General features: G+C 40.7%; 3 protein-coding genes and 1 pseudogene across 3 annotated transcripts; 1 reads left to right on the top strand and 3 right to left on the bottom strand.

Moving 5' to 3' along the window:
- Positions 1 to 26,328: 26,328 nt before the first annotated feature.
- On the bottom strand, positions 26,329 to 39,896 carry DNASE2B (deoxyribonuclease 2 beta). The gene is made up of 6 exons (XM_065892750.1): positions 39,784 to 39,896; positions 36,642 to 36,819; positions 32,730 to 32,811; positions 30,245 to 30,340; positions 28,707 to 28,904; positions 26,329 to 26,669 (listed from the first exon to the last, which is right to left on the bottom strand). Exons 1-6 carry the CDS (start codon positions 39,894 to 39,896, stop codon positions 26,329 to 26,331), a joined length of 1,008 nt encoding a protein of 335 aa, XP_065748822.1.
- Positions 39,897 to 40,644: 748 nt separating this feature from the next.
- On the top strand, positions 40,645 to 76,361 carry LOC136125741 (uricase). Its single transcript, XM_065880690.1, has 8 exons — positions 40,645 to 40,719; positions 51,711 to 51,929; positions 54,071 to 54,187; positions 54,286 to 54,364; positions 68,994 to 69,180; positions 70,746 to 70,869; positions 72,818 to 72,901; positions 75,387 to 76,361. The coding sequence occupies exons 1-8, from the start codon at positions 40,693 to 40,695 to the stop codon at positions 75,459 to 75,461; spliced, it is 912 nt and encodes a 303-aa protein (XP_065736762.1). The 5' UTR covers positions 40,645 to 40,692; the 3' UTR covers positions 75,462 to 76,361.
- A 17,010-nt stretch (positions 76,362 to 93,371) lies between these two features.
- Positions 93,372 to 140,755, bottom strand: SAMD13 (sterile alpha motif domain containing 13). The gene is made up of 4 exons (XM_065897464.1): positions 140,746 to 140,755; positions 135,914 to 135,998; positions 108,970 to 109,081; positions 93,372 to 93,515 (listed from the first exon to the last, which is right to left on the bottom strand). The coding sequence occupies exons 1-4, from the start codon at positions 140,753 to 140,755 to the stop codon at positions 93,372 to 93,374; spliced, it is 351 nt and encodes a 116-aa protein (XP_065753536.1).
- On the bottom strand, positions 97,517 to 98,159 carry LOC136131460 (dnaJ homolog subfamily B member 6-like; annotated as a pseudogene).
- Positions 140,756 to 144,179: the final 3,424 nt, after the last annotated feature.

Raw genomic sequence — 144,179 nt, 5'->3', positions numbered from 1 at the left:
GAGAAGACTCAAACACATGGCATATTTCCCTCATAACATATTTGCTGAATTCTGGTACTGCACAGGAGGCTACAGAGCTAGGGCAAAAGCTTCAAAAGGCAGAGTGAAATCTACCTCCCTTAGTCTTGAAATGCTTAGGAAACAAAGGCCCTCTGAGGAAGACTTTGCCTCCAGTGTCTCCTCAAGACATTTACCAGATATTTAAGCTGTGCAGGACAGAAGTCTGATGAGCTGGGCTGGAATTTCTGAAGGGCAGAGCTGGATCTCTTGTAGTCTTTCAGGGCTGAGGAGTTGAAGATCCTTAGGTTTACAATCACAAGCCCAGGAGAGCCATATGCTAGGATGGCAGATCAGAGGTAGAGCAAGTCTTAGTAAAACTACAATTCAGGCTCAATGCACCTCAATTTCTCAATATAATGAAAGTGACCAACTCCTTACTCTCTCTGCCTAACAGAGGAAAGGTGAGGCCCTCTTTGGTAGAAGGTAACATTTGAAATCTTCATGATATTTTTATGCCTAATGTCTGGTATATAATATAAAATTAGTGGACATTTGATAAGGCAATAAAATGTGACTAATAATCAAGAGAAAATGCAGATAATAGAAGTAGGCCCATTGATGATCTAGATATCAAAATCAGCAGTCAAGAACTATAAAATAATTCAGAGCATAAAGAGGAGGCCAACAAAGGCACCAACAATTTCAATACAGAGTGACAATCACTTATGATTGATCTATGGTTTGTGGGGGAATGTCCTCACTCAAGAGAAATTATCCTGTTTCTCTCCATTTCATGGAGGGTGCTGGTAAGATAAAGGGAAGAATGATCTTTGGACTGTACAACAGGACCAGGGCCTCATGACCTGAATTGTGAGTGAGAATAAATCCAGATCACCAAATACAAAATTCCAAAGAAGATCCAAGGAATACAAGCAAAAAGTTCAGGAATCAGTAACTGACGTGTGAAGGCGAGGACTGAAGACTTACCCTGTCCAACAAAGCAGCACACAGGAGGCAGGCTGGAGGGCATATATTTGAGAGATATTAAGGAAGCAGAATCAAGAAGAGATGGTGGTTGTTTGGATGAGTGAGTGAAGGAAAGGGAAGAATCTATGGTGTTATTGATGAGTGGTTCCTAGACAGGGAAAAACCAAGGAGGAGGAGGTCTGAAGAACAAGACTTGAATATGGGACATTTTAAGTACCATCCAGGTGGAGACGTTCATTCACATTGGTTTACAGACTCACATGCACATAAATAAACACAAGTAAGAACTTTGTCAGAAATATAGATATAGGTGTCACCAAAGAAACAGTGGAGAATGTTTCAAATGAGACAATAGCCAGAGATAGAACCCTAAGAAATATTGACATTTGAGGGTTCAGATGGGAAAGGTAAACTTGAAAAGGGACCCGGGTAGGACAGAGGTAGCAAGAAAATAAAGCAAAAAGTATCACAGGAGCCTGGAGGAAAGCATGGCTTAAGAAATGGGGCACAGTCAACTGTGCAAATGCAAATATGAAAAAAATAAGATTAAAACTTAAAAAAAAAGAAAGCATTGGAAAGTAGCAAGGAATTTCTTGGAGAAGTGGCCACAAGATTCAGGGCTATTCCTAAAAGTCTGATTATGAAGGAAAGGAAAGGCATACATAGGTCAGTGCTGGGAGAGGGTGGGGTACTGTAGGACCTAGGCAGGTTTTTTGGTTTGTTTTGTTTTCAAGCTGGGAGAGACTTGAACATGCTTATATGCTGAAGACAAAGATCTAGTAGAGAGCAAGGGGCTGAAAATGTGGGAGAAGGTAAATAATGGTGTCAGTTCCCGGAAGAAATAGGAAGATATGGGATTTGGTTTAAAAATAGGTATATAATGTCTATATGTATATACTTATATATCAATAAGACTATATAGGTAAAAATCAATTCTCTGGATGGGATTTTTAATATAATGATATGGAATATATGGAATATATAAAATGTATATAATATTTTAAGTGGAGGTGCTATTAGCAGCCAACATGATATAACCCAAACTTAAATGCCACCTTTAAAACTTTATTTTGGAGAGTGATTTTCCAAAATGCTTTACTTTGCCTTCTTAAACAAAATGTTCTGAACATAATTTGACCTTTGCTTGATGACTCGCTCTGAACATCAATCATTGTCCAATGCTATAATACTGCCGTGCCCTCAGGAACATTTGAGGTCCTCAGGGCTCTTAGCCCAATGCTAAATGGCTCCAGACAGCTGTGCATTTACAGTTCTTCTGTCTTCTCACCCTGTCATTTGTCACTTCTCTGCTGTTTTCAGTGTGTCCTGACTCACTGAGGGCTTCTCATATGTTGCCCTCACTATGTATGCACCTGCCGAGTGAGGGCCCGAGAGTGGCTCCGGCCATCCCCAGAGAGCAGACACAGACGTGGGGACAGCTTGTTCAGCCACTCGGGTGCCTTTATGCGGAGTCCTGGCCCAAAGGGACTCGGACCTTCCTGCCTCCAGGTCTCCAGAGGAAGCTTCAGTTGGGAGCTGAGGGCACTGCAAGTCTGACTTCTTGGATAGAGACACAACTGGCAAGCCCTCCAGCTGGGCCCAGCCTGTCCTTGGTCACCAGGCACTCTTCCTTCTCCTGGAGGTGTGTACACCTGAGTCATCAGGAGGCTCTGATTAAACCCTCATTTGCATATGGCACTGCTGTAAATGAGTGACAAAACCTGACCAATGTTTTGTTTTTGTTTTTCTGTCAGTGAGGCCAAATTATTTTGGCCTTGGTAAAAGTGGCTGGATTTTAATAACTTCCTTTCCTATTCTTTAGGAAACATCTACTCCAGAGACAGATTACCCAATAGTTAGAATCTTTGTCTGATATCCCTGGTAGGAGATGTACCTCTCTCTCTGTTTGACTGAGTAGGCCCTCTACACACACAGGTATCCACAAAAGCAGAGGCAGAAACCAGGTGGTAACTGCTGCTCCTTCCCTGCAATTGGGCCTGTACACCGACATCCATATTAACTGCCTGGATGGTTTTGACTAATTCTTCCGGTTCCTTCCCCATTCCTAAGGTCTTGCATAGATAAGAGGGAGTTGGCCCCTGGGGGTTCAGAGTTATGAAGGAAACCAGAACGTTACTCCAAAATATACCACTTTGGCAGAAGGATTATTTTAAGCCAAAGGCACTTGAAAAAACAGCAAGTACAAGAAGGGTGCTCTGACCTCCCCTTTTCTTCCTAAAAGCAGGAGATAAAGCTTCCATGTGAAAGATGTCCTCCCTCTACCAGGAGGAAAGAAACATTCTTATCACCCGAAGTGGGGAGTTGAGGCTGAGAGAATTCTGTACAAACAGACCATGTTAAAATGACTTTTCTTTTTTAACCTCCCCATATTTTTGAGTTACTTTTCTACAGTTGCCTCTGGCTGTTCAACCTCGTGTAAAAGCATTTAGGTTTCACCACTTCTTTGGGTCTTCATTTCCTTATGAAGACCCCCATGTCACGTAAAACTTATATTAAATAAAACTTGTATGATTTTCTCCTGTTAAATCCGTCTTATGTCAGTTTAATTCTTAGACCTGGCTGGAAACTCTAACAGGGTAAAGTTTTGCTTCCCTTACAGTTACTTCTGGAAAATTATAGCTTTGCCTTTGGAGGAAGTGGTCAGAATTTTCTGTTGTCCTCTCCTTTAGAATGTCTAGTAAATCTCTAGAAGCAGAGGGTTGTGTAGCTGTACATCAGGCATCAACATACAGGTGGACTCACATTTTCAGAGGCAGATGTGATGTAGTCAGTGGTATTCGCAGGGGCTGTCAATGGGTTTCTCAGCAGTCACTTGCCATGACATTACCAATGGCAAATGTCGCTATCCAGCACTTATATAGCACCTATTAGGTGCGCAATGATTATTGAATCGTCAATAATGAGATCCTGGAGGCTGTAAAAGTCAAAATAGCTTCCTGCTTCTCTTGCTCCAAAGCATTTTTTTCCCCTTTGGTGTTATGTAATAAGCTTTGTGGAAGCAGTTGGTTACGGTGGTAAAATCTACTTCCAAGTAAGAATAAAAAATTGAAATTAATAAAAAACAGTTATATTTGATCAAAAAGACACCTTTTTGTGTAAACCAATAGACGTGTGTATTCATAGATACATAGAAAAATCATTTGAAAAAACGTACATAAGAATATTAACAGTAGTTTTGTATGGGTAATGGTGGAAGTACTTTGAAAAGTATTAATTGGCTTTATAGAGGTATAATTTGCATATGAAAAAATATACCCATGTTGAGTATACAGTTCGATGAATTCTGACAATGTATATGCATGTGTAATCACTATCACCGCAAAAAGTTTATCCATGTCCCTTTTAATCATTTCTACCTCCCCCACCCTCCAGGCCCAGGTCACCACTGATCTGCTTTCTTTGCAGAAGGACTTTGAATTTTCTTCCTTTTGCTTATCTGTATAATATCCTTCAGTGAACATCTATCTTTTTTTAATAAAGAAAAAAATAAGCTATTTTAAAATTTAAAAACAATTTAGAAACTATGTTAAAAAACAGGAAAGAAATGCAAAAAATTAATCTATGAGATAAAGTTATTTCCAAATTGATTTATATATTTCTCCTGCATAACATATGCACCAAAGGGTAGGATTTTCGTTGTCCTTCTTTGCCCCCTGACTCTAAAGGACTTCCCGCATCCACAAACCCACCCACAGTCCAGTCATTTAGCTAACCCAGAGTCACGCAGCCCAACCCTGCCCACCCCTTTCATGATTCAGTAACCTCTAGGGGTTATAACAATCTTCTCACCCAAAACGGTAAAAAGGGAGATAGCTCCTTTTTCAGAAGGTTGTAGATATATGACATTGATATAATTTATTGCATGGGACAATCATTTAAATTACTTCTTTTCCTTCAATTCTCTTTGAAATACCTCCCAACCATAGAATGATAATTAAACATAGCGGAAGCTTAACACACTCTAGGTGTGTCAAAAAGAGTATCTTCCATGGATAGCTCTACTGCAAAACCACTGGAAACATTCTGAGACTACAGGAAATGAAGAAACAGTGGTGAATGAAATAGACAGGATCTTGGGATTAGGTAAGGATGCTCCAGACCTAGGAAGCTGGTGGCTTCTCTACCTACAAATGTTATGAAGAAGATCCAAGATTAGGTATCGGGTACACAGAGTACTTCCATTAAAACCAAAAAAAATGATCAAATATTTATTGACTACCTGCCTGCCTAGTATCCAGATACAAAATCCTCCTTTGTACCATGTATACTTCAAGTGATACAGCCTAGTAACCTTGATCAGAACAAACGGTTTTATTTAGCTAACATTGCCCTAAGCGGGTAGGGATACAATAAACACTGATGCTTATCTTGTATAAGAACTTTTCATATATTATTTTTCTTAATTTTCTCCATTTCACAGATGAGGAAATCAAGGCTTTGAAGGCTTAAATGAATTGTTTGAGGCTGCATGGAAAGCAGCAGAACTGAAATTTAAACCTCCAAAGCCCTGCTCTCATGAAGGGACTCATGCCTGTTTGCTCTGCAAATAATGACAGCAGCGCCCTTTAGTCTACTTATTAATCTTGTATTGAAAGCATTTGCAAAGAATTCTCATGGATGTTTGTAAGGCTTATGCCTGCACCTTCCTCTTCTCTGAGAATATTTCTTATATTCATTTCATTGTGATTCCTCAAGTGTGAGATAAAGTAAAAGCTGACTGGCTTTTATTTATTTGCCTATTTGTTATTGAGAAAACACTATCACCATGGAGAAAGGGAACAATTCAAATAAATGGCATTCTCAGTTCCTTTACTTTATTTACACCAATCTGTTAGACTGATTTCTTCACAGGATTGAGTAGTTATTAGAATGTGGTATAGACAGAACAATTGTTTTTCCTTCAACCTCTGAATTAACAAGATTAATTAATACAGTAAATCTTTATTTTTGTTCTGATAGTTTTAAATGGAAGGTGGGGACATTTTTTATGCGCTAAGCGTTTTACAGAGATTATCTTATTTCTATTATTAACATTCTTGTTTTTCAGTTTAGAAAGTGACTTAGAAAGGTTAAATAATTTGTTGAAGGTCATACAGCTGGTGATTGCTCAAGATCAACAGAGCCAGGTTTCAAATGCAGGCTGTGTGATTCCAGAGCTGTTACACTGTACTGTGCCTCTTCCCAAATTCCGCTGGGCTCTCATAGGATGGCACACTGAATTCATTCACGTAACACGAATACATTTGACATTTCCTTCAAAGAGCATCGCAAAAAAAATGTGGGGGGGGAAAAAACAACAAAAATTCAAGCAATATTAGAAATAAATGAGTCAAATGGAAACAGAAGAAAAGAGGGGCCTCTTAACAAGGGAGAGGGAGTAAAATGGGGTTAGGGACAACGGGGATCTTGATCTCTAACCAGCACTGACTAAGGCAAGGAGTTGTGTCGATGCTTTAAAGGATATTAGGCAGAAAGTTACATGGCATGAGCCGATGCCTATAGAGGAATGAGTTATTTTAATTGGCTGGTGTGTGGCTTCTTCTTTTGTAAAGAGAAGTGTCAGAAAGGGTGGGAAGAATGAGACTAAAGGGATGGTCTTTTAAAGTGATTAATTGGAAAGGACTATATTCATTTGAATGTGTAAGTACTGGCAAGATGGATGAGAAATCATTTTAATCCCTTTATGGTGCTGCCTCACAGAGGCCTGTTAACATAAAGTTATAACAACTGGTCTGAATAGAGCATGGTTCTAATAAGGTCACAGTCATATAATAATGTGTCATATAATAACAGTCATATAATAAGTCATAGGGACTGTCTACAGTAGAGGACATCATTTTCACCTGATGATGCTCACCCAGCCACGTGCAGGATGCTGGTGACAACGGATTCTGAGCTAGAGAGTATGTGCAAATTCATTGCCATTGTTACACAAAGATTTCTAGATATCTTGCAAATGTTCAGTAATAGAATCATTTTATGGTACAAAAGCAAATATTTATTGAGCATCTACTATATTTTGTGTTCCCATTACGGAAATAACTATAGTTATTATTAATTTAGGCATGAAATCCTAATAGCCTTTTTAAAATTTAATTTTATTTATTTTTTTATACAGCAGGTTCTTATTAGTCATCCATTTTATTTTATACCCATCAGTGTATACATGTCAAGCCCAATCGCCCAATTCATCACACCCCGACCCCCACCCCCCACCGCTTTCCCCCCTTGATGTCCATATTTTTTCTTCTACTTCTGTGTCTCAATTTCTGCTCTGCAAACCAGTTCATCTGTACCATTTTCTAGGTTCCACATATGTGCGTTAATATATGATATCTGTTTTTCTCTTTCTGACTTACTTCACCCTGTATGACAATCTCTAGATGCAACCACATCTCTACAAATGACCCAATTTCGTTTCTTTTCATGGCTGAGTAATATTCCATTGTATATATGTACTACATCTTCTTTATCCATTCGTCTGTCGATGGGCATTTAGGTTGCTTCCATGACCTGGCTATTGTAAATACTGCTGCAATGAACATTAGGATGCATGTGTCTTTTTGAATTATGGTTTTCTATGGGTATATGCCCAGCAGTGGGATTGCTGGGTCATATGGTAATTCTATTTTTAGTTCTTTAAGGAACTTCCATACTGTTCTCCATAGTGGTTGTATCAATTTACATTCCCACCAAGAGTGCAAGAGGGTTCCCTTTTTGCCACACCCTCTCCAGCATTTGTTGTTTGTAAACTTTCTGATGATACCCATTCCAACTGGTGTGAGGTGATAACACATTGTCGTTTTGATTTCCATTTCTCTAATAATTAGTGATGTTGAACAGCTTTTCATGTGCCTCTTGGCCATCTGTATGTCTTCTTTGGAGAAATGTCTATTTAGGTCTTTGGCCCATTTTTGGATTGGGTTTTTTTTTTTTTTTAATATTGAGCTGCATGAGCTGTTTATATATTTTGGAAATTAATCTTTTGTCTGTTGATTTGTTTGCAAATATTTTCTCCCATTCTGAGGGTTATCTTTTCATCTTGCTTATGGTTTGCTTTGCTGTGCAAAAGCTTTAAGTTTCATTAGGTTCCATTTGTTTATTTTTGTTTTTATTTCCATTACTCTAGGAGATGGATCAAAAAATATTTTGCTGTGATTTATGTCAGAGTGTTCTTCCTGTGTTTTCCTCTAAGAGTTTTATAGTGCCCAGTCTTACATTTAGGTCTCTAATCCATTTTGAGTTTATTTTTGTGGATGGTGTCAGGGAGTGTTCTAATTTCATTCTCTTACATGTAGCTGTCCAGTTTTCCCAGCACCACTTATTGAAGAGACTGTCTTTTCTCCATTATATATCCTTGCCTCCTTTGGCATAGATTAGTTGACCATAGGTGTGTGGGTTTTTCTCTGGGCTTTCTATCTCAATCCGTTGATCTATATTTCAGTTTTTATGCCAGTACCATATTGTCTTGATTACTGTAGCTTTGTAGTATAGTCTGAAGTCAGGGAGTCTGATGCCTGCAGCACCATTTTTTTCCCCTCAAGACTGCTTTGGCTATATGGGGTCTTTTGTGTTTCCATACAAATTTTAAGATTTTTTTGTTCTAATTCTGTAAAAAATGCCATTGGTAATTTGATAGGGGTTGCATTGACTCTGTAGATTGCTTTGGGTAGTATAGTCATTTTCACAATATTGATTCTAACAATCCAAGAACATGGTATATCTCTCCATCAGTTGGTATAATCTTTAATTTCTTTCATCAGTGTCTTATAGTTTTCTGCATACAGGACTTTTGTCTCCTTAGGTACGTTTATTACTAGGTATTTTATTCTTTTTTTGCAATGGTAAATGGGAGTGTTTCCTTAAGTTCACTTTCAGATTTTTCGTCATTAGTGTAGAGGAATGCAAGAGATTTCTGTGCATTAATTTTGTATCCTGCTACATTGCTAAATTCGTTGATTAGCTCTAGTAGTCTTCTGGTGGCATCTTTAGGATTCTCTATGTATAGTATCATGTCATCTACAGTGACACTTTTACTTCTCTTCCAATTTGTATTCCTTTTATTTCTTTTTCTTCTCTGATTGCCGTGGCTAGGACTTCCAAAACTTTGTTGAATAATAGTTGGTGAGAGTAGACATCCTTGTCTTGTTCCTGATCTTAGAGAAGTGCTTTCAGTTTTTCACTATTGAGAATGATGTTTGCTGTGCGTTTCTCGTATATGGCCTTCATTATGTTGAGGGAGGTTCCCTCTATGGCCACTTTCTGGAGAGTTTTTATCATAAGTGGGTGTTGAATTTTGTCAAAAGCTTTTTCTGCATCTATTGAGATGATCATATGGTTTTTCTTCTTCAATTTGTTAATATGGTGTATCACATTGATTGATTTTCGTATATTGAAGAATCCTTGCATCCCTGGGGTAAATCCCACTTGATCGTGGGGTATGATCCTTTTAATGTGTTGTTGGATTCTGTTTGCTAGTATTTTGTTGAGGATTTTTGCTTCTATATTCATCAGTGATATTGGTCTGTAATTTTCTTTTCTTGTAGTATCTTTGTCTGGTTTTGGTATCAGGGTGATGGTGGCCTCATAGAATGAGTTCAGGAGTGTTCCTTCCTCTGCAGTGTTTTGGAAGAGTTTGGGAAGGATAGGTGTTAGCTCTTCTCTAAATGTTTGATAGAATTCACGTGTGAAGCCATCTGGTCCTGGACTTTTGTTTGTTGGAAGATTTTTAATTACAGTTTCAAGTTCATTGGTCTGTTAATATTTTCTATTTCTTCCTGGTTCAGTCTTGGAATGTTATACCTTTCTAAGAATTTGTCCATTTCTTCCAGGTTGTCCATTTTGTTGGCATAGAGTTGCTTGTAGTAGTCTCTTAGGATGCTTTGTATTTCTGCCACTTCTGTTGTAACTTCTCCTTTTTCATTTCTAGCTTTATTGAATTGAGTCCTCTCCCTCTTTTCCTTGATGAGTCTGGCTAATGGTTTATCGATTTTGTTTGTCCTCTCAAACACCCAGTTTTTAGTTTTATTGGTCTTTGCCATTGTTTTCTTTGTTTCTGTTTCATTTATTTCTGCTCTGATCTTTATGATTTCTTTCCTTCTGCTAACTTTGGGTTTTGTTTGTTCTTCTTTCTCTAGTTCCCTTAGGTGTAAGTTTAGATAGATTATTTGAGATTTTTCTTGTTTCCTGAGGTAGGCTTGAATAGCTATAAACTTCCCTCTTAGAACTGCTTTTGCTTCATCCCATAGGTTTTGGATCATCGTGTTTTCATTGTCATTTGTCTCTAGATATTTTTTGATTTCCTCTTTGTTTTCTTCAATGATGTCTTGGTTATTTAGTAATGTATTGTTTAGCCTCCATGTGTTTGTGTTTTTTACGATTTTTTTCCCTGTAATTGATTTCTAATCTCATAGCGTTGTGGTCAGAAAAAAATGCTTGATATCATTTCAATTTTCTCAAATTTACTGAGGCTTGTTTTGTGACCCAAGATATGATCTATCCTGGAGAATGTTCCGTGTGCACTTGAGAAGAAAATATAATCTGCTGTGTTTGGTTGGAATGTCCTATAAATATCAATTAAACCTATCTGATCTATTGTGTCATTTAAAGCTTGTGTTTCCTTATTAATTTTCTGTTTGGAAGATCTGTCTGTTGGTGTAAGTCAGGTGTTAAAATTCCCCACTATTATTGTGTTACTGTCAATTTCCTCTTTTATAGGTGTTAGCAGTTGCCTTATGTATTGACGTGCTTCTATGTTGGGTGCATACATATTTATAATTGTTATATCTTCTTCTTGGATTGATCCTTTGATCATTATATAGTGTCCTTCTTTGTCTCTTGTAATAGTCTTTATTTTAAAGTCTATTTTGTGTGATATGAGTATTGCTACTCCAGCTTTCTTCTGATTTCCATTTGCATGGAATATCTTTATCCATCCCCTCACTTTCAGTCTGTATGTGTCCCTAGGTCTGAAGTGGGTCTCTTGTAGACAGCATATATATGGGTCTTGTTTTTGTATCCATTCAGCAAGCCTGTGTCTTTTGGTTGGAGCATTTATTTCATTCATGTTTAAGGTATTTATCGATATGTATGCTCCTATTACTATTTTCTTAATTGTTTTGTGTTTGTTTTTGTAGGTCCTTTTCTTCTCTTGTGTTTCCCACTTAGAGAAGTTCCTTTAGCATTTGTTGTAGAGCTGATTTGGTGGTGCTGAATTCTTTTAGCTTTTGCTTGTCTGTAAAGCTTTTGATTTCTCCATTGAATCTGAATGAAATCCTTGCCGGGTAGAGTAATGTTGGTTGTAGGTTCTTCCCTTTCATCCCTTTAAATATGTCATACCAACTCCCTTCTGGCTTGCAGAGTTTCTGCTTAGAAGTCAACTTTTAACCTTATGGGAGTTTCCCTGTATGTTATCAGTCATTCTTCCCTTGCTGCTTTCAATAATTTTTCTTTGTCTTTTATTTTGACTAATTTCATTACAATGTGTCTTGGCGTGTTTCTCCTTGGGTTTTTCCTATATGGGACTCTCTGCACTTTCTGTACTTGGGTGGCTATTTCCTTTCCCATTCTAGCGAAGTTTTTGACTATAATCTCTTCAAATATTTTCTTGGGTCCTTTCACTCTCTCTTCTCCTTCTGGGACCCCTACAATGCAAATGTCGTTGCGTTTAATGTTGTCCCAGAGGTCTCTTAGGCTGTCTTCATTTCTTTTCATTCTTTTTTCTTTATTCTGTTTTATGACAGTGAATTCCACCATTGTATCTTCCAGGTCACTTATCCGTTCTTCTGCCTCAGTTATTCTCCTATTGATTCCTTCTAGTGTATTTTTCATTTCAGTTATTGTATTGTTCATCTCTGTTTGTTTGTTCTTTAATTCTTCTAGGTCTTTGTTGAACATTTCTTGCATCTTCTCAATCTTTGCTTCCATTCTTTTTCTGAGGTCCTGGATCATCTTCACTCTCATTATTCTGAATTCTTTTTCTGGAAGGTTGCCTATCTCCACTTTATTTAGTTGTTTTTCTGGGGCTTTATCTTGTTCCTTCATTTGGTACATAGCCCTCTGCCTTTTCATTTTTCTATTTTTTTTTATGTCTCTCATATTGATCTTTTCCTGTTTCACTTGTTACTATCTTAATTCAAGACTTCATATCTCACATCCGAATTATTGTCAGAGCCTCCTAAAATGGCATAGAATAGAAAAGAATAGGTTGTTTTATAGTTGAAGGGATATAATTTAGTTTAAATCAGTTACAAGGCTTAGATTCTACCAGAGATTGCCTTCTCTTAAATCATTGCCTTTATCATAGTGTTCATCTATCTTCTCAGGATGCTCAGGGATTTCCTATTGAGTTCAATTCATAGTTTGGCTTTAAAGTTCAACCATGCATTGTGGCCCTATTCTACCTGTTGTCTCATTTTTCTCAAGTTCCCAAAGCACATCCTCTCCTTTGGATGAGCCTAACTTCTTAACAGTTGTCTCCTCCTCATATGGTATTAGGTCTGCCTCTGAGACTTTGCTCATGCTATTTCTTTCTCCTCAAACATCTTTTCTCCCTTTCCAACTGTCTAAATTCCACCTATCTCTACATCTTCAATTAAGCCTTCTTGGCTGTTCCAGTCTTCATTTGTCATCTCTCTCTGAACCAATAGTGAAATTATAATGCCTCCCATAAATTAGTGTTTAATTATAGAACTTCAGGATTGAAAATGACTTTAAGGTCATCCAGTTATACTTCTCAGTCTATGTGCGAATCTCCCCTACCACAGCTTTCCCAATGAGTTTTGCTCTTCACTCAAACACATATCTTGGCAGATCTTGCCAACTTTACATTCATTCATTCATACATTCAACTAATATTCACTGAGCATTCAATGTTCCAGGAATTGCACAGGGACTGGGGATTTGACAGTGAACAGGATGGAAAAATCCATGTACCATCATGAAGATAATATCATATAGTGATAAATGCTAAAATAAAATAGAGTGTTGCACTGGAAAGTGCTGGAGATGCTAACTTAGACCGCATGACCAGAAAAGGCCTCTCATAAGAAATTACCTTAATGCTGAGGCCCTTAATGGTAAGAGGCCAACCATGTACACATCTGGGAGAAAAATTTTTCAGTCAGCAGGACTAGCAGTTGCATGACTTTGAGGTGGTGTTGGTGAGTTTGAGGAGTAAGAAGAATAGCAGTAGGTGAAGTGTAATGAGTGGGTGGAAGAGCTGTGGGACAGTGGCCGGAAAGGAAGTCCATGGTAGATCCTGTAGAGCTCATTAGCCATGGCAAAATATTTAGACAACATGGTTTGTACTTAATTTGAGCTGAATGTGGTTCACTCTATTTTCTATTCCTTTATCCTACCTCAGCCTCTAGATGTCATATAGAGCAAGTGTAGAACTTCCTCCACAGAATAGTCTTTTATATATTTGAAGATATGTGTCCTGTCCCCAGTGAACCTTTCTGGTGATAGACATTTCCATTTCTTTCTACTGTTCCCTCTTCTATCACAGAAGCCATATTTATTCTGGCCAATTTCTTCTATACATCCTTCACTCTTTCTATATTCCTCATAAAAATGATACCTGGGCCACTAACATAGGATAGAGTATGCCTATTTCCTTACTCTTTATAATGTTCTATCCATACATCTCAATATTATAGTATCTTCTTTTTCTTTCTTTTTTTAGCCAATCACACTATTTAGTCATATTGAGTTTTCTGCCAAAACCTCTGAATCATTTTCTACATCATCTGCTGTTAAATTATATTTTTCTTCAACCTGTACCTCTGTCATGGTCATTGTGGGTTTGTTTGTTTGTTTGTTTTTTTTGCATTGCACGGGCCTCTCACTGTTGTGGCCTCTCCCGTTGCGGAGCACAGGCTCCGGACGCGCAGGCTCAGTGGCCATGGCTCACGGGCCCAGCCGCTCCACAGCATGTGGGATCTTCCCAGACCGGGGCACGAACCCGTGTCCCCTGCATCGGCAGGTGGACTCCCAACCACTGTGCCACCAGGGAAGCCCTCATTGTGGGTTTTTGGATTCAAGGGAAGAGACTTACATTTATCTTTATCATATTTAGTATTATTTAATCTATCACACCAGCCTTTCAAGATTCCTTGTGAATAAATTTCATCATTTGCTGGATCTGCTATTTTTTTACTTGTTTGTCATATACAAATTTAATAAACATATTTTGTGGTTACTCATCAAAGTCATCTAAAAATGTTCATGGAATAGGGCTAAGGACAGAACTCAAGTATAAGATCTTTAAGGGCAGAGACTGTCTGTCTTGTTCATTGTTGTTCCTTTTGCTCATCACAGTGTCTAGTACAGACTGTGTTTGATGGATTAAATTGGAAAAAGTGCTCATGCTCTTTGGTATGAAATCAAGAACCTCCTTTCAAATTGACACAAATCCACCTTGACTACTCTTTGAATAAAGTATAAATTCATTGGACTATATTCACATTCACCCAATGTTATCATCTTGACCACAGGATATCAAGAGACACCTTTGTTTTGTTGCTGCTCAAGGATTCCCTACCTACTACAATTTCTTGATCTACCAGTCTTGTAACTCTTCTCTAAATGGAAATGAGGTAGTCAGAGATGCCTGTCTTGTAGACAGCCTGGTTCAGGCTGACACCTGCAGATTGTCTAGTGGATCATTTTCTAAGTGCTTACAATATGGCCCTTTAAAGATCCACTACAGGATCATTCTGGGGATTACACTTCAGACCACACCTTCTGTTCAGTTTTGGAAAATAAGATGATATTTGTCTGTCTTCCACGTTTCCTCAAAGATCTCTGATCTTTCAGTAGTTTTCGCTATCATTCTTTGGGCCTGGAAACATGAACTCATTGTAGGGAGCTGTGTGCGCTCTTAAAATTGCTTAGCAGAAGTCTTGATTTAGTTATCCCTGACCATTTTTTCCCTGCCTTCTCAGTTTGAATACCACTCATCTTTACTGAAAAGACAGAAATAAAAGAGACAAAGTTTTTTTTGGCATTCACAAACTACTATTTTTTCCAATGTAATCCTGATCAAATATAACTATAAAACATTTTTTGTTAACCTTAACATTTTTTGAAACAAGTAGCCTTTGCTGTTTCATGTAATTCTGTATACAGATTGGTGCCATTCTTTTATTCTTCTTTGTTCATTGGCCTTTTTCTTTTCTTTTCTTTTATAAATTTATTTATTTATTTATTTTTGGCTGTGTTGGGTTTTCCTTGCTGCCCGGGCTTTCTCTAGTTGCGGTGAGCGGGGGTTACTCTTCATTGCAGCGCGCGGGCTTCTCACTGCGGTGGCTTCTCTTGTTATGGAGCACAGGCTCTAGGCACACGGGCTTCAGTAGTTGTGGCACGCGGGCTTCAGTAGTTGTGGCTTGTGAGCTCTAGAGCACAGGCTCAGTAGTTGTGGCGCACGGGCTTCGTTGCTCTGCGGCATGTGGGATCTTCCCGGTCCAGGGATTGAACTCATGTCCCCTGCATTGGCAGGCGGACTCTCAACCACTGCACCACCAGGGAAGTCCCTGGCCTTTTTCTTTTATGCTTTGTATGCAGCTGTTATATATAAGCTCATGAGAAAACTGACTGTGTAATTACATTGCTTTTTCCCTTTCTTCTTCATAGAGAAATCACATAGTCAGAATTTCACTTTTGATAACTTCTTAACCTCTTGAGCTATATTCCCTATAAGAATCTTCTGCCATGGAATCATATTTTCTTCTGTACCTCAATCTCAGACTTTCTAATCTTGGAGTATATTCAACCTTTCTTTCCCTGATGAAAAGAAAATGAAAACTTTCCTGGGGATATTTTTCTCCTGGGACACCATTACTTTCATTTCACCAGCAAACTCCTCTCCTTTCTGGTAAGTCTTAGGTTCAGAGTTGAAATTCCTCTAGACATTTCGTCTACTTTTTGGGAGATGTAATTGTGTATTAAGCCGAAAGTTAATCAAGAATTATTTTAGCTGGATGAGACCCTTAGTAAATGTCTGAATATTTGAAGCTACACCATAACTCTTTCTTATTCCATCCCATCAAGTGCTTTCTATTGCTTCCTGTGAAAGCCTATTTACCATACCAGGCTACAATATCAAATTTCTCTCCTTTATACCCCACACTCTGTGTTAGTATATAAAAAACCTGAGATTATGAGACTGTGAGACTTGTTTAGGACACATTTCTCTATTATTTTTGTTGAAATGATTTGGCACCACACTCACACTGTCATGCTTTTTTCTACATAATTTAGATAAGAATTGTTTGCTTGCAAGAATTAGGTACCTATTCAAACTAACCTAAACTAATAATAGGGAAGTTAATAACAGAATGTAAGGGTATGTCATAGGTTATGTGACTATGGAGAATAGCTGGCTCCACAAGGAACTCAGCTGACATCTGGACACTTAGGAATTGATACCGCTCTGTGCTTCTTTGATTTTGAGGTCCATTTGCACCATTCTCCAGCTCCTGCAGCCCAGCATTCTCTGCTTCAGTGTGTACAAGGCAGAAAATGGTGAAGCTATCTCCAGTGGACATGACCCTCCAGATCAAGTGTCCAACCCCCCAAACTCTGTCTTGGTACCCCTACTGTAAACTCTCTATATCTAATTGCCTTGGAATGGCCTTTGACTTATGTTCTTTGGTATCACAAACTCACTCAGTCCTGCCATTTGAGCTAGAGAAGAAAGGGTCACTTGATACCACAAACTGGGGGAAAATAGGTTTTCTAGGAGGGAGTGTGAAGGCACAGCAGAAAAATGGCTTGGAGTTTCCATGTTAGAACTGCCATCCTCCACTCTAATTATTATTGCCATAGGTTTATTTCTGTTTCTAATTTCTTTTCTTCACAATTACATTAAGTAGTTTATAGACAAACACAGTCTTACACTTCTTTGAAAGATGCATTCCCATCTTAGACATGGTTCTTTAATTTCAGTGTTTTAAATCATGGTTTAGGACTTAAATTTCATCTATTGATATCACCCATGTTTTCCTCTTTCTCCCAAAGAGAATCAATTAAAATGTCCCCTATATTCTCAAATATTTCAGTTTCCTTCCAATGATGTTAGTACCCTAAAGATATGTCCCCTTTGTCTTTACGGGAGTCAGAATGACTGGGTAGCAATGCTGGGCATATGCTTGAGAAAGATAGCAATACTAGCTGTCCTTTGGTTTATTGTAGCTGCCTCTAAGCTCCACCACAGGGAACTACCAACACCAAGATACATTCCTTCATCCCAGGGTCAGTATTTGATATTCTTGAACTACCAGGACTGTTCAATTATGGCATTTTTTTCCATCCTCAAGGGAGGTCTAGCCACTTCCTCTCTCTCCTTCAATGGGAAACATATCTTTACATGCATTTCCAGCAGACCAGTATCTTCTTTTTCTTTCTCTGTCACATTCCTATACTCTATTCTATGGATTCTGATTTTAATTCTCTTCTCCTTCAGATTGTTCTGTTGAGCTTCGGATGAAACAACTTTTCTAGAAGGTCTTGGTTTATCAATACTTTTGGGAGTAAGCTCATACCTATTGTGTATGTTTAGTTCAATAGAATTTCTTCATGTTGTCTTTCTCTTTTTCCTTCCCATTCATTCCTCGTTACACTATTGGATCAAGTTTTTGTTGCTGAGCCCAAGCTCACTCTTCTGGCTGCACAACAGGCCAATAAATCAGGAGACAAGTTGTTGGGGCAAGGAAGAACAACTTTAATCGGAAAGCTAGCAGACCGAGAAGATGGCAGACTAGCGTCTCAAAAAAAAAAACCCCCATCTTGTCCCAGTCTAAATTCTGGCTCCTTTTATGCAGAGGAGGGGGAGGGGCCCACTGTGTTACCAATGGCTTAGCAGGACCACTAACGGTTACTCATTGACAGTTGCTCGCTTTGGGGAGGGGCCCACTTCGGCGCCGACCAATGGCTGAATGGGGCTGCTATAGCTCATGCCTGCCCCATCCCTATTATAATTCCCCACTGTCAATGTCCATTCCACAGTCTTGTGGGAAAAGGGATGATGATCTTTCTGGCTACTTCCCACTGAACAGGGGCAATGAGGGTGTGATTGTGAAATGGAATTGATCAGTTTTGAGTCGGGAATGTTGCTTAAAATTTTTAGTAAGCAATACAATTCTCTTTCTTTATCTACAACTATTTGAACCTAATGAAATTCCTTCTACAATGAAATATTAATTTCAATACTTATTATTTTTGAAGAGCAACCTTAACCCTTCTAAAGGTTCACAAACCCGTTGCTCTCTAGGACTCTCAGGCCTCTAGTCATTTCTTGATGACAGTGGGGCTACGTTAACCCAAGTGTGATGAATCCATGGCTTTACTCCAGCTAACTTGACAGGTGAATGCGTGGTGAGTAATACCACATGTGGTCCTGTCCACCTTGCACTCAACTGGTGCTCAGGCCCTTGTTCTCTTCAGATTTTAAGGAGGACTCAGTCTCCAGGCCAGAAAGGATGTAAGGCTACCTCAGTTGTATAGGCAGACCTGCTGGAAGCAAACTCATGAACAGAGGTTAGTATTGTGCCCAGAGTTTTAACATAATTGGCAACTGCTGGATCTTTCAGAGCATTTATAGATTCTCCCACTGGGGCAGACACCTGGAGTGGCCTAGCATACAATATTTCAAAGGGGCTTAATTTAAGCCTGCTTCTGGGAGCCACTCTGATCCATAGCAGGGCAACTGGCAAGGCCTTATCCCAAGTAAAATTAGTCTCTTGACATATTTTAGCAATGCTCCTTTGAGATGTATAATTCATGCTCTCAGTTTCTCCTATTGATTGTGGTCTCCACGATGAATGTAGCTTCCAATTAATTTGCAGTGCTTTAGACACTTGTTGGGTTATGCTAGAGATAAAAGCAGGCCCATTATCACTTTGAAGGGAGTTAGGCATTACAAATTGGGGGATGATTTTCTTAAGGAGGACTTTTACCACTTTGGAGGCTTTTTCTGTTCTGGTAGGATATGCCTCCACCCAATCTGAAAAAGTGTCCACAAATACTAGCAGATATCTGAAATTTCCTGTGGCTCGAAGCATTTGAATAAAGTCTGTTTGCCAGTCCTCGGCGGGGCAGGTTCCTCTGTGTTGGGTCCCCGTCTGGGGAGCTCTGAGAGCAGTCTTTGGGTTATTTTCAGCACAAATCATACAATTTTGCGTGACTTGCTGGATGGTCCTTTGCAGGTTAGGCCCCATTATGTATTTCTGAATCCATTGTAGGGTGGCATCGCTCCCATAATGGGTACTATTATCAGTGTGCTCCAGTACAGTGTCCAAGAGGGCCTCAGGAATCAAAACAATTCTTTGTGCACTACATTTCCAGCCAGGTGAGGTGTGATCAAGAGTGAATCCCCACTCTTTGGCCTGCTCCTTGTCCTTCTCTGAATACACTATCTGGTATTTTGAGAAGCTGACCTGTGATAGAAGTGACCCTTTCATGGCTTGACAATCCCCTTCCTTTGCTGCTTTCTTTGCAGCTTGGTCAGCTAACTGGTTGCCTTTCATTATATGAGTTTCACCCTTTTGGTGGCCTGGGCAGTGCATTATGGCCACTTGTGAGGGCTTATGGACTGTTTCTAAGAGTGACAGGATTTCAGAAGCATGTTTTATGTCTTTATTGTTCAAAGTGAGGCACCCCCTTTCTTTCCAGATTGCCCCGTGAGCATGCCCCACGGAGAGTGCATAGCGAGAGCCTGTGAATATATTTACTTGCCTGCCTTCAGTGAGAAGTAGGGCTCTTGTCAGAGCAATGATTTCTGCCTTCTGAGCTGAGCTCCCTGGGGGCAGGGCTTTTGCTTCAACAATCTTTTTAAGGGTTACCACCGCATACCCATCGTACCACTTACCTTGGTCCGTGAAGCTGCTTCCATCGGTGAACAGTTCCATGTTCTGGCTCGGCCAAGGTTGTCGAGTCTGGTCTGCTAGAGTACAAGAGCTCGGTGACCCATAGGCAGTCCTGCTCTGGGGATTGTGCAGCATCAATCGGGAGCAATGCCGCAGGATTTAGGGCTGAAGTGACCTGAGGTCCTACATTGAGATTGTCTAAGAGAATGGCTTGGTACTTTCTCATTCTCCCAGAAGTCAGCCAATTGCCCCCTTTTTGTTCCAGTAAAGAAAGGACATAGTGAGGGACACACACAGTGGTGGGTTGCCCCAGGGTAAACTGCTCAGCTTCCTGAAGTATGTCACAAGTAGCTGCTATAGCTCGAAGGCAAGGAGGCCATCCCTTAACAGTCTGTTCTAGTTGTTTTGAGAATTCCCCAGAGTTTGAATTAACACCCAGAGATTTATGCCTTGTCTCTCATGGACAGAAAATTTGAAAGGTTTCCTTAAGTCTGGTAGTCCCAAAGCCGGGGCTGGGACTAACTTTGTTTTTATTATTTCAAAGGCTGTTTGACACTTTGTAGTCCAAGTAAGGGCCTCAAAATCATGCCTCTTTTTTTTTTAAATTAATTAATTAATTTTTATATTTATTTTTGTCTGTGTTGGGTCTTCGTTTCTGTGCGAGGGCTTTCTCTAGTTGCAGCAAGTGGGGGCCACTCTTCATTGTGGTGCACGGGCCTCTCACTGTCGCGGCCTCTCTTGTTGAGGAGCACAGGCTCCAGACGCGCAGGCTCAGTAGTTGTGGCTCACGGGCCTAGTTGCTCCGCGGCATGTGGGATCTTCCCAGACCAGGGCTCGAACCCGTGTCCCCTGCATTGGCAGGCGGACTCTCAACCACTGCGCCACCAGGGAAGCCCTCATGCCTCTTTAAAGCTTCATAGGGGGCCTTTACTATGAGCCCATAGTTCGGGATCCAAATCCGACAGAATCCTGCCATTCCCAGAAATCCCCTCAGTAGTCTGCGAGTCTTGGGTGTTCTCAAGCCTGCCATTGCCCGTTTTCTATCAGGCAAAAGACCCCGCTGTCCTTGGGAAAGGACAAAACCCAAATATGTGACTTGTTGCTTACATACTTGGGCCTTTTACTGGGAGAACTTATATCCACAAATGGGCAAATAATTCAGGGTTCTTATGGTATTTTGTAGACACTTATCATATGTAGGACTTGTTATGAGCAAATCGTCCACATATTGGAGTAAGAGTCCTTCATCCAATATTAAGTTTCTAAGGTCCCTAGCCAACATTTCCCCAGACAAAGTAGGGGAATTCTTAAATCCTTGAGGCAGGACTGTCCAACAATACTGTTGGACTACCTGTGCTTCTGGGTCCTGCCATTCAGAAGCAAACAGCTGCTGTGATTCTTCTGCAGTAGGAATGCAGAAAAAAGCATCCTTCAAGTCCAAAACTGAGAATCAGCTGTATTCTCCCAGAACAGTTGTAAGCAGAGTGTATGGATTAGGTGCCACAGGGTACAAATCTTAGACTATTTCGTTAACAGCCCTCAAGTCTTGGACAAAGCAATACTCTGCTGAATTTGGCTTTTTGACCGGGAGGATAGGGGTGTTATATGGGAACGTGCAAGGTATAATCACTCCTGTTTTAAACAACTTTTCGAGAATTGGCTGTATTCCCTTTTGGGCCTCTTGCCTTAGAGGGTATTGTTTTAGATTAGGTGTCCCAACATCCCTTTTTAAAAAATTAATTAATTAATTAATTTGGCTGCATTGGGTCTTAGTTGCGTCATGCAGGATCTTCATTGCGGTACGTGGGCTCTCTAGTTGTGGCTTGTGGGCTCAGTAGCTGCGGCACGCGGGCTTAGTTGCCCCGCGGCATGTGAGATCTTAGTTCCCTGACCAGGAATTGAACCCGTGTCCCCTTCTTAACCACTGGACCACCAGGGAAGGCCCCCAACATACTTTTTTAATGGGATTTGTATTGGTCATGTGTTTTTGGCCTTCTCTGGGGTGCCATCAACCCACACTTCTGGCCTTACCTTTTCATAGACCTTGGAGGTTGGGGGAGAGCTCTGTCTCCTTTTCTGGGGCGTCCATGAGTGCCATATGTAGGCTTATAGCATGCTCTGGTGTCAAGCTGTCCTGGCAAAAAAGTTACTTGAACATTTAATTTACAAAGGAGGTCTCGGCCCAAAAGAGGGATTGGACACGCTGGCATAGATAAGAAACTGTGTTTCAGGGTGAGGTCCCCTAATTGGCATTCCAGAAGTAGTAAGAAATAACAATTTTGTATTTCTCCAGAAACTCCCATGACCAGGATGGATTGAGATGTTTTCTGTGCCACCTTGGTGTTTACCATGGAGCATGTTATACCCATATCTATCAGAAAGTCAATCAACTTGTCCCCCACTATCAAAAGTTACCCAGGGCTCCTGTGGGGAAATTGGAATTGGACACCTCAAGTCCAAAGGAGCCCCCAGGCCTCTTCATTCATCATGAGAGTGTTCCTCTTTTTCTAACATATGAGAGGTTCCCATCTTTCTTTTATTGTTTTCTTTCTTATTCTTTAGGCTGGGTCAATCATTTTTTCCAATGCCTGTCCTCCTTAGAGGAAGCACATTGGTCCCTCCATGATGGTGGCTTACCTCTCTTTGGGTTACTTGCTTTCCCGGAATCCAGTGCTGATGCCAGAAAAGTGGCGTTCCATCTTGCATCCTCTTGCTTCTGTCGTTGTTCCCTGTTAAGGTTGCTCCAACTGTTGTTGATCACTGTAAAAGCAACATCTACCAACTGAGAAGGGTTCATTCAAAATGCACCATCTAACTTTTGCAATTTTCTTCTTATATCTGGGGTGCTTTGCCCAGTGAAGGTCATATTTACCATTCTCATATTTTCTGGGGACTCAGAGTCTGTATCAATGTAGCACCTGTAAGCTTGATAAATTCTTTCTAGAGACTCTGATGGATCCTCATTGGGTTTTTGGTGTGTCTCCTGAATTTCGTTTAAGCTCTTTTGCCTAGGTACTCCTTTTCAAAGACCCGCTAAGATACACTTCCTATAATGTTTTAGGAGTGGCATATCTCCATTATTAGGATCCCAGTCAGGCTCAGCAATAAGAACTGCCAAATTTGCTTCTGGAGCTCCATCTGGATCTGCTAGATGAAGCTGGTATGCTTCCTTTCTAGCCTTGTCAATGACGATCCTTCTTTCATCCCCAGTAAGCGTCATATTCATAAGAGTGTGAATGTCTGCCTAAGAGGGATGGTGAGTGGCAAAGATAGAAGTGAAAAGTTCAGTCATATGGAGGGGGGCCTCTCAGTATGTAAGGTTATGGTTTTTCCAGTTAAAGAGATCTGAAGTTGACAATGGCTTGTGCATCCGTAGAAACCCAGCTGGTTGGCCATCTGCATTAAGGCCTCCCACAGGATATCAGCACAAGGGAAATTGCCCTGCTCCAGAAGTGACTCCCAGTCCAAATTGGATGCCCTGTTGGGTCTTATATGGTAAAGCCAAACCAGGCCCCTGTGCCCCTGGGGTTAACATAGAAACTTCTAATTGATGCCCATAAGTAGGGGAAACAGGAGGCAGTGAATATGTTGGTGGCATGGGGGTGGTCGGAACAACTGCTGGTACAGCCTGCTTGGCCAGTGGGGGAGTCTGGTTGGCTGGAGGGGGCATTTTAAGTTTTGGAATAACATGTCCTCACTCTCACTTTCACCTTCTCCCTCTTGAAGAGCAGGTTTTCCCTTGGTTTTCCTTTTAGACTGCTGTACCATAAGGTGGGAGCCTTCTGACTTCTTTTCCTCCTGATGCAATAGCATAAATGCTTCTATGTAAGGAATCCCATCATTTTTACCTGCTCTTTCACAAAACAATTCTAATTGCAAGATTGTATAATAATTAAGTGAGCCATTCAAGGGCCTTCACTCTCCTCATCCTAACATATATTGGGCCCACACACAATTACAATAGAATATCCTCTCTTCCTGAGTCATAGGCCCACAGCTATATTTTGCCCATTTATTTAAGATACACCCCAAAGGGCTTTCCCTAGGGACAGATGGAATATTTCCCATATTTATAAGTTCAAGAACAACAAAACACAAAAAGCACAAGCAAATTCCAATACCAAAAACACAAACAGATTCCATCATGAATGAACGTAAAACAAAAGCCAACAAACCGGTTTACAAATCAGGTAGAGTCCAACAATAATTCCCCCCTCCAACAGGGTACCCCAATCGAATGAACAAATTGGCTTTTCCCTTAAAGGAAAAGCCCTAACTGAGAGGAGAAAATGTTCCCAGTTGGCAGTTCCCAGTACATACCGGAGTGACTTACCCTACTATATGGGGCCCATTGGCTCCCAAATGTTGATTTCCTTGCTCCAACTGCCAAGCGCTGGGGAAGCTGGTGCCACTTCAGGGAATTTCAAAGGGAAAACCCTCAGGACAAGTGGTCCTGGCAGCTGCTAGGGCCTTACATGAAAATTCCCCAACCAGTGCTGGCAGGCCACAAGCAGCAGCGCTCCTGGCTGGCTTCGCCAAAATTTGTTACCAAGCTTGGGCTCAGTAACATTTTTATCCTCTTCATTTTTAAAGTCAGGATTTTGTATTCTTCTAATCTGATTTTATCGGAATTATTTATGCTCAGATGCTCTCTGCAAAGCTAAAACATATTTTTCAAACCTCCTTATGTTTTCAAGCATGTAAGTTAGTTAGCTAGTGTTCAACATTCCCATCACTTATGCTTGCTACTGACAGGAAGACAAACTTTGTTTTTTTTCTCTGCTTTCCATTGAACCAGTGCCATTATGTCCTATGAATTTTGGTTGATTAAGACCTCAAGATATGTATTATCCTATATCACATCACTTTTTAAAACTTGTCTCTTGAAATAGCAGTTAAGAGCATAGCCTTAGAGGTCAGATAGACCCCTGTGATAGTGGACAAGTTACTGAAACTCTGTAGGCCTCAGTTACCTTGTCAGTAAAATAAGGATTATAACAGTTCCTACTGCATAGCACTGTTATGAAGATCAAATAAGAAAATGTGGGTTGACTGTTTACTAGATAGTAAACACTCAATAAGCGCTAGCTTTAGTTATTCTTATGATTACTTTTGTTAGATTGTAAGCTTCTTGGAATTAGGAACCATGTTTCAAATTTTAGTAAACAATGAGTGCTTAATACAAATTTATTATTGTTTGCTTATATAATAGTTATATTTAGTGATAAGAATTCCAGAAAATGAAACACACTGGAATTAAGATTACTAGATTTGATTCTGATTTCCTTATGTTACACTTCTTTATTTCTCCCCAAGTTGGTGGGTTGTTTTATTTCTTTCTTCTAATCTGACTTCTTTTTTTTGGCTGTCACTTATTTTATTTTTTTATAAAGTATTTCATTTATTTTAAAAATTTTGTTTATTTGGTTGCCTTAGCTGCAGCAAGCGAGCTCCTTAGTTGTCACATGCGAACTCTTAGTTGCAGCACGCATGTGGGATCTACTTCCCTGACCAGGGATCGAACCCGGACCCCCTGCATTGAGAGGATGGAGTCTTAGCTACTGCACCACCAGAGAAGTCCCTGACTTATTTTTTCCTTTTGGAAAAATATTACTCATTTCTAAATTTTCTTTGGTCTTTTCTCACTGTAGGGGGATTCACATTTAAATTCCATAAGTCTTTTAAGTGTCAACTGGGCCAGGCTCTGTGCTATTTGCTTGAAGATACCTAGATATTATCTCCATTTCATAGAGAAGAAAACCAAGGCTCAGAGAGTTCAGGTGAATGGTCCAAGATCGTACAGTTAGTAAGTAGTAGCTCAAGAATGACCAATTAGACTTGACCATAAACCATTGAAAAGAACTCTAGGAGGAATATGACTAAGTAGTTTGATGTATAGAGAGATAGAAATGTTTTTTTCTTCAAAAGGGGGTGAGGAGGAGAGTCAGGGAATTCTTTGTGAAGATGAAATTACTTTAAGAGATGGCCAGTCAATCCATGGACAATTGAGAGCTGACTAATCTGGAACAACATTTTTTCTTTCACTCCTTCTATTCTCACTTTAGATATACATAACAGAGTGTGTTTATGGCATATAAATGCTAAGTAGAGGGGTGGGATAGGGAGGGTGAGAGGGAGACGCAAGAGGAAGGAGATATGGGGATAAAGGTATATGTATAGCTGATTCACTTTGTTATAAAGCAGAAACTAACACACCATTGTAAGGCAATTATACTCCAATAAGGCTGTAAAATAAATAAATAAATACATGCTAAGTAGATAAATTGCCACTATTTGGAAGATAAAATGGTAAGCATGGGAGAAAAACATTTTATTTGATGGTATGTGGACCATAAGTAAATTCACAGGCTTTTAATATATAAAGAATAGATCTAGTAGAAGAAGATACCATATCAGTGTTGAAAATGATAGCACATATGTCCTTTCACCAAGTTTAGTTACAGTTCTCGTAATATAAAACTAATCCTTGGAATGCTTGGTAAATATGCTGATTCTGGGTACAAATGAATCCTCCACTTCTGAAGGCTTGGTGTGGGCTCCGATTTAGGTCTCCAATACATGTCCAGCGATTTTTGGTGCCCTTTTGGGAAATACACCATTTGGCATGATCCTGATAAGAGCTGAAATAAGATTGTCTAGATAACTTAATTGCTTTGACATTGTAGACATGGTAAGGAAGGGAGCAGTTTGAAGGAAGCTCTTGTCTCTTTCGCTGCCAGGTTTCTGTTAGCAAGTGAGTCTTCAACCGTTGAGCCATCCAGGCTGCAAAGATGTCTAGAGTTTATAAAGAGAAAAATAGTGAGGTTAGTATTTAAACTTAGATAAATCCCTGAAAATATCTCAGGAGTAGAACCATCACGCACCCCTGATATGTGGATGTCACAAGCACAATAGTAACAACATGACTGAGAGAGTGGATAGGAGAACATTTTATAAACGCTAAAGTGATATGCAAATAAAAGTTACTAGCATTATTACTAGGATGATATTGGTCTCTGAAAACGTTTTCTATTCCACACATACAAGAGAGCAATATAGGCTTTTGTCCTGAAAAGACCTTTGGAAAGAATAAGGATAGAGCAGTAACCAGAGTCCAGCATCTAGAGATCTTTATAAACCATGCCAAAGTGTTTGAATTTTCCTGAAATCAATGGGAAATTTTTTAAGGAGTGTTATTGGGGGATTAATAGAAACTGCTTTATGACCATAAATATCAATTGAGAAGCAATGTGCAGGATGAATTGGGAAGACTACGTTAGATTGGAGAGAGGAAAACCACCAGCTTGTCACAATAAGTGTGGTAACAAACACAGGTGTGAACCATGGCCATGGCAGAAAGTTTAGAGGGGGTAAGATAAATGTGAGTTATTAAGGACTGGGAACTGATTTAACTTGATGATTTGATAAGGGGGAAGAGAAAAAAACAGGGATCAAGAGTTCTAGGGGACCATGCAGAATATGAGAAAAAGAGTGAGATATGTTAGGAATAATGATGAGATGAGTTTGGCGTGTTGAATTTTGTGTGGCTGTGCCACCCTGCGAGCAGAAATGTCCCACTCACTGATGAATACTTCTGTCAGAACAGAGGTCTAGGGTGGAGATCTAGACTTGGGAATCACCTAGAGGAATATGTATATGCGATAAGGGTAAGTAGAGGACCACAGGGCAACCTAGTCACATAAGGAGTATGCAGAGGAGGAGGACCTGGCAGAAGAGACTTATAAGAAGTGGGAGGAAGACCAAAAGACTGCGTACTTCCAAAACTCAGGGAGGAGAACGTTTCAAAAAAGAAAGGGTTCCAACTGTGCCAAATTCTGTGGAAGCTATTTCTGTCCTGTTAATTTTGGGATCTCTAATGCCTAACACAGGCAAGTAGTAGGCATTCAGTAAATTTTATTCAATATTAAAGGAAGGAAGGAAGTTAGGAAGGAAGAAAAGAAGGAAGTTAGGAAGGAAGGAACGAATGAAGGAACGAATGAAGTAAGTTAGGAAGGAAGGAAGGAAGGACGGAAGGAAGTTGGAAGGAAGGAAGGAAGGAAGACAGTGAGGTCAATTAAGATGGCCATTGGTGACTGGAGAGAGACTGTAAGGTCTGTAGACAGAGAAGCAAGACTGTAGTCAAGGAGCAGTGAGCAAGTAAAGACCCTGAAGAGTTTTCTAAAAGTAAATTTAGAAGAAAAAAAACAGAGATATAGGGAATCTAGAATTGAGGGAGGGTTTTTAGGAATGTTTATATTCTAAGGGGCTTGTAGAGCAGGAGAGCTGAAGTAGAAGAGGGAGAACAGGTTGAGTTTATGAAAGTATTCTGAGGCTGGGATAGGTTCCAGGGCACAGAGTGCACTGCTTCTGTTTGGATGAGAGAAAACTGGTAAAAAAAGAATGAAAATAGCTTAGATTGTGGAGGGTGGGGTGTGCTCTTGAAGTGGTTTCTTTCTGGTGATTTCTATTCTCTCTATGAAGGAAAAGGTGAAGAGGCAGGACTTGAGGGTAAGGAAGTCTTAAAATAACTACTTAGGGAGTGAAAGAAAAAGGAGACATCTTGGTTCTGTGCCCAGCTGAGGCTGGAGACTGAGTTTTTACTGGCCTCTGGCTAGATGGTTGTGAGATACTTTTGTGGTTGGATCAGCAACCCTTCTATTCAAGTGGCTAATATTTTAATTGACCCTTGGTGTCCCTTCTCCCTTTCCTTTCTTTGTCCTTCCTCCTTTTCTACTTCTACTCCCCTGAATAATCAGAATATTTCCTCTTTGCAATCCAAAGTGAGTCCAGCAGCAGTGTAATAGCATATTGTTTGATGATGGGATTTCATACCGTCAAGAAAATAATCAGACTTTGCAAAATGGAGGAATTTTTGTCCCTGGGCTGACTGAAGTGTGGTGAGATGCCGGCCAGGGATCTCTGATGAGCTGGATCTGGCACACAGCTGGGGCATGTGAACGAGCTCCTGGTGAAAGGTTACTGGGATGGAACAGCTATAAACGTTTGGGTTGCAGACCAAGAGCTGAGAATCTGAATCAAGAAACAATAAAGAAAAGTTGAGAATTAAGACACAAATGGAAATGCTTGTTGGTATTTTAGGTCTTGTTGTGAATTAAAAAACTAAATAGAATGAAAAACAAAAGCAAAAGTATTCCCTTCTTTAAGCGAATAGCCTTCAAACTTTTGGTTAAAATAGTTGACACTCCCTACTTTCCAGGCATTATTATGTGGGTTTACTAATTTAATCAGAACAACCTTATTATTAGGTAAGTTCTTTTATTATTATCCTCATTTTATAGATAAATTAATGGAGAATTTATGTCACGTGCCCAAGGTTATAAGCTTGTAACTGAAGGAGTTGGTATTAAAGCCCAGGCAGTCTGGTCTTGGAGGCCATGTGTTTTTTCCCCCATGTGTACACATACAAAAGTAGAGAACACCCATGTACTGATCATCCAGCTCCAAGAATGACCAACTCATCAGCATGCACACCTAATCTCTATGCTATTAAGCTCTCTAATCATTATAGGAACTCAGCTAGTTAGACTAGGGCTTAATTTGGGTGAGAGGCTCAATAATCCTTTCCATAAGATGGAAATATGTTAAAAAACAAAAATATTCTAAACCTCCTATATCCAGAGGCAAATAATCACTCTTTACTATTTAGCAGCTTCCTCAGTAAAAAGTGATTGGTAAAATACCATTCCTACTTCTCTTCCCTATTCCTACTTTGGATTTTCCAAATCCAAGTATTTTTGGCCCTTTGAACTTGAGATCTTAAGGGAAGATCATCTGGTTTATGCTCTGAAATGTCATGTTGGTGGCCTATAGGTAACATGAGTTCTACACAATTTAAAAAATAAATAAGATTGAGACCATATTTGAAAATCAGAGGATCTATCTCCCTCTTTCCTTCTCTCTCTTGTATTCTTACATCCTCCCCTAGGTTTCTGCTTCCTCTAAAAAATATGGAGATGTAGGTCTGTATTCCCACAGAACCACAGTATAATGGAGCTGAAGCTTTTGAGGGAAGCTAGGGGAGAGTCAACAACCCAGTTTGTCACTGTCCCCACTGCCCACGCAATGTCCACCTGTGTCACCCATTTTTGTTACCTGCCTGGCCCCTGTAGACATTTGAAACTACTGCCTCTGATCAAGTTCAAAGACTTCATTGGTGGACCAGGAAAGCAAGGTCCAGTAAGTGAGCCTGCCCGAGACCTCACCAAAGCCAATATTAGAATCTAGGTATCAGAGGGTTTATGAATAGAGAAGCAAATGAAGTGATAAATTTATTAATATATTTCCAAATCCCTTCTTCAATATTGTTACCTCTCTCTCTCTCTCTCTCTTTTTACACACTCTAGTGTTACCTATTGCTTCATACTGGTTGTACTTGAAAGTTATGCAGATGCCAGTTTGTCCATTTCGTCTCCCTGTGGGTGGATACTCATAGCCTTCTTCAGGAATTGGAGGAAAATGGGGAATGGAATGAATCAACCAGAACCCCTGGATTCTGTTCCACAGAAGTAAACCTACCACAGATACAGTAAATACAGATAAATTAGAAAAACAAAGCTCCTTTAAAGAAAACAGAGTTCAAAGCTACAACATTTAAGCCCTTTATACTTCAGGCTAATTTTTTATTAGGCTAATAATTACAAGGATCACGCTCGTTTTCAATAATTTCAAAACCAATTCAGGTACACATCATATTGCCCCATTACTGTTAATAACCCACCACAAAAGGGAGCTAGGGCAGCCACCCTGTGAAGAGTTGAGAGGCATTTCATGTTGAAACTACAAGGAAAATTTGTTTTGGCAGAATGCAAATTTGCTAAATTGGTATTTGACCTTGTTAGACTATGTAGTCACCTGGCAAGCTTCAGATAATGTCTTTACTGGTAAGCAGCTAAGCTATTTTCAAAAGCCAGCTAAAAAGCAGAGTTGAAAGAGAAGATATCAAATGAAAACATGTACTTGCAGTAATTTATTGTGAGAAACTGATGCTCATTTATGTGCAGAATTCACCCAGTTCCACAAGATTGAAAAAAGAGGCAGAGAGAAAAAAAACAGGGAAGCCATGTTCTAAAACACCCCAGTTAATTGTATTTAGTAAAAATCTCTGGAGCAGACTAACATGAAAGCCAGAAAAGAAGAAAACAGAAAGATTTTCATCATCTTGTGACATGGCACAAAGAACCCTGTCCAACAGGCATCTATGACTATTTCTGTGTTTATAAATATATCAAGACAGTTTTGGTATGCTAACTAGACTTTCCAGTTTGCATATGACCATGGAGACATAAAAGTCATGTTTGCCTTAGTGTTAGAACAGAAACCAAATGCCTGCCAGTTATTTCTTTTTCAAAGAACACACTTTAAGGAAGCAGAGTATTTGTCAGTGACTTTGTCAGTGGCTATGGAATCAATACCTGTGTCGAGATGGAAAATGTTCAAAGTTCAGTTGCCTCACAGAGCTGGATGATCTTCAGGGACTCTCTTCGGCCCAGATGAGTATTGCTGTTTGTCTGAAATCCTAACTTCCTGGTACAAATGCCACAGGATGTCGGGACACCTGTTGGCAGGGAACTCCCCAATGTGACATCAGGTCCCACTCCTTTTCCAGCCTTTTTTCTAAACCCTTGTATCAACTAACAGGGTGGAGCGAAAATGGTGGTGGGAGGTTGGTAAAGGAGAGGTTGCAGAATGCGGCATGTTATAAGAATTGTTGGGTTCCATGCAGATAGGACCATCAGGAAGGCAACTTAGCTAAATCAAAGGCTTTCAATGCTCATGACATTTGACAGCCATTACAAATGATATTCTGAATCAGAGGTTGCAAACAGGCAGCCCACAGGCCAAATCTAGCCTGCAGATACATATTATTATGCTTGCAGAGTATTTTTTAAAACTTTGAATTTATTACCAACCTTTAAAAACTGGGGAGATTTCCCACAAACTCTAATTTTCTCTGGAAAAATTGCATTCCCATAAGGCAAGCTGAGTAGTAACTGCTTCCTTAGAGCAAGTATATACTCTCCAGTTCTCTAGTTACCTGCCAGTTCAGCCCCCTTAGCTTGCTGACATCACTTGCCTGCCTCTGAAGACATTTGAGTTTGAACCTTCTGAAGAATACTTGTTGCCACGGAAAGTTATTCATGGTATATTAAGTTGAAAAAAGTTTGAAGTAGTCATTACAATAGTTTTATAAAAATGTTTCAAAATATGTGTCATAGAAAAAGTAGAAAGTATTAAGTGTAATTATCTAATGAGTATTAGGATTACAGATTTTTTGTTTACTATCATTTTGAATTTTTCAATAACATATATATACATAGTTTATAAATTGAAAAACACCAAAAATCACTATGATAAAAATTATTATAATTATAGAACAAAATATATAACAACAAAAATTACTATAAAAGAAAAAATATTTTAAAATACTTTTTCAAAAGTGTTTACTGTATTTCAAATGGAACTTGACATTAAGAAGCGTGAATTTTACTCTATGCAAATTATACCTCTATAAACCTGACTAAAATGTGTGTACAGTATACACACACACACACATATATAGTCTGGCTGGTATTCCCAGTAGTCAATATTGGATTTCTTCTTTAAAGTATATATTAAAAGATACATTAAGAAATAAAATGGGATTTGTGAGAAGGATATTGCAAAGTCAAAGTATATCATTATAACCTGTGATACAGAAATCACTCATTTTGATAACTCAGACCATTAAAAAGAAAAGCTATCTTTTTAGTATGGAGTATAAGACTACTGAAGATGGAATGTTTACAAAAATACTGATTTCCAGTAGGAAAGAGAAAATAAGAGCCTTTGTCATACCTTTGGTGTGTCCATACTTTCTGCTGTAATTCATGGATTTAGGGACTCCATCATTGTATATTAGATAGGCTGTGTTGTTATCCTGCAGGGACATTTTAGGGTTATAATGGCATAAATCTTTCACTCATAAATGCTCACAACATTTCTACCAGCTACCCGGCCTGCAATACAGAACTTTCATTAATACACATGAGAAGTCATCCGTTCTAATAGGCAGCTTTCCCATCGATATGAATTCTGTGACGTGCAAGACAAGGGACAAGAAGTCCATTCTCAACCACACATGGTTTTGTCTTGTGTGACAGGAGCCCTGTGCATTGTGATGTGTGTGTGAGGGCAATATTCCTATTTCAGTTATTTTGGACCCATGTTTCTGATCTGGCAACTAGTGTATGATAAAGGGGTACTTAAATATTCATTCAGGAAATGCAGTAGGAGCAACCAGCCAAGGATTACAGCTAAGTTTTCTCCATTGATATTATAGGCACAATGCAGAATTGGCTGTCAGGGTCTGATTTCCTCTGCTTACTTTGTGCTTCACTGCTTGGTCATAGCTTCCTGTTTAATCAGGATTCCTCATTCTCTGCTTCTCCTAGCTCCGTGATAGGGGAGGATTTTTCTTCAATCCATTTCTCCTGTCACTTCACCTTTTCAACTTGACATTTTCCTGCTTAAAAAAAGTGGTATGATTGAATGTGATAATGGATTTCCTCTGGTAAGGCAACATGCGAGTACATTCCCCAAACAGTTGGTCAAATCTCTGAGTCAAAGTGAAGCTATTATTTTGATAGTATCTCTTTGTCATGTTTTGGAAACTTGCTTATATTTTTTCTGTGTCGTTCCATTTCAGTTGTGTCATGATGCAGTGACTTTTAATGAAGCCAATGATGTCAATATTAAAAAGTCTCAGTGACATAATTAAAAGCAGGAAAGGACAACCCATCCCCTTAAAAAAAGACCCTTGCTTGTCTCTCAGAAAAAAAATCAATAACTGAGTTTCTTACAGGTGCTTCATTATTTGATATAATCTAAAACCATTTTTTTAAAAAAGGCACAACATAGTCTCTACAGCATTCTTGGCTACTATGTTTAGGAATATTTAGGAAAGTAAGCTGTTTTCTTACCTGCATTTTCTGTAATTGACCATCGTTACCGTTGGCGTTCAGATTCTCCACTGGAGAACTCTGACAGTTAGTTATCCTGTGAGCCTGTATGGAATGCGGTGACAAGGCCATTGTGTGCCTTTGGGGTACAATGTGGAAGGCCTCTGGGAAAATTCAGTAAGGAACTTAATTCTTCTAATAGATGAAGTTTAACATTCTAACCAGAGGTATAACAGCCAGCTAAGGTAAATGGGATGTAGCTCTAGTGAAAAGAGGCTCTCTCATAAAGCGAAAAAATCATGACCTAAGAATAGGACCTGAAGATTATCATACTAAGTGAAGTAAGTCAGACAGAGAAAGACAATATCATACGATATCGCTTATATGCAGAATCTAAAAAAATTGATGCTAATGAACTTATTTACAAAACAGAAACAGACTCACAGACTTAGAGAACAAACTTATGGTTACCAGTGGGGGAAGGATAGCGGGGAGGGATAGATTGGGAGTTTGGGATTGACATGTACACACTGCTATATTTAAGATAGATAACCAACAAGGACCTACTGTGTAGCACAGAGAACTCTGCTCAATATTCTGTAATAACCTAAATGGGAAAAGAATTTGAAAAAGGATGCATGTATATGTATAACTGAATCACTTTGTGGTACACCTGAAACTAACACAATATTGTTAATCAACTATGGTCCAATATAAAATAAAAATTAAAAAAAAAGAATAGGCAGACCTAGGCGTGTGCCTCTAGACCTTTTTTTTTGGCCTCGTGGCTTGCAGGATCTTAGTTCCCCACCAGGGTTTGGGGTCCAACCCAGGCCCCCGGCAGTGGAAGCATGGAGTCCTAACCACTGGACCACCAGCGAATTCCCAGGACATCTTTATTCCTTTAACACTTATGTTAGGTATTATTTTGACTACTGGATGTTGAATAAGAAGGCTACGGTCTCTGACCCCAGTCTAGCAGGGAATAGTCAGGTAAATATAGGCAACTGTGATATAGTTTGATAAGTGTTATTATCAAGGTATATGAAAGGTTCTCATTTACAAAGGCAAAAGAAGGGATATTTTCCAACATAACCCCGATATTGGCATAACTTGACATTTGAGGTTTAAAACCAGTTGGTCTGATCTTGCATTCTACTCTCTGTCAGAAGTTCAATTCCAGATCAGAAGGTGGGGAAGTTGTGTTCTCATGGTCACTTCTGGCACATAGTTCCAACTTCCAGAGAACACTCAGTCTTTTTGGTTGTTCTTCTTTGGGCTCCATGCCAATCAGACATGGAAATCAGCCCCTTTACTGTCATTTTCTTCCCAGAATCCACCACTCAAGACATTGCGTGTGAGCAGGTTTTACTGAAGGTATGAAACATTGGATGGTTTTACATCACCAAGCTGACCTGCCTCCAATCTCCCTCCATGTTCTGTATACTTTTTAATTCCTAGCTCCCATCTACCCCTTCTTTATTTTGCAGAGCAGTTTAGCTCTCACTCCCTCCTAGGCTCTGGGGCTACTTTTGCACTTCCAAAGATCATTATTATAGTTTGCCAAACGAAGACCCATCTTCCCCAAATAAGATAAATGACAGAGGCTGCAATGTTGCTCTTGCCTTTCTCTTCTTGGACAGTCTGCAATTGGGAGGGGAAGAATGTGTTTATTTTCTCACTGATGGGTTATACTCCAGGTTTTCCATCCCCAACCTTGGAAAGCAGAAGCAGCTACAGGTAGTTTTGCTTTTACACAATAATTGACTAATTCAAAACAGGGATGTTGCTGAGAATGAACAATTTCTAAAAGCCTCTAGGACAGTGTTTGGAACATCACATGTGCTGAGACAGCTTACAAATAAGTTTTGACTTTGTAACTTGGCTCCGATGGCTGGTCTTAATGACAGGTGAATAAAGTGGATACCTGTGCACAAGGTGACAGCTCTCTGCATATTTTCAGTAAATGTTCAAATAGTGGTGCTAGAGTCTAACTCAGTATTGTTGTGGGGATTAAATTAGTTGACATATGTAAAGACCCAGCACGTTGTAAGTGCTGAGTTATTTTACATATTTACTTCTCTATAAATTATTGTTAGGAAATGCATAGACGAGTATAATTGGATGTTAATTATTGTTCGATTTTACTTGTCACCCCTGGTTGAAAAGCAGTATCTTGTCACTGAACAGCAGATGGTGCCTGGAATGTTGGGAGACTGCCCATATTGAGGTAGTTAACTCATTGCCTGATGGAGTCCAGATAGCAGGTTTAAGCTCCATATTCAGGCAAGTTAGTTCCAGGGCCTTGAACTAGAGCCCTAGCTCTCAACCTACTATTTTGAAAATGATTAATTAAAAGGAAGACCAAGCGGAACCCTTTACTTTTCCCACCAAACTCATCCCACCATGGCTTAAACAACCCATAACTCATGGCGTATTGATCACAGATCTATATTGCATTGTAATAGGAGAGGGCACTTCTCTCTATTTCCATTAAAGGAGTAAGATAGCAAGTACTGAGCACATTGGCAGAGTTTGGCAGCCAAAAGATTTCAATATGTAATTAGTTCACACTTTGCCCAGTGATGCCATTGGACATAGTGCCGAACATATCAACAATCTGGCATTGCTATGGAGTATGTTGATGTATTCCCTAAGGTCTTAGTTAGATTGATTCAGGTTCTGAGCTAGCTTACTTCTAGTTGCTAGGATTGCGCACTGGGTAGACAAGGAGTTAAAATCTTTTGGAAGCCTTGGAGTCTGTATTATGCATTTTATATGATTCAAATAAATGATAACTATAACATACCTCGGAAGCATATGCTTCATATAGCTGTTGTAATGTCCTTCCCAAAACACTCTTGGTGGTATTCATTAGTTGCTTACTCCTTCTCCAGCTTCTGGTTGCAGAGTCTAGGTATAGGTACTCTACCCCAGTCTCTCGACCTTCCTTGTCTTGCCTTTTAGGCAACTTATAAAATGTAAACCTAACAAAAGAAATAATTATGAATCACTAACATTTCCTAACTCTTTCCCTGATGGCAGCCACTGTGTCAAGCGCTTAAATGTATCATTTCACTTATGTTTCACAGAAGGCCTCTAAGTCTAAGGAAGGGGATTTGCGCGAGCTCTCTGCCTCTTTTTCCACCCTTACTGTTGCTCCCTCCCAATGAAGGAAATGCAAATCTGACTGTACGTGTTCTAAAAACATTTACTGGCCTGGGGGGTGGGATCCCCGTGGTAGAAGTTCGCATACTTTGAGAATGACTTCTCTGTTCTTTCCTTTCCTTTCTCTTCTCTGTTTTTCTCTGCTGCCTTAGGTGCTTGGCATGCTCATCTCTTAGTAGTGGGCTGGCTGCTTCTGAGATTTGGGTTTAGTCATCAGAGTCAGTGGAGGCTTTCTTGAGCCTCTGGCCTAAGCCACATTCTTCAGCTCAGTTTATCAGAATGCTCTGCATTGAGGATTCAGGTCCAAGACCAGCCAATTAAGTAAATGCCTTGCTTTCTTTACTATTGTCTCCTATCTGTATATCTCCTTTAGTTATCTCACAGGGAGGAGAGGTTGTTAGACCCGCATGGCATTCAGCCATTCTTGGATCATCTAACCCAGGGTTTCTCAGTGTGCTGTATTCACATTTTGGGCCCCATTATTCTCTGAGAGCCTGTTCTGTGCATTGTAGTATCCCTGGCCTCTTCCTATTAGATGTCGACAGTACTCCCCAAGTCGTGCCAATCAAAAATGTCTCCAGACATTGTCAAAAGTACCTGGAAGGCAAAATCGACCAGTTCTAGCCAAACACTCTTTAATAGCACAAACCCCACGATTAACCCTCAAATACTCACACTGGACCAAACATTGGAATGCATTCACTATTACCCCACAACAGTGTCTCACACTGCTGAGAAAAGCTTCAACGTTCACTTGGTTCTCATCAGTCTTATGCTTCCACTTATGCTCTTTCCTGCCCTGTCCAGGCTTTCTTACTCTCAGGGCCAGGTCCTCACACATGGGCGGAAACATGCAATTATTCTTTGATGCTGACCTCAAGTTCCTCTGCCCTTTAACTCCCGCAGGTAGTTGTAGCAGCTCGAGACTGTGCCTCCCTGTCTGCTTAGCACAGCATTCTCTCTGACAGATATTGCTAAGTAATATGTCCATTCGGTTGTGGCAAAAATAAATTTTATATATTGATCACAATTTGGTGGCCCACCATTGAAATGTTTGTCAACTATCATGGCACACCAATTAAGGACTAGTGCTTTTAAACATTTTCCTTGGGTGACCATCTCCAATTATAAGCTGAAGATTTCTGAATCTATTTCTAGCCCAGATCTCTATGCTGAGGTCTAGATAAACCCAAATACAAAGATGTCTCAGAGACCTCCAACTCCATATCTTCGAAACCAAGTTCACAATATTTTGCGACAACTCTACTCATCCCCTGCTCTTAGGGAACACATCCACACAGTCACAGAAGCCAGCAACCTGCAAGTCTTTCTTAACTTCTTCCTCTCTCCTACTCCCCTGCGCCTATCCATTACCAAGTCCTCTCAGCGTGTTCCTCCTCTCTATTTCCTCTTCTTTAACTTGGGTCCATACTTCTTCTCACCTGTAACACTGCCGAAGTCCTATTGGTTTCCATGACTGTAGACTAGTCCCCAGCCAGCTGGCCTTCAGAGTACTGCCAGTGGGCTTTCTAAAATGCAAATCTGACTTTATCAAGTCCCCACTTGAAGTCTGTCAGTAGCTCCCTTTCATGGTCAAGTTCAGACTCAGCAGTTCAGCACATGAAACCCCTCATGACCTGGCTCTCACCTATCTCTCTAAGCTCCCCTCTCCCTTCCTGCCATTTCCCCACGTTCTCCCGAAGCGCCAACTTTACTTAACTGCTTCCAAACTCTCCCCATTGCTTATTGCCTCTGGACCTCCTCATTGCTTCTTCATTGACCTGAGATGCCCTTGCATCTCCCTTGTTTTTATAACTAACTCATAATTGTGCTCAAAACTTAGCTCAAAACTATTGGGTTGGCCAAAAAATTTGTTCGGGTTTTCCGTGCGATGGTATGGAAAAACCCGAACAAACTTTTTGGCCAGCCCAATACTTCCCCAGAGAAGTCTTCTGGGCTCTATCCTCCCCAGTGCCCCATCTAATGCCCCATATATGCCTTTACCACATAACGATGAGCTCCTCGAGGGTAAGAACTATGTTTTGTTCATATTTGTATTTTCAAAACTCAGCACAGGGCTGGTGTGAGCTCAGTAACTGTTTGGTGAGAGACTGATTGAATGGATCTATGTTCTCTAGCCTGAAGTTTACACAAAGCTTGATGCCAACCATAAAGGCTAACCTAAACACCCTAATTAAAGAGTGAAAAAGTGATCAAAGCTTTCGGAGAATCCATGACTGTAACACAAAGCTGTGTTTCGTCTCTTTGACACTGCAGGAGACTGGTGACCTACCACCCACTCCAACAGCTGTCTGTGCTGTCCAATAAATAAGGTTAACCAAACAGTGCTCTGTACCATCAAGCCCTCTTTCTCCTTCACATAAGGAGACGCTCCAGTGTCAGGGAAAAATTAACCTCTCTCCTTCATCAACTCTAAAAGGATGTTGGAAGGGTTCTGTTAGGAAAGCCACAATGCAATTAAAGGAAATTGCCAACTGAGAGAAGCTGTCAGCTCTAACACACCTCTGTGGCCACCAGCCTTGCCCTGCTGAGAGCATGAATCAGGCCCACGAGGGGCTGCTAAGCTCTTTCTCAAAGGGAAGCTCTCTCATTCAGAAGCCTACCCCTATCTGGATACGTGGCTCATTTACACACTTCAACTTGCTTTCTTTTTAAGGGGAGAGGTGGAGTGGAAGTCTCCTGAACTTCACAGTGCACCAGTTAGCCACCAGTACTCTGGCTTTCTATCTGCACGCACCAAGCCTTACATTTCATTTACCTACCAATCCACAGCTTCACCTTCCTCGTTTCTGCACGATATTGTTGTCGCCTTCAGGATCCCAAAGAGGCCAAGGAAGAGCAAAGCCAGGGGTGTTCTTAGAAGTCTTGCTGTCATTTTCTATCTGGCACCTTTATTCCATGGCGCAGCAGGAAACTTTCCCCATGGATCGTGGAGTCTGAGTTTCAAGTCTCTCAGACTGTGCTGGCTCTGACATTTGATTCCATTTGCTTCTGCCATTTGCTGTTTAGGCATTTTCAGAATGGGACGAATCCCATGTAATTGTGTGATTCTGTCACAACATGCCGGCGTGACTCTGAATGCCTTTGTGCTGAATTGTTGACTGCTGAATAGTTTGCAACGTCATCAAAAAGTCCTGGCAAGAAAAAAAAGGATGTATCGTTAACTCTTAGGAGTAAACATCATGCAGTATGAAATTCAGTGGACAGGAGAACTCTGTATTGATAAGTAGATGTTGAATAAAAACTGTTTCATGTTTTTTCCTTTATGATTGTCTCTCTATGAGTGAGAGCAAATGTTTGTGGTTCAGACATTACACAGAAGTGACAAAACTTTATATCTTAGTAATAATTAGGATCTATCACTTGTAATATTCTCTATCTTAAGGGAACATTTCCTAAAGGGTACTTCAAAGGCTTGCTTCAAAGAAAGAGCAAATTCAGTTGTATTTTACTGAAGATGTTTACATAGCCTCTCCACCTCCTGGTTTTAGCCACTCAGCGTGGTGCTTTACTCCAAAGAGGCCTTGGTGTCCAATTGGTTGCAATGCAATCAGGTAAACATATTGACTGCTCACGCTTCAGATCAAATAAAAATGTTACAAGCATCTGTTTTGCCCAAATTATTCTTTCCCATTCTTGAAACTGAATCTGAAGTTGAAGGCAAAGGGAAAATGGCTCATTTCCATGACTATACAAAGGTGAGACCATTCTCTTTTTGGAGGAGGGAAGAAGTAGATAGGCATATGAAAACATTTCTTTAAGTGCATGATGCCTTTGAATCGATTATTAAAGATGCTATAATAATAAATAGCAGTTTACTTTATGCCTGAAAGTCATTATGGCTCTGATCTGTCCCTTTGCTTATGGATCCAGATCAGAGTCACTTAGGGATTCAGACTAAATTGGACCCTTGCAAACTGGATCACTTCTATGGTTGAGCTGGTGTTGTTCAGGATCCTTGGGGTTCATAAAAAACGAAGGGCTTAGAGATCTTTCTCCTAAAACAGAATTTTGTGAGGAATGTTATGGGCCACCTGCCCACATCTTCCTGTGGTGCTGGCAAAAAGGGACCTCAACCCAAACCTGCTAAATAAGAATTCTTCCAGTTGGGCTCAAGAATCTACATTATTTACAAGTCTTTTGGTGATGCTGCGGCACCCTAAACTTTGAGACTTAATGCCCTGAGGCCAACGTTGTGCTGTATCTGGTGTCACAACCCACCCAACTGGTAAACCGAGAAGCATTTTTCTGACCATTCCTCCATGGGTATCATCTTATTTAATGTATGTGTTTACTGCACTCAGAAAAAAAAGGATTTCAGCAACCCCAAAATTTCATCAGTTTTTAAAAAAAGTTCATAGCATGAAGTTTACTTTTCTAAGTTAAAGTGAAATAAATTCAATTTTATCTTGTGATAACTTTTGGTATTATAATGATAACAGGTGAGTACACGAGGCTTAGGATTCATTAATTCATATACAGAATGCAAGCAACTTGTTTTCATTTATGTAGGCTAAAGAACGTTTTTTGAATAGGATATAAAATAATTCTCATTTTCTCCTCATTACACGCTTAGCACAGTGCCTGGCAAATAGTAAATGATCCATAAGTGTTAGCTAAGATTATTTTTACTACAACCTGAGCCCTTCCTGTGATTGAGCTGCAGGATATGTGTATTAGGATGGTTTTGCTAAAGCCAATTTTATTTCAAGATCTGGAAAAATGCAATTAGGTTCTTTCCTTTCAGGTGTCGCTTTCAATAAGCTTTCTTATCTCTCGTTGTTGCTGAACTGGTCATGCTGATGGTCAGTCAACAACCTTCCTTATGCAATCACTAGGTGTCAAACACTGTACCCGTGGTTGAGGGGTTCCAGGGATTTCAACATTACCCTAAAGCCTAGATTCCAGTCCTGGGTTTTTACTAAAATCAGCAAAGCAGTGTCGTGGAAGGAAGCACAGTGAATTCGGTGGATGGAGAAAACACAAACTGAGCAGAATGTTTTTCACATTACCCGCTTCTGAAGCCCAATTAGTACAATATTATGAAAATATCACGTCTCCTTCACAATATGGTTACCTCTATATAGTAGAACTAGTAGAAAATCCCTTCATTGTAATTTGGCCAAGTATAGTGAACAAAGACGAGTACTTTACTTGGTAATGGGCTTCTTTTTTAATGGTTGAAAGTTTGCATTCATTCATCCAATAATCCTAGAAAATCTCAGTCTTTTTTTAAAAATTTAATTAGAGTTTACAATGTTGTGTTAATTATTGCTATACAGCAAAGTAATTCAGTTATACATACATATTCTTTTCTTTTATAGGCTTTTCCATTATGGTTTATCATAGGATAGTGAATATAGTTCTCTGTGCTATACAGTGGGACCTTGTTGTTTATCCATTCTCTATATAAAAGCTTACATATGCTAACCCAAACCTCCCACTCTATCCCTCCCTCAACCCTCTCCCCCTTGGCAACCACCAGTCTGTTCTCTATGTCCATGCTTCTGTTTCCATTTCATAGATAGGTTCATTTGTATCATATTTTAGATTCCACACATATAAGTGATATCATATGGCATTTGCCTGTCTCTTTCTGACTTACTTCGCTTAGTATGATAATCTCTAGTTGTGAAAATCTCAGTCCTGATCTCTTCAAATTTTGCCTCTTCCACATTCTCTCTATCGTATGTTTCTAGTACATTTTTAATACTATTCTTAAAAATTTTTTTTTAATTGTAGTTGATTTACAATGTTGTGTTAGTTTCAGGTGCACAGTAAAGAATATATATATATCCTTTTTTTAACATCTTTATTGGAGTGTAATTGCTTTACAATGTTGTGTTAGTTTCAGCTCTATGTATACATATAACCCCATATTCCCTCCCTCTTGCGTTTCCCTCCCACCCTCCCTATCCCACCCCTCTATGTGACCACAAAGCACCAAGCTGAACTCCCTGTGCTATGCGGCTGCTTCCCACTAGCTATCTATTTTACAATTGGTAGTGTATATATGTTGATGCCATTCTCTCACTTCGTCCCAGCTTACCCTTCCCCTTCCCTGTGTCCTCAAGTCCATTCTCTACATCTGCATCTTTATTCCTGTCCTGCCCCTAGGTTCATCAGGACCATTTTTTTTTTTTCTTTTTAGATTCCATATATATGTGTTAGCATACGGTATTTGTTTTTCTCCTTCTGACTTACTTCATTCTGTATGACAGACTTTAGATCCATCCACCTCACTACAAATAACTCAATTTTGTTTCGTTTTATGGCTGAGTAATATGCCATTGTATATATGTGCCACATCTTCTTTATCCATTCATCTGTCGATGGACACTTAGGTTGCTTCCATGTCCTGGCTACTGTAAGTAGTGCTGCAGTGAACATTGTGGTATAGTGCTGCAGTGAACATTGTGGTACATGTCTCTTTTTAAATTATGGTTTTCTCAGCGTACAACATGGGCCTACTGTATAGCACAGGGAACTCTACTCAATATTTTGTACTAACCTACATCGGAAAAGAATCTGAAAAAGAATATATATATTCTGATCCAGATAAAAGTCAATGTTCAACTCAAAAGTAGCTGAATACATATATTCTTTTTCAGATTATTTTCCCATGTAGGTTATATTACAAAATATTGAGTAGAGTTCCTGTGCTATACAACAGGTCCTTGTTGTTTATCTATTTTATATACAGTAGTGTATATATGTTACTCCCAAATTCCTAATTTATCCCTCTCCCCAACCTTTCTGCTTTGGTAACCATAAGTTTGTTTTCTATGTCTTTGAGTCTGTTTCTGTTTTGTAAATAAGTTCATTTCTAGTACATTTTATGTCTCTTTCATATATTCTGTCTCATGTGTGTCTGCATTAATCCCTGACTCTTTATTTGGATCAATCTCCCAGTTCTCTAATTCTCTCTTTGGCAAGATTAATTTGTTACTTTACCTCTTACAAATAACTAGTTCTTTCTTCAGTTGTGTTCAATCTGTTTCTTAATCCACTTATTAGTGCATTTCTAGAAGTTCTGTTGGGTTATTTTTCAAATTTTCTTTGTCTTTTTTATAGTGCCTTATTTCTTGCTCCAGAGAAGCTATTCAATCTTCTCTTTCATTTCTGCAAAAATATTAAATATATGACTTTTATTTTGTGTCTGATAGTTCCAATCTTTGCTGGTCAGACTTTGCTACCTGTTATTTCTATGACTCTCTCTCATGATACTTTGCTACCATGTGTACCTTTGATTTTTGATTATGAGTTCATGTTCCTTAAAGCTTTATGTGTGAGAATTTGAGGTTGAGATAAAGTTGGGTTTCTCCAGACCCTGGTCTGTGCTGGCTTCATCAAAGTGCAGTCATCCTATGAGGACTCCTGGGAGTTAGACTGTTGGTTTTATTTATTTATCCTCAATAACTTTTTGAGGTATGGTGTACATACCATAAAATTTTCATATTTAAGTTCAACTTTATTTTTGTTCAAACTGTTAAAAGACTGTTAATATACAGAGTAAAATCTAGAATGTGACAGAAAGTTGAATGCTTGTTGCATCATTATTTTGATGAAATGGGATGAGACAAACAAAATGACTCAGGCATTTGTAAAATAAAGAATTGTTCATGAAAAATGTGGTTAAAGGGAAATATAAGTAGAATAAGTGGAAGAGGACCAGACAGTTTTATTTGGTTAATTCCTACTCATCACTTAGGGGGCTTTGTGGATACCAGTTTGTCCTGGAAGCCATCCCCCATCTCTCTCAATCCAGCTTAGGTGTCCCTTACAATATAGTCCCAAAACTCACTGTATTTTTTCAATTAGAGTAGTTATCACAATGTGTTCTAAATACTTGGTTTCTTTTCTGAAGTTCCTCTAGAAAGCAGAGGTCAGCAAACTCCTGTGGGTCAAATCTGGCCCACTGTCTGTTCCTGTAAATAAAGTTTTATTGGAATACAGTCACACTCATTCATTTATGTACTATGTATAGCTACTTTATGCCATAATGGCAGAGCTAAGTAGTTGCAACAGAGATCATACAGCCTGTAAAACCTAAAATACTCTGATTCTTTACCAGAAAAGTTTATTCTACTCTAAAGTTTGTTCTAATCTCTATCAGGGCAGAATAGTGACTGCCTTGTTTGCTATTTATCTCCAGCACTTACCAGGGTGCTTGTCACTAGAAGGAATTAAATAAATAGAGATGAATGTATGGATTGAATGAACAAGGTTTCAGAGACTTCAGTTTTGGGGTTATGCAGATTTTAGAATGAAGTAAACCTAATCAGAGAAACAAATAAATGTGGGTATGTAGGTAAAATCCCATTATAAAGAACTTCACTATAATGTTATATCAGGGAGATTGAGTATCATAAAAATAATCAGGCAAACCTGGGTTCCATGCCTGGTCCTACGTCTCATTAGCCATGCGGTTTTGACCAAACTGTTTAACCTCATGAGTGTCAGCTTCCTTTTCTAAAGGTGGGACTCATGAGATGCACCTTGACAAAATGCTATCAGGATTCGGTGAGATGCTGTGTACATAGCCTCCAGCACGTAACTGGTGCTCATTAAATGTTGGTTCCTTCTTACCTTGTTTCTTTTCTATCATGATGCAGTTACTTCTTTGTCTTGCAGATGGACTGAAAACAGTCCTTTAGTGATACGGTTCTACTGACTACAAAGAAACCTCCATTACTCGTGTTTTCAATGGTCCTGATCCAGAAAAAAGTCAATGTTCAACTCAAAAGTGGTGCCACGTTGTTGAAGGCACGAAGCTGAATTTTAATCCTGCCCCAGAGGGGAAGCACCCTTCTTTCCTTCCCCTATTTCACAGTTTAAACAAACCTGCAATAAACACAGAATTCATCTGAACTTAGAATTTATCTGTAATTTAGAAAAATGACTGAAGTGCTAGAAAAACCAATGGTTTGAGCAGGGGGCATCTCCCAGTTTTGGGTAAGTTCTGCCTAGTATAGTGTAGGTAGAATAACACTGTTCGGTCTCAGTAGGGCCCTTTACACTATACCAGTCTGCCTGTCAGCTGTGTGACTTTGGGAAGCTCACTTAACATCACTGATCTAGTTTATATTAAAATAAGCGTCCTTCCCACCATATCACAGGGTTTTGTGAGGAATAGATAAGATAATATAGGTCTTTACTGGATAGAAAATTTTTAAATGGTATAGAAATGCAAGTTTCTGCAATAGCCTGCCCACTTCCCTCCTTCTGGGAGGGATCAGAATGCTTCCTTTCTCTCCCTAATGAGTGTAGGGACTCTGACGTAGTGAGAAAGAGCGTCACTTTGGGGCAAATGGTCAAGGTACTCCTCCTCCCTCTGTCACCCAGGAACTGTGTGACCTTGGCAAGTCACCTAACCCTAGTGTCTCCCTTTGTAAAACTTGGTTAAGGATATCTGCTTCACAGGGTTCTTATAAAGGGTTAGAGGAACTCATATATAGAATTTCCCATCAAACCCTCACTAAATTGTTGCTACTATTATTTTTATTTTCAAGTCTTATACATTAGGAAAGAGAAATCTTTCAATGTATGCATTTCAGTAGAATTTCCTTCCAACTGCATGTTTGGAGGTCTCCATCAATTCTTCGTTGTGAGGTTTTCTGCTCCTACTCCTAGAGGCTCCTGAGGCCTTGTTCCAGTTCCCTGCCCTAAGGCTCTTCGTACTGTGGAGAGGCTGGCAAGAAGAAAATTAGCACTTCCCTTGACATTTAGTGATGAGTCTCTCATCCTTTGTAATAGGCAGAAGTATGAAAATAACGGAGCACCTGTAGATGGGGTCTTCATTAGGTGACAGATCGCCCTTTCTGCAATAATTATGCATATGAGTCGTTATATTGTGCTTGAAACATCTGCTTGACAAATCCCTTTGGAGCCACACTTTGAACAAGACTCAAGGCATATCCCCCCTTGATAGTAAAAATAAGCCACTCTACAGCCTAAAGCAACATGACATTTGCTAGCAGATATCAATATTTTTCCATCTGAGATTTAGTTGATCCCAAGCAGCCAAAAAATACCAGATGCCTCTAAGATTATTATTCATCATTATTGTTCTTCTCTTTATGTATTATTAAGATCCAACAAAGTGATATTAAGATGTTTCATATGAGTGCCCCCTTTTCTCATATTAGTTCAGCGTTTTTCTCAGAAGTCTTCTTGTTCACAAATGTCCAAGAAAATAGCCGGGCAAAGGAAAAATCTAGGTGGAAAATTGAAAGGACTTCTCTAGCACATTCCAAAGATCGAGAGGGAGGCATGTCTCCATGCATAGTTCTTCCATCTATCACTGCACACTGCAACTGAATTGATGTTTAAATATGTGTGATAGGTCCAAAATAGCTAGCACTTCTGTATTTCCCTCTGTTATGGAGGGTAGAGATATGCTTACAAAAGCTCTTCTAATACTTGAGAGAAAATGCTAGTCATTTTAAAATTAAAATTTATAAAAGTTTTCCCTTATCTTTCCTAATATTTTTTCCACCTCAAATCCATCCACTGGGCCTTATAGAGCTTAACAGACTCCAGGCTAAGAACTCCTAGACCTGTAGTGACAACCTACATCACTTTCAATATGATGTGGAAATAAGAGAACACTCAGTATCTAAGCAAAAATGCGTAAGATTCATTTAAAATCTCTGAGAGTTCTCTCCTACATTACTTGCAGGCAATCGATGATTCTCTATCCCTTTATATTTCAAGACATGTCTAAGAAAAGGGAATTTTTCTTGTGTAGAGCCAAGTATAGATTTACTCCTACTGACATTTACAAGTCCAGAGTATTACTCTAGGAAATTGTTTCCTTTTATGACTTTGTTCCCTCAAGCCACACAAGCCTGAGGAAAGACAACCAAAGTATGAAGGCAGAAGTAGGCCATATCATAGCAGCAGTCTTTGATTTTAGCCACCCTAGCTCTGGATTGGTGTACAGTCTGACTATTGCTCTCTAACAGTAACTGGAAGGACCCTTTGATGGAAAATATGACATATAATTATTATTTATCAATGATAATCATAGCTACATTTATTGAACATTTCTTATTTGCCAGGCACTTTTCTAAGTGCTTTATGTTTTTATGTCCTGTAATCCTCACAGCAATCCTGCTAGATGGGCACTACTATTATTAATTTTATAAATGAAGAAATTTGCCGCCATTCACAGAGCTAATAGGTGGTGGAACAGAGACTCACACTTGGCTTGTCTGACTCCATCCTCTCAGCTACCCGCCCACCCTCCAGATGAGAGCAACCTTGGGATTTTACTGTACGGTCATCTTGGACATGGATCCCTGCCCTACACTGTGTGTTATACACAATAGGATTCTGGCACCTACTTCCGGTTTCTTAAACTGCAGAACTGGGGAGGTCTTATTGATGAGAACAGCCTCAGTCTGGCCTGGGCCATTATCTGTTCTGTCAGGTCCTGCTGAGGGACTCTTGGGTGTCCCACACCGTTCTTGTTCCATCCTGCTCCAGTCTCAGATGATCATGTCCTCTTTATTCTTTTTTTTTTTTTTTTTTTGCTGTACGCGGGCCTCTCACTGCTGTGGCCTCTCCCATTGCATAGCACAGGCTCCGGACGCACAGGCTCAGCGGCCATGGCTCACGGGCCCAGCCGCTCCGCGGCATGTGGGATCTTCCCGGACCGGGGCACGAACCCGTGTCCCCTGCATCGGCAGGCGGACTCTCAACCACTGCGCCACCAGGGAAGCCCTGTCCTCTTTATTCTGACTCTTTTCTCAGTACACATGATTACTCAGCCTTTGCCAGAGCGTCACAGTCCAGGCGGGAGCTTGCTAAAGAGTGCTGACCTCTCCCACGTGTGTCATGCATGAACCCCAGGATAGCTGCACGGTGCTAGAATGCTCTGTCTTACTAGCAATGTGAACACTTTGTGCTGTGTCACTAACTTTGTCTACCTGCAATTCTGCCCTTCCTGGCCCTTTATTCTCCAGCCAGCTGTGCCTGTGATCTCCAGGCTGTGGTGACCAGAGGGCAGAAGTTGCTTTCCTCACTTTCCCAGGAAGAGGAACTTCCTGATTGGGGTCTGAGCCGAAGCAGCTTTTCCTGTATTGCAATCTTTGGGGGATTTTCATGAACTGTTCCATGTCACTACACAAGAGGTGCAGGTGTTGGGGCAGCATTCGGTCATCCATGATACATTTATTAAGCACCAATTGTGTTCCAAGCCTTCTGCTGAGCGCTGGGGTTGCCATGGCGACCAAGATAGAAATTGTTTCTGCTTTCATAGTTTACTATTTTTGAACAAATCAGACCCATGAAGAGGCTATTGTAATGTGATTTCATAAAGACTCTGATAAGGCAATAACAGAACATTCTGAGAGCACATAGAAGGGCCACCTACTCCAGACTTGAAGGGCTGGGGCAAATTACCTAGTGGAAGTGACATCCGAGACTTAAAAAAGTTGAGTCAGAAGAAGTTAGGCAGGTAAAGAGATTGGTATAGTTGGGTAGCAAGGAGGAGAAAGAATGTTCAAGAAAGAGGTAATAGCAAATTCAAAGGCCTATAGGCAAAGAACACATGCAGGGCCTGGGTGACAACAATTAGCTCAGGATAGCTGAAGTGGAGTTTGAAATAGGGTGTGGCAAGATATGAAGCTGAACTGATGAGCAGGGGTTGGGAAATGAAGGGTAGCTATCATTTAATCTTACTCTGTATCTCATGGGTACCACTTGCTTTCAACAGACTAAATACTTGGGTATTTAGTAGCAGGGGATGGGACTGAGGAGTAACATTTGTTAAGTCCTGCTGTGTGCCGAGGATGATGGAAGGTCTCAGAGACCTTTGGTCTGGAACCTCAGCCCATACCATCCAGGGACCCCAAGCCAGCCAAGTGCCTACCTGGCCCGGGTAGAATCCCTTGCGGTTCGAGACATGTCAGAGTCTTCCTTCTGCTGTTTCCAACAGTGCTCCCCACTCTAAAAACTAGTGCCCTTAATCAAGTTCCCCTCTGTTATCTCTTCTGCTGCTACATCCACAGCCAGGCCTGACATGGCCACTCTTACTGGGGTTGACTTCACTGTACCACCAGGTACCAGGGACTGAGCCAGCCCTTTCACATTCACCAGCAACTCTAACTTGTAGGGGCAGTTATCTCCATTTGTACAAAGCGGGAAACTGAGGCTCAGGGACATCAAATTATTTGTCACAAGCCACAAAGCTGTAAGTGGTAAGGCAGAATTTGGAGCTGGTCTGATTTCAAAGCCACTACAATTCACACAGCCGTGCCTCTTTCCCTGTCAGCATTGTAGTTCTTATTAGGATCCTTTAAGTCTGCTCTTTAGGTTTTCTTATTGATACTTTTCTGGAAGATGAGTCCCCCAAAAATTGGGTCAGATGCATCCAAGGGGCCTCTCCAAGAGTTGTCCCTTACATGTGTCCCTCGTACAGAGGAAGCACTGAATTCAGACACCACAGACCTTCAGGGTATGTTCAATAACGAACAGCAGCATGCCCTACCAGGCTCTATCCCCAAGATTTAAGACAACCTTCACTACCCCACTTTGATTAAGAATACGACAATAATTTCTGATGTTGGCTAGCATTTTTAAATTCCTCCCAAGGGATTTGGTGATATTTTTTTTTTATGCGGGTAGATATTTAGGCAGCCCTTGGCCTATCTGAGCATATCGCCTACGTGGGATTCGCAGATGAGGTTTCTTCTTTGCGACCCTCCCCAGATTCTCACTGCATGTTGTTTTTGGTTTACTTTTATTTTGGTCACCTTTTCTCATTACCATTTTAATGTTAATTTTCATGCTAAATAAAATAGGTTTTCCTGTCCCTCGGCTCCCTCCTGCCTCTTCTCTCAAACACCAATAAAGCCCAGGGACAAGTCTTAATAGAGTCTAACAGTGGAGATGGACGTATTCACTAGGGAGGGCTCCAGCTTCAGACAGGGATACTAATGAATCAGTCACAGGCTTTTATTAAGTGTTTCTTCGCTAAAAGCGTAGCTTTCCTTGCAGCCATTTGGCTCTGGCTCTGTACTGCTGAAGGTAGTCTAGACCCTGTCACTAATTACTCTTCTTCCTGGCAGCAAGTAGAAGAAGCAATTTTCAAATTGTTTTTATTGCTCACAGGGCAGTTTCTCCAGAATACTACTCTCTATAAAAAAGGGGATATAATTATTTCCAGTTAACATAGTCAAAAGATTTTATAGAGGAAGGCAGTTTATGTAGTAGTTAGAAGTACACAATTTGAAGTCAACAGACCTGAGGGTGAATTCTTGGCTCTCTCCTTTACTAACTGGTGTAAGTCACTTAAATTCTTTGAACCTCAGTTTCTCCCTCTGCAAAATGGGAATAATATTAGTTCATAGGGCTGATATAAGGATTAAGTTAGTAGAGATTAAATAAGAGTAAATAGTTTGGCTCAGGAGGTATGGTTATTATTGTTGTAACTTATTATTAAGAAAGCCATCTACCTGTCCCTCTTCAGGCCAATCTGATATATTTTCATCTTTTCCTTGTGATTCTCTTTTCTCCATACAAATTCTCATTCTCCTTCAAAGGTAGGGCATGATCTTTCTTTCAGGAATATTCTGACTCTTACCTTTCATGATTACATGATAAAATTAGGGTTCAAAGAAATTGCAGTTGACTTCTTGTTTTCATTTAGCCTTCTTCATTAAGATGACTGTTTTCATTGCAGAATGATGAGATGGAGCTTGTCCGAACTGGCTATGGGAAGGATATGGTAAAAGTTCTCCATATTCAGCGAGATGGAAAATATCACAGCATTAAAGAAGTGTCAGCTTCAGTGCAACTTACTCTGAGCTCCAAAAAAGATTACCTGCATGGAGACAATTCAGACCTCATCCCTACAGACACCATCAAGAACACAGTTCACGTCCTCGCAAAGTTCAAAGGTGTATGTGTCATTCTACTTCTTAGCTACTGCCCATCTGGATGCAGAAATCACCGTACTATGTTATGAGGATACTACTTGCTTATTTCAAGTTCCCTGTACTTTTTAACCCTATTTTTTACATTTAAACCATTGAAAAAAATTCCTTTTCTAATTCTAAAAGTCTCAGCTTTACAGAAAATCTTGCTTTTTTTTTTAAACTCACCTCTTTATTCTCTTTTCTTTTCTTCTTTTTTCCCCATTTGTTCTCTTTTCTTGTTTCTCAACTCACTACAACATCTTTTTGGCAGAGAATCCTACTTGACAAATTTACATGTTATCTCTTAATTAGGATCATTGGCAAATCAAGGCCCTGAGAAAATTTCCTAATAGAATTTTACACGTTTTTGTTATGCAATTATTTGAGTCCTATTATTTTTTTCTTTTAGAATGGTTTGCATTTATAGAAGAAAGTACCATTTCTCTTCTTGGTATGACTCTAGAAGAAAATCAAGTATAAGATACATTTCGAGATCTGTCCAACTTTTAATACCTTCCTGATTTTCCCAACTCCGTGACCACTTAGCATCCACATTTGATGGTAGTTGTACTTTTCAGAAGGGTCTTGGAACGGATAGACTCTAATCTCTTAGCACTTTTACCTCAGGTTTCTCTAAGTGTGAGTGAAACTGTGCTGGACGACCAGCAGATTTCTGGGCAATTCAAGATCATTTTTTTATTTGCTAAGAAGTCTAGAAAGGCAAGAAATGTAGACTGGAAAGCTTCTTTCTCATGCTTTTGCATGAAATTCACACCCATAATACACAAAATGAGCAAACTAATTTTTTTTTTTAGAAATTTATTTATTTATGGCCGCATTGCGTCTTCGTTGCTGCATGCAGCTTTCTCTAGTTGCGGCGAGTGGGGTCTACTCTTCGTTGCGGTGCGCAGGCTTCTCATTGTGGTGGCTTCTCTTGTTGCGGAGCATGAGCTCTAGGCACGCGGGCTTCAGTAGTTGTGGCTCACGGGCTCTAGAGCGCAGGCTCAGTAGTTGTGGCACACAGGCTTAGTTGCTCTGCAGCATGTGGGATCTTCCCAGGCCAGGGCTTGAACCCGTTTCCCCTAAATTGGCAGGCGGATTCTTAACAACTGTGCCACCAGGGAAGCCCGAACAAACTAATTGAAATATTATTTCTGCAAGGTCTGTCTACACCCTGAACCTTTCTCTTGCTAATCAGAATGGCCCAGCAAGTATGGGCAAGGCTATGGAAAAAGGCATTGCTTTCTTTAAAAATGAATTGAAAATAAGCTCTGTACTGTGTTAGAGAAGAGGGTCTCTATATAACACAAATTCTTATATTTCCTGTACTATGTGAGAAGTTCAGAAAACTGAAAGAATGGACCTGGATGTTAAAAACAATTTAAATGTATTCATTGTAGATAGAGTGACTGCATAATTTCTCATCCAAACCAGGATACTTTTCAGAGTGAAATAGGATGCTAATAATAATTATTCTGAGACAACAGGTATAAAACAAAACTATCCTTGGGAAACCTATACAGTCTACCTTAATTATAGGCAAAGCCATAAATAATCTGTAGACTGTACTAGGACCATAAAACATTGCCTAGAGATTAACCTGAAGAATTTGGATGGAAGTAGGGAGCTGCTTTATGGGGGTGGAGAGCTGGGGATGGTCAATAGAAGGCCTGTTTGCAAGGCAAGGAAGTTGAAGTGACCCTTCATTAACATTTTTCTTTGGGAAACTGGGAGGTCTGTTTCCCAGCCTCATGAAGAGAGCAGTGTTTTGAAGTATCCTGCAGTACTTTAGCTGGCATGGGTGATGATTGAGCTCACCGTGAGGAGAATCTGGACGTTAAGTTCCTTTCTGCTCGTCCACTGATGGATAGACACATCCTCTCCTGCACACAGTTTTCTTTTAAAAACAGGATAGTCTCACCTGGTGATGGTGATCCATTAACTACACTTAGGAGCCCTTGTGAAAAATTGGGATTAGGACCAATTCATCTCTAATTCTTTCTAATTCTTTGTTTCTCTGATTCTAAAAAACACATTATCAGGAAAAAGAGTCCCATGGATATTTAAAAATGATTTTTAAGTAGGACAAGTATTTCTGATCATTCACATTTATTTCTTTTTGCAGATCAAAAGCATAGAAACTTTTGCTGTGAATATCTGTGAGCATTTCCTTTCTTCTTTTAACCATGTTATTCGAGTTCAAGTCTATGTGGAAGAAGTCCCTTGGAAGCGTTTTGAAAAGGTTACCTCACTTATTCGTGCTCTCAGTTTAATTAAAGAAATCGGCTTTATGACATATGTTGAAATTTTACTGGAAATATTTTTTTTTCTAATTTTCAGAATGGAGTTAAGCATGTCCATGCATTTATTCATACTCCCACTGGAACGCACTTCTGTGAGGTTGAACAGTTGAGGAGTGGTGAGAAAATGTTTTTCATGTTTTGATTCTGCAATAGCAATTTCAGGGTTTTTTTTTTCTTTTCTTCTAAACAACTCTGTTTATTAACACCCAGGAAAACTGTAGAGAATTTTGAAGTCTTTTAAATCTGAGATGGGAATGAACAGTGTGACCTTGGATTACATTAAAGAACTATCTGCTTTTTATCTTAAAAATATAAAAATGAAATAATACCCTTTGCAACAAATCTGTGGGTTGAGTGGGGTAGATCATTTTTATTGCATGATTTTGAAGTGAGGGAAAAAAGGGCACAGGCTGACAAAAGCTCAAATCTCTGAATTTTCTGACCAGTAATTTTTGTACCATACCATGCTTTGATTATAATAACCTTTATAGGAAATACCTAGAAAATAACAATCACATTTCCTTGAAATTTTGTCATAATAATAAAACCACTGATATTATTATAGTTACCATAAAATAAACCTCATTTAAAAATAGCAGTGACAATTATATAATTCTTTCTATTTACCAAGAAATCTAAAAATTAACTGTGGAACATAATTACAATATAGACCTTATTAGTACTGATTATTGAACTTAGCAAGTGTGTCTTCCACTGATTCGTTGAGGTTGTCAGAGCAGAGTTCAATAATTGACTAAGACTTAGACTAGAAGACCTCTAAGAACCATAGAACCACCATAGTAGAAGTGTCTCTATCCTAATAAAAAATAAACTTTAATGATCATTATAACTTGAGAGTGTGGACTCTGAAATTTTTTCTTTTCTATTTTCCTTTTCTCTTTTTTCTTCTCCTTTCCTTCCCTTTCCTGCTTGTTTCTTTCATTTTATTTCTTTTCCTTTCTGTATCTCTCTTTCTTTCTTCTCTAGCTCTTTTAGTAAGAATTTGAGGTGACATCTCATAAATGTCAGAAATTTTAAAAGGTTAATAAAATATAAGTTCTTCTCATTCTAAGTTCTATTGGATAATGCCTTCCCTTAGGAAGTCCTAGTGTTTTAGCTATCATTTAATATTTGTCCCTATCTGTATTAAATTCTAGACACAGCCAGGGCCTTTTCAGTGTTTGATTAACAGTTATGAAATTATTATTATATAAAGAATACTGAATAACTAGTTGTTAAGTTGAAAAGATAATGATTTTTTTAATCCTCCAAATATGTAGTCATGTGATATATTAACTTGTTTACTGAGCTGTTTGTTAGTTAAAATGTAACTTCCTTTCTTTCCTTCCTTCTTTCTTGCTTTATGTATGTGACTTTGGAGGAGAGAGTTTCCTGATTCCCCAGGCCAGTGTTTTCCTACCCAAATCACAGTGAATACCCCTGTAAAATTATAAACTTTAAACTGGCACTTCCCAGCAGAAATATAATGCAAGCCACATATCTAATTTTAAAATTTCCTAGTAGTCACATTAGAAAAGTAGAAACAAATTAATGTTAACAATACTTTTTATTTAACCTAATATATCCCAAATGCCACTTACATATGTAATAAATATAAAAAGTATTAATGAAATATTTAATATTTGAATTTCTGTGTTTATTTTATATTTACAGGACGTCTCATTTCCCATTTACCATATTCCAAGGGTTTCATAGCCACATGTGGCTAGTGGCTGCCATATTGGTTAGCTTTAAACCATTTTGAGTGATTTTTGCAATACTTAACATGTTTCTCATTCCACTTTTAATTATGTAAAACAATAGCAGGGGCTAGAATTAGATTTCAGGAGAACTAACTAAAAAGATAAGAGCCTGTATAAAATGTATTTATGTCATTGATTGAAATACTATTCATTCAATAATGATTTTGAGGACTTGTTAGGTATACTAGTGGTGGTAGATTAAGACGTGAATAAGACATTCTCTGACCCTCGTGAGTTCACAGTAGATGAATAGTAGGAGATAGACTTGTAAATAGATTTATTGCAATATGAGGGGCTAAAGACCACTATGAAGGAATTAAAGGTATGCTATGGGAGTAAAGAGGTGCAGAAAACTAACTCTTCCTAGGGCAGTCTGGAAGGCTTGATGGGGGAGGAGGAAATATTCCAACTGACTTTTGAAAAATGATTCAGAATGTGCTGGACATAGAAAGGGGAAAGGAAATTACAGGCAGAAGAAACAGAATGTACATGGGTAGGAGTCATAAAGAGTGGAAGAGGGAAACAAATATTTTGAGCATCTGCCTTATGTAGATCACCATACTAGGCAAATGATTTTAGTGTTGAAAGGGCAAAGAATTTGAGCAACAGTTGAAGGGTTCAATTTTTAGAATGTAAGGAGCAGAGATGAGGATGAAGAGCTTGGTTTGGGCCTAATGTGCCATACTAGCAAGATTGGCCTAACTAGGGAATTCCTGGCGGTCCAGTGGTTAGGACTCTGCACTTTCACTGTTGAGGGCCCGGGTTTGATCTCTGGTCAGGGGACTAAGATCTTGCAAGCCGTGCAGCATGGCCAAAAAAAAAAAAAAAAAATTGGTGTAACTAGGAGGCAGTTTTTGCATGGTAGTTAAGTCCATACGTCTTGTCAGACTAGACTTTTCATTTTGTTTTTTTTTTCCTGCTTTGCTATTTTTATTAACAGATTTTTTAAACCTTTTTTTAAATTGAAATATAGTTAATTTACAATGTTGTATTAGTTTCAGGTGTACAGTAAAGTGATTCAGTTATACACACACACACACATACATACTTGTATATGTATATATATATATTCTTTTTCAGATTCTTTTCCACTAGAGATTATTACAAGATACTGAATATAGTTCCATGTACTACACAGTAGGTCCTTGTTGTTTATTTATTTTATATATAGTGGTGTGTATATGTTAATCCCAAATTCCCAATTTATCTCCCCCGCAACTCCTTCTATCCCCTTTGGTAACCATAAGTTTGTTTTCTATTTCTGTGGGTCTATTTCTATTTTGTAAATAAGTCCATTTGTATCATTTTTTTTTAGATTCCACATGTAAGTGATATCATATGATATTTGTCTTTATCTGATTTACTTCACTTAATATGATAATCTCTAGGTCCATCCATATTGCTGCAGATGTCATTATTTCACACTTTTTTATGGCTGAGTAATATTCTTTATACATTCATCTGTTGATGGACATTTAAGTTGCTTCCATGTCTTGGCTACTGTAAACAGTGTGGCTGTGAACATTGGGATGCATGTATCTTTTCAAATCAGAATTTTCTCTGGATACATGCCCGGGAGTGGGATTGCAGGATCATATGATTAACTCTATTTTTAGTGTTTTTAGTTTTTTAAGGAACCTCCATACTGTTCTCCATAGTGGCTGCACTAAATTACATTCCCACCAACAGTGAAGGAAGGTTCCTTTTTCTCCACACCCTCTCCAGCTTTTAGTATTAATAGACATTTTAATAATGGCCATTCTGACCTGTGAGAGTGATACCTCATTGTAGTTTTGATTTGCATTTCTCTAATAATTAGCAATATTGAGCATCTGTTCAAGTGCCTGTTGGCCATTTGTATGTCTTCTCTGGAGAAATGTCTATTTAGGTCTTCTGCCCATTTTTTTCATTGGGTTCTTTGTTTTTTTGATATTAAGCTGTATGAGCTGTTTGTACATTTTGGAAATTAATCCCTCGTCAGTAGCATTGTTTGCAAATATTTTCTCCCAGTCCATAGGTTGTCTATTCATTTTGTTTATGGTTTCTTTTGCTATGCAAAACTTTTAAGTTTAGTTAGGTCCCATTTGTTTATTTCTGGTTTTATTTCTATTACTCTAGGAGATGAATCCATAAAAGTATTTCTGCGATTTATGTCAAACAGTGTTCTGCCAATGTTTTCCTCTAGGAGTTTTATACTATCCAGTCTTACATTTATGTCTTTAATCCATTTTGAGTTTATTTTTGTATATGGTATTAGAGAATGTTCTATGTTCATTCTTTTACATGTAGCTGTCCTCTTTTCCCAGCACCACTTATTGAAGAGACTGTCTTTTCTCCATTGTAAATTCTTGCCTCTTTGTCATAGATTAATTGACCATAAGTGCATGGGTTTATTTCTGGGCTTTCTATCCTGTAACATTGATCTATATGTCTGTTCTTGTGCTAGTACCATACTGTTTTGATTACTGTAGCTTTGTAGTATAGTCTGAAGTCAGGGAGCATGATGTCTCCAGCTCTGTTCTTCTTTCTCAAGATTGCTTTTGCTATTCAGGGTCTTTTGTGTTTCCATACGAATTAAAATTTTTTTTGCTCTATTTCTGTGAAAAATGCCATTGGTAATTTGATAGGGATTGTATTGAATCTGTAGATTGCCTTGGGTAGTATGGTCATCTTAACAATATTGATTCTTCCAATCCAAGAACATGGTATATGTTTCCATCTGTTTGTGTCATCTTGAAGTTCTTTCATCAGTGTCTTACAGTTTTTGGAGTACAGGTCTTCTGCCTCCTTAGGTAGGTTTATTTCTAGGTATTTTATTCCTTTTGATGCGATGGTAAATGGGATTGTTCCTTAATTTCTCTTTCCGATCTTTCATTGTTAGTGTATAGAAATGCAACAGATTTCTGTGTATTAATTTTGTATCCAGCAACTTTACCAAACTCATTGATGAGCTTAGTAGTTTTCTGGCAGCATCTTTAGGATGTTCTATGTATAGCATCATGTCATCAGCAAACAGTGACAGTTTTACTTCTTTTCCAATTTGGATTCCTTTCATTTATTTTGCTTCTCTGATTTCTGTGGCTAGGACTTCCAGAACTATGTTGAATAAAAGTGGCTAGAGTGAGCATCCTTGTCTTGTTCCTGATCTTAGAGGAAATGCTTTCAGCTTGTCACCATTGAGTATGATGTTAGCTGTGGGTTTGTCATATATGGCCTTTATTATGTTGAGGTATGTTCTCTCTATGCTCACTTTCTGGAGAGTTTTTATCATAAATGGATGTTGAATTTTATCAAAAGCTTTTTCTGCATCAATTGAGATGACCATATGGTTTTTATTCTTCAATTTGTTAATGTGGTGTATCACACTGATGGATTTGTGGATTTTGAAAAGTCCTTGCATCCCTGGGATAAATCCCACTTGATGTTGTATGAGCCTTTTAATGTACTGTTGGATTCAGTTTGCTAGTATTTTGTTGAAGATTTTGGCATTTATGTTCATCAGTGTTATTGACCTACAATTTTCTTTTTTTGTGGTATCTTTGTCTGGTTTTGGTATCAGTGTGATGGTGGCCTTATGGAACGAATTTGGAAGTGTTCCTTCCTCTGCAATTTTTTGGAATAGTTTCAGAAGGGTAGGTGTTAACTCTTCTCTAAATGTTTCATAGAATTCACCTGTGATGCCATCTGGTCCAGCAATTTTATTCATTGAGAGTTTTTAAATTACTGATTCCATTTCACTACTATTAATTGTCCTGTGCAATTTTCTATTTCTCCCTGGTTCGGTCTTGGGAGATTGTACCTTTCTAAGAATTCGTCCATTTCTTCTAGGTTGTCCAATTTATTGACATATAGTATTTCTGTGGTGTCAGTTGTAACTTCTCCTTCTTCATTTCTGATTTTGATTTGGGCCCTCTATCTTTTTTTCTTCATGAGTCTGGGTAAAGGTTTATCAATTTTGTTTATCTTTTCAAGGAACCAGTTTTAGTTTCATTGATCTTTTCTATTTTTTCTTTTGTCTCTATTTCATTTATTTCTGCTCTGATCTTTATGATTTCTTTCCTTACACTAACTTTGGGTTTTGTTTATTCTTCTTTCTCTAGTTGCTTTATGCATAGGATTAGGTTGTTTATTTGAGATTTTTCTTGTTTCCTGAGGTAAGCTTATATTGCTATAAACGTCCCTCTTAGAACTGCTTTTTCTGTGTCCCATAGGTTTTGGATCATTGTGTTTTCATTTTCACGTGTCTCTAGGTATTTTTTGATTTCCTCTTTGACTTCTTCAGTGATCCATTGGCTGTTTAGCAACATATTGTTTAGCCTCCACGTGTTTGTGTTTTTTTGCAATTTTTTTCTTGTAGTTGATTTCTAGCCTCATAGTGCTGCGGTTGGAAAAGATCTTGATATGGTTTCAATTTTCTTAAATTTACCAAGGCTTGCTTTGTTGCTCAGTGTGTGATCTATCCTGGAGAATGTTCCATGTGCACTTGAAAAGAATGTGTATTCTGCTGCTTTCAGATGGAATGTTCTATAAATATCAAGTAAGGCCAGCTGATCTAATGTATCATTTAAGATCTGTGTTTCCTTATTGATTTTCTATCTGGATGATCTGTCCATTGATGTAATGGAGAGCTAATGTCCCCCACTATTATTATGTTACTGTCAATTTCTCCTTTTATGTCTGTTAACATTTGCCATATATATTAAGGTGCTCCCATGTTGGGTGCATATATATTTACAATTGTTATATCTTCTTTTCGGATTGATCCTTTGATTATTATGGAGTGTCCTTTGTCTCTTGTGACAGTCTTTATTTTAAAGTCTATTTTGTCTGATATAAGTATTGTTACTTCAGCTTTCTTTTGATTTCCATTTGCATGGAATACCTTTTTCTATCCCCTCACTTTCAGTCTGGTGTGTCTCTAGGTCTGAAGTGAGTCTCTTGTAGGCAGCACATATATGGATGCTGCTTTTTTATCCATTAACCAGTCTATGTCTTTTGGTTGACCCATTTAGTCCATTTATGTTTAGGATTATTATCAATATGTATGTTCCTATTGTCATTTTGTTAATGTTTTGGATTTGTTTTGGTAGTTCTTCTTTTTTCCCCTTTCTTCTTTTGTTCCCTTCTCTTGTGATTTGATGACTATCTTTAGTATTATGTTTGGATTTCTTTTTCTTTTTTGTGGGTATTTTTGTTTTGTGTTTACCATGAGGTTTTTGTATAGCAATCTCTCTCTATATAGATACCTTGCATTTGTACTCTGCTCCCTTCATGATTACTATTTTTGATATTATATTTTACATCTAATTGTTCTGTGTATCCCTTAACTGCTTATCATGGATACAAATGAATTGACTACTTTTGTCTTTTAACCTCCCTACTAGCATTGCATGTGGATGATTTCCTAACTTTATTCTATGAATACTGAACTGTTTTTGAGCTTCTCTACTTAATAACTTTGTGACTGTGAGCACATTAAATATACTACTTCAGTGTTTTTTTTTTTATTTCTAACATGAGAATAACAGTGCCTACCTCAGCAATTACCCAGAGAATGAAAGGAGATAAATGTTAATTTAACATTTAGCACAGTACCTGGCACATAAGAAGCACTCCTTGAAAGAAAGCTGTTATTATTATTATTTTGAATGATAATAGAGATCCAGGAAAGGTCTTTATGTGTATGTGTGTACTGTTTAGTAATTCTGACCAAGGTTATGGTAAACTGGCTGGAGAAGCAGGCAGTAGTGAGACATTTGGAGACTTGTTGCAGAGATGAAGAAATGATGGAGTCTGAACTAAGGCAGAAGAGGTAGAGATGAAAAGACTATACAGAGGTTGGGGAGAGACATTATGTGAGGCATTTCTGAAGTATGCTTATAAGTCTGAGTATTTGCGTAAGGATGGAAGGTTAGCGAGAAGGAGGGGTTAAAGTTATCCTAAAGTCAGGGGCTTGTGGGTGTTGACTAAGAATAATACATATAATGAGGAAGTTTCCAGAGGAAGCTGGTAAGTTTGGGAATAAGGGATGGATTTGGAGACCAATCTATTTCCAAATTGGTTGGTGAAGCCATGGGGAAGAAGGAACAATCCAGAAAAACATATAAAGTGAGAAGAGGAAAGATGAGAGGGCCTGGGGAAAAATTCCGCAGTTCAAGTGTTGGACAGTTTAAAGAGTGAGAGAGAAGAATGGTCAGAGGGACAGGCGGAGGCTTGGAGACAGTGGTGCCATGGAAGCAAAGGGAAAATACATTTCAAGAAATGAGGGATAGTTATTGAGATAATAGAATGCATAATAAGTAGGCTTATATGTAGTGGCTTCACACATGAAGTTTACAGCTTTTTGTAAAAGTCAAGTTCAGTGTGTGTGTGTGTGTGTGTGTGTGTGTGTGTGTGTGCGTGTGTGTGTGTGCGTGTGTGTGTGTTGGAGGATGCTCCTCTCCAGGAAGTTATTCAGGAATCCAGGTTGATGCAACCAGACAGTTTTGATCCTCACTTTCTGGGATCACCTTCAGAGTAGATTCCGCATACCAGACAACGAGGAGAAGAAAAGACCTTCAAGATAAAAAGGAGGAGGCGAAACTGCTCAAGGTCTGAAGTAGCACAGAGCACATCAAATGAAGAGGACCCAACCACACAGCCACACCTAACTGCAAGGAAGGCCAGGAAATGTAGTCTAGCCGGGGACCCAGGAGGAAGAGGACCTGCTAGTGGTCTCTGCCACAGGAAGGTTAAGAAGTTTGGTTTAAAAGAAGACTGAAGAGAGTGTGCAGTTTGGCAAGTAGGCATCGTTGGTGACCTCCCTCTGCAAGAATATTTAGCAGACCCCTGGAGGTGGAAGTGCAGTGGCCAAATATAGGGCTCAGCTGATCATAGGAAGAAAACAGGCTGCTCTTCACACCCTTGTTCTTTCCAGGAATTACCAGGGCTATCATCAGCCTGAATTCTAGTCACCTGGCTGCTACGGGGAGGAAACTAATCAACAGAATCAGGCCAAAGCTTTTTCTTTCTGCAGAAAACTTCAGGGTGTTGTGATCACTGTGGCAGTGTTCCCAGAGCTCCAGCTTGACTTGTCTGGAGTCCAGCACCTCCCCCCTTCCATAGCATGTGGGGGCTGGCAGGGGTCAGCAGGGAAAGAGGCATCTGCTGCCTTGGGTGTGTGCGGTATGTGTGCACACGTTCCTGAGTGTGTGTATCTTCCTGTGTTGTCTATTTGAAGATGACATTTGTACTCTGTCCCTCTTTGGAGAGTAGGGGTCTATGCCGTCTTTTTTTTGGTAACAAAGTTTAATTCTTAATTTGCTTATTTTCCAGGAGCTAAAACTGCAGATATCATGAGGTGATTCAGTGTACAATCACTGTCATAAGAAATGCCCTTGCATAGGCTTAATGAAAGAAAATAATCATCTTACACAAACACACACCCCCCAATTCACATGCTGAAGGCTGTTGTTACAAACCTCTAAGTAGGGCTTTTTGTGGGGGGCTGGCTAGGATAGTGAGAATTCTGCCCCCTCAAACACATGTACTTAATCACCCATTCAGCCTGCAAATTTTCCCAGCAGGATATGTAACTGGGTTTCTCCTGGTGGACTGGATTCATTCTTATTAATTGAACAAACATTTATAGAAAGCCTACTGAATCTGAAGCACCCACTTTAAGCCCTGAGAATTGCTATAAAACTCCCATTACACTATTTTTTCCTAGGGTATCTTTTTAAGCTACATCATTAAGTGTTCTTTTAGCTGTTTCAAAGTCTGCTAGTTCCATGGGAGAATCTGGAAGAGAGAGAGAAATTTTTTCACCAAAGGGATGAGGGCTGGTGTTATTTTTGTGACTTCCCCAGCTCCGAGAGGAGAGCTAGGCTCTGCATGTGCGGTACAGGCTGTTGATGTAGGTGTTATATGGAACCTCGATCTTCCAAACTGTTTCTCTGTGAGTCTCTGTGAACTACAAGCTTAGCCAAGCCTTGAAGTCGCTGGGATGGTTGAGTCACTAATTTAAACTAGTTGAACTAAGCAGAGAATCTCCCCAACACCCGCCCCCCCCCAACACACACACAATTAGAATTATAATTCATAATTCTTTAAGCATCAAATTTCTCCCAATCTGACACTAATTATAAAAATCCAACTCAAGCATAACCAAATAGAGGAACGGAAAATAGAGAAGAGGTTTCAAATAAGAGATACAGTCCTGTAGTGGTGAAAAAAGAAATCTATTGACATGGAGACTAGTAGGGGTAGGAGGAAGATTTTAGGAAGGGGATTGATAAAACTAAAGTCCTGGAGGAGAAGAGATTTAAGAGGTGTCAAGCAGGGCAGATGGAAGAAGTGAGATGGGGAAAGTGGGAGACTCAGGACAGAGATGGCCACTGACAAGAAGGCTGCTTGTGTCATTTTGATATCAAGACTAAGACACTCTTCAGTTATTCCAAAATAAAAGTTCTTGGCAAGCACAAGATTTTTAAAAATCATCTTGATCATCACCTCATTGTACAAAAACCCAGTTAACTTCCTTCCATCTGGGTGACATCATCTCTCCCCATCCAGAATTGCATACAGGGAGCTTTCAACCTGCCTCCATGAGCTAAATGGACTCTCAAAGGCAAATGATATTTAATTGATCTTCACTTTTTCTAGCACTTTACACATTTGAGGTTTTCTACTAGAATGATTTAATATAGTTTTAAAATATCCTCCTTTTAGCTATTTGTGTCCTTTTTGGAGGTGTTAAGTGTGGAAGCAATTACCCCCTTCATGACAGGATTTTTTTTTCTTGGCTCGGTAAAGCTTTGTGCTTTGTGACACCTGATGCGTAGGTAAGGAATCAGGCTTAGTTTCTATTAATTTGCAGTTTCTTAGAGACCTGAAGGGGTAGGATGTATGCTTCTCTGAGAGATAAACCACAATCTGTTAAGTGTGTAGGAGGACACTGAAAGTTAGAAAAGATTATGTTCTAGCAAAGTAAAATGTGAAAATCTTCCTTTTGCGTTACTCCATAACCATGGCAGAAAGGCAAAAAAGAGCTGATTAAGTGGTTTCATAGGAAGTAACCTAGAAAAGGACAGTCTTTTGGGTTGAATTACTTCTTGTTAGTCTAAACTGGAATCTTTTTAAGAGTGTGTGAAGCATCGTATTTTTAGTTGATGGGCCCATGAATTTGAAAGGCTCAGGTTCCTACCAGTGTTCAGAAAGCTGGGGCACCGCCAACAGAGAAGATAAAATAAGCTCCCAGATTTCATCCAGGGTGTCTGATGCGTGCCAAGAAAATGTATTTTTCAAATTCAAAGAGAATAGGTTTTTGTCGTTGTTCATAGAATGATGAGCACACCAGAGTAGATGTTTTGCGTTCTGCCTAAACTGTGGCAGTAGTGAACTGTCTTTGAGAACGTGAGATGTTTTATTCCACGTGAAACTGAGGTCACAACACATTAGAAAATGCAACTGCTTTCTCCATTTTCAGATTCTAGCAAGAAAGTAGATCATTTCAAAGTTGCCTAGCAGACTGACACTCCCCAAAGATCAATAAATCTCAGCACAGGGCTGGAGGTGGATAGGGATGGCATGTCAGAAGGAGTTTTCAGAACCCAATGAACCTTTGTGAAACATGGGAAGTATTTACAGGGAGTTGATGTCAATAAGAAAAGGTCAATTAGGGCAAAATCATAATAATAATTTTATAGAGCATTTCCTCCTGGACAGCCATTTTACTAAGTCCTTTATGTGTATCATCTTAGACATCTATCATCTCTAGCAAATAGTTATGATTGTCATCTCCTGCAGATGAGAAAATTAAGGTAGAGAGAGGTTAAGTCATTCTATCAAGGAAATACTGCCCATAAATAGGGGAGGAGAGGCATGGAGAGTACTGAGGCTGAATTCAAGGAACCTGAGTCCCAAGACTGTGGACTCAAACATATGTAACCCTGCATCTGGAAATCCTTTTATGATTGAGACAACTGAGGATTCAAAGTCTGGTTGGCTCACATAGATGCTGGTGATGAAGGCCAGCTGTATAGGAAAAGCAGAAATAGATAAAGTTTGCCTTTGGTTTCCCTTGACTTCTCTTTATCCCCCTTCGAGGATTCCCACTACTTGTTCTAACCCCACTTCTGATTACAAATTCAAGTTTCATTTCTATAGGATTTTTTTTTTCTAGAAGGGATTACTGTTGGAAGTAAATTATGATATTAGTTTATAAAGGCTTAAGGAGTCACTCCTCTAAGGGGTCTTGGTATTTCAATAGGAAATTTTAAAATGATAAAATTTTTCAAGACACATGGGGTCATTTCTAAAAGTGATGCTTCAATCTTCATTTCAAACCAACGGGGATGATATTTTTCAACTGGGGGCTCTGTCTGAGCCCTGAATGCACATTGCGGAATGGCGGTGGCAACTTTCTTGTCTCTTGGAAAGTCCTCTTTTATTACAGAAATGGGAAGAGAGAGTTAAAGGAAGGAGGAAACATTTTGAGGATGGGGAGTGATCCAAAAAGGGGGAAGAAAAGCATGAAATCTCGTAATGGGGTGCTGAGTTCAAACTCCACCTCTGCCAGTGTCTAGCCATACGACTAGAACGCATGCTGGCGGTCAGGACCTTCTCATTCAGTGTTGATGCCCTCCCCTTCTCCCCCTGTCACACTGTCTGTGTGTGAGGGTTGAGGGGAGGGGGCAGATCAGGAAGGGAAATGGTAAAGATTGATGGAGGAGAACTGTCTAGAAGAAAAAGACACTAAGTTGTTAAGGTGAGTCAATTTTACTGCACTCATTCATTCATTTAACGGATACTTATTGATCGCTTCTGCAATTCTCTTGGGTCTGAGACTTAAGCCTCACTTGGGTCAGCTGTACACTGTTAGAAATGCTGATTTTGCAGAATCGTGTCTTTTTTTTTTTTTTTTTTTTTTGCGGTACGCGGGCCTCTCACTGTTGTGGCCTCTCCCGTTGCGGAGCACAGGCTCCGGACGCGCAGGCTCAGCGGCCATGGCTCACGGGCCCAGCCGCTCCGCGGCATGTGGGATCCTCCTGGACCGGGGCACGAACCCGTGTTCCCTGCATCGGCAGGCGGACTCTCAACCATTGCGCCACCAGGGAAGCCCCCAGAATCGTGTCTTGATAACACTTAGAATCTGATAAACCCAGCCAACCTAAGGCATGAAATCATTGCTGGTATCTTTCTCTTGATCCTGATTCAGATATAGCTTCCAATGAGAACTTCAGTATTTTCCAATTGAGAAAATACCATTTTCTCTCTCACCACATTATCCTAGAACACTGTGACCAGAACACCTTATTTTATCAGCACATATTTAATCAGCAAATCTACCACTAACTATGGCCACTGCTCTCTCTGGCAGGTACACACATGTGGTTGGGAAAATATCAAAATATAGTCATTATTTACCTACTTCTGAAAGTCCACAACTCCTGAGTTAACCACAGCAATAGAAATCACACAGGATGATGTAAACCATTGGATTATTAAGAGCCGCCCTGGATTTTAATTGAGGATTGTGGGTTACATTCTTATTCTTCAACTAAGACCATGTATAACATAGTGATGCCTGATACCTCCAGCTCTTGGCTTAAGATTCAACAGGTCAAAAAGCATAGATACTAGTCTGGACTAATTTCAAGACTGAAAAGAGGTGATCTAAGTCATTCTGCCTTGACTATGCTTTTGGGAGTTTGTACCCAAGTGCCCCCTGAGTGTCCTGGCCTCACCAGCCTGCACATACAAATAAGGCCATGGTGAAGTTAATTCCCGAATTTCCCTGACCTTGTTGCTCTCTCATTACAAAACTGCTGTACCTCTCCAGCCAAACTTTCCTACCTTCTCCCAGCCTGGAGGGCTGTCTCACACGTGCTCAGGGAGAAGTTTGCATCCACTGAGTACAACAGCTGCCTCACTGGCTCTGCCTAGCATTTGCTGTGCCAGTTGCCACTCCTCCTTGGGAAGAAGGCTGCTTTCCACAGACATTGTACCCTGGGGCTTCCCAGCGTGTCACCTGGTGCCATGTGTTCTTCAGGCTTCACCAAACTGCTGGAACTACAGTGTGTTCCACATAGAAAAAGAAAGAGAGAATCTTCCCCTCACTAACTCGGTACCCTACCTGTCATCTGGGCCCTGACCTAGAACTGCCAGGCATAAGTAAACAGCTTTTTCAGATTGATTATGCCTCTCTCCCCTCCACCTCCCTGATGCACCTCATGAGGTAATATAGGGATGGCCGGAGAGCCATGTCATCTCCTCCATTGTTTTCAACTCTGCCCACCCCGCCCAGGTCCCCACAAGGCAACTTTGTGCCTTCTCAGTTCAGCCAAAAAACAAAGGCCTTTATGAGTATCCACATAGGCAATCTATACCTCATGGGTCACTGACCTCATCTTCCCAGTCTCTATTTAGGCTCATCCAGGCCCACGATGCTACCTATTCATGAAAATTTCTGGTGTTGCTGAGTTCATAAACACAAGGGAACTGAGGGGTCTGGTGGTGATTGGAACCATCAGCAGTGTAGACAATCCACATGAGGACCACCCCCAGTAAAGGGTGTCACAAGAGCAGACAGAGGAGCTGCTTTTGAGTTTATTAACTCATTCCAGCATGACTGCCTGCTGCATGAGATGGAGCTCAAAATGTGGAAGGTAATTGGCCTAGAAGATACCTCTGCGCATAGCTGAGAAAAAGATATTTGTTCCTGTGGGCTTCAACACAGCATGGACGTTTAGTCTCTGACCATAAGTTCTCCTAGGGCATGAGAAGGCAGGGAGTTGTGGAATTCAGAGAGAGGGAAAGGCACACCGTCTTCATCATGTGGACTTCAGAGGAGACAGGGAGAGAGAAAACACAGGCAGTGATGTAGCTCTTTGTACAAATGTAGTGTGCCACGTTTTAATGACCAGGATCCTCAGGGCTAGGCAGTAAGAAGGCACTGTTTTCTTTATGACCTCATCCCCTCTTACCTTTTGACGTAAAACAGGACCTCCAGTCATTAATTCTGGAATCAAAGACCTCAAAGTCTTGAAAACAACCCAGTCCGGATTTGAAGGATTCATCAGGGACCAGTTCACCACCCTCCCTGAGGTGAAGGACCGGTGCTTTGCCACCCAAGTGTACTGCAAGTGGCGCTACCACCAGGGCAGAGACGTGGACTTTGAGGCCACCTGGTATGAACGAGTGCTAGGGCCTGGCGCTGGTGGAGGTAGTGTCCGCCCTCTTTTCCAGGGGCCCAGAGTTCATGGAGTCTTCCATCTGAAAGGGAAACTCGGAAGCCATTCAATTCCGCCTCCCCATTGTAAGACATCCCTTCTGATGGATAACAGGAAGAATACTGGTCTTACTTTGAGTTAGTAAGTCTGCACTATTAGCTAAGATGCTATTAGCTATGATGACCTTGAGCAGACCACCTGATTTCCCTGATCCTCTGTTTTTTAATTTACTAAATCAGTAGTACTCAAACATGATTGTGTACCAGAATCACCTGGAGGGCTTATTAAACTGCAGATCACTGAGCCCAACCCCAAAGGTTCTAATTCTATGGCCCGGAATGGGCCTGAGAACGTGCATTTCTAACAAACTCCCAGGTGATGCTCATGTTGCTGGACCAAAGGCCACACTTTAAGGAACACGGGATCAAATGAGGATAATGGCCTTGTTACTTCATGGCAGATGCAGAGAGGGCTAAACCAGGCTGACCGACTTGTCCCAGTTTGTCAAGGACTTTCCTGATTTTAACACTGAAGGTCCTATGTCCTAGGAAACCCCTTGGTCCCAGGCAAACTGGGACAAGCGGCCACCCCTAGGCTAAACTCAAAATGAGATGAAGTTACAGAAGCATTTTATAAATGATAAATGCTTTAGCATTGTAAGGTATGACTCTTATTTTAACATCCTCAACAAGCAGTGATTAGGCCTCTGAATCCCAGTTTGCTTTTTGAGCAGGTATCTCATTCCTTTGCTGAAGCTCTAATTGTTAGAAACTTCTACCCTGTGATAAGCTGGAATCTGCCCCCTGGTAGCTTCCTCCCACGGGCAGAGTGTTACTCTGCTCCTTTTATTATGTGATAGGTTGGAAATGCTTGAAGAGAACCTCACCTCAATCTTTTTTTCTCCTTTTTTCAAGTGTTCCCCATGGGCAGCAGTCTGATGTATTTATGTTGAAAAGAGCACGAAATTGAGCCAGTCGGGGTACAAGCTGGGCCTCCCACTAAGGAGGGGGACTGAGTAGATCATTTACCTTTTAGCTCAGATTCCTCATCTCTAAACTGGAGATAATAATAGTACCTGCCTCAGGTATATTGAGAGAATTTAATGAAGTAATTACATAAAATACTTAGCACACAGCCTGACACGGCAACACCCCTGAAAATGCAGCAATTCAAGCAACGGGCCAAGCCAAGCAGATTAGAATACTAGGAAGTCCTCTTCAAAAATTCTTCCAGCATGGAGGGAAACTTACCCTGGAAGGCCCACTGGGCCCTGGTGCCAGATTATGAAGATAACCTAGTTAGGCTCAATAGATTTATTGACTTGTGTGTGTGTGCGTAGGGAAATGGGAAGTTAGGGTGTTTTTTTTTTTTTTTCTTTTTGGCATTATAGGATATTAATCCTCTCTAAAACCAGCAATAAAATTGTTTTCGGGGAGACAGAGAGGGTACCGCTTCTTAGCTTCATAATACGTTCCCCAAAGACCACCCTGTGAGGGCCCTCAGTTCTCTTTTCTGTGTTTTAGGGACACTGTTAGGGACGTTGTCCTGAAGAAATTTGCTGGACCCTACGACAAAGGCGAGTACTCGCCCTCTATCCAGAAGACCCTCTATGACATCCAGGTGCTCTCCCTGAACCAGGTTCCTGAGGTAGGTTTTGTCACTTGCCATTCCGAGGACTGAGAGAACTTGTGTCTCCTGTCAGCTCTGAGAAAGAGAGTTAAAATAAGAAAGTGGAAGACACATGAAAAATGACATCTGTTGTTGCTCAAAAGCTTGTTATAGAAAGTGAGAAGAGAATAAAAAAATGTAAAAATCTGTCTGACCTGAAAACACAGGCCACTGCTGTAGTTTTTTAGTTTTGTTGAAAATTCTGAGTCTCTTCAACCTGCTACAATTTAGGACACTCAAATGCCCTGAAGGAGGGGTAATTATCCCAAGGGTCTATGTTTCAGGAGAGCCAGAGAACGAAGGATAAATGCAGAGAGATTTCATCCATCCATCCATTCGATATTATTGAATGGTTATCATGTCTCTGTCAGCACTTGAGGAAATCAGAGAGAAATTAAACATCCTCCCTACCCTCAAAGAGTTCATCATTAAGTGAAAGAAGAAAATAATTAAACTTACAGTTCAATAGAGAATAGAATATTATGGAAATTCAGAGGAAGTCACCTAACTCCAGTGTAGGGGATAGTGCAAGCCAGGCTTTCTGGAGGAAGAGGTATTTGAGCTGAGTCTTAAGGGACAGGTAGGGGTTATCTGAGTTCATACTCAAGGGTGAGGGAGCAGGTAGGGATGGAGACAGGAGTCAGCATGGAACAGTCATTTACTGCTGAGGCTGTGCCACAAGTGAAGCTCCAGGAGCGAAAGTCTTTCCACGTGCCTAGAGATGAGTTGGGAAGCAGACTGGGAAGCCCTTTGTGGGCTTCTCTGTAGAGTCTGTATTTTACCCTGAAAACTCTTGGGAGCCACTGAGGGATCTAAGCAAGGTGTGGCGCTACCAGATTTGCACTCTAGAAAGACCACTCTGAAAGACATGTGATAGATTAAAGGGATGGTGGGCCATAGACAAGGAGACCTGTTGGGAGGCTGTTGCAGAAAACTGGCAATGAGGATGTGAACTAAGGCCATGATGGGATGGAGAGGAACAGTGCCATCCTTAGACCTGGGCACAAGGGACTCCTGCCACGGCCCACACTCCCCCTCCAAGCCCTCCTCTAGCTATGCCTCTCTCCGCTGGATGAGGAGTTGGTGGGACCAAGGCAACAAACACTTCAGGAGCCCGTGCTTCCCCTTCTAGACCATTCTCTGGATGTTTACATCCCAGAATGTCCTGCCCAAATAACCCTGAGACTACTCCCAGAACCTGTGCAAGCCTGTTCCCCAGATCTATCCCCTAGAGTGCAGGTCATGCCATCAGTGTACCCTTAAGCCCGAGAGTGAGAAAAGGGGCAGATGTTTGCTAGAGGTATGAATGGGCCTTGACATGCAAGCTGGGGTAACCACCCACATGAGTCCAAGAGAGAAGATGGGACGGCCAGGGCTGAGGGCTGGCTCTTCCCATGATGCCAGGTCCTGGCATGATGCTGCAAGGAATCAGAGAATTTTAAATTCGATACTGACCTTGCAGATTGCGATGAAGGAATATTTGTCAAGTTAGAGGGACAGAATATATTTCACTTGAAAGTATTTTAGCTTGATTCATAACATTTAAATCTTTAAACATTTGGTATGGGGATGTCCAATTATACTCTTACTCCAGGGCCTGCAAATGTTAGGGACAAGCCTGGAGAGGAGGGAATGGATGGAGAGGGAATTTAAGAGGTTGACGAGCCAGCACCAGGAGGCCAGTTGGATGCTGCACATGTCCCGGGTTTCTGACCCAAACGGATTTCATACATAGAGAGAAGAGTGGGTCCATCACTTAATAATAGTACTAGCAGGAGAGAACTGTGTCAAGCAGTAGGGGAACATCAGAGGAACATCTCAGAGACAGGTAGAATCTGAGTAATGAGCTAGTGGGTAGTTGTGGGGAAGGAGTAACAGAGACAGATTCACAGTTTCCCCATGTAATGCATATTGTTGTGGATTTCAGATAGAAGTTATGGAAATCAGCCTGCCAAATATTCACTACTTTACCATAGACATGTCCCAAATGGGACTGATCAACAGGGAAGAGGTAAGAGAACTTCAAACATATTTAAAGCACGTTTCCCCCCACCCAGTCTTTACCCCTCTTTACCCCTCTTTATAAACTTGGGATGATACTATCCCCTGTCACAACTCCTAACAGCTCTTGCTTTTGGAATATTTATAGTTGCCACTGTTTAGAGCCCTCTTAGACTCTGGCCTTTCACTATCTGAGGCTGGAGCATGCTAGAAGTGGATGAATACTTATAAAGGAAGGTTGGAAGTTGCAGAGAGTAAAAGACAAAGAAAGAACGGTGTGCCCAAGGAAATAGCTTTGAGATCTACTTCTCTGAAAATTGCCACAGAAGGTCACAGCTCCATTATTCTTCTATCATGAAGCAATGAGGAGGAAAAGAAAGATTCTATTTTCATTTTCTTCTATCATCTTTAACTTTTAAGTATTCAATTTAAGTGGAATACAATATACACACAAAAAAATGAAGATATTTGTGTTCGTAGTTGCAATTACAGCAGGCAAGATGAGGAAGTTCATTTTTTGAAAGGAAACCTTGCCTTGAAAAAAGCACTTACCCTGACTTGTTTTCAGCCATGCAAAAACAAGTCAGTGTGTCTGACTAGCCAGCCTGAAGTCCCAACAGGTAGCCTGCTGTGGTCAGTCCTGGGAGATCAGAACTGTCCCTTCCCCAGCTGGACCACTCTCAGAATGGCAGGTTTTCTCTATTTGATCCATCTTCCCATGGGCTTCTAGAATGCTAAAAAAACACCATTCTATTGGCTGCTTTTAGTGTGTAGGGGGAGTGAGATAGGAAGGGACTGTCTATTACCATGGCCCTGCTGCTCATATCCTTTGGTGGATAAAGGCCAATGAAGGGAGTCCAAAAGGTCCTACATTCTGGGCCTGCTGATCCAGGGGCCTTATTAGTCACAGCCCCCCTGGCCAGGTACCTTGTTTCTGTTCTGCAAATTATGTTGATGGCTCCATCGGGCTCTGTACCATTACAGCTGGAGCTGGAGGCTGGGGAGCAGTGCTGGGTACCTAAGGTCATGCTCGGGTGCCAGGTGTAGCTGGTATAGGGCCCTGAGTTAAAGAGGAGTGCAATCTTGATCCCACTTGCTGTCCACTCAGCTGAAGGAGAGGCAGCACTATTTACTTCAGAGGAAGGAGAGGATGTAGATTCCCAGAATGCCGTTAATTAGAATGTAAAGACTTTTTTGACTGATTACTTTTTTTTTTTTACCACTATACATTTCCAGAACTTTTTTTTTTTCTTGTGTTGGGTCTTCATTGCTGCACATGGGCTTTCTCTAGTTGCGGTGAGCGGGCTTCTCATTGCAGTGGCTTCTCTTGTTGCTGAGCACGGGCTCTAGGCACGCCGGCTTCAGTAGTTGCAGCACGGGACCCCAGAGCACGTGGGCTTCAGTAGTTGTGGTGCGCGGGCCCAGTAGTTGTGACTCGCGGGCTCTAGAGAGCAGGCTCAGTAGTTGTGGCGCACGGGTTTTGTCGCTCCGTAGCATGTGGGATCTTCCCAGACCAGGGCTCGAACCCGTGTCCCCTGCTTTGGCAGGTGGATTCCCAGGGAAGTCCCGACTGATTACTTTCTAAAGGGCAGGAAAGGGACCTGGCCATGTTCAACAAAGGTGAAACCAATGGGCCCCAAACAGAGAAAGGGTCAGGCATCATGACTAGAGCAGTGCTTAGCTCAGGAGCCCCGATGGAGAGAGGAGGGTCTCCCAGAGCCCCCTGATGCCTCGGGCCTGCAGTGATCCTAGCTCGAAGGTGTGCCAGCAGACTGAGGCCACAGTGTCTTTTGCTCAAGAAGTAAGACACGAAGCTTCCTCTGGAGACCTGGAGGCAGGAAGGCCCGAGTCCCTTTGGGCCAGGGCTCCGCATAAAGGCACCCGAGTGGCTGAACAAGCTGTCCCCACGTCTGTGTCTACTCTCTGGGGATGGCCGGAGCCACTCTCGGGCCCTCACTCGGCAGGTGCGTACATAGTGAGGGCAACATATGAGAAGCCCTCAGTGAGTCAGGACACACTGAGAACAGCAGAGAAGTGACAAATGACAGGGTGAGAAGACAGAAGACCTGTAAATGCACAGCTGTCTGGAGCCATTTAGCATTGGGCTAAGAGCCCTGAGGACTTCAAATGTTCCTGAGGGCACGGCAGTATTTAGCATTGACAATGATTGGCGTTCAGAGCGAGTCATCAAGCAAAGGCCATATTATGTTCACCACACTCTGTTTAAAAAGCAGGGAAATGTAATGAATTTGAGAAACATTTATATCCTGATGATTAAAGCTTTTCAAACAACTCTTTAATTTTCTGGAAAATCGCCTCATGTCTCAACTATTGCCAGAAAAGTAAGGTATCACCTTGCTTGAAGTAACTACTGTAGGGCCTATACAGTGTCCTGCTTAGCAAGTTGTGTTTTGTTGTTGATTTCATATTGATTTGTAGAAAAAAGGGTAGGTCTGTTTTAATGCCTCTGAATTTACCATGTGGTTTTTCTACAGGTCTTGCTACCATTAGACAATCCATATGGCAGAATTACTGGTACAGTCAAGAGGAAGCTGACTTCAAAGCTGTAACATTGTGGCCACCAGTGGGAGTCCATTCTCAGTTGAGGCATTCCTTAAGCCACTTGTGATGCTGGAAATCATAGCGTGTAGCCCTGCAAAATTTCAACCTAGTATGTTGATTTATAGCGTTCATTTCGTGCCTACATGAAAGAATTCTTCTATACCTAGCTCGGCAAGGTGTTTCAGAATTAGTAATTATAACATGCTTTGTGGACACGGTTTACTTCACAAATGCTGAGCAGTATTAGAATAATCATAAATCAGTATTTCAGTGGTCTTGTTCCTTCCTATCTTAGAGAAGCTTTAAAATCCATTCATTAAGAAGACAATCATGGATCAATGGAGGTGTGACACCAGTTAATTCTGTGCACAAATTTAAGAAGTCGGCATTGTTTTCATCCTACTGATGCTAAAACTTGCTCCTTGGTAATGCCGAAAATGTAATGATAATGTCATATTTTGAAAAATATCACCATTGTGACTTCAATTAGACTAAATACTTAAGTTCTTAAGAATGCTCTAGCATATGTATCACTGGGACTATATTTCCACTCTAAAAGTACTTTTGTAATCTTAATGTATTGCTTTTATGACTTTTACAACCCTTAAAGAATATTTAGTATACACTGAGGCACTGAAAAAAGTGTAAATGGTTTGTCTTTGAATAATGCATCACTTTGGCACAAAGAGCCACATTTAATAAGTGGTAAGTCAATACCCAGGTGGTTGAATATACATATAGAAAGACTAGAGACTATATTTATGAAAACATCAGCAATCATGATTTCTGGATGGTGGGATTATGAGTGATTTTTATTTTTTTTGTCATGTGATTTTCTGAATCTTCCAGATATGAACATTTATTAATTTTATAATCAGGGAAATAAATTTAACCGATGATTTAAAGATGTATGCAGATCTGAGTGGTGGTTATCTTTGTATCAGTTATCGAACACTACTGTTGTATATATACCATAAAGCTTCATAAACTAAAATTTTAGCAATCATGACAAAACCTTGTGCACATGAACATTCTAGATAAACTACCTCCATTTAAAAATCTCTATTTATTTAAACTTTTTGTCTCCTTTTTTTTTTTTTTTTTTTTTGCGGTACGCGGACCTCTCACTGTTGTGGCCTCTCCCGTTGCGGAGCACAGGCTCCGGATGCGCAGGCTCAGCGGCCATGGCTCGTGGGTCCAGCCGCTCCACAGCACATGAGATCCTCCCTGACCGGGGCACGAACCCGTGTCCCCTGCATCGGCAGGCGGACTCTCAACCACTGCACCACCAGGGAAGCCCTTTGTCTTCATTTTTAATAAATATTTACCTAAGAGTATTTAGTATTATTTGATAATTCTGCATTCACATTTATGATACTGCTACTTAAGGCAGTATGGTGCCGTGTTTGATTGCACAAACTCATTTAAATCCTGGCTCCATCTCTTACTAGTTCTGTGACAAGATTCCTCATCTGTAAAATGGTTATGAAAATAGAACCTACCTCATAGGTTTTTTTGAGGATTAAATGAATTAATGTTTGTAAAGAGCAATGGTAGTATTTATGCCTGACACATAGAAATTTCTGTGTTTGTTAAATGAAAAATCCTGCCTTCTTTTCATTTGTTGTTAGACCTACATGGAAAGTCATCACTGGACTTTATGGATGAGGTGAGAGATGGGAGGTCTGAGAGCAGCAAACCGTAGAAGGTGCCACAGGCCATTCTCGAGCTGCTGCCTACTTGCAAAGAACATGAGATAAGAAGGATGAAGTAATGTGATAAGGAATGTTTTGTGCTATATTGACTACTCATGTTACAAAATGTGCTTCTACATCATGTAACTTGCATGGCCAAATGGCTAGTACATTTTATTCCTCTGCTGATTTGATAATTCTCTGCAAAGAGGAATTTAGACTCTAACACGATTTTTCCTAAAAGAAAAACAAAAAAAGAAAAAACTTAATTAGGCCCTTTTTACTCGACATGTTTTGGTCATATAAATTTTAGAAACACTGTATTTGTTTCAGAGAAGAAGAGCAGAATTCTTAGAAATTGTGGCTTATTTTATACATATATGCATTTTGCTTCTCCTGAGTTCTTAAAACATTTATTGTAATGAGTTGCAAATGAGCTATTGGAAATTATATCCTAGGTGTGTGGCAGGAAAGCCTGTAGTCTGTGAAAATTTCAAGGACCAGGTTATTGTTTTGTGAAGGATGTTGTATGGTCAGGCCACTCAGGATGGCTGTTCTCTTGCTCTCTGTGCGTCCACTGCTCTACCAGTCCCTGCTTCACTCACATGACTATCCAATCCTCTGAATCATAAGGCTTAATCAGTAACTGCCTATGTGCTTGCACCCTGCCCCAGCTGCTGGTTTCCCTGGTAACTGATGAGCCAACCTGATGTCAATTCCGCCTATAAATGGTAGCCTTCTCCTCCCCCAAGTAGTGAGGGTTGTTGCCATGTCCTGTCTGCCATCTGCCAGACACGGTAGGGTGTTGCTCCAGGACCCTTTGCTTTGGATGTGTAAGAGCTCCTATCCAATAAGCCACTGATGTCTCTGTCTCTGTTGCTGGGCTCTTTCTTTGGTCTCAAGCCTGGGCAACTACAAGGCTTGCAGTCCTGCTGGTGCCGCCCAACAATTGGCGAGTCAGCCAAGAGGCCAGGGAGATTCCTGTGAGCACCAAGGTGTCAGGAACTAAGGACAGGAAACGGAAAGTTGAGGGGGTACCCCGGAAGTGGCCGACCGCTAGCATGCGGGGCCCTGTGGCAGCCGACCGCCATGAGAGATGTCTTTCTCTTCCATTACATTGACGATATTTCCAGCCCCGTGCTTATGGCTCATCTGACTGCATGGGGGTGGCTGGTGAATACAGACGAAATACAACGACCTGGATTATCTACAAAACACAAGCAAACCCCCGACCCACCACTCCTAAACAGTTACAGACAGAGCCTCTATGGATATTAACTCAGGGACAGGCTTGTGAAATGGACGTGGCCAGTTACCTGGAAGGGTTTGGTTGGGGCTTGTGGCAACGGAAAACAATAGGTGCCCTTGGACTTCCGGCCCCAGCTCTGGAAGGGGCAGAGCCAGGATACAGTGTGACGGAACAGCAGCCATATGCAGCCTACAGTGCCTTACAACAGGTGGGAGACGTTACAAAAGGCCTACCCAAGTCATCAACGAGAAAAACCACTTTTTGTGGTCTAAAACAGCTATGCACGCTATATAGGATGCCCATGGACATTGAGAGTGACCAAGGAACCCACTTTACTGGCCATGAAGTTCAGAAATGGGCTGATAAAAACACCATACACTGGCGTTTCCACCTGCCTTAAGACCCCACCGCTGCCGGGCTAATCGAAAGGAGGAATGGGTGACTCAACAGCAACTGAGGCTCCCAACACAGGGCCACACCCCAGGAGCAATTGTCCCAGTGCCTCCGCCGTGTTAACCCAGAGGCAGTTAGTCCACATCATCCAAGTTCAACTGATGACCATGGAAGGACCACCGCCAGCTATTGGTCAGGACAATAACTCGCTTCTGCCCTGGCCACAGGATCTACGCCCAGAGGAACCCACCACGGAAAGGCCCTGGGACTGGCAGGTAAGCCCCCGGTGGTTTCAGTGTGCGACCCTGTGGGCAACAGGATTAGGAAGGACTTGCCGGTTTCACCTGTCTTCTGCCTGGCCCCAGCCGAGACTACTGAGGTAAGTAACCCGGGCCCTACTGAGAAAGGCACCGCTGTGTTAACCCTGTGGTCTGCTGTTACACCACCCCTCCCGGCCTCGGCACCGGCTGCGGGCACTGAGGGCGGACAGACAGGATGGCGCTGCCGGCCAGGACAAGAGCACAGGCAGGGGTGGTGTCATCTAGAACGCTGTTACTGCTTGTAGGTCGCTTAACGGTCATGATCTTCCCGGTATCGTGCCTGTTAAACATCTCACATTTCGTCCCTAGTCTGAGCAAAGGGAATCTGTTCCTACTGGGCAGCAGTGGTGGCCTCACTGGAAACGAGTCTGATTTCTGGGTCGACAGTGAGACGCTGTTGTCGTCCTGCTCTGGACTTCGTGGACACCTGACATAAGCGCCGGGCTTCCTGTGGATACTCCTCAGCTGCTGGCGTGTGTGCTGCATTTGCGGCATCTGGTTGCAGTGCACGTCTCCACACCTGACCCCAGGGGTACTGCGGAAGAGGGGCAGACCCAGATGGTTAGGGCCGTGTGGGGTGCGTGGGGATGGAGCGTGTGGTCAGCCCCTCCACATGGCTGTTCTCTTGCTCTCTGTGCGTCCCCTGCTCAGCCAGTCCCTGCTTCACTCCCGTGACCATCCAATCCTATGAATCATAGGGCTTAATCAGTAACTGCCTACATGCTTGCCCCCTGCCCCAGCTGCTGGGTTCCCAGGTAAGTGATGAGCCAACCTGACGTCAATTCCCCCTATAAATGGTGGCCTCCTTCTCCCCCAAGAAGCGAAGATCGCGCCATGTCCTGCCTGCCGTCTGCGGTGGACCCTTTGTTTTGGACGTGTAAGACCCCCTATCCCCTACCCAATAAGCCACTGATGCCTCTGTCACTGTCTCCGGGCTCTTTCCTCATTCTCAAGGCCGGGCAATTGCAAGGCTTGCAGGCCTGCAGGGGGCAGCCCAATAGATGTCTTTTTGTGGTTAGAATTGTAAATTATATGCAGAAAACCAGGCTTCCTGTTTCACCTGCTCCTCTCAGCACTGGCAGAGGAGCAGGCTGTCCTGAGCTGCAAACACCTGTGAGGTAATTTGTATCAAAACACTTTGTAATTTCGTTATGGAGGGTCACATGGACTCTATTCCAATTTTCTGGGAAGCAGAGCTGCTCTCACAGCACTTTTCCCTCTCATCGCCGCATGTTTAGCCCAACCCCTCAAGTACTTTCATAGAGGAATAAGGCAGGCGATTCTAGCCCATTCACTACCTGGGAGGCAGTCTGCATGGTCTTGGTGGAGCAGCTGTCACATGGGGCTTGGGGTTTTGGCAGCCAAGATTCTGACTAAGACTTATTCCAAAACCTCTAAATCTCATCTCATAGGTTTTCATAGAGACGGGCTCAGAAAATGTCCCTTCCTTTCCTTTTTACAGTTAGACTTAAGTTCATACCATTCTTTACTCTTAGTAACCTGCTTTTTCTCCCTTCCCCCCCCAATATAATAGAAATAACTCTTGAGACAACATTTTACTTTGTCATTGAAACATAATATACCCTTTTCAATCACCTGCGAGATTCAACTGCAGAAGTCTGAATTTCTCTAACCTCCTAACCCTCTATTCAGAGAAAGCACTCTCTTTCCTTTGAACGTGGGGCTGTCTGGACTTCTCGTTTTGTAGTCTCCTTTATGAAACCTTTGTAACTCCTGCTTCCTCACCTGCATGTATGAGGAAACCAAAGCTTATTTCTAAAGACATGGATTTCCAGTCTTCTAACCAGACGCACTGGGTTATTCCTGCTTCCAAATACTGGAATCTTCATCTTTTATTTTTTATAGTCTTTGTTCTTGCTTCTCCCAGAGCTCAGGTGCCTCTCATTCTTCCATTTGCCCAACTCTGTCTCAGAGATTCTTAATGTTCTTTGGAGCCTATGGAGACCCTATTGTACATATAATGGCTATGGACCTTCTTCTCAGCAAAACATTCATTCACATCTCTACAGATGCTCAACATCTGCTAAGGAAAAAGTTTACACTCTGTCTTTAAAGTATAAAGGATTCCATTAGAAATTTACCACGTAAGGAATATATTCAATCAAATGTAGAAGAAAGGCATACTGATTACCTTTATATGAGAAAGGATACATGTGTGTTTAGAATAAAAGAATGGTCGCAGATGTATTAATTTACTGAGGCTACTGTAACAAAGTAACACAAAGTTGGTGGTGTGCATAACAATAGAAATTTATTCCCTTATTGTTCCGGAGGCCTGAAGTCCAAAATCAAGGTGTTGGCAGGGTTGTGCTCTCTAAAGGTGCTAAGAGGAGATGGTCTTTACTCTTTTAGCTTTGGGTACCCTTAGGGATTCCTTAGTTGAGGCTGCGTCACTCCAAGCTCTGCCTTCATAATCACATCACCTCTTCTGTCAGTCTCCACTGTTTGACCTTTTTAAGAACACTTGTCATTGGATTTAGGGCCCACACAGACAACCCAACATGTTCTCATCATCTCAAGATCCTTAACTTAATGACCACTACAAAGACCTTTTTTCCACATAAGGTCACACTTATAGGTTCTGGAAATTAGGATGTAGACACAGGATTTTGGAGCCACCACTCAGGGAACAGTAAGCTTCCTGAGGGCAGCTCTTCTGGTAAATATTGAATCTTTAGCTACACACAGGCTACTGCTCCTTTCAGATCTGGGGATGTCACATCCCCTTCCCAGTTTGATCACATAGATGTTTTTAAAATGGAAAAGAGCGTGGACTTTGGATTTAGATAGTGTGACATTTTAGACTAGGCTCCAGCAATTTCTAAGCTGTATGACCTTGGAGAAGTTACCCTAAACTTTAATTCTCTAATTTTGAAATGGGAGTAATAATACCTACTTCAGAGTAACTGAGGATTAACTGAGATAATGCATGCATGGGTTAGAATGCTTTTGGTTGCCAGCAACTGAATACCTTACAGTGTCTTAAATGGAAAGGCCTTCTTATTAAGTTTAGAGAGAAGCTATCCAGGATTGATTTGGCAACTCGGGCTCATGCCATCTTTTGCTCTGCCGTCTCCAGTGTGTGGTAATGGTTCCCCCATGGACACAACATGGGTGATAAAGCTCCTATTAAAGATGCTGTAGTATATTACCCACCCAGGTCTCCCTTGGGACCAAAGCACTCAGATGGCAGAAGTGTTGGTCTCTGATGGCCTATAGTTGGCTCCCTCTGCAGGAATTGCCCTTGGCTGAAGGAGGTTGTCTCACCCAAGTTTAGAGCCACTCCCCAGGAGCAGCTCATATCCAGTGCTGGTCAATGTGGGAGATACAAAATCTTCATTCTCTTGCCTCAATTGAGACAACCCATCAGGGGCATTCCAGCTCCATAGCTCCTGATTGGCTGAGGCTTCAGCAACTGCATCATAGATCCAATTCTCCCTCTGCCCAATCCTGCTTCCCTGTCTGCTCACAGGCATTGTTCTGGAGAGCACTCCTCACTAAACGTCCTGCATGAAAATATCAGGGTCTCACTATGTGTTTCATGGGCAAGACTATCTGTGATAGCAGGGTATAGGAAGGGGTCTGTAAAATGGGATTTTAGGAGCTGGGACACCCATTGGCCAGCTGGCAATGAGCCCCTGGAATGTTGTAGTCATGCCATTGTTACAACTTTTACCAGAGTTGAATTGGGATGTGATACTAGAGGCCAGGAATATACTGGCAGGGGCAATATATCAGATGTTGCTGATACAGCCAGATGGCAGAAAAAGTTAGGACTGGGCCCAGGACTTAACTAAGAAAAGCAGAGCTCCAAGAAAGATTGAGTTTTCAACCCTGACAGGTCTGCCACCCCAAGGTTAGGGTCCTGACTGATGCATCTGAAATCTTGAATCCTCAGATCTCCCTCAACTCTCTGGACCTGCAGAAGTGACCTAATCCTCCCTGTTAAAAGCTAGCACTGCACTCCTTGACTGAAGACAAGACAGAGGCTTCTTCCTGGCAAGGAAACATATGCCCCCTTGAGATGTATCCCCACCTCCCCTCCTGGCTACCAGACCTATAAATAGGATCAATTCACATCGTACACTACCCAGAGACATGCTGGGCCTGCTGCAGGAGGAAAGGGACTATAGGCCAAAAGAGTAGCAAAGACTTGATCAATATATACAGGATCTGGAGGATTATACATGGGACTTGATACTGAGGGTGCTGATGGGATAAAACCTATCAGACTTTCAATCAAGGAAGAAAAGAAGTGGTTTCCATTTGCATGGGATGGATCATTGTATACATTTATGGTTTTGCCCTAGGACTACATTAACTCTCTTGCTATTTGTATATGTGACCTGGACCATCTGGACATTCCTCAGAACACCACATTGGTCCATTGTATCCATAATATCATGTTAATTGGACTGGAAGAGCAAAAGTGACATTTGTTCTCTGGAGAATGGTAGAGAAACCCATCACAGACCTACCATATTAATGAAGTTTTTAGGAGTCCAGTGGTCTAGGGCAAATCTGTCCCACAACCTATTTTTGCAAGTTTTAATTGGAACACAGTCATGCCCATTTCCTTATATATTGTCGTGGTGGGTTTTGTGCTACAATGGCAGAGTTGGGTAGTTATAACAGGCTGTTTGGCCCACAAAGCCTGAAATATTTACTCTGGCCCGATATAGAAAATGTTTTTGATCCCTAGTCTTGGGCATTCCAGGACATCCCTTCCAAAATAAAGGACACATTACTGCATTTCAAATTTTCTACCACGAAGAAGAAAACACTGTGCCTAGTAGTCTCTCCAGGTTTCAGAGGCGTCATGTTCCACTGGGATATCCCAATAGGAATATTCACCCAACCCATTTACTGAGTGACAAAGAGGGCTTCCAGTTTTGTGTGGGCCCAGAGCAGTAAAAGGCTCTGCGACAGGTCCAGGCTGGGTACGAATATTCCTGCTATTGGGGCCATATGAATCAGCAGAGCCTATGCTATTAGAGGTGTCTCTGATTGTGGAAGATATGGGATTTGTGGTAAGTCCCAGTAGGAAAATTATAAGACAGACTCCTAGGATTCTAGAGAAAGTCTATACTATCTGTAACAGAGAATTACTGACCATTTGAAAAATAGCTCCCAGTGTGCTATTGGGTTTTGGTAAAGACAAATGTCTGACTAAGGGGAAGCAAGGGATTCTGTGGTGGAGCTGGTTTCTATCAAACCTATCAAGTATTACCGTCTGGCGGCCTAGCAGCAATCCATTGTAAGATGGAGGTGATAGATCCAGGATTAGGCACAAGTAGGGCTACAGGACACAAGAAAGGCATATGGCCCCGATCTCCATGTCATACACCACTGCTTCAGCACCTCTCGTGGCTGTAAGAGCCACACTCTTCTTATGACAGTGGTGATGGGAAATCCCTCTAATGAATAAAGCTTCAGGAAATGCCCCAAAAGGTCATCTACTTTGGGGGAAAAAAGTGGTTTTAGATAATATATATAAACTCATGGGCAGTGGCAAATGGCCTGATTGGTTGGTAAGGATTCTGAAAAGAGAAAGATTGGAAGGCTGGGGAGAAAAAAAGAGGCTTGTGAATGGATCTGTGTATATTAATCATGTTTTTAATTTTCTGTATTTTATGTTTTGACATCTTGGGGGCCTTAAAGACCCAGGGAGAGATTGCTCCTCCCACAGGTAGCTAGTACCTAAAGAGAGAAAACAACTTACTTGACAGCATGCCTCTCATATGCAAGTCAACCACCTCCTTATTGAACAATCAGACACCAAGCCAATACTTCCCCTGCCCTATGTCAACCCAAGGCCAGGAACCAGAGAGCTAGAGATAGCCCCTATGCCCCAAAAGCCTGCTGGAATTATTCAAACCAGACAACCTTAAACTATTTACTCTGCCCTGCCTGGGCAGACAGCGGTTACCCCAACAAAACCTAGGCTTTCCCCTAGCTTCTGCTTCTGCCTCCTAACCAAAACCTTATGTTTCCATTGTGGCCCTGCATGGCATGGCTTGCCCCCTTTTCTCAGGAAATGTAGGTAATCAATTTTTTTAAGTTAAAACCTGGGCACAAGGCTCTGTGGGAGTGGTCATTAAATGTGAATGTTTTTGTATTGCATAACATCTACCAAAGGGCATCAACCATGGAAGAGGCACTGGCCAATCAAGTAGACAGAATGACTTGGCCAGTTGATGTCAGTAGGCCTCTGTCATTGGCAATCCCAGTGCTGGCACAATGAGCTCATGAATAGAGTAGTCATGGTGGCAGGGACAGAGGCTATGCATGGACCCAAAAGCATGGAATCCTGCTTTCCATTACTGATCATAACTGTTGCTAACAAATATCCAACTTTCTAGTGGTAGAGACCAATATCAAGTGAGATCTTTATGGCACCAATCCTTGAGAAGACTAATCAGCTACTTGGCAGCAAATTGAATACATAGATTCTTTTCACTCTGAAAGGAACAGTGACTCATCTTAACTAGAACTGATATATATTTTGGATATAAGTTTCCCTTTCCTGCCAGTGGGGACTCAGCCAGCAGCACTGTCCAAGGGCTTACACATTAATCTTGCATAGCATTACTCAGACTAAGGGACGAAAATGCCTATTTTAAAGGAGATGTGGCAGTTTGTAAATGACCATATGATCCACTTGTCCTAGCACATACTGCACCATCCAGAAGCTGCTGGCCTGATAGTGATGGAGTGGTTTTTTAAAGGCATAACTGGGGCTCCAGGTTGGGGATGATACTATGTGATGATGGGGTATCATCCCCCAGGATGTAGTACATTCCCTAAACACTTGATTCTTATATGGTGCTATGTCTCCCAAAAGTAGAACACGTGGATCTGGTAAACAAAGTGTAAAAATAGAAATGGCCCCACTTACCATCATCCTAGTGACCCACTTGGGAAGTTTGTGCTTTCCCATCCTCTCAACTCCAGGCTCTGTTTGTGTAGAGGTCCTATTCATAGAGAGGAGTTACTTCCACCATGGGTTTAAAGTGAGAGTAGTTTAAAGTGAAAGCTACGGGGTTGTACAATAAGCAAATTTGACAATTCTCAAGAAAGGCAGCTGTTTCCAGCCCACTACACAGCCAAGAGAGAATCATAATCAGACTGAAAGCACAGGACATTTATGAAGGGGAAATGACATTGTAAAACGTGACAATGCTGTGAGTTTTAATCGAATGGTGGAGAGAAGCAGTGACACATATAAATCAAATAATTGGATTCTTATATCCAATCGAAGACATTGAGTGCTGAAATAAAATTCTAGTTGATTGAACCTTTTATTTTACATGGGAGGCAGTTGAAGCAAGAGAGGTTAAGAGGCTTGTACAAGGTCTTATATAGATAAGTCGGCAGTGGATCCAGGACTAGAACCCAGGTCTCCGGATCCCTAGGTCCAGTGTTCCCTTCCTCTTCTGTGGATTCAAATCTCCAGTTTTCCCTTTTAACTATGTGTGGATTAGGCCAATGTTAACTTATTCTGCATTCTACATGCACACCATACAGAAGGCTGATGAATAGCCTACAGACATTCTGGTGGCTGGGAGAAGTCACGTTAGCATTAAAAATTCATTATAAAATCAGCCCAAATAGACAATTAGACAAACTGATGTCAACCTAATTGGCTCAAATTAATGCAGATCTACTGATATTTTTAAAAATATTATTAAAAAAATTTTTTGGCTGTTTATTATTGACCCACACGTCTTCATTAAAATCACAAAGGTATCAGAGGTCTCCCTTTCCTTTGTCTCACAAAACCATTTTGAATGTCATTGAATGTTCATTTTGGATTAGGAAGAGGATGTATTTAGAATGCACCAAATGCCTCAAACTAACTTCTCTACGTCTTTGGGGACCAATAAAAGCTTATATACATTTGCTGAGCACATTTCCCTTAACTCAGCATAACAATTTTTCATGGAGCTTAAATTATGCAAGTTTTTTCCTTTTATGTGCCTTTACGAAGATAAAGCATCTAGAACCACCCAATATCCAAGGACCTAAGAAAGTAATTATTTTATATTTCAGTAATATTAGGGTGCACCAGATGAACAGTATTGGAGTTTAGCATGTGTTTGTGAATTCCGGGACTGGGCTGGGTTTAAAATGGAGTGAGATCATAGTAGTAAAACCACACTTTCAAGCACTCGTCATGTAATACTAATGACTGTACAATGTACTCTCAATCAATCCTCCATCAACCTTATGAGATTGGTACTATGGAAGGATTGCTAGCTTCCCCCCCAGTATCCATCCTCCTGTCCTTGTTTAGCTGAATACTTGGCTGCCTGAAAGAAAGACTAGATTTCCCAGCCTTCCTAGCAGCTAGGTATGGCCAAATGACTAAGTTCTGGTTAAAGAGATGCAAGTGGAAATGCTGTATGAAACTTCTCATAATAGGTGTCTTTCTCTCCTCCACCTCCTTCTTGGCTAGAATACAATTGTGATGCTGAAGCTTAAGCAGCCATCATGGACCACATAGGAAGCTATGTGTTGAGGATAGTAGAGCAAAATTCTAGAAGACTGGGACCCAACGATTATGGAGTAGCCATACCAACTCTTATCTGCTTACCTTGAGACCTCATATATACTGTAGAGAAATTGTCTTGTCTAAGTCACTCTTATTTGGGTTGTCAACTGAAATGAATCCTAACTGATACACTGAGGCTGTCTGTCCTGAGATGTACTGTAAGTATAAAATACACAGTGGATTTTGAAGACCTGAAGAAACGATTGTAAAGTACATCATTAATAATTTTTATATTGATTACATATGGAAAATGGTAATATTTTGGATATACTGGGTTAAATATATTCTCCTGTTTCCTTTCACTTTTTAAAATGTGACTACTAGAAAAATTTAAATTGCGTATGTGGCTCATGTTTATATTTTTAGTGGCCAGTGCCAGGCTAGTGCTGCTTTGCTCTCTGTATCTGCACTAGAGAATAGGTGAGGTACCTGAGGCTAAGAGGAGCCGTACAACTTACCCAAGTTCCCATGTCAAGTCAATGATGGGGCTGGATTCATGCTCAGAACTCTCTGGAGCAGCCCCAGTGCTTCCACCATTGTACCACAGTGCTTTTCAACTGGTGTCACTGGGTTCTGGCACAGCAGAGAGGATACTGGCCCGAACATTCTTTTTTTTTTTTTTTTTTTTTTATAAATTTATTTATTTATTTTTGGCTGTGTTGGGTCTTCATTGCTGCGTGCGGGGTTTCTCTAGTTGCCGCGAGTGAGGGCTACTCTTCTTTGCAGTGCGTGGGCTTCTCGTTGCAGAGCATGGGCTCTAGCCACGTGGGCTCAGTAGTTGTGGCTCGCGGGCTCTAGAGCACAGGCTCAGTAGTTGTAGTGCACGGGGCTTAGTTGCTCCGCGGCATGTGGGATCTTCCCAGACCAGAGATCAAACCCGTGTCCCCTGCATTGGCAGGCGGATTCTCAACCACTGCACCACCAAACATTCTGAAGCCCCAAACATTCATTCTTAAAGACAGGAACTGCTGGTTGTTTGAAGAGTGTTACTGAGTTTTCCTCAAAATACATTTATATCCTGATAAATTTTATAGTCTTATTTTCAAATTGTCTATTTCCCAGTATATAAAAATAGAGTATAATCCACTTAACTTATTCTGTGGAAGAAGGACATATTTTTTATTTGGAGATTGCCTGGCATCCTCAGCTTTTGTGATTTCTCCCTAAAGACAACTGTAAACAGGAACACCCGGTCCAACTAAGGTAAAGAGACATCAACCTAGCTACCTATTGTGGGTAGCCAAAAACTACTCTTGCTTTACTCACAGGGTCCTCCATTATTCTGCCCCTCTGTTAGACTAGACACTATTTTCTTGAGGTTCACAAAGACACGGCAGCCACAGTCACCAAATGAGCCTGGATGTGATCATTTTAATCTCTTTCTCTCTGTATAGAACTGCCAGTACTGGCCAGAAATGGTACACAAAATACTTAATTGCCTACAGAGCTACAGCATGAAGCTAACAAGCTGCTCATTAATGCACCCATTGCATGCTCTTTCCTTCCTGTAGATTCTGTTCCTGGTTTAGAAGCAGAATTAAGTTTTTTTCTAAGAGGCACATCAGTCCTATAGCAGTCAGGTATTTGAACATTTAACTTCATCTTGCAAATCATGACAGAAAACACTTAATGGCTCTCTGCCCAGACCTGACCCCTGCAGATCCCATTTGTAATGACCGTCAAAGACAGATGGTTCACCATCAGCAAGTACTTTTTGCATTCGGCTTCTAAATATGGGAGTGGTTGGGCAACTCTAGGTCGTTAGACTTTTTCAAATTAAATACCTTCAAAGATATATTTCACTAATGCAATAGAAGGACACTGTGTGCCTCTGACAGTGGATGCTAAGCTCAGAGGGACAAATTCCTGCTCACATAGGATATTTGTTGAGGACAAAATGAAGAGACTGCTACCAACCGGTCTCTTTTTCATTGTCATCCTACCCACTAGGTATCAAAAAATGATGCTTAAGCCTGCTGCACATTCCAATGCAATATGCCAGCATGTTTTCTTTTCAGCTAAATCTACATGCAATTTCTTCTTCCCGAATTAACTTACTCTAAGGAGGCTCTCTGTGTGTGTTCTTTGTTTTAGATCAGAGTCCAGTTAGTGTAAAAGGGCGCAGCTGCTGGTTGCAAGATATTAGGGAAGTAAAGAGACTGTAATAAATTGGAGCTTTTGGCCTCACTTAGAAGAACACAGATGTAGTTGTAAAAACATACACATACTGCACTGGCCAAAGGAAAACACGTCGGCTTAGATTCTACTGAAAAGCAACCGGTTTGTGACCTTGCCTATAAATCAATTCATTAAATGTCCTTTGTAGAGTCTGGATCTGAGGTTCAAATGTGGGGAGGGGAGGTGGAGTGGCAATTACTTTTTAAAATCCCTCGTGATTCCGATATCCTGTCTGCGCCTCTGGTTGAGAATAATCAAATTCATCATTAAACAGTTCTCACATAAAATATATTGCCATCAAGGCAAGCTCATTCCCACTTATACTCATGAATTGCTTCCTTATGTAGCATGCGTTTTTGCTGTTTGTTGCAGACCCAGATCACATTAATAGAAATCCAGTGTGATCTGAAAAGAAATCAGACATCTCTGGTTTTACAGCTGTCTGGAGACAAAGGCTGCCTACCTGCTGAATTTCAAGTACTTCCAGCCTCTCTCTATGGCCTATTTTGATCACACTGCTTTTCCCTGGATGGGGTGGGGGAAGGAGGGAGGGAGGAAAGCACCTTCAGATACTGCCAAGGCACTCAGGCCTGCCTGTCATAGGCCTTTATTCTGGGTATAAGAAAGGCAGACTATCTTTAATTTGCTAATTTTGCCTGAAAGCTGTCAACAGAGACTGAGGAATGATTTGATTTTTTTTCAGTTTGCTTTTCAATTAAGATATTTTCCTCTCCTTTTTTTTTTTTTTTTTTTTTTTTCTGACAAGCATTTATAGAGTAGTCCAGGTCTAATGATTAGTTGAGTTAGGTTGGCGGTAGTGAACAAGGCTTCCAACAGCTGTGAAAGGTAACTGTGATAAAAAAATATCCAGAGACTGAAGGGAATGTGAGCCCAAGTTCAAATCTAGAGAAAAATACAATACATAGAGAAGATACATAGAGAAAAATACACACTTTCAGTGTCATTTTCTCCAGTGTTCAACAGCCGGCTGACAGTGTTAACAGGAAGTTGTCCCCTAATACCCCTTTTCCTTTGTCTACAGAATAATGGGACTTTTGAATTTTAGTTGGGCCCATCGGCTCTAAGAAACAAGCCTCCCTTGCAGCTTAGGTATGGGAATGTGACTGAATTTTGGATAGCAAGATATAAGAGGAAGTAATACTACTTCTTACTACAATTTCTTGGAAGTGTTCTTAAAGGAAGGAGGTATGTTCCTTTTCTCTTTTCTTCTTCCCACTAGTTGGAATTCAAGTGGTGATGGTGAGAGCTGAAGCAGCCATTTGGGCTGTGAAATGATTCTGGGAATGAATAGCTGCATGATGGAGCAAAAAGATGGGAGGAACTTACTTCCCTAACATCATGGAGGGCCTTACCGTCCTTAGCCCCTCTATCTGGACACTTACATAAAGAAAAGCAAGCTTCTGTTTTGTTTACATTACCTGGCGGGGTAGTGAGGCAGGCAATTTTTTTTTTATCATTCACAGCCAAATCGTTTCCAAACTAATACAGAAGGAATCAGGTAGATGCACAGAAACAGGGCTCGGACATTCCTCATGCTATCCTTTTGAAGTAGAGAGGGCTCAAACATCATCACTATTTCACTTGTGGGAAACTCCTTCAGAGAGGTTAAGTCCTTCCTTCCATCTTCTTTCTGTCTGATCTTCTGTCCCTTCTTTCCAACCCAGGTCTCCAGCAGGTGTAGTCCTTCTGTTTTGCCACTATCACACCTCACAGTACTTTACTATATTCTGCCTTTTGGTCTTATGTGTTTTGTAGACTGTGGAAAGTTGGGGATGGAGAATGTCTCTTTTGTAAATCCTTCTCCCACTTATGCAAAACAAAGCATTACTTAAGTTTCAGGGAATTCCCTGGCAGTCCAGTGGTTAGGACGCCGCACTTTCACTTTCACCGGGATCAATCCCTAGTTGGGGAAAAATGTGACTTAATTTGGAATACGTTTCTGAACCCCACTCACTATACCATTTCCTCTGTTTCTTTTCACTCTCATCTTTTTAGACTTTCTTTTCTTTAGAGGAAATATCTCCACAGGGGACTGAATTCTAACACTCTCTAAAATAAGGACTATTAACTTGAGGAGGGGAAAGAGGGAACTCTGGGGAGTCCATCAACTCTGCAAAGTTTTGTATGTGGGAATATGAGCTTTCATCTGGAGGGAGGGTCCAAAGCTTTCATCAGAATTTCAAATAAACCCCACAACACCCCTTCCCCCACTGGCCTACAGCGAAAAAAAAAAAAAAAAAAAAAAACTGGCTAAAATGACACCTAAACTTGGTTGTTGGATGGGGGTAAGGAAGAAGGCCTAACAGACAATTCAGTTCATAAAGAAGATAAATCTACATATAGATCTATATGTTTTCAATATCTAACGTTTATTTTTTAAAGAAGGCTTAACTTTCTCTCCATGGTTTCAAGGAGTTACCTTAATCCTTAAGCCCAACCAAAGAGGCAACCAAACTGAAAAGATCAAAAATAAATACACTGGGAATAAACTGAAGCAATGCTTTATTGTGACCACAAAGCACCAATTCAACAAGGCATTGACACACAGAGATTGAACAAATGTCTCTTTGAACAGAGATGTAGCAAGCCCACTTTTTCAAGTTCTTAAAAACAAGTACTCAAATTGGAAATCAAACAAAGCATCAGAGCAATTAAAAAAATATTACACCATCATGAAGGAATATATATATAAAAATATTCTGTACTAGTAACAAGGCTTTTCAATCTATAACTCTTGGCAAATTTCTTCAGAAACAAATTATTATAAATACAAACCATAAAGTGAAAAAAAAAATGCTTTCTTCAGAAACAAAGAACCAATTTTAAAGCAGATCTATGCAGAAAATACCATTACCCCCATGAAAGCTAGCTGAAGATGGATGGATGTCCCCAAAATACAACAGAGTTTCTCTTTTCAGAGCTACAGTCTGCTCCTGAAGGGGCCATGATGCATGTCCGTTTCAAACAGCGCAGCATATCCCAGTGAAACCTTAATAAGGTCAAGTGGAGGACCCTCTACAAAAAAGGGTGTCGGCAATTCCATCCAAATAACACAAGCTCTAAGGAGCAGAGGAATTCAAGGGAGGCACAATCCCTTTCTCTTTCTCCCCCTCCCCAAGTTCTTGCTTTTGATCTTCCCACATCTGTAACTGAAAGATGCTCATACCATTCGATTCTTTTTTCAGGAATCTGGGAAAGCAAACTATGAAGAAAATCCTCTTTGTGGGGAGGTCTGTCTAATCTCATCAAAGATCATTCTATTTGACAAACTCCACAAGGTAAACCATCCTGTCCACATGTCCTCGCTCCTCCTGGCTGAGTTCAGGTCAGCCGATGGATTGCCTAGTCTATCCAATAGGATAACGTTTCATTTGATTGAGATTCTTTACATATACACATGTATGTATTCTGTTTACAAAGTTTCATCACATGAAACTAAATTATGTCATTATGTATTTTTTGAGGTCCAAGACCCCAATTTGACTATACTATGAAGAGTTGTTCTTTAAATGCTTTGTCTGCAGAGGTTTTACGTGATACTCATAGATTTTCAGAGCAGGCCCCAATTTTAACTGAAGTCCTGTCAACACATCATTTCTTGTCATCAGTAGCAGGGATTTTCCATCAATTTCCTATAATGGAAGCAGAGGGTAAAGCTCAAGGATAATGAAGAAAAAAAGCAAGGTCAAAGGAAGAAGTCGTATTGCTTGTCTCCACGCTAAAAACATTATTTTTTTAATAGTGCCAAAAATGGAATCTTCTACTTTTATCTTCCACCTTTTACATTTATTTTGGAGTTAAATATAATCTATAGCTGATCTTGTTTTCAAGATCACATCACAAATGTCACATCTTAAGGAGCTGACAGCAAGCTTGGAGTATGTACCCTGAAGGATCAAAGATGCTGCTTCTGAAAGGAATAATGACACTTTCCACTTGTAAAATCTGTTGAAGTTTATGCAGATTTTTTATCTAATTCCAAAACAAACCCTATAAATTAGGACAGGCAGGGATTGCCATCTTAATTTTATGGGCAAACCAAGGATCAAGGCAAGAAGTCAGCCTGCCCGAGAAGTTAGGAAAGGGTGGCCCAGAATTTGAACTCCCATCTGCCTATGGCCAAAGCCGATGTTCTTTTCATAACTCACTTCTGTTTCTCTTGACACTTAGAAGTAAATATGTGCTGTCTAGATGGACCAATGGGAACCAGAGCCTTGGGTTTTCTGAAACCTTTTCAATCGTAACAATGGGCACTGGAAAAATGACTTACTCTCTGTGAACTTCTTTCCTGTCCTTTAAAAGGAGAACCATCCTGCCTCAACCTGAATATCAAGTCTCATGCTACCCCACTCCCTCTCGGTGGAGCCTCAAGATTCCAAAGAAGGTAGCGAGGGGCAGAGCTGTGCCCACCACAGATTCCCTCCCCTATTCTCCTCGCAGTCCACTCCCCACTCCTCTCAAGTCCCCAACCAGGTGGACTTCACTCCAGGTACCCTGGAGACTACAAACCTTTGGAATGAAATAAAAGTAGGCTTCTCGTGAAAGAGACAAGGACCCCAAATATAGAAAGTCTACAGTTTGAAAACCTTTGGAAAGGATGCACTGAGAAGAATGCCGAATACCACCTTCTTTTTGTTATTGTTTGTTGTGGGGAGAATCTGAGCTGGTTCTTAGGAAACCTGGGTTCAAGAGATGGACCAGCTGCACATGCTCAGTAAGCCTCGACACAGCTGTTCATGATTTTACCCACCTCCCCCACTGATGGACAGACAAGGAGGCACTGTGTGCAACTGCAGCTACATCAAACTGTGACTCCCTCCTCCACTGTCCCCAAGAGGGCCATTCCTCCAGAGTCTCTCATGTATTTTGCCAGGCTGTGAGGAAGATGTGCTCTGAATGTCTGAGTATGTGGGAGATACGGCACCGGGCTAGGGGCTGAAGAAACACCCACTTTGTGACCTTAGGCAAGTCCCTTCCTCCTCTGTCTTCTCGGTTGATAATATGGGATATTGGGTTTTGACAGGATTTCATGAGATACCACCCTTGCAAGTGCTCCCTGAGCTTTGTGTTACACAATCACACGTCAGTATTCCGGGACAGACTGCAGCCCTCATTTTACAATTATTTAAGGACAAAGGAATTGACTTTTCAATCCTAAAGTATCTTTTTCTATTTAGGCAGCTAGTAATCCCAAAGACTGTCCATCAGTAAAACCTGCAAGTATGAGAGTTGGAGAGGAGCCCTGACACCCGGAAACCACTGCAGCAGCTCTGAAGGCATTGTGAGGTCACAGGAATCTGAATCGCAGGTTACATCAAAGCTCATGCTCTGTCTTACACACTGAGATGAATAGTGATTCACTCGGGCTGCTTCCAAAAACAGCAAAGCCCTTCCTGCTCTCCATCCTTCCTTTGCTGTTGTTTGCTCATATCTAACTTACCACATATTTTAAACGGGGGCCAGGAGGAGATGCCACTGCTTTCATTTCTATACAAGAAAACTTCCTTGACTAACTGCAAATGAATTTTTTTTACATCTTTGTTGGCAAAAAGTCCTTCTACAACTCAGCATTTCTGTCAAAAGCCAAGTACGTCTGTGAAAAATGCTGAAATTTGGATTTTATTTAAGACAAAATGGAAAATCATGTTTCATGCTCCAATTTGATTTTCCTTTGTTTGGTAGCTACACTGCCGTTCACCTCAGATGAGGGTTGGTAAAAGAAAGCTCCATCTGGAATTCCTCATTTAAAAATTTTTGAAATGAATATAATTCATATATACAACAAAACTTTCCTCTTAAACCATGACTATGGCAGCTCAGATGAATGGGAGTGGAGATGGCATAATGGAAATGGGAGCTTCCAGGTCAAACAAACTGCAGTCTGAACACTGTCTCCACAACTTATTGTGTGGCTCTGGGTAAGGGACGTAACTTCCCTGAGCCTCAGTTTCCAAACTTGTAAAATGGAAATAACCCCCTGAAGAATTTTGGAGGTTAAAAATGATTAATTCATATCAGGCACCTAGCACCGTGTCTGACATATAGGACGTTCTCAATGACTACTAAGTGGAAATGTGTAGGCTTTGAAAGAACTGGGATGTGTTCCAATTCCAAATCCATCTTCTGTTTCTTTTCTGGAAGTATGTCCCCTGCCTGAAAGCTACCCTTTGCCAGAGGGATGCAGGAATATTCTTGTTCAAGTTCAGAAAATTCACTGAGATTAAAAAAGTTCAAAGACTACATAAAAATGTGTCTCATAAAAATCACAAACATAGGAAAGTTCCTTGATTAAGAAAGCTAATCATTTGTTATGTTATTTCTAGAAAAGCTTGCAAGGCAAATGAAATCCAACTTTTGCCAGTCAGCATGGTATACTAGGATGCGCGTGAGACTGGAAATCGGGAGACAGAGGTTCTAATGCAGACTCCATCAGTAACTTTCCACAAGGAACCACTCCTCTGGAGCCTAGTCTGTGTATAAATGAAGGAGTTGGAGTGTGACCAGATCCAGTTAAACAAACAAACGAAAAAATCCCATGATTTTGCATTAACAATCCAAAATTCAAAACAAAAATATAATTCACATCTTGGGATTTTGTTTACATTTCTGTGTTAAGGGATAATTGTTTGTTAGTTTCAGTGAAACTTTTTACATTGCTTCTGTCTTCTGTCTTCATGTTAGAATAACCAAGTGTCTGCTGGGCAATAATACTCAAAATGCTTGCCTACTTAAGTTCCCACAAGTACTCATGCATGGAAGTAAGTTTTAGAGATGACAGGTGTAAATTTCCAGTGAGGCCAAGACCCTAGATCTAAAAATAAATGAGTAGAATCCATAGATGTTATAGCTCAGGAGATAAGCATGTGTTTCAGAGTAAGACACTATGTTATTGCTTATTAGGCGGGGCCTGGGGCAAGTTACTTAATCTCTCTAAACCTCATTTCCTTATCTATATGGGGGGGGGGAAGTAGCTACTGCATCTCACTGCTGAAAAGATCATTGAGATAACACATGAAGTAGAATTCCTTACTTCTACTGAGCAGTCGATAAATCCTAGCTATTTTTAAAAATATATTTAAAAATCTTAACCCATTTACTTTTCACTCTTTCTCTGACAACTTTATATAATAGGTGACTCTTTCAGTTAAGCTTAACTATGATATGGTCTATTGGAAATGGGGAAAAAGAAGAGATGGGGAGAGAAGAAGCAAAGAGAAAGAGGCTAGGAAGAGAAAAAGGGCCATCAAGAAAGAGGCAATGGATAATAACAAGGTAGGGCGGGGAAAAAAAAAGGAAGAGGAGTCAGTGGGATTTATAATGGTAGGGCCCTGCAAATGTCTCAGAAGGCCATATCTGTGGTGGTCTCTACTGTCCCAGATAGAGTCCAGGAGAAAAGAAGGCTCAATTTAGAATCAGAAGACTTGGGCTGGAAGCCAAACTCTGCTGCTTCCTAGTTCCTATGGAGCATCTGGCCCATTATTCCCTCCCTCTGTGAAATGAGAAATTTGTATTAAGCTGACCCCTGTCCATTCCAGTTCAACACACTCTCAGATTCCAATTCTGTCTTTGACAAGCATCAGACTCACCAGCCTCACAGCAAAGTCTCCCCGTGGAAGAACACAGCAGCAGCTCCTTACCAGTGGTGTGGAGGAATCCGATGGAACAGGCGTTCTTTTCCCACTTCAGTCTTCCGCCTCACATATTCTAGAACTTTCTTTATAACAACTTCCTTGCCACTCACTATCTGGCTACAAGTGGTGACCAGTTTGAAGTTTCCCATTCCACTGCTTATAAAAGGTATAAATGTCACAGAGGAAGGGGAATTTGGTCCAGAGCCCAGGGATACAAAAGTGGAAAATCCTGTGTCCAGTATGGGGGTCACATAAAAAAAGGAGGAGTGGAACCTCCTGGCCCTACCCACATGGCCACTGGGAAAACAGTCTCCTGAGAAGGGCTCTTTATCTTCAAAGACATTTTGAAAGCCACAGTGTGGCCTCTCAAACCACAGTTCCTCCTTCAAATCATCCTTGTCCCTGCCATCTCCTGTTTTCCCTTTTGATGCGATTCCTTCTGGACTTGTCATAGTTGTTGCGTTTCTCGGCATCAGACAAGACGGCAGAGGCCTCTGCTACTTGATTGAACTTCTCCTTAGCTGCCTCCCGGTTTTCTGGGTTCTCGTCTGCGTGGACCCCAAGACCTAACTGGTGATAAGCCTTCTTAATATCAGAGGAAGAAGCATTTTGTGGCATCCCCAGTACTTTGTAGTAATTCACCATGTTTCTTTAAAGGACTTTTCCTCACCAAGACACAGAGTTTATTTTCTGAAGAATTTCCGGGTAACTTTGGAAAGGAAGATGGCGGACTACTCAAGTCTACAGCAAGACCTTTTGAATCATATCACATGATTCTTGGGACAAAGGCTCTTCTGGGGGAGAAATTCCTATTTGGGGCTGGTATCCTCTACAATGTCCCCACCCCTTCCCTGACCTCTGCAGCTCATTGTGGGTGGAGTGACTATGAGCTCAACACCATCATCCAATGACTATCAGCTGATGCTGTGCTTGCCTTGCAATCCTATTGGTGGAAAATTTGGGGTGGATAATATACATCTTGGAGGACAGAAACTAGCTGTGTGGCTCAAAAAGAAGTCTTTACCTCATTTGTTAAAGTAACAATTGGAAGCAACATGGGTCTTGCATTTATATCAGACACAAAATCCATTTCTGCTCATTATGCAGGCTCATGCCTTCAGTAATGTAACGGGTATCTCCCTGTGGATATCTGCTGCGGGCACGAAATGGGTGATAAAGGGGCTCTATTCCAAAAAAATCACGTACACATTTCTGATGAAGGAAAGAGACTGAAACTCATGTCATCAAATGAGGAAACTAGGTTACAGAGAATTCTGCCTAGATAAGAAAGAAAGAATAGATTGAAGGAATAGAATTAGAAGTGAAGGCTTCCCATGTATGGTCAGATAAGGCTTCTTCACTTCAATTGATCTCTTAAAGTTAGTCTTTTTGAAATTTATCTCTGGACTTAAAGATAGAACTAAGTAGCAGTGTCGCATCAGCCAATGCTTTAAAGAATGGCTTTAAAGCTCAAGTGTAGCAAGGCTGCTCTTTTTCCAGGACACACAACTACACATTTCCCAGACTTCCTTGCAATTCGGTGTGGCCGTGTGACCACATAGTGGCCAACGACATGTGAAGGGATGACGTGCACCTCTCTCCAGCCTGGCCCATAAAACCACCACGTGTGCTCCTTCTTTTGCGCTTTATCCTTACACCAACTGGATGTCAGTGCCCAAGTGATCTGGAAAGCATACAGCTGAAGATGACAGAGCTCCCATCAGCCTGGGACCTTGAATTACAGTGGAGCAGAACACCTCCACCAACAACCTTGGACTATTTATATTAAGAAACTTCTACTATAGTTAAGCCATTATATCTATTTTCATCTACTTGTGACAGCAGTTGATGTCTACTCTAATACACCAACCATTTCTACAACTTCACCTTCCTTATTAGAACCTAATCTTATAATGTCGTCAACCAGAAGAGTCCCACCTCTGCCACGCTGGAAGTCCAATATCCTAGTCTATCTCTCACTACTCCCTCCCATTATACCCACTTTTTCATTTCAACTCCTCTTTCTCCAGGGTAATGAGTCCCCTGCAGACTCCTCTTTTGTATCAAATCTGCACCCACTGGTTGGCCCTTGCAACCATTCTTTTACATGCCCTCTCGAATCACCCTCTTAGGCTATTAGCCCTCCACTGTGCCCATGCCATAAACACTCCATGCAGGAGCAGTCTAGCAATCAATCCAGCTTCTCTGATTCCTATACCTGGTGAAGTGGGAGAAAAAAAATCAAGAAACCAAGAAGATGAACACTAAACATGTGCAGTGTACCAGTCTCGGCTGGGTCAGGAGAATATATCAACAGTTCTTTTATTTACTGTTGCTCAGCTCTCTCTCCCATTCCCCTAGGTGGCCATTCTTAACCTTCACTGCTCTCCTCTAGTTCCTTAGTAAACTTCTACCCATCCTGTCCACTCCAAGCAGAGGAGCTTGCCTCTTGGTTAGCAAAGAAAATAGAAACTGTCAGGAACTGCCTGAATGTCCCTTAGGACAAGGGCCATCTCAGCTGTATCTGCACACATCCTTACCTATGCTCCCAGAGCACAGGAAGGACAGAGGAAGATGTCCCTGTCTTGCTCAGAACTAATTCCCAATATATTTTTTTATATTGACCAAATTGAATCTTCATGTATATTACCTGACATTACATTTTATTGCAGTAAAATATATATAACATAAAATAGGCCATTTTAACTATTTGTAAGTGTACAATTCAGTGGCATTAGTGATATTCACAATGTTGTACAATTATTGCCACTGTTTTTTAAACTCTTCTATCACCAAAACGAAACCCCATGAAGCAATAACTCCCTCCTCTCCACTAGCCCTTTATAACCTCTAATCTGCTTTGTGTCTCTATGAATTTGCCTATTTTAGATATCTCATATAAATGGAATCATATAATATTTGACTGGCTCATTTCACTGAGCATACTATTTTCAAGGTTCATCTATCTTGCAGCTTGTATCAGAACTTCGTTCCTCTCTTATGGCTGAATAACATTCTATTGCATATTAGGTACCACATTTTATTTATCCATTCATCTGTTCATGGATACTTGGGTTGTTTCCACCTTTCGGTTATTGTGAATAATGCTACAATGAACATTTGTGTACAAGTATCTGTTTGAGTCCCTCTTTTCAATTCTTTTGTGCGGAATTGCTGGGTCATATGGTAATTTTATGCGTAACCTTTTGAAGAACTGCCAAACAGTTTTCTATAGCGGCCACACTATTTTATATCCCTACCAGCAATGTATGAGGGTTCAAATTTCTCCATGTCCTTGCCCCTCCACACTCTTTTGATCTCATCCCTTTCATTGTCCTCAGGGATTCTGCTTCATTGAACTGTTCTCAATTTCATTCAATTTTAACTTGTCCAATTCTTCTGGCTACTTTCCTGCATGTAAATAAGTTTGAGCATCTCCTCTCTTAGGAAAGAGCTCTCAGGTCTTCATGACCCTCCTACTGCTGGAGCTCCCTCCACTTGCCTCCCACTCACTCCTCAACTTGGAGGAAAGAGTCCTCCACCTTCCAGTCCACCCCCAGCTCCAGTGAAACTCCAGTGTCATTGGCAGACCCCATTGGGCTTCGCCTTTTTGAGGCATTTGACCTTGTTGATCATTTCACTTTTTTTTGAAACTCTTCCTGTCATTGGTTTCTAGACAACCTTTCACACTGAGTATTTCTCAGATGCTTTTGCCAGTTCCCTTTCTTCTCCTAACAATTGAAACCTGGGTGCTCCCTAGGGTGCTGTCCTTGGCCTTTTTCTTTTCCCCTTTTAAATGCCTGTCTCATCCTCACCCCTTCCTATGACTGCTGATGACTCTCATGTCTCTCTTTCTAGGCCTCGCCCTTCCCATGAGCTGTCTTCTAGATATATCCACTAGATGCCTACATGCTCTCAAACTGAACATAACCCAAACTGTACTCATTCCATCTGTCTTAAAACTGACCTCTTGGGGCTTCCCTGGTGGTGCAGTGATTGAGAGTCTGCCTGCTAGTGCAGGGGACACGGGTTCAAGCCCTGGTCTGGGAGGATCCCACATGCCGCGGAGCAACTAGGCCCGTGAGCCACGACTACTGAGCCTGCGCATCTGGAGCCTATGCTCCGCAACGAGGGGCCGTGACCGTGAGAGGCCCGCGCACTGCGATGAAGAGTGGCCCCTGCTTGCCACAACTAGAGAAAGCCCTCGCACAGAAACGAAGACCCAACACAGCCATAAATAAATAAATAAATAAATAAATTTAAAAACAAACCAAAACAGAACTGACCTCTCACTAAAGTCCTGGTTAATGACACTTCTTTGCAACTAACAAATCCAGACATCTAGCAGTCGTCACCCAAGCCTCCTCCCTCTCCCACACTGAGCAGTGAGCTCAGTCCTGGGGCTAAGGTAGAGAACTGAGACGGGACAAATCTTCACCCTCCATTGCCAATGATCCACTAAATTCTCTTGACCATCTTCCCCAGATGGTCTTTCTAATCCATCTCTTCCTTTCCATCCCCAATGGAATGATTATATCAGCTTTCCTGCCTTCTGTCTCCTTGTCTTCCAAGCCACTCTCCACATTGTCACGAGACTGATCGTTCAGAAACACAAATCTCACCCTGGCACTCCCCACTCAATATCCTTCAGTGGTTTCCTAGTCCCTCTCACCCAAACAGACTATCTGCTATCCGGACCCCTGTTTATCTTTCAGTCTTATCCTTAGGCATTCCCTGCTCCACACCTCTTATGCCAAGGTTCTGGGAGTTCTCCAGATAAATCATGTTTTTTCATGCCCCCATGCCTTTGTATCTAATCCCCCTTCTGCCCAGAATCTTCCGTGCTTCCTTCAAACAATTATCATACCTACAATAGTTTCAGGTGGCCTTATTAAAGTAAAATAATACTTGTAATAATGATCATTATTTTACTTTAATAGTTTCATTTATTTTATTTTTGGCTGCATTGGGTCTTTGTTGGTGAGCACGGGCTTTTCTCTAGTTGCGGCGAGCAGGGGCTACTCTTCGTTGCGGTGCGCAGGCTTCTCACTGCAGTGGCTTCTCTTATTGTGCAGCACGGCCTCTAGGCGCACGGGCTCAGTAGTTGTGGCTTGCAGGGTCTAGAGCGCAGAGCTCAGTAGTTGTGGTGCACAGGCTTAGTTGCTCCACCACATGTGGGATCTTCCCGGACCAGGGCTTGAACCCGTGTCCCCTGCATTGGCATGTGGACTCCTAACCACTGTGCTACCAGGGAAGTTCCAACTTTATTAGTTTTATATTTATTTTCATAAGTGTTAGAAAAAGCTGTAACAGCTATGGAAACAAAGGAACAAGTGAATAAGCCAAAGAAGCACCACATACCTGGCTATCTTATAATGTATTATAACTTCTCATTTCACATGAATGATTTAAACAACAATTTGGGGGTTTGGTCTATATAAATCTATTCTATTTCAATCAAAAAATTCAAAAGGTTCTTTCCTTATCAGTTTTGCTTCCATTCTCTTTGCTGTTTTCTTATTGCTAGCATTACCCATTTGTTTTTTAACTCTTTTCTAAATTTTTGTGGGCTGAAAGGACACATCAGCAGAGTCTAAGTTGCCACTTCCCCTGTTCATTATGCCACAAAATCTTTTAAGCATTTCAGACTGTTAAGAAATATCAGGTGTCAAATCACCTCGAATATTTCCAGTACTTGGTATTATAATATGCTGAAAAGGTAATAAAAGTTATGGTCAATTTGTGGGATTTTAACTGGTCTAATTCAGAGCTGGATTTATTTATTTATTTGTTTGTTTGTTTATTTATTTATTTTTGGCTGCATTGGGTCTTCCTTGCTGTGCGCGGGCTTTCTCTAGTTGCGGCGAGCAGGCTTCTCATTGTCAAGGTGGCTTCTCTTGTTGCGGAACATGGGCTCCAGGCGCGCAGGCTTCAGTAGCTGTAGCTGTGGCACGTGAGCTCAGTAGTTGTGGCTCGAGGGCTCTAGAGCACAGGCTCAGTAGTTGTGGCACATGGGCTTAGCTGCTCCATGGCACGTGGGATCTTCCCAGACCAGGGCTTGAACCTGTGTCCCCTGCATTGGCAGGCAGATTCTTAACCACTGCGCCACCAAGGAAGTCCCAGAGTTGGATTTACCATGAAGTTAATGAAGCTTAATTTTTGCCTTAGCAATTTTGTATCATGATTTTGTACTTTTATTCCAAAGGAAGGCTCTTAAAATTGTATGATTTTAACCTCCCTCTCTCCCCCAACCTCTGCAAACCTGGATTTGTCCCAGGTCTAATTAGAACTATCCATCTAGAGCCACTACAGTTGAAGTCCATTCAACTATAACTTAGGACCATGCTCGTGGTTACTCTGACTGGCCTTTCCACTTTACTACTCCATTTGAGGAGGTTAGTGTTACTTGGCAATTTGTAACAATAAAATATTTTATTTATAGTTACTAAGTCAGTGGCCTCAGAAACGTATCAAAAGTTAGCAATAAGCCATCTGAAAAGAAATGTCAGTCTTGGAATTTCAGGCAAACAGCTTAAACAACCAGTTGGACATTTCAGAGTAAAATACTGTTCTTATTCGTGTGGTTTAGGGGAAGTGAGGCGATATGGAGTAAAATTAATTTGTCACCATGAGTTGCATATTATTTTGTCATGATACTCTGAGAAAAAAATTCTCAATGATTCATATTGTTCTAGAAACAGATGCACTGATGTCGCTCACTTGTGAGTTTGAGGATCTGAACAATATGAATTAAGTGACCTTCATTGAATGGCCCCTCTCCATGTCCATCTTCTTCACATACATTCTGAGTGAATGAGTCAGATAGTGAAGAAATGAAGTGACTACCCACAACGGGCACACTGTCTTTGCGACCTGCAGTTAGGGTCTTTCTCTAGTTGTGGTGAGTGGGGGCTACTCTTCATTGCGGTGCATGGACTTCTCATTGCAGTGGCTTCTCTTGTTGAGAAGCATGGGCTCTGGGTGTGTGGGCTTCAGTACTTGTGGTGCATGGGCTCAGTAGTTGTGGCACGTGGGCTCTAGAGTGCAGGCTCAGTAGCTGTGGCTCACGGGCTTAGTTGTTCTGCAGCATGTGGGATCTTCCTGGACCAGGGCTCAAACCCGTGTCCCCTGCATTGGCAGGCAGATTCTTAACCACTACGCCACCAGGGAAGCCCCTGGGTCTTCCCTCCTGATAAGTCTTTTGGTTTGCACCTGTGGCTCACACAGAGGCTCAAAAGAGGTTGGCCAGAAGAAAACCTGATGGAGATAATTGCACTAGTGGGAAACTTAATGGAGATAATTGTTAGGTGTCAGTGTGCCTGCATAGACAAAAGGAGGTTATACAAAGATCCCCCAGTTAATTCAGCTGCCCCTCCATACCACAGGAACATGGGACACGCCTGCACTTTGGACAAACCTCGCTCAATGGCCTGACATCTTCCAAGGGAGCGTGTTGCTAGAAATCCACCTCTGAGTCTGGTTGCTATAACAAGAGAATATCCAGTAATGTACTGTGAGATCATACCAAGAAGACAGACACTCTCCTGAAAGTTGGCACATGGGATGGTGGACATGTCCGATGTCAGTGTTAGTGTCTTAGTCAGCTTAGGCTGCTATAACAAGACACCATGGATTAGGTGGCTTAAACAACAGAAATTTATTACTCACAGTCTGGAGGCTGGAAGTCCCAGATCACAGTGCCAACACGTGGCTCTTGGTAGGGCCCTCTTCCTACCATGCAGATGGCTGCCCTTGTGCTATATCCTCACATGGCACAGAGGGAAAGAGAAGCTCTCTGGTCACTTCTTTTCAGGGCACTAATCCCATCGTGAGGGTTCCAGCCTCATGACCTCATCTATCTCCCAAAGGCCCCAAACACCATCACACTGGGAGTTAGGGCTTTAACTTTAACGTGAATTTTGGGGGGGACACAAATATTACATCCATAACAGCCAAGAAATTAAGTTCTCACATCAACTGAGACATGCTACCCTTGGCAACCCTTTCTGAACCTGCCCTTTTCTAAGGTGGTTTAGGGGATGTTCACATCCCTGCCATGCTTCCATCAGATGGCAAGGCAAAGCCTCCCTTAAGGAGATTTCAGGGTGTGACCATTCTTATTGTTTCTCAGCTGCTGTGACCTAGAAGATGTGCCTAAAAGGGTCATGTGTTTGGCCTGGGGGTGGCCTGCAGTCTTCCCATCTGGGATGATTGCTGAGTGACAGCTGACTGCTTGAGGTCCATTGCCGGGAAGATCCTTGGAGGTGAAAGACTGAAGGCCTCTGAATCATGAAATGGAAGAGGTAGGTTAACATAGTAGAGGATCTTGATCCTCAGTCCTCATGAAAATCACAGCAGCTGCTTGTCATATCAGCCTGAGCCTGGCCAGTGGTTCCCTCCTTGCCCTCTACCTCCTTTAATGAGAAGAGGAAAGACAATGAGAATTTCAAAGCAGGAGGAAGATTTGAATCACTTCCAGAGAATAATTCAAGGCAGACTCTTTTCCCCGCCCAATTGCCTTTCCACAAGAATGAAGAACTTGAGCTTGTAGACAATACTTGCAAAATTCCAGTCCCCTGGGAATTCATTTCTCAGGCTCCAGAGTTGGAGAAGCAAGATGGTGCTCCTTTCCTCCCTTGAAGGACTTCTGAATGAGATGCCTTGGGAAAGTGTGTTCCCTTTTGCCCCCCACTGTCACTGGTGCCAGAGTGATGTCATCCTTGGGAGAAAGTACCTGCTCCTGGGCCGAGCTCAGAGCTGGCTGGTTCCATTCCAGAATCTGGAAGGCCCAAAGAACATCCCCACCCCCAATCTGGGACATCTGCCCCGGAGGAGTCTGAGCAAAAGCTCATTCTGAAAAATGCTTTTGGACAGCAGGGAATCTGGCCAAGAGACCTTTTAGCTAAGTCCCTTTTTTTGTTAACCTTTCACAATATTCTTTAAATTTAATTTTAGAAGTGAGTTAACTCAACTACAATGACACAAATGGACTCTATATCATTAAACCAAAATAAAATATGTTCCAGCTGATCAGCCTTCCACTTTCCAACCTGAGCTACTTCCCCCCACAATTTTATTGCAAAAATTTTCAAACATAAAGTCGGAAGAATATTATAGGGAACGCCCATACTCCCACCACCTAGATTCTACAATGAACATTTTCCATACTTACTTTATCATATGTCTATCCAACTACTCATCCCTCTAGCCAACTATCAATCCATATTTTGATGCATTTCCAAGTAAGTTGCAAAATCAGCATACTTCTCCCCTGAATACTTCAGTTTGCATACCATTAATTGTTTTATTTTTTTACAGTTCTTTTCATTTTGAGGAAACATTTATTGGCTATGTAATACACAAATCTGAATTGTTTGCATATACCTGTGCATATGTGGTGACCAATGCATATACCCATAACACAAACCCTTATCAAGACACAAAACGCTACCATCACTCAGAATGTTCCCTCATGCTCCTTCCCGGTCATTCCCCTCTCCCACCTATCCAGAGGCAACCACTGTCTGATTTTTTTCTACCACTAGTGCATTTTCCTGTTCTCATCATTTGTCTGAATGGAACTGCTGTGGTCTATTTGTGTCCCCCCAAAATTCATATGTTGAAACCTAACCCCCAATGGGTGTTAGGGATATTAGTAATGGTATTAAGATGTGGGCCCTTTGGGACACAATTAGATCACGAGGGCAGAGGCCTCGTGAATATTTGTGCCTTTATAAAAGCAGCCCCAGAGACCTCTCTCATCCCTTCCTCCATGTGAGGACACAGTGAAATGACAGCTGTCTCGGAAGCAGTCCCTCACCAGATACCCAATCTGATAGTGCCTTGATCTTAGACTCCCTACCTGCAAAATCGTGAGAAATACATGTTTGTTGTTTATAAGCCACACAGTTTATTGTATTTTTGTTATAGCAGCTTGTATGGACTAAGAAGCCATTCAGAATGAGCTCTTTTATGTAAGGCTTCTTTCACTTAGCATAATGTTTTAAGACTCATCCAAACTATTGTATATATCAGTACTTCATTTTTCTTTATTCCATTTTATGAGAAGACCAGAGTTTGTATATTCACTCTCCTATTGATGGACACTTAGGCTTCCAGTTTTGGACTACTATGAATAAAGCTATTTAACAATGTGCTTTCATTTCCCTTGGGTAAATACTCAGGAAGGAAGTTGTTGATCGTGGGGTAGATGTACGAGTGTTTATTTTACACTCCCACCAACAATGTAGGAGAGTGTGGTTGCTCTACATCCTCGCGAACATTTGCAATCAGTCTTTCTAATTTTAGCTATCCTGGTGGCTGCGAAGTGATTTAAACTGTTATTTTGGCACATTTTCCAAATTAACAAAAGACACATATGCATAGGGATCAGGTGGAAGGAAATACTGATTGAAGGACATCTAGAGATTGGAATATACGGTATTAGAAAAGTGCACTTATCCAAACCCAGCTTGAGAGAGTAAGAAATGGCTAAAGGGATGTGCAAGAAGCAGCCAAACACATTGCTCGCTTTATAATTCTCTCAATTATATTACAACATTAGAGAAGTAAACGTAATGCTTAGGAGACTGCAGACTTCATTGACGGGGAGATGGGAACTCTGTGTTTTCCTACAGAGCTGGTCTGGTGTGGACCACGTGTACCCCGATTTGCTTCCTCATGGTCAAAGCCCTTTGAGCACCATCTCTACAAAGCTGGCCCAGCTTGGAAAATGGAATTGGGACTCACCCAGACAATTGGGAAGGACCCCCTGCTCCTCCTTCCCTCTCTCCAGTACCAACCCTGGACCTGAGCGAGGGAATTAACTTTTGGGGGCATCAGCGTTGGGCCAGCACCTATCCTAGGCACTGTGCCTTCGCTGTCCTTTAATCCTCACGGCACCACCCTACCAAGTTAGGCATTGAGAGCCTCCTCTTACAGATGTGAAACCAAGACTCAGAGAGTCATAGTAGCCTGTCTGCGGTCACATAGAGTTACAAGAACTAGGATCTGAGTCTATCTGAGTCTAGTGTCCTCTTTCCACTAGACTTTGCTCAGCACCCAGCAAGCAAACTGGAGGAGACTTGATTAACAGCTCAGGTGGTGCCAAGCCCAGAAGCAGACGAGGCTGCATGTCTCTCAGCCAGATTGGCCCCTCCTTTTTCTTTCTTTTCTGCTTTCTAGTGTGTTTGTGTGGAAGGTAGGGCTGTGCCGTCTTTCAGAAGATGCAGGTGTTGAGGAGACTGAGCCCTCCTCTCTGCGGCTGTGACTGTGTCTCCTCTCCTCTCGGGGCTTGGGTTTTTCTCTTGTAGGAAGGAATCGGTAGCTTGTCACTCCTGTCCTGCCCTCTCCCACCCCCTCAGTTTCTCAGGGGCTGGGATGGTCGGGAGCCTCACTCAGCCTTCACCAGCGGGAGGTGATCACGTTCATCATGTGTTTCTCTAGACCGAGTTACCTGTTCCTGAAACGCACTAGCTTGCTCTTCGAATCCTGCGGTTCGGAAGTAATTGACGACATCCATCACGGCCCAGTCTGCAGGATCGGGTGGCCTCCCATTCTCCATGGAACTGCAAAATAACAATCAAGATGGCTCTCAGGGCAGAACATGCAAGTGTGTGCGGCTAGGCTCTCCACTCAGCCTCCCAGGGGCAGGCCTGGCCCAGCTCACTGTAACCGGAGGCCCAGATCCCAGTGTATGTGCCTCAGAACCAGAATCACTCATGCGTTTCTTGGGCTCAGAAGATCACTGCTCTCACTGGCTCAGTCACTCCTTTCTCTATGAACCTTTAATATAAAGTATTTCCTCATGTATTGTTTTTTAATCCAGAGATATTAAGAGGGGTCCAGGGCTTCCCTGGTGGCGCAGTGGTTGAGAGTCCACCTGCCAATGCAGGGGACGTGGGTTCGTGCCCCGGTCTGGGAGGATCCCGCATGCTGCGGAGTGGCTGGGCTCGTGAGCCATGGCCGCTGAGCCTGCGCATCCAGAGCCTGTGCTCTGTGACGGGAGAGGCCACAACAGTGAGAGGCCCGTGTACCGCAAAAAAAAAAAAAAAAAAAAAAGAGTGGTCCAGTGATTTCTGGCGGCCCACAATATGGCATTCATACCCCTGAGCTAAGAATACCAGACCTCTTACAATGTGGCCCCAACATGTCATCACTTTTCCCATCCCCAACCCCGCACATCCAGGGCTAAAGCCATTCCCCAACACACCATGCCCTTCACATGCTGTTCCAGCCACTGAATGCCCCCTCATTTTCCAACAAAATCCTACCCTTCCTACCAGTTCAAATGCCATCATCTCTGTAAGGCATTTTCTGGCTGCACCTGGGTAAGTGTTTGTTATAACATCCTCTGAGTTCAAGACCTCCATTCTAACTCCAACTGCAGCACTTTTCCCACTGGATTATACTCCACTTATTAGACAGTCTCTAGGAGACTGTCTAATCTTTCTACGGAGATGTGGGCTGAAGAGGTACATTTGGACCAGGAGATGTGGGCTGAAGAGGTACATTTGGACCTGGACCATTTCTCACTTTATTATCCCTTGTGTCAAGTACATAGTTAGGAATTCAGTCAATGTTCAGACGACTAGATGTTGATCAAGCATTAGTTTGAGAGGGTCTCTGGGTAACCTCCTCAATGGATTTAGAGAGGAGGGGAGGAAAGGTGGAAGAGAGAAAGAGTGGCAAGGACCTGCAGTTACTGTGACTCTTATTTCTGTGTTTCAAGAATATTTGTCTAGATTTCTCTATGCCTCGTCCGCAGTGATTCTTCCAGAGTGTACATCCCATCACATTGTTCCCCTGCTTCCAATCCTTCAAAGACTTCTTCCCATTGCCCTTTGGATAAATTCCAAGTAGTTTCACTTGGCTCAGGAGGTCCTTCAGGACAAAGCCCCCTCCTAGCCCTCCAGCTGGGAATATATTGGTGAGTGAAACAGAAGGGTCATTACTCTTGTGAATACACAGCACTTTTGGGGTAGACACTGATCGGTAATCATACGACTAAATGTACAGCCACACAATGTAGCTGAAGGATAGGCACTCTGTACTATGGCAGTTTGAGGGGCTAGGAGAGGCTTTCTTGTGGAAGTTTCTTTTGAGGTAAGGTCTAGAGAGCAGCCAGAAGGTTAACCGTATAAAGGAGTAAGCTGAAGATTATTCCAGGCTCTGTAGCAGGAATATACAGCCCAGGGAGCCATGCTGGTGTCAGAGGCCACATCAAGGATTCTGGGTTTTTGTCTATGAGCAATGGGACTTGTTAAATGGTCTGATGTAATGGGTGTGACCTGATCTGACTCACATTTCTAAAAAGAGGGTACTGGAGAGGAGCCAGAGGAGAAGAAGGGACCAAGCAAGAGATCATGGTGACTGAGACTATGGTGGAAAAGGAGAGAAGCATGTGGATTTCAAAAATATTTAACCAATAGAATCAACATGACCTAGTGGTGGACTAGACATGAGAACAAAGGAGATCGAAGTGTCCTGGAACTGGATGGATGGTGGTAACTGCACTTAGACTGCATCCCCAGGTTTGGTTGGACACACTGAATGTGGGGTACCATCTATATCGAAGTTGAGATTTCATGTGGAACATGGGTCTGGAACTCAAAGCAGACAGGTGGGCTAGAGGTACACAGCGGGGAGCCAGAAGCGTTTAGATGGCATGTGAAACCTTGGGAGGGGACGAGAGGAGAACTGGGCCTAGAATCAAGCTTGGGAAGGTCCAACATTTAGTGCAAGTTGCAAAGATTCATGTTACTTTTAATGGAAATGAAATTGCCCAGACTTTGGGGATTCCTGAAAGTCTTCAAACATCCAAAAGTCAAGGGTTGACCTGTGTCTCTGCCTTGTTCCCAGGATAATGTTTTGCTCATAGTAGGAACTTAAAATATTTGATTAAAACAACAAACCTCTCCTAGTTAAAGAAAAGGGAGTCACTAATCAATGGCACATGTGATCAACTACTTATCAACATAGCACTTAATTTAAAAACATTTAGAGCCAATGCTTGCTAGTTATAAGTATTTTCCCTTTTGGGCATAGAGATTGTGAATCTATAAATACTGCCTATGTACATACACACTCACGTACATGGTCACTCACACATGGCATGTGCCCCCCTGCCACCCTCCTACCATTTAACAGTCAATATACATGGGGAAAAACTAGTTTTTACTCTAACATTGTTAAACATTAACATGTACTTTCAAATCAAGACTAAATGTGTTTTTAAAAAATTATACACATGCTGGGATTTTCCACCATCTCTTTTTTTTTTTTTTTTTTGCCGTACGCGGGCCTCTCACTGTTGTGGCCTCTCCCGTTGCGAAGCACAGCCTCCGGACGCGCAGGATCAGCGGCCATGGCTCACGGGCCCAGCCGCTCCGCGGCATGTGGGATCTTCCCGGACCAGGCCACGAACCCGTTTCCCCTGCATCAGCAGGCGGACTCTCAACCACTGCACCACCAGGGAAGCCTCCATCATCTCCTTAACATAAGCAATCATGAGCTGACACAGGGGACTCTCTTTTAGGTACCATTTTCCTTCCCTCTCTTGCTTAAGTTGGGCTTGAAAAATGTTTGGAAAGGATTCATTGTTTTAACAAATCTTTTAAGTTTTCTAGTCAGCTTGCATCTAGCAGCGAGCACAGCGCCCCATTAGATGCACTTTTAAGTGCCCCAGAAAACATCTGAACTCACTCTCTCTGTGGCTGACTTCAATTAGCTGCCTTTCTTCATAAAGAATTGTTATCTAATTATGATAAAAAAAAAACTATGCTACATTGTAATTTTAGGATGGGAGGCTTTCCTGATTCTTATTCTGCTGGGATATGACATCATCACTTCCTCAGTTCTGAAATATCCTTGAGTACTAGCATTGCAGCAGAGAACAAAGGCTTTGCAAAACCGCTGGCAGTGTACCATGAAGAGCACCAGTAATGAGGAATGTCTCATACTTAGGGTGAGGGGATACACAGAAGAAGCCAGTGTTAGACCACTCACATCCTGAGAGGAGAAACTATCTGTCTCCATCTCTGCCTCTCTACAGCTCCCAGCACAGGTTGGACTGGTGTGTACAGTTGATACATGGCAAAGATCTGTTACATTAATGGAATAACAACCAGAGAGCATTTAGAGTCTACAATGTGCTTTTCATGCATAATCTATTATCAGCCTCCCAGCTCCTTGTGAACTGGCTACTATAACCTGTTTTTAGGAAACTAAGGCTCAGAAAGGTTAAGAACTCATCCCAAATCACATAGTGTATAAAGCCAGGATTGGGTTCCACAGATGCTTGCCTCCAAATCTATGCTTTTTTTCACTCCATACTCATTGATACAACAGATATTTACTAAAAGCCTACTGTCTTCTCAGTACTGTGCTAGAGGCAGGGTTACCAGGATAGGAATGCATATGCTTCAAGGAGCTGGCACTCTGGTGAGGGGAAGCAGCATACTCTAAGTATTAGAACTGGCGGGGGGTGAACTGGTGCTATTGGGGATGCACGCACTGGAGGGCCCAGATAATTCTGCCTGACCAGGACACTTGAAGATTTTTAATGCAATTCTGAAAGGCATCAATTGCTTCAAACACACACTAAGTTCCTCCGTGAGAGGGCATGGCTTGCAGAAGCAGAAATATGCAGGCACACATTGTCACTTCTAGGTTATGTTAAAGGATGATGGATGATTTTGCTGGACCCGTCCAGTGGTTTCAGCAACAGTTTAAACAAGAAACCTGGAGATTATCCAAGGCCACATGACGGTGGGTGTTGGGGAGGCCAGAGTGCCAAAGCCAGATAAAACTAGGAGGACATTTCAGAGGATGGATTTAAGCATCACCTTTCCCCACTGGTAAAGCCAGTATGTCTCCTCAAGGACTGTTATTTGTGGCCAAACTGAGATACTTTGTTCCCTTTTAAGGGGACCATTCTCTCCAAATCTTTTCTTATAACTCATACATGTCAAATTCCAGGAGGAATTTAAATGGTGCTGTTTAAAACACCTCCCAGATGGTGGTTCCCACTGTGGCTGCTAATTCTGCACTGATGAAATGAGATGGCAGATATAAACGTTCCATTATAATTTGATACTTATTATTCATTATTGTCATAGCAAAATATTTCCTAGACTATAAGGTATAAAGATGATAAATTCATGAATATTTTTCCAAGCATGGAGGCTTTAAAAATATATATGTATGTTACCTTATTACAAAAACTAGCAAGAAATGAAGGGCAGAATTTGTCTCCAATCCCATCACTTAATCAAATCAATGTTTCCATTTAACATAGTCACCTTTCAGTCCCTGTGCATATGGTTGGGTACATCACGTATGGATAAAAATTACATAATGTGTGAATAATTCACACTAGGAACTGATTATCCCTTAATTAAACAATCACCTCACTTTTAAAGAGAGCTAAAGAGACACGATCATGAGGACAGAAATGCAATAAGTAACAAATTTGGCAGATACATGCAGATCGAGACCTTATAATAAACGTTTTCATGTTGGCACATGATAATTTTAAGTGCTGGTGGCAAAAGTCTCCATTTCCCCTTTATATATTAGTGGAGGCAGATGAAAAATAGTTGAAACCCTTTCTCAGAATTTAGCGTGTGTATATTTTATGGCATTTATGATATTATAGATTCTGAGGGTTGATCAGACCAAAAGGAAACTCTGCATAAATACAGCCCATATGTGATTTCAAAACCCCATTATACTTATTAATTGCATTTCTGCTTTAAATTTCAGAGCAAAAGTTACCTCCTACTAGTTAATTATGGTGATATATTTATTTATCATGCTACTCTTATAAAGCTAATTCTCAATGTTACTTGTGTTTCCACTCAGAAATGCACTCTAACTTTGTACTTCCTTGATCTTTATAACTTATTTTCAAAATTAAATTAACCTGCTCTTTGCCCATATCTTAAATCAGCCTTTGGCTAAAAACAATGTAATTCTGATTGTAATAAATTAACATTGATCTCTCGGCCTAGGACATAGCTAAGAATGAAGAGACCAAATGAGCTTTAGTTTTATCTCCATTTTTTTCTCCCTCTCCCGTCATCCTAACAAGCAGGGATCTGGCTGAAAGACAGTTGGAGAAAGAGAAAGGATGATTCAAAGTTTCTTGACAGGACATTTTTCATTTTTTAATATCCAGCTAAATAAGAGTTGACTGCATTTAGCTGCAGCATACCCAAGCAACGAAAGTATTGAAAAAGCAAATAATTCTTCTGTATATTTCAAATTCTTTAGCTTGGCATTCAGGGATTTAATTCAAACATAACCTTCCAGGCTTCTTTCCAATTCCAAGTTTGTACTGAAATCCAACCAGTCAACATCCTGGACTTTCCCATATCCACAGCTTTGGTTATGCTACTCAAAGCCCTGTCTGTTCAACTGCCAAGGATTAGAACCCTACTCATTTTTAAAAGATACTGGTTAAATGTCTCCTTCCTAATAACCCCAATCAATCTTCCATTCCAATAATGAATTAATTTTAACCTGCCCACAATGAGCCGGGTACTTGATAAGCCTTGGGAACTAATCTAGTGAAAAGGAAAATCTCAAGTCAACTGCATGATGAAGATGGTCATATGTGTTCCCTGTCTTCATTATTTGTAGTGAGGTGGATGGACCTAGAGTCTGTCATACAGAGTGAAGCAAGTCAGAAAGAGAAAAACAAATACCGTATGCTAACACATATATATGGAATCTAAGGAAAAAATAAAGGTCATGAAGAACCTAGGGGTAAGACAGGAATAAAGACACAGACCTCCTAGAGAATGGACTTGAGGATATGGGGAGGGGGAAGGGTAAGCTGGGACAAAGTGAGAGAGTGGCATGGACATATATACACTACCAAACGTAAAATAGATAGCTAGTGGGAAGCAGCCATATAGCACAGGGAGATCAGCTCAGTGCTTTGTGACCACCTAGAGGGGTGAGATAGGGTGGGAGGGAGGGAGATGCAAGAGATATGGGAACATATGTATATGTATAACTGATTCACTTTGTTATACATCAGAAACTAACACACCATTGTAAAGCAATTATACTCCAATAAAATGTTTTAAAAAATAAAATAAAATGAAAAAAAAAAGCAAGTAAAGAACAGAAGGACTAGCTAGATGGAGGAAGGAGGGCAGTATGAGTCAGGCTGTGCTAGGTGTGTGGAGCCCTGAAACAGCAGTAACACCATGATCAGGTCCCAAGAACAGACGAGCCATCTCCCTGCATCATTTCTTTCCTCTTAACAGGCATCTTGCCTCAGGCTCATGGCTTTCCTCTGAAATCACATGGCACTCTGTCCTTGGCATATCTATGCTGCGAATGTCTTCTGAACACCCCACCCCATCTTTCTGAAAACAAATCTGCCTCTTTCCTCACCTGCTCTCAGCTTTCTAGTATAAAGACCTCTGAACTAGTGTAAATAAGGACACTCCTCTCAAGAGGACTCATGAATTTCTGTTTTTCATTTACTATCAGATGCAATTCATGCCCACATTCATAATAAACAAAAACATATGCACATTTCATATCCCGATCATTAATACTAAAGAAAACTGCATACAGATTGCCGGAAGAACTTTCCTTCCCTGCTCTGAGCCATGGCACAATGGTCACTATTCCAAAGAACTTAGTGTGGCTTTAATGCTGAGACAAACTCAGGTTTCCTTCAGTAGGTTTATCAGTAGCACACCAGAATCTATGTAGAAAACAGCAACCCTTCAGAACTTCTAATGTATAGAAGATAACGTAATGCATGTTTGTGAATTCTGCTGGCATCAATTGGAACTCCTGTTGTTTTCACACTTAAAATATGATGATATGCTTAGCTGATTCTATAGTTTTACTCATTTTACTCTTTTGAAATGTATACTTCCTTAAGGCAGTTATTTACAATGGACAAAATTGTACAAGTCAAAAAAGTGAACAGACTCAATTCTTAACCCAAGTTGTCATTTAATTTAAGGGAATAACCAAACATAACCAAACTTTTAGCGTAAGACCATATGATAAGACTGAATTGTGTCCCCTCCACCCCCAAAATTCATATGTTGAAGCCCTAACCCTCAGTGTGATTCTATTTGGGACTAGGGCTTTTAGGACATAGAGCAATTAAGGTTAAATGAGGTCATAAGGGTGGGGTCCTAATCCAATAGGATTGGTAGCCTTATAAGATCTGCATGCATGCAGTGAGGCAAGTCCATGTGAAGACATAATGAGAAGGCAACCATCTACAAGCCAGGAAGAGAGCTCTCCCCAGGTAATGAATCAGCCAGCATCTTGATCTTGGGCTTCCCAGCCTCCAGAACTCTGAGAAACACATTTATGATGTTTAAGCCACCCAGTCTATGGCATTTTGCTAGGGCAGTCGAGTAGACTAATACACCATATATCAGAATGAGCAGACAGCCATAAAATACTAAGGAATTAACTTTGGCTTCACTAAGAAAAATTAAAATGCACCAATTAAAAGTATCACTATTGGGCTTCCCTGGTGGCGCAGTGGTTGAGAGTCCGCCTGCTGATGCAGGGGACACGGGTTCGTGGCCTGGTCTGGGAAGATCCCACATGCCGCGGAGCGGCTGGGCCCGTGAGCCATGGCCACTGAGCCTGCGTGTCCGGAGCCTGTGCTCCACAACGGGAGAGGCCACAGCAGTGAGAGGACCGCGTACCGCAAAAAAAAAAAAAAAAAAAAAGTATCACTATTCACTACCATATATTCTCTGTATTCAAGAATCCATACATATGGCACTCTGACTTATTCCACCAAACATATCTGCAGAAGGGTTATGACATCAGATCCTGATTAGAAAGGTCAGTTTTCAGGTTTGAATTAGTGGCTCAGTTTACTCCCCTCCTTTCTTCTCCTTTTCTCTCCCTCTCTCTTTTCTTCCTCCTCACTTTCTTTTTTCCTCCCTTCCTCCCTCCCTTCCTTCTTTTCTTCCTAACAAACTATCTGTTAAGAAGGATTTGGTATTTAGCCACTTATACTGTCTTGGGAGTTCTATTTTTCCATGCTTTTACTATAGTGGTATCTTTCATCATGATCACTCTCTGTTCCAGATTGCTGTTCCCTGGAAAGAACAGCATCCCAGGAACCATCACTCACTGTGTTCAGGTAGAATTGGGCAGTATGGTTGTGGGGTTTGAGAAAGGTGTATGAAACAGAACACTCAGGAACTACCTAGCAAGCTGGTTACAATCTCCTCGTGACTTTCAAAGAACATACATCTAAGGACTGCTGATCATTTACTTGACAACACAAAAGGACAGAAATATGAGTAAATGAACAAAAGCTGAAGCCACTGATCAGACACACAATTACTTCTAACAGTTTCTTCTTCCTCCTTCCCTAAGGAGCCTGGCAAGACTTCCAGGCAAATAAATAAATATCCTGTGAAGTTATTTATTTAGCCCTAGATGTGACCACTTCCGTTAGAGTTAGACCCCTGGCTGATGTGTGGGTTGCTGTATGTGTAAACACTGTTGGATTCTTTTTTATGAGGTAGTAATAGTAGCCACTGTTATTTTTGTTATATAAGAATTCTCTTTGATAATTCTACAATGAAGTCAGAGTTTTGAAATTCTAGCAATACAAATAATAATTTCTAACTCTACCCTAACATTTTACTTCTATCATTCACCTCCTAATCCTCTAATTCACATGGGCAAAAATGACAACCTCTTTATTTTTTATTTATTTATTTTTTGCGGTACGCGGGCCTCTCACTGTTGTGGCCTCTCCCGTTGCAGAGCACAGGCTACGGACACGCAGGCTCAGCGGCCATGGCTCACGGGCCCAGCCGCTCCGCGGCATGTGGGATCTTCCCGGACCGGGGCACGAACCCGCGTCCCCTGCATCAGCAGGCGGACTCTTAACCACTGCGCCACCAGGGAAGCCCTGACAACCTCTTTAAATTAATAATTATCTTAATATTTAATAGTTAACAGCCTTCAGAGAGGGCTATTCCAAAAGTTAGTGTTAATGCATATATGGCCAATTAATTTATGACAAATGAGCCAAGAATATACAATGGGGAAAGGACAGTCTCTTCAATAAATGGTGCTGGAGAAACAAGAGAGCCACGTGTAAGAGAATGAAACTGGACCACCATCTTACACCATACACAAAAATTAACTCAAAGTGGATCAAAGATTTGAATGTAAGACTGTAAGACCTGAAACCATAAAACTTGTAGAAGAAAACATAAGTGGTAAGCTCTTTGACATCAGCTTGGCAATGATTGTTTTTTGGACCTGACTCCAAAAGCAAAGGCAACAAAAGCAAAATTAAACAAGTGGGACTGCATCAGACTAAAAATCTTCAGCACAGCAAAGGAAATCATCAACAAAATGAAAAGGCAAGATACTGAATGAGAGAAAATATTTGCAAATCCAAAATATATAAAGAATACATATAACTCAACAGCAAAAAATAAACAATCTAATTAAAAAATGGGCAGAGGATTTGAATATACATTTTTTCCAAAGATATGCAGATGGCCAACAGATATATGAAAAGATGCTCTACACCATTAATCATCAGGGAAATACAAACCAAAACCACAAGGAGATATCACCTCATGCCCTTTAGAATGGCTATTATCAAAACAAACAAGAAATAACAAGTGTTGGCAACGATGTGGAGAAAAGGGAACACTTGTGCACTGTTGGTAGGAGTGTAAATTGGTGCAGTCAGTATGGAAAACAGTAGGGAGGTTCCTGAAAAAAATTAAAAGTAGAACTACCATACAATCCAGCAACTCCATTTCTGGGTATCTATCTGAAGGAAGAAACCACTAAATCAAAAAGATATATGGACCCCCACACACACATTCATTACAGCATTACTTACAATAGCCAAGACATGAAAGCAACCTGAGTGACCATCAATGGATAAATGGATAAAAAAATGTGGTATATATACACAATGGAATAGTATTCAGCCATAAAAAGGAAGGAAGTCTTTCCATTTTTGACAATATGAATGGACCTTGAGGGCATTATGCAGGGGAACTAAGTCAGAGAAAGACAAAAATATATAATCTCACTTATATGTGGAATCTAAAAACAAAAAATTAAAAAAAAACATTTAAAACCCCAAATCATAAATACAGAGAACAGATTGGGGGTTGCCAGAGGTAGGGGTTGGGGGTATACAAAATGGGTGAAAGTGGTGAAAAGGTACAAACTTCCAGTTATAAAATAAAAGTCATGGGGATGTGACATACAGCACAGTGACTATAATTAATAATACCGCACTGTATATTTGAAAGTTGTTAAAGGTAGCAGATCTTAAAAATTCTCATCACAAGAAAAAAAATTTGTAATTCTATATGGTGATGGATGTTAACTACACTTATCAAGGTGAACGTTTCACAGTATACAGAAATAATGAATCATTATGTTGTACATCTGAAACTAATATGCTATATGTCAACTGTATCTCAGTATTTCAAGTTAGTATTTTAATATTAAAGTGAATTTAAAACTTTCCAACATTCATTACTACGAAAAGTATCACTTGACTGATTTTAAAAGAAATGTTATTTCCAAAATTAAAAGAGTCTTTGCTTCATAATAAAACAACAAACTGAACACAAAGGCAGAGGAAGATGGTGAGATACATGTGCAAGAAAAGGCGTGGTTTTAATAAGAAAGAGCTTCTTTTGAAAGTCACTAAACTTTGTTGCTCTGAACTTTCTCTTGCAGTAGAGCTTCTCCACTGAGGGGTGAGGGGCATGGTGGTGGTGGGGAGATAAACCACTTGTTGTTGAGAAGCTGCTGACTTACTATTAGCATTATTGTGTGGGAACATTGGTTCCTACTCCATCCTAGGAGAAAAGGGAAGAAGGGAAAAAAGACCAACTGATGAAAAAGGGAGTAAGATTAAGTGAATGGGAAAAAAAAATTCACATTGTATACTTGTAAGTTGTACAGATATGAACATACATGTGAAACACCTAGAATTTTTTTTTAGAATTTATTGAAAATTCTAACATGGATCTAACATGGCTAAACATAGATCAATGGTAAGAGTGTCATGTACCAAGGTTTTGATTAATCCAAAAATCTGTGTATCTGAAATCCACAAAAAGAGAACACTATGATCCCATTTGTTCAGTAAAGGTTTATGTGTACCTTATATACATATACATATGGATACAGAGAGTATTTGTACAGACACTGTCTAGAAGGACACATTCCAAACTATTAAGATGGCTCCCTCTTAGATATTTAGTTATTTTTAAACTTAATAAACACTATGAATCCACCAGGCAAAATAAAACCTATAATCTTGACAATAATTATATCTATCCCATGCCTGTGTCCCCCACCTGAGGTAATCATCCTCAACCTTATATTCATTTAACCTTTCTCCCTGTGCACATGTGCAAGAGCTTGTCTTGGCTAAGTACCTGTGCAATATGGTAGCCTCTAATCACATGTGGCTGTTGAGCATTAAAAATTTGACTAAGAAACTGGATTTTTAATTTTCTTTAATTAGTTTAAATTTAAATTTTGAACTGGTATAAATTATGTTTCTGATAAACACAACTTCATTGTTTTGGTGTAACAACATTTCTCTTTAACCACTGAATCACCCAGGATACTACTGTTGAATTGAAGTTCTATCAGATGCAAGTCTCCTCTCTAGTTTTACACGTAAACACATGGCAATCTAGTTGGTGTCCACACATTGACTCAGGTCAAATGATCTTTTCTATGCACCCATGTAATATTGTAATGTGTTTGATGCAGACAGCGCAAGTTATGAAAATCTTTTCATGTGCTGTACTGGTAATTAATAGTCTTACTATTTTAATTTTAATATAATTAAATATTTTGTAGTTAAAAATAAGTATGTATAAATTTTAAAATTTAAAAAGGAGGCATAGGAGGAGTCAAGATGGCAGAATAGGAGGATGCAGAATTTGTCTCTCCTCACAAGTACATCAAGAGTACATCTGCAAATGGAACGATTCTCACAGAGCACCTGCTGAACATTAGCAGATGACTTTGGACACCTGAAAGGACAAGAAAAATCCCCTCACAACTGAGTAGGACGAAAGAAGGAAAAACAGAAAAGAGGAATCAAAAAAGGGACCTACAACCCTGGGGCATTTGTGGGAAGTGGGAGGGGCACCCATCTGAGCAGGCTTGCCCGCCCCTCAAGCCAAGGTCACCTTGACCCACATAGGCTCCAGGGTCTTGAGCACCACCCATTGCAAAGCCTCCTTGGGAAACAGACCTGGGAACCCCTGCCTGAGACAGGAATCCACCAGTGCTGGTGGGGGCTGAGTGCTAAAGCGTGAGGTTAAGAGAGCAGATCCAGGGAGAGGACTGCTGTTGGCTGTGCAGATACAACAGAGGGGATGGGAGTAAGGGGCACTGCGGCTGGGAATGCCCCTAGCAGAAGTGTGGTCTGCCTAGGAAATGAGGTGCCATCGTTGAGTGGCATGCAATGGGTGGGGCCACCACCAGCCTCACATGCCAGCCCCTGCCTCCGTGCGCACTGGGAAGGACTCCACCAGAGCGAGCGAGCCCCAGTCTGTTGCAACTGCCTGCTGGTCTCTGCTGCCACAGGCACTTGGTGCATACCTCAGTTGTGGCTGCCACACCCCTCCCTGGCCTGAGTAAGTGTGCCCCAATCAGCCACTGCTTTTTCTCCCTCTCGCCTGGGTGGGGAGCAGACGCCTGAGGGTGGTGCACACAGAGAGGTGGGGCCAAAACAAAAGCTGAGCTCCAGGGGCAGTGTGACTACACAGGCCATGGATTAAGCCTCCGTGATCAGCTTGGTAAATCCTGCATATGGGATATATGAATACACAATGAGTGTTCCCACAACTTAGACCAGTCTAACTTTAGCAGCAGTGGACTCTGGGTGCAGATACAAGCAGCAGTTTGGTCAGGTGAGAGTCTGAGTGCCCCACTGGGCCCACAGCAGGTCCAGAGACCTACTTAGAGGTACTGGAGAGCCTCCTGGGGAGGCAGGGGTTGGCTGTGGCTCACTGTGGGAGCAAGGACGCTGACAGAGGAGACACCAGGAAAATATTCTTATTACTATTATTCCTTTTTAGTTTGCTTCATTTTGTTCAGTTGTTGGTGTTATTGTTTTCATTATTTATTTTTATTTTCAATATTTTTAATTTTTCTATTTTTACTTTTGTGTGTTTTTTTCCTGTTTTTGATTTTTTTGGGATCCTTTTTATGTGTTGGTTTTATGTTTTCTTTGCCATTTTTAAAAATATTAGTTTGCTTTCAGTTTTAGTTTTGTTTTTCATTTTTTGTTTTCATTAGTGTAGTCCTTATTGATTGTTCTCATTTTTGAGTTATTTTGTTTGTCTGTTCCCTTGTTTTTTGTTTTCTATGTTTTGTTTTTGTTTTTTCTGTCTGTTTCTTTGTTTCTTTCCGGTTGTTTGGTTTTCTTTTTACCATTTGTCTTGGGCTTAGTTTTCTTCTTTTTGTGTGTGTGTGGGTTGTTGTTGCTGTTTGCTTGATTTTGCTACTTGTGTTGGGGTTTTTTTGTCTGTTTTATTTTCCTTTCTTTTTTCTCTGGTTATGCTACGTAGTTTGCAGGCTCTTGGTTCCCCGGCCAGGGGTTGGACCTGGGCTTCTGGGGTTGGAGCACCGAGTCCAGGATGCTGGACCACCAGAGAATTCCAGAGCCCAGGGAATATTAATCACTGTGCACTCTCCTGGAGGTATCCATCTCCACACCAAGACCTGGCTCCACCCAACTGCCTGCAGGCTCCAGTGGTGGAAACCTCATGCCATACAAAAGAAAGGAACACAGCCCCACCCATCAGCAGGCAGGATGCCTAAAGTCATACTATGCTCACAGACACCTCAAAACACACCACCTGATGTGGCCCTGCCCATCAGAGGGAAAAGACTCAGCTCCACCCACCAGAGCACAGGCACCAGTCCCTCCCACCAGGAAGCCTACACAAGCCCCTGGACCAAACTCACCCACCAGGGGGAAGACAAGAGAAACAATGGGAACTATGACACTGCCGCCTGCAAAAAGGAGACCATAAACACGGTAAATTCAACAAAATGAGACAACAGAGCAATATGTTGCAGAGGAAGGAGCAAGGTAAAAACCCACAAGACCAAATAAATGAAGAGGAAATAGGCAATCTACCTGAAAAGGAATTCAGAGTAATGATAGTAAAGATGATCCAAGATCTCAGAAATAGAATGGAGGCATGGATTGAGAAGATACAAGAAATGTTTAACAAAGACCTAGAAGAACTAAAGAACAAACAACCAGTGATGAACAACACAATAAGTGAAATGAAAAATACACTAGAAGGAATCAATACCAGAATAACTAAGGCAGAAGAACGGTTAAGTGAGCTGGAAGATAAAATAGTGGAAATAACTGCCAGGGAGCAGCATAAAGCAAAAAGAATGAAAAGAATTGAGGACAGTCTCAGAGACGTGTGGGACAACATTAAACACACCAACATTTGAATTATAGGGGTCCCAGAAAAAGATGAGAAAGAGAAAGGGTCTGAGAAAATATTTGAAGAGATTATAGTTGAAAACTTCTCTAACATGGGGAAGAAAATAGTCGCCGAAGTCCAGGAAGCACAGAGAGTCCCATACAGGATAAACCCAAGGAGAAACATGCCCAGACACATATTAATCAAACTAACAAAAACTATATACAAAGAAAAAAATTTTAAAAGCAGCAGGGAAAAGCAACAAATAACATAAAAGGGAATCCTTGTAAGGTTATCAGCTGATGTTTCAGCAGAAACTCTGCAGGCCAGAAGGGAGTGTCAGGATACATTTAAATTGATGAAAGCGAAAAACCTACAACCAAGATTACTCTACCCAGCAAGGATCTCATTCAGATTTGATGGAGAAATCAAAAGTTTTACAGACAAGCAAAAGCTAAGAGAATTCAAAACCACCAAACCAGCTTTAAAACAAATGCTAAAGGAACTTCTCTAGGTGGGAAACACAAGAGAAGAAAAAGACCTACAAAAACAAACCCAAAACAATTAAAGAAATGATAATAGGAACATACATATCAATAATTACCTTAAATATAAATGGATTAAATGCTCCAACCAAAAGACACGGACTGGCTGAATGGATAAGAAAAGACCCATATATATGCTGTCTACAAGAGACCCACTTCAGACCTAGGGACACATACAGACTAAAAGTGAGGGGATGGAAAAAGATACTCCATGAAAATGGAAATCAAAAGAAAGCTGGAGTAGCAATACTCATATCAGACAAAATAGACTTTAAAATAAAGACCGTTACAAGAGACAAAGAAGGACACTACATAATGATCAAGGAATTAATCCGAGAAGAAGATGTAACAATTGTAAATATTTATGCACCCAACATAGGAGCACCTCAATATGTAAGGCAAATGCTAACAGCCATAAAGGGGGAAATCGACAGTAACACAATAATAGTGGGGTGCTTTAACATACCACTTACACCAATGGACAGATCATCCAGACAGAAAATTAATAAGGAAATGCAGCCTTAAATGAGACATTAGACCAGATAGACTTAATTGATATGTTTAAGACATTCCATCTGAAAGCAGCAAAACACAATTTCTTCTCAGAATATTCTCCAGGAACATTCTCCAGGATAGATCACATCTTGGGTCACAAATCAAGCCTCAGTAAAGTTAAGAAAATTGAAATTGTATCAAGCATCTTTTCTGACCACAGTGCTATGAGATTAGAAATCAATTAAAGGAAAAAAAACTGTAAAAAATGCAAACACATGGAGGCTAAACACTATGCATCTAAATAACCAAGAGATCACTGGAGAAATCAAAGAGGAAATCAAAAAATACATACAAACAAATGACAATGAAAACATGATGACTGAAAACCTATGGAAGGCAGCAAAAGCAGTTCTAAGAGTCAAGTTTATAGCAATACAATCCTACCTCAAGAAACAAGAAAAATCTCAAATAAACAGCCTAAACTTTCACCTAAAGCAACTAGAGAAAGAAGAACAAAAAAACCCCCCAAAGTTAGTAGAAGGAAAGAAATCATAAAGATCAGAGCAGAAATAAATGAAATAGAAATGAAGAAAACAATAGCAAAGATCAATGAAATTAAAAGCTGGTTCTGAAAAAAAAAAAAAAAAAAAAAAAAAAAGCTGGTTCTGGTTCTGTGAGAAGATAAACAAAATCGATAAATCTTTAGCCAGACTCATCAAGAAAAAGAGAGAGAGGACTCAAATCAATAAAATTAGAAATGAAAAAGGACAGATTATAACTGATACTGCAGAAATACAAAGGATCATGAGAGACTACTACAAGCAACTGTATGCCAATAAAATGGCAACCTGGAAGAAATGGACAAATTCTTAGAAAGGCACAACCTGCCAAGACAGAACCGGGAAGAAATAGAAAATATGAACAGACCAATCACAAGTAATAAAATTGAACTGTGATTAAAAATCTTCCAACAAACAAAAGTCCAGGACCAGATGGCTTCACAGGTGAATTTTATCAAACATTTAGAGAAGAGCTAACACCTATCCTTCTCAAACTCTTCCAAAATATTTCAGAGGGAGGAACACTCCCAAGCTCATTCTATGAGGTCACCATCACCCTGATACCAAAACCAGACAAAGACATCACAGAAAAAGAAAATTACAGGTCAATTATCATGGATGAACATAGATGCAAAATCCTCAACAAAATATTAGCACAGTGAAACCAACAACACATTAAAAGGCTCACACAACATGATCTAGTGGGATTTATCCCAGGGATGCAAGGATTCTTCAATATATGCAAATCAAACAATGTGATACACCATATTAACAAATTGAAGAATAAAAACCATATGGTCATCTGAATAGATGTAGAGAAATCTTTTGACAAATTTAACACCCATTTATGATAAAAACTCTCCAGAAAGTGGGCATAGAGGGAACCTACCTCAACATAATAAAGGCCATATATGACAAACCCACAGCAAACATCGTTCTCAATGGGGAAAAACTGAAACCCTTTCCTCTAAGATCAGGAACAAGTCAAGGTTGCCCATTCTCACCACTATTATTCAACATAGTTTTCGAAGTTTTAGCCAGGACAATCAGAGAAGAAAAAGAAATAAAAGGAGTCCAAATTGGAAAAGAAGGAAAACTGTCATTGTTTGCAGATGACATGATACTATACATAGAGAATCCTAAAGACACTACCAGAAAACTACTAGAGCTAATCAATGAACTTAGTAAAGTTGCAGGATACAAAATAAATGCACATAAATCACTTGCATTCCTATACATTAACTATGCAAGATCAGAAAGAGAAATGAAGGAAACAGTCCCATTTACCATCACATTCAAAAGAACAAAAAACCTAGGAATAAACCTACCTAAGGAGGCAAAAGACCTATATGCTGAAAACTATAAGATACTAATGAAGGAAATCAAGGACGACACAAACAGATGGAGAGATATACCATGTTCTTGGATTGGAAGAATCAATATTGTGCCCTATCAAATTACCAATGACATTTTTCACAGAACTAGAACAAAAAATTTTACAATTTGTATGGAAACACAAAAGACTCCGAATGGCCAAAGCAGCCTTGAGAAAGAAAAATGAAGCTGGAGGAAACAGGCTCCCAGAGTTCAGACTATACTACAAAGCTACAGTAATCAAGACAGTATGGTACTGGCACAAAAACAGAAATATAGATCAAGGGATCAGGATGGAAAGACCAGAGATAAACCCACACACCTATGGTCACCTAATCTATGACAAAGGAGGCAAGAATATACAATGGAGAAAAGACAGTCTCTTTAATAAGTGGTGATGGGAAAACTGGACAGCTATATGTAAAAGAATGTAATTAGAACACTCCTTAACACCATACACAAAAATAAACTCAGAATGGACTGAAGACCTAAATGTAAGGCCAGACACTATGAAACTCTGAGAGGAAAACATAGGCAGAACACTCTTTGACATAAATTGCAGCAAGACCGTTTTTGACCCACCTCCTAGAGTAATGAAAACAAAAATAACAAATGGGTCTTAATGAAACTTAAAAGCTTTTGCAAAGCCAAGGAAACCATAAACAAGACGAAAAGACAACCTTCAGATTGGGAGAAAATATTTGCAAATGAAGCAACTGACAAAGGATTAATCTCCAAAATATACAAACAGCCCATGCAGCTCAATATCAAAAAAACAAACAACACAATGCAAAAATGGGTGAAGACTTAAATAGACATTTCTCCAAAGACATATAGATGGCTAACAAACACATGAAAAGATGCTCAATATCACTAATTATTAGAGAAATGCAAGTCAAAACTACAATGAGATATCATATCACACCAGTCAGAATGACCATCATTAAAAAATCTACAAACAATAAATGCTGGAGAGGGTGTGGAGAAAAGGCAACAGTCTTACACTGTTGGTGGGAATGTAAATTGACAAAGCCACTATGGAGAACAGTATGGACATTCTTAAAAAACTAAAAATAGAACTACTATATGATCCAACAATCCCACTACTGGGCATATACCCAGAGAAAACCATAATTCAAAAAGACATATGCACCCAAATGTTCATTGCAGCACTATTTACAACAGCCAGGACATGGAAGCAACCTAAATGTCCATCAACAGAGGAACAGCTAAAGAAGATGTGGTACATATATAGAATGGAATATTACTCAGTCATAAAAAGGAACGAAATTGTGTTATTTCCAGAGACCTGGGTGGACCTAGAGACTGTCATTCAGAGTGAGGTCAGAAAGAGAAAAACAAATATAGTATATTCACACTTATATGTGGAATCTAGAAAAATGGTTTAGATGATCTTATTTGCAAAGCAGAAATAGAGACACAGTTGTAGAGAACGAGTGTATGGATACCAAGAGGGAAGGGGGTGGTGGGATGAATTGGCACACGGGGATTGACATATATACCGCACTATGTATAAAATAGGTAACTAATGAGAACCTACTGTATAGCTCAGGGAACTCTACTAAGTGCCTTGTGGTGACCTAAATGGCAAGGAAATCCAAAAACGAGGGGATATATATATACATATGGCTGATTCACTTTGCTGTACAGCAGAAAGTGACACAGCAGTGTAAAGCAACTATAATCCAATAAAAATAAAATGAAATAAAATAATGAAAAGGAGGCATACTACTGATGCAGAATCAAAAGGAGATGCAGAAAGTAGCACTAGAACCAGAATAGTAAAGAAAAAGGAGCCTGGCTAAAAGTATGTTGGAAATTTCATGATGAACAGCAATTGCAATTTGTTGGAGCAGAGCAAAAGGAAAAAAGCTGTTTGTTGGTTGTGTAAAAAATGGACAATATTAAGAGACATTTTTAGCAAAGACATAGTGAATTTGGTAACTTGCTTCTCAACAGTCAAAAAGAATCGATGACATTAGTCACCTGTAATCAAAATTAAATGTACAATGAAACATTTTGAAGTGATTTTAAACAGAATCTGAGCTGATTCTGTATCTGTATGATACTAATGTTCAGTCTTCTAAAGCAGATTCCTGAAAAGTGTCATGTATACCATTGTTAAATCATTCAGTAAATATTTGCAAATGCTATGGATCAATGCCAGACAATGGAATTCTTAAAAGAAATAGAACACAATACATTTAATATCTGTGTTCTTTGCCTGTACTTGTTGGTTAAGTCATGGAAGAAATATACAAAGATTTATTGTATTGTTAAGTCCAATTCAAGATTTCATTAAAACAAAAAAATGCTCTCCAAATATTCAATAATTAAAGACAAAAAATACTTAAAGGCAAAAAAATGGCAGAGTAATTTATATTTTCTCATTGATATCAGACTACATGTAAATGAGCTTAATTTGAAGCTCCTAAAAAAAAAGGAAATGCTGATTTGTAGCCTAGCTAACCTAGCTAAACAGGCACAAAATTTCGTGTTAAAATTGAAACTTTTCAGAGTACAAAACAATGAAATTAATTTTATACATTTTCTAACATAAATCAATTTTAAGAAAAAGTTGAAGAATTATTTGCTGACATTGATAAATTTATAGTTGCTTATAAATTTATGCAATACCCTTTTGAATTTAATGTTGAAAATATGACTTAAGTATCAGTAAACTTATTTAACTTGGACAGAGATAGTTTTGAAACTGATGCTATTGCTTCAAAGTCAAATCAAATCTTCTAAAAAAAAGAAGAACCAGTTGTGTTAATGTACATGCATACATTAAGAGAAAATAATTTTTTGGTACGTGATTAATTTATTGGGACTTTTAGGTATGTTTGGAATTATTAGGGTATGTGATTCTGCTTTTTCAATTGCAAATTTTATGAAATCTAATAGAGATCAAGCATTTCTAATAAAAATTTGGCATCCAAATTGAGACATACTCTAAGTATAAAATACATAGTGGATTTATAAAATTTAGCATGAAAAATGTAAACTATCTCATTCATAATATGCTATATTGATTACAGTTCAAAATGATAACATCTTGGGTATTTTCAGTCAAATATAAAATATACTAAAATTAATTTCATCTGTTTAAATATGACCACTAGAAAATTTTAAATTACATACATGTCTCAAATATCGTTTCTACTGAGCAGCACTTGTATATATCCAGAAACGGAATGGCTGAGTTATAAAATATTTTATGGTTCTACACTTGAAAATAATGCCAAATTGTTTTCCAAAGTCTCTGGATTATCAGCATCAACATCACCAGAGAACATGTTAAAATGCAAATTCCCAGGCTGAATCAGAAACTCTGGAGATGTGGCCCAGCAATCTGTATTTCCAAGTGACACAAACTCAAGTTTGAGAAATCACTGTCCTAGTACTTAGAACAGACTTTAAAATACTCTGTACCTAGAAGAAATATGCCATTTTGGAAAGGGAAGTCCTGTCTTTGTTATGGTCATATTTTTGAATGTCTGCAACATCTACAAATCTTGGAGACAAAAATAGGCCTCTATAGCCTCCTGGTAGTGAGAGCCATGCCTCTGGTGAAAGTGACTGAAAGCCACCTTTAAACAACCTAGTCACCCTAGTGCAGAAGAAAGGACTCAGGCTTCAGAACCCGAATACCAGCACCAGCACTCCTTAGCTCTGAACTCTTAAAAGGTCTTTTACCTCCTGGAGCTTTGGTATTCTCCACTATAAAGTGGGAATTATAGCACATACCTCAAAATATGGTTGTGAGGATTAACAAGGCTCACACAAAGTGCTAGACACAGAAAAGGGACACCATAAATAGTAGCCTTATAAAACTAAAGCTCTGATCAGGAGCATGTGGCCAGTGAATAAGAGCCATTATCCTAGGCTTCTTTGGAAATGACCCTTTGTGAAGTACATTCCCTAGTAAAGCAACTATATTTTCCATATCTGGAAAACAAAATGGAAGCAACTGTGAGCCCCAGTTTGGGCAGATCTCAGAAAGAGCCTTAAAACTCTATGTTTAGGAATTCTGTATTATAATCTAACTCTACCCTGCCCAAAATGTTAGCCGATAGCCACTTGGCTATATAAATTAACTGCAACTTCTATTTCTGATCAAGATGGAGTAGCGGGGCCCAGACTTACCCTTCTGCCTAAAACAGCTAAAAGAATAGACAAGATGTATGAGAATGGCACTCAAGGCATTCACTGGACATAGGCAATAAAGAACAGTGACCCCTGAGGGATGGAAACAAGCATGGTAAGCCGTATCCACTTTCTGCCTGAAGAGAGATTTTAGGCTATGCCCAGGAAAGAGTTCTAGAGAGGAGAGAGCTACACAGAGAGAACTCTGGAGAGGTGTAGAGGCGTCCCGTCAAGTGCTCAGCAGAGTACTGATTATCACATACACATGAGGAAACAGGCTGGGGAAAGAACCACGAAAAAGAGACAACAATCCTTAGAGATCACACAGAGATGGGAATGGTGCCTGTTTCCATCTGCCAGAGAGGAAAATCTCATCATTCAGGAGCATTGGTTAGAGTACAAAGATGGGTCTTACTTCAATAAAAGGGGGAAAATACCCTTAAATACAGCTCTAGCCCTGCACAACAATGCTTAAAAGAATCAAATTGTTTGTTTCCAAGTAATTTAGGCACATCCCAGGACAAAGATCAGGAATATTTTTAGGAATACAAAAATATCCAACACCTAACAAAGTAAAATTCACAATACCTGACTTATAATAAAAAATTACCAGGCATGCAAAGAAGCAGAAAAATATGACCCATAATGAAGAGAAAAGCCAATCAACTGAAGCTGACTGAGAAATGATAGAATTAGTAGACAAGGACGTTGAAACAATTATGAATATATTTCATATGTTCAGAAGCTAGAGGGAAGAACATGTTAAGTGAAGACATGGAAGATATAAAAAAAAGACCAAGTTGAACTTCTAGAGATGAAAACTACATCATCTGAAATGAAAAATGCACTGGGTGGGATTAACAAGAGATTATAAATTTCAGAAGAAAAGATTAGTGAACTTGAAGGGGAGGCAGTAGAAACTATCCAAAATGAAACACAGAAGAAAGACTGGAAAAAAATTAACAGGGCATCAGTGAATTGTGGGGCAATATCAAGCGATTAAATAAACCTATAACTGGAGTCCCCAAAGGAGAAGCGGAGGGGGACTAAAAAATAATTTAGAAATAATGGTTGAAATGATGAAAACTAAGTCCACAAATCCAAAACACAAAACAAACTTCAAACACAAGAAAGATGAAGAAAACTACACGGAGTCTCATAATCAAATTGCTCAAAAATAAACGATAAAGAGAAAATTTTAAAAGCAGACAGAAAAGAAAGACACATTTATACAGAAGAACAAAGACAAGAAAAAGAGTAAATGTTTTCTCTTAACATCAGGAACAAAATTAGGATGTCTAATCTCACCACTTCTATTCAGCTTTTTACTGGAGGTCCTATTCAGTGCAATAAGGTAGGAAAAAGAAATGAAAGGCATCCACACTGGGAAGGAAAAAGTAAAACTGTCTTTACTCACAAGACATAACTGTCTATGTTAAATATCTGATAGAATCTATGAAAAAGCCACTAGAAGTAATACATGAGTTTAGCAAGGTTGTAGGATACAAGACCAATATAAAAAAAAAATCAATTGTATTTCTATATACTACAACAAACAACTGGAAATTCAAATTTAAAAAGCGCTACCATTAATAATAGCATAAAAATATGAAACATGTAGGGATATAGAGAAAAGATGTGTAAGACCTGCACACTGAAAACTATAAAACATTGCTGAGAGAAATTAAAGAAGACCTAAGTTAACAGAGAAAAATGCTATGTTAATGAGTTGGAAAACACGATATTGCTAAGATGTCAATTCTCCTTAAATTGATCTATAATTCAATGCAATGCCAATCAAATCACCAGCAGGCATCTTTCTGGTAGAAATTGACAAGCTGATTCTAAAATTTATATGGAAATTCAAAGGACTAGGAGTGCCAAAACTAGTTCCAAAAAGAACAAGTTGGATGGCTAATACTACCTGATTTCAAGGTATATTATAAAGCTATAGTTATCCAAACAGTGTTGTATTGGCATAAATATATACAAAAATATCATTTGAATAAACTAGAGTCCAGAAATAGATCTACACATATATGATCAATTATTTTTCAACAAAGTTGCAGAAACAATTCCAAAAATGGTGCTGGAACAACTGGATATCCACAGACAAAAAAAAACAACCACTGTGACCACCACCAAAAGAAAGACTTTAATCCTTATCCCACACCATGCACAAAAATTAACTCAAAAATCATAGTCCCAAATCTAAGAAAACATAAGACAAAATCTTTGTGACCTTGGGTGAGGCAAATATTTCTTAGATGTGACACCAAAAGCACTATCCATAAAATAAAAAATTGATAAATTGGACTTCATCAAAATTTAAAACTTCTGGTCTTTGAAAGGCACTGTAGAGAGAACGAAAAATAAACAAATCACACACCACAAGAAAATATTTTCAAATCATGTACATGATAAAGGATTTGTATCCAGAATATATAAAAACTCTATGCAATAATATGTTAAAAAACCAGCCCAATAAGAAATGGGCAAAAGATTTGAACAGTACTTAAGAAGTCTATGGATAAAATAAGCACATGAAAAAATGCTCAATATCATCAGTCATTAGGGAAATGAAAATTAAAACCACACCTAATGACATAAAGAGCAGTGATCACACCAAGTTCCTGAGCATATAGAACAACTCACACTGCTGGTGGGAACATAAAATGGGACAACTAGTTTGGAAAACAGTTTGGCAATTTCTTACAAAGTTTAACGTACACCTACCACACAGCCCAGCCACTTCATTCCCAGAGATTTATCCAAGAGAAATGAGTATGTCCACACATAGACCTGTACACAAGTGACCAAAGTGGCTTTAATTGTAATCCCTAAAAAAATGGAAACGATCCAAATGTCCATCAACAAGTGGGTGGATAAACAGTGAACAAAGTATTGTATATCCATACAATAAAATACTACTCAGTAATAAAAAGCAACAAACTATTGATACACACTATAATATGAATAAATCCCAAATTAATTATTCTGGGTGAAAGAAATGACCCATTCCCTCCTCCCAAAAAAGTACATTATGAATAATTCCACTTATATAAAAATCTACAAAAAGTAAACTAATCTACAGTGATAGCTTATCAGTGGTTGCCTGGGGATATGAGGGAAGGGAAGGGCAGGAAGGAGAAATTACAAAGGTTTATGAGGAAACTTTGTGGGTGATAGATATGTTTATCCTAATTTTGGTAATGGTTTCATGGCTGTATACAAATGTCAAAACTTATCAAATTTTATACTTTAAACACATGCAGTTTATTATATGTCAGTTATATTTCAATGAAGCTGTTAACTTTTAAAGTTGATTTAAACTGAGTAAAACTAAAAGTTCAGTTCATCAGTTACACTAGTCACATTTCAAGTTTTTAATTGCCACATGCAGGTCATGGCTATCATTGTGGACAGTACAAGTGTAGGACATTTTCATCACTGCTCAGAGCAGCTGATCTAACTAACACATTGAAAAAGCATCTGTTTCTTTCATTCCTCCTCCATCTACCTACCCCAAACTTCAAAACTGGAAATAAGCATGGCAGCATGGCACTGATATATAAATTACGGGAGAAGCTTTTTTTGTTTGTTTGTTTGTTTGTTTTGAGGTACGCGGGCCTCTCACTGTTGTGGCTTCTCCCGTTGTGGAGCACAGGCTCCAGACGCACAGGCTCAGCGGCCATGGCTCACGGGCCGAGCCGCTCCGCGGCATGTGGGATCTTCCCGGACCGGGGCACGAATCCGTGTCCTCTGCATCGGCAGGCGGACTCTCAACCACTGCGCCACCAGGGAAGCCCACGGGAGAAGTTTTAAAAGCAGATTTTATTAAGTTTAATGTAAAATACACCTCCTATTCATAAACATATATAGCACACTATTTCCTCACTTAGGTATCACAGCTTCTATGGATTACATTTAATTAGTTTCTTCCAAAGCTCAAGTTGAAGGCAATTTTAAACTGACATGGGAAAAATGAAACAGACAGCACTGTCTCGAAACATACTTTTGCCTTGTAAGCCAAGTGGTTATAGCTAAAATATAACTCATAAAAGAGAATATACATTTTTTTAATATACTTACAGATATTTTATGAGTTACTCTGAAATACGTAGCGTGTTTCAGAATACACTACATAATGCAACTAAATTTTCTTATTTAAAAGAATCAAGCATATAACTCACAATAAATATAAACACAAGTTTCAACTGTAAGAACAGATGTAAAAAGAGAAGACTATGGTATATATGGAAATGTTTCACATTCAAGTTCATAAAATTAGGACAGAGAAGTCGTTAAACTTAGTACGCTTACTGACACTTTTTTCCTTCTCTCCCTATAGCTTTCAGTTTAGAGAGGGGTGATTTTATTAAAAAAGACTCAAACTCTCTTTTCTGTTTCCTCCTACCACCACCTCACCCTTCCGTGTAGCCTGTGGACTTGGGAGGCAGAGTCTATGTTTGCTCTGTGTTTTTGTTTCAGTATACAGAACTCAGGGCTGGAATCTTCAACCCGCCCTGTTCCAAAGGCTGATACACTAAACCTTGATGCACAGTTTGATGTCTGAGTCATCTCTGTCTTAGAAATGGATACAGAAAAAGGCAATTGGAGCTGGCAGGAGAGGGGAGGTTGGTGGCCAGTGTAGACCAATCAACCAAGACAACCCCCAAACAGTGTATTGTACTCGATAAGCAAGAAGTATAAAAATAGAACCCAAGTCCCTCTGTTGTTTGTAGAAGCAGAACTCACAAGCCAGTTTCACTTACTTTTTTACACCGACAGAGCCATTTTCCTTGTTTTCCATGTCAACAGATAGCATGGGGAGGCTGCAGGTTTCCTTTACTTCAGCAACTAATCAATAAGGGAGAAAAGCTTGTGTTTAATTCTTAGAAAGTGAGAGAAGAATATATATTCTGAATCGGAAACATAATGGCCCCTTTTACAACCTCACACCAGTTCACGTATGTTTGCTTACATCTCTAGTTCCCTCAGCGACCGGAGAGACGTGATTAAACCTAAAGAACTGGAGGAGACTATTGGGGTGTGCTTTCATCTGTACTGGCACTCCCTGCCTTGACAATAAGCATTTGCAAATGAAATTGAATCCTTGTTCAAAACAAGTGCTGTGTGAACTGGCACAGCTTCCTCCAGGTGCCAAGCTCTCACTTAAGACATTGTAACTTATAAATGAGTCAAAGTCGAGAAAAACAATCCCCCTTTTCCTCCCCTTCCCACCACGGGCTATGATTTCTTCTTTTCTTACTGTATTTGTTTTTCTGTCCACTCCCACTGCTCCTCTGTTTTTTCATTGCGATGCAAAAGAGCACTTAAAGCTTTCGTCAGCAAGTATTCCCCTACCTCACATATTCTCAATGAAAATCTCAAAAACCCGTCTGTGAGATGGCCACACTGTGGTAAATCTGGAAGCTCACAAAAATGTCAGATAGCCCTTAGCACAGAAAGGTGGTGCTGGTGTGTGTGTGTGTGTGTGTGTGTGTGTGTGTGTGTGTGTGTAAGAGAGGGTAGGCAACTCGTTAGATTTATATAAAAATCATCAAAACACTCAAGGAGATATAGTAGCATCCATCACTTTGTCTTTTTGTTTAGTAGGAAGAGGACTGAAAAAATAAAATCCCTCCACAATTAATATGCAATTAGCAAGATGAAAAATCTATGAACAAAACTGCTGGAAAAAAAAAAAAACTAGTTCTGAAATGTGCTTGTTCTTCTGCAGCTGAAGCCATAAATTAAATACGTTTCCTCTCCAATCACTTTATACTTCGGCACTCCTTCCCCTAGGGATTACTCTGACATGACAAGTGCATCATTCATTTAGTATATTCACAAGATTTTATCACTGTTAGAGAAGTAGATGATTAACAAATAATACTGTTAAGTGTGGGATTATCTTCACTGCTGATACATACACATGCGCACGCACACACACACACACACACACAAACTTCCAGTCGCTAAACCACTTAGATCATCCATAGAGAAATCCAACATTTAAGATACATATAGATATGAACACACATCCACACACCGTTACAGAGAAGACAGAAGACAGTGCAGCTTACTCCATGCCAAAAGAATGATTTCACTTCAGTTGGAAACTGTTACACATTCACCATTTTCTAAGCATCTCAGAAACAAAACAAAACAAAACACTCACAATGATACTCTGCAACACCACACTACATTGTCTTATTATTATTTTCTTTTTTTGTGGAAGAGTAAAAAGAAAACCTACCTAGAAGCAACTAAAACATGTCATTTTTTATAGGCTTATCAAGAACAGCCAAAGAAACCCCAATGTTTTCTTTCACAAAGTAGGCTGGCAAAGGAATTCAATAAGGAGGTACAATTTGACACAGTGAAATAAAACCAGGCTGGCTCTCAGCCAACATGACGTTAGGAATCACACACAAGCTGCACCAACTGCCTTCTGGTTCATGGCTGACTTTTTAAAGCTACAGTGTGCCTGTTCACTTTTGCTAACTACCTTCAGCACAATTAGTGGAAGTGAGTGAATCATGGGTCTCCAAACTGCAGAATTCTCCCTGCACCTGTCTTGTTCAAAGAAAAACAAGCTATATCAAGAGCCTCTTATTTTCTCCCTCCCCTTCATTGTTTCTGCATCATATGTCTTTGCTGCTGTTCTGAGCATGAATGCCATGTGTCAAACTATTTCTTTTTCTTTCCTGTAGGAGAAAAGAGAAAATAAGACAAAGCCTGGTGCTTAGGCGCTATACCCAGTGAACACCCAGAAGCTGCAGTCCTGTTACCCTTTCTTCCTAGTTGAGACTTGCCAACAAAGTTTCCAGGGCTGGCTTTTAAGTAATCTCTGTGAGAATAAGGAAAGCACTGCCTAGATGAAAATCCTTTTATTTCATTATGCAGGAAGTAACATATTTCAGAGAGGATGCAAAGTAGATGACCAGATCTCCTGAGAATGCCCACATTCTTTAATTTTGGCATTCATCCTACCCGATGAAGTCAGCAAAAAATTCAAAATAAAACAAACCTTATTCTACAAAACAAAAACAATTAGTCTGGGAGGTTTCATTTTAACTGTTTATCCCAGTTGCGTAAAAAGCATAATTCAACAGATTCAACACTTATTTTCTATGAGCACCTGGTACTATATTAGTTACATATGAAAAAGAAGATCTTGTGCCAGCCCCCAAATTCATAGTATCTTCCACCACCATCCTAGGTCCCAGGTCTGGTAAGTGGGAGATGGAGTAGGGACTGGGCACGATCTTTTGATTAAGTTACCCCGGTCAACCTCACAGCTCTCTTGCTTGCTTGGCTGGGAACTAGTGCTCAAGGGAAACATTCCCATTTCACAAATGTGCTGTACATACACTAGAAACATAAATGGTTGTCAGTGAAATAAACACCAATCAATATTTGCACACTTTTAGGTCAAAATGTCAACAAAACCTCTCAAGGTAGGGCAGAGAATTACAGGTTCTCAAGAAGGATCCTAGAAAAAGTCATCTGCTGCTGTAATCGTGTGTAGACTTCAGGCAGAATTGAGGAGAAACCTGCTGGTCTCCCTTTTCTTTAGTACTTTTTAAGGGTACTAGAAGATCAGCAACTATGATCCAAATTTGCAACCTGAATTTCAAAGTCAAGTTTTTCCCCTTACTTATTGCAGAAATTATATTAGAAATTTTCAACTTCTTGAAAGATCGTCGCTGAGAAAAATTTCAAGGGCTGTCTCTGCCCATCTTTGCCATTGCCCCCTTGAAAGAGCAAATAATAATAATTTAGGAAAGAATTCTAAATGTTCTTATATTTTTGAGTAACGTTTTTTAAGCACGGCTCAAACAGGTGGGGTTTTTTTGTTTGTTTTACCACCACTGATCAAAATGATGAACTCTTCTGGAGATAGAGCACTCTTTCACCAACAGATTCTATAATGCTTTTGGGTTTGATCTGAAATTTCTCAACTGTTCTACAACTAAATTCAAATGGAAGGGCGCTGGGCTGTGAGTCCTGAGGGCAAGGGATAGAGAACAGGGTGTCCTGACAGCACTGTCATGCCACTGCTCAGAAAAAAATCAGGTTCAGCACGCCACTCTTGAAAGGAAAGAGGCAAAGAAAATGTAGTTATGCTGACTCTTCCTTAGACACACTCACAGGAGAAAGGATTCTGTGAAGTTTCTCCAGGAATTTCTTCCTACATATAGAAAAGGACATCCCTTCCTGTCTTGCCTGCTGTGATCAAAAGTTTGCCTGTTACACAAGGGTATGGCTTTCAGGAGGTGTTGTGAAAAATCAATCCCATTTTATACAAAATGAGCCACGAATTCTGACAACAGGAGGTTTCACTCATCAGCTAGTTTCTAACTTTGGAATAAACTGACATTTGTGGGTATAAGTATATATACTAGTACTCAACCACTTCCTCTTCACTCCCTCCACCAAACTATTTGATATTAACCCTCTTCTCTGCTAATAAAAATTGTGTATTTATGTGTAGTGTGGTGTCTGGTTGTGTGTGGTGCATAGCATAAAGGCAATGTGTGTGATGAGTGTATGTGTACGCTGTGTAATATGTGCGTGTTTGTGATGTGTGTAGTGTGTGGTATTTGTGTGTTGGCAGAATGTGTAGTGTGCACGGTGTTTGTGTGTGTGTCTGTAGTGTGTAAGCGTAGAATGAGAGATACACATGCAAACCGACAAGACCTTCTGATCCAGGATATCATGGGATGTGCTAAAATAACTTCGGAGATCCTTGTGCTAGGATTCTGGAGCAGAACTTTCCTGGACACTTGGGAATGGGCTCAGATAGCAGGGGAGATGGGTCAGAAAGGACGGGAAACTGGCGCCTCGATCGGCTGCTTTTATTGATCCGCACTCATCCCCCAGAGACCCAGTGCCCTCCCCCAGGAACCTCCCGCCGGCCTTGTCGCCAGGAGTGGGCCCACAGGCGCATCCAGCCCGCGTCCCAGAGCGCAGACCTGGGTGCACAGGGCTGCAGAAGTAATCTCGAGAAGCCGCCCGAGGGCACGGCCGAGCGCAACGGGTCCCCAAGGGCAGCTCAAGGAAAACTAAGGAGGGCCTGGAGAGGGGGCGGTTGGGGCAGAACAGAGGGCAGCAAAGGAAATGCCAGAGAGCCTCTTGGACCAGCTGGTCCCGTCCGATAGCCAAACGACTCGCTTGTGGCACTGGTGACAGAGGGGAAAGTTTCTGGCTAAGACTTTCAAGAAGAAACCGTTCGTCCTTGAGACTGGGGACTCCCCGGGGGAGCTTGTCTTTGGAAAGGGAGTAGGGGGGTGTGGCGCTCGCTGTGCGCCCAGCCGAGCCGTGCCACCTCCCGGTCCCATCCTGCGAGCTCTGCCCCGCAGCCCGCGGTGAGCCGCAGCTCTCCGCGGAGCCGGGCACGCTTCTGTCCCCAGTTCCACTCCAGGGTGACAGATTCCACGCTCGGGGGTGCAACAAGCTGTAGGAGCACCGGACACACAGCAGAGACGAGGGAGGGCAGGGCGATTTTTATTGTGGCTTTCTTCGTTTCCTTCCATCCTGGAGAGGGGGGAAGACGGGCGCGTTCCCAGCGCGCTCGCAGCACGAGCGGATCACTTACCTCCCCGCATGGCCGGCGCCGGGAGGCTTTACCCCGCACAGAGCTCGCCGGCCGCCACGCGCCCAGCCCCAATGCAGCCGGCCGGGCGCGCTGGGCACGCCGGGACTTGTAGTCTCCGCGGGCGGGGTAGGGGTCCAAGGGCTGGGGCGGCTCGGAAGCCGAGAGGCCCGGAAGGGAAGGGACGAGGCCGGGGCGTTGAGATGGTAAGGTAGGACGTTTGCAAGAACTTAAAACCTCCTGGGAGCTGGAGGTGGGAAACACTCCTGGAGAGACTTTTAAATTGGGGATCTTCAGGCTGGTACCATTTTTTCTTCCCGTCTGACTCGCACGTGGCAACTCTGATGAAGTTTTTAGCTGGGTTTTGGCAGTTATGACAAGTAGAGATTTCCCGGGCCAAGCCCATATTGTTTAGGGCCTTACTCTGCCTTCACCCCGAACGCACACGTGGCATTCTCTGCTTGGAACACCTATTCTGTGGCTTACTCAGTTGAAGCCCTGGGCATGCAAAGGGAGAGTGAATAATTGCACCTTACGCTTGTAGAGCACGCTGCAGTTTACAGAGCACTTTTTATGTACTTGGTTCATTATATTAGAACCATAGGATTTTAAAACCCAGGGATTTTACCAGAGTGATTTTGCTTGTCCCAGTGATTTAGGATGGGGAACTACCGGAATGTAGTTGGTAGGGCCAAAGACACTAGACATCTTGCAATGCCCAGGGCAGTCCTGCCCAGCAAAGAATTATCCCACATCCTGTGTGACTTGACTGTCCCACTGCTCATTCACGTGGATGAAAAACCTGTTTATATTTACCTGAGCCTAGAATCTATTTTATATATAAACATAAGCTTTTTCACACAGTGAAATGGCAATGCCATTCCTGGAATTTGAGTCACCAATACAGTCCATTTTGTGCTGCCCATTTCATGGTGACTCTACAGATTGGATGCAAGAGTCTGACTACTTCATTGCGTCTTTTAGTTTAGGGGTAACTGAGCAGTTCCATGTTGAATCATGTTTACTTTTTCCTTTATATTACAGTGAAGGCATTGCTTTGAACTGTTTAAAAATTACATGTGTAGGTACCTTATGACTTTCCCTTCATAAAGGTAAAGAGTTTATTAACTCATATTTGTTGTTCAAAGGGGCATTAGGTTTGACAAGGCTGTGGACCATTCATTCAGTCAACAAATATCTTTTGAGTGCCTACTATGTACTAGGCACCATTCTAGATACTTGAGATACATCAACAAATAAAACAGAAAAAGTTTACTGCACTTAGGGAGCTTGCATTCTAATGTGAGTGTGAGAGAGGCAGGCAATAAATAGTAAATATAAACTAAATAAGTAAATTCTATATATTAGAAAGTGGCAAATATTATGAAAAAATAAACAAGATAAAAGAGATTGGAAATGCAGGAGAGTGCTAAATATAGTAAATTTTATTGAAAAGGTGACATTCAAGGAAAAGAACGGGAGTTGGTAAAAGAGTGGCCTTGTGGATTTCTGAGGGAAGAACATTCTAGGGAGAGAGAAGAGTTAGGCATAGGCCACAAGGTGAGTATGTGCTTGGAGTTTTCAAGGAACAGCAAGGATGCCAGTGTGGCTGGTTTAGAGAGAGTTGGGGGTGAGAAGCAGGATGACTGAGGATGACCGCTGGGTTGGAATAGGGGATGTAGGGCTTGGAGGACATTACAACACCTTTGCCTTTCATGATGAATTAAATGGGAAACTACTGGAGAGTTTTGAGCAGAGCAATAACATTCAGGCATATTTTTGAAGGATTATTCTGGCTGATCTCTCTGGGATAGATCACAGATAGCAATGGTGGAAACCAAATAGGCCAGAAGCTATTGCAGTAATAGAGGCAAGAAATAATAGTGGGTTGAACCAGAGGGGTAGTGATGAAAAGTGATGTGGGAGAGGACTCATGAATTCCAGAGGGCACTGTAGGAGAGTTTCAGGGATTGGGGAAGCTGGAAGATGGAGACAGATTAGGGGATGTTCGGAGCCTTGTGGTAATGAGACTTCAGGTGGGACCTGGGAGTCTGGGACTTCTTGTGGTGATTGACATAGACAGGGATAAAGGGGATATTGTAATCAGTCCCAGAGGAGTCAAAATATAAAATGGTGGGAAGGCTGTGAGTATAGGGAGTAGGAATGAGTGTTGGGCTCCCTGACTCTGTGGATGGAGGCAAAAAGGTCTGAGAATCAGGTGGATTCTTGATCCATTTTGGTGGAATGTGAAGGCCTGTGGAGGGGAGGACTCAACCCTGGTGCAGTGCTCATTCCTGGGTCCTGCCAGGAGAGACACTGACTTATTATATTCATAGGGCATAGTCTCCTCCCCCTCTGCCCTTGATCTTTTTGATGGAGTTAACCCTTTTGATGGAGTTGAGGATTTGAGGGCAAGTTGGTAATTACTCTAAGCACAAAGCCTCGTAAACAATATTGATTCAGTAGAAATTGAATGTCTAGAAGAGGTGGATTTGTAATTGCAGAAATGGAGGATGCAGTAGAGAATTTTGGCAAAGATGGCCAGGAGGAATCTGGGCTCTTAATGTGAAGGGATGCTCTAGGCTTGGGGATAGGAGACAGCTGTTTGTAGGATGAAGTGAAGAAGCCATTAGAGGCAGAAACATGGAAGTTCAGAGCAGAGGGGATAATTGATGGACTGACATTCCAGAGAAGATGGAACTATAAGACGTTCATCCTTGGAAGGGAGGTGAGACATAAGAAAGGAAAGAAAGACAATGGAATTATTCAGGAGTATTCTCAAGAGGAGAAGGAACATTTAAAAATTTTATTTATTTATTATGAAAGCAAACTATGTGGTAAAAATTAAAACAATCAGAAATTAATAATATAAAGTGAAAATTCCCAATAAATCCATTCCTAGAATAATTCCTATTAAATGTTTGGTATATATTGTCTACATTTTTTCTTCTGTGCATATGATTTCGCTTTGTAAATGTTACATGGGTATCTAAAATATTTGTATTTTTTCTTTCCTGCTATTGATTGTAATATGTGCTATGTAACAGATGCTCAATAAATACTTATATGAAATATAAATTAAGTATTTACTGAGCATCTGTTATGTAGCATATATTACTATCAATCTTTTTGATCATGTTATTCACATTCTCAATATCCGTACGTACTTTTTTTCTTGATTTTTCAACAGTTTAAAAAAATTCACTGAAATCACCTGACGTTTTATTTTTTCTCTTATTTCTTGAAGTTTTGCTTTATGTATTTAAGGTTATAGTATTTGGTACATGAAGATCATACTAGCAGTAACTATTGTGAGCTGTATCCTTTGCCATTTTAAAGTGACTCTCTTTGTCCCATTTAATCATTTTTTGGAATAGTTTATTTTATTCTACTTGAAATTATTTTAGTTAGGCATGTTTAATCTTATCTGTTATGTT

The sequence above is a fragment of the Phocoena phocoena genome, chromosome 1 (genome assembly GCF_963924675.1).
Source record: "Phocoena phocoena chromosome 1, mPhoPho1.1, whole genome shotgun sequence".
NCBI lineage: Eukaryota > Metazoa > Chordata > Mammalia > Artiodactyla > Phocoenidae > Phocoena > Phocoena phocoena.
Note: the sequence above shows the minus strand (reverse complement) of the source record. Positions and strands in the feature narration are given on the sequence as shown.

Coding starts and splice junctions, on each gene's coding strand:
- DNASE2B (XM_065892750.1), bottom strand. CDS start 39,896: ATGACAGCAAGACTTCTAAGAACACCCCTGGCTTTGCTCTTCCTTGGC. Junction 32,812..36,641: donor ATGAAGCATATGCTTCCGAG/GTATGTTATAGT, acceptor ATGTCCCTGCAG/GATAACAACACAGCCTATCT. Junction 26,670..28,706: donor GTCTGATTATTTTCTTGACG/GTATGAAATCCC, acceptor TATAAACTCTAG/ACATCTTTGCAGCCTGGATG.
- LOC136125741 (XM_065880690.1), top strand. CDS start 40,693: ATGGCTCATTTCCATGACTATACAAAG. Junction 69,181..70,745: donor GTGGACTTTGAGGCCACCTG/GTATGAACGAGT, acceptor TCTGTGTTTTAG/GGACACTGTTAGGGACGTTG. Junction 72,902..75,386: donor GACTGATCAACAGGGAAGAG/GTAAGAGAACTT, acceptor GTTTTTCTACAG/GTCTTGCTACCATTAGACAA.
- SAMD13 (XM_065897464.1), bottom strand. Junction 109,082..135,913: donor GGCTCTGTCGGTGTAAAAAA/GTAAGTGAAACT, acceptor GTTATTTTGCAG/TTCCATGGAGAATGGGAGGC. Junction 93,516..108,969: donor CTAGTGCGTTTCAGGAACAG/GTAACTCGGTCT, acceptor CTTCCATTATAG/GAAATTGATGGAAAATCCCT.